Below are 144179 nucleotides of genomic sequence, written 5' to 3' on the forward strand. Positions count from 1 at the left end.
CCAACACACACATACACACACACACACACACACACACACACACAGAGAAAGAGAAAGAAAGACAGAGAGAGACAGAAAGACAAAGAGAAATTATCACACACACACACACACACACACACACACACACATACAGAGAAAGAGAAAGAAAGACAGAGAGAGACAGAAAGACAAAGAGAAATTATATGCATGAATTCTTGTTTCATCCCACAGGCTGAAATTTTATTAAACACAAAGCATGTAGAGCATGAGAAAGATACACATGTTGGCCAAATATTCAATGAAATTTAGATAACTTCAATAAGTTGAATAAAAAGACAGAAGTTATTTTACTGGTGCTCACACCATGATCAACATATTTCTCTCAAACATATTGTAGCAAGAATTGACTTTTGGGTGTGTTGTGGTTTTTATGACCAATTATATCTCTTGCCTGCCTCTCTCCAGAACACAGAGTATGATCTACAGCAACTGGCTTGTTGAATTGCCCTTGCTAGTGCAATCATCCAACGAAGAGTCATTCTCGTCTGCAACCATATAGCACAAATCAAAACTCTATCATAAATCTCCAAATCCCTTTGATGAAGACACTCAGCTTTCCCCATTTCACTCCAGCTCTATTCCTGAATATCTAAGACTGGTGGATTTCTTAAATATTATTTTTATTTACTAAAAATTATTGTAAAGGTGATTTACAGAAAGGTTACAGTTACATGTGTTGGGTAATGTGTATATTTATTTTCGAACAATGTCACCACTCCCTCATTATCTCCCAGTTTTTCCCCTCCTCACTTCCCTTCCCCTAGAGTAGTATAGTTCATTTCCAATGTAGTGTCCAGTGAGTGAGTTTTATTGCTGAGTTGGTTCAACCTTTGTCCCATCATTTCTGTACTTCCCCTTCCCCTCCCCAAATCAGATAAAGTTATATACAAAACAAAGTTTACAGAAACTATAAACAACCACAGAAAGGAATAAGCAAAAGGATAAAAGGAACAAAAGAAAAGAAAAGAAAAGAAAAGAGAAGAAAGAAAAGAAAGGAAAAGAAAAGAACCATGAACAGTACAACAACAACAAAAAAAACCTCTTCCTTCCATTTCTCAGAGTCCATTTCAATAAACTTCATTTTATGTGATCCTCTGCATATAGCTATTGGGTCCTTGTGATCGTCTTCTAAGAATAGCCTCCTTTGTTTTCACTGTGTGAATGTTAGGATCCTGTTTAATGAATCATGTCCAGGTGTAATTTTGACAAAGCAGAACAAGAGTACACATACAGCTGGTAGTCGCCAGGAGATCCCACTCTACGTGCAAAGTAACTTTGTAACCTGGTGAGTCAAGAAAAGCCAAGGAAGGTATGGGTTTTCCCTCCCACGCTTTCAGTAAATAACAGAAAGCATAGAGAGTAAAAGTTAATAACAGCAACCATGGATAACTTTAATGGGGGATGAGCAAGGACAGGGCTGTAATGAAACGGACATTGCCATGGAAGGAGAAAGTTGATCAAGAGTCCCCAGCACAGAGAGGGGATGGAAGACTCCCTCTGATGAGTGAGTGATGAGTGAGTGTATCATACTGGGAAGATTCCATCTGGGATTTCTTCATGTACAAGCTTCAGCAAATGAAAGATTCTTCATTTCATTGGGAAATAATGAAAACAAAAGCTTCACATTGCAAGCTACAGCATTGGTAGAAACATGAACAAAAGAGAATTGTGTATGGGATATTGAGGGGGAAAATCTTTATGTATATTGGGGAAAAGAAAAGAAACTGAAAATTTAGAGCCTGCATGACTTTGAGGAAAGTGAGATATTGATTGAGCCAGTAAGAATGGTTTGAGAGAGTTGAGAGAATATGATTTTAGTTTGGCTGAAAATGAGTTATCTCAGAACTTGAGTCTGTTGTTTGTGAAACTAGTCAGATCTAGAGAATAAAATCTGTAGATTCATCAGTGTCATTGATAAGGGAGAAATTTTATAATGTTATCTACAAGTGTCAATCTTCTGGAAACTTTTCACATAATATATCCTTTTTTTCTTGTCCCAGTTGGTATTGGTCTTTAGTTTCTTTTTTTTCCCCTCCTCCTCCTGCTTCATGCTCATCCTCTTCCTATTTTTCATCTTTCTCCCATTCTTTTTATTTTCTTTCTCCCCTTTCATTTCTTCCAATGCATCCTCTGAGCTTTGGCTGCCTCTTTTAAATGACTATCTGCACCTACATCTGTCTCCTAGAAATAACTCAATTCGGCAATCTCAAGGGCCTCTATCCTATGCTCTCTTCTTGCCCTCTATGGTCATTTACATTCTGTGGTTTACTTTCTTTTTTTTTTGCACAGTTATCTGAAAGCAATAGGAATATTTGATGACCTACTGATTGGAAAAATATTTCTTTAATCTATTGGTGGCCAGCACCATTAGAAATGACCATATAATTTACAATACTCTATAAATGTTAACACTAAGTACATATTTGATATTTGCGATTTTACCACCTGGTGTTTGGAATTCAGAAATTTAAGTTAAAATGTTTCAACACAACACAATCCAAAATGAGCAGTTCAGCAGAAATCTGCTTTGATTATAGTAGGTGTCAATCATCCATTATTCCATTTTACTCCTGCTGTTTGTTATTTTTCTACTTACTACAATTTAGGAGTTATTTTGCTTTATGCAGCTTTGAAAACATCACAGAGCTTTATATGTTAATGGGAAATTTAAAAGATCATCTTATTGAATATAAACACTATCATTTTAAGTTAAATGAATTTCTTTATAATTGTAATTGTTTTTTCCTTTGTGTTTGAATAACTTTTACATGATGTGTTGAAAATGTTTATTAGCTTACATTAGTTATACAGAGGGGGGCTTCATTGCTACCTTTCTACTTTTTATAATATTTTCCAATCAATCTAACTTCCTCTGTGATTCTCCCTTGCCCTCTCCTCCTTTGCTCTTCATAATAGATTTGTTTGAAATTACTTTCAAAATATCTGTGAAAATATTGGTCCTCTATTGGTTGGTATCCATTAGTAAAATTAGAACTATGTGGGGCAAAGAATGGAGCCATGTATAATGATAACATTTATCTATATTTATATCATTTCTATCAACTATATGTGTTTTATCTAGTTTCAGTGTCCAACTAGTCACTGATACCATGGAGAAACTGGATTGACTATTATGTGTTGGTATTGCCTCTTGTAGCCTATGACACTCATATCTTCTGTGTGGAGATGTTAGTAGAGTTGCTAGATTTTCCACAAATAGAAGTATTTGGCCTAGAAGTAGAGAAGAGATTACTCGTAAGTTCTAATAACTGAGATGAGTTTTCTGAGAATTTCATTGGGTCCTCTTTAAGGATATTGTCATCTGTTTTCTAGATAACTGGAGATCCTCTCTTTTGCCCACAATCATGTAGTCGTGTAGGCATTCTGGTATGGCCTTTTCTTATACTTGTGTTCAAGCATGAGTTCATCTCTGTGTAATTACATCATTTTCATATATATATTTATATATATTTGAAAAATTGCTAATGGAATGTGTGGCTTCTGAGTGCTGGAATCTGAGTGCTTTTCTGAGTGAAACTGGACTTTGTTATAGATAGCAAAGCCCTGACACCTGAGAGAATCATAATTTCCTCAGTGATCTTGTGCCTAGGCAAGCTATTATTCTTTAAAGACTGTGCATGAAGAAAAGTATGCTTCAATATGCAAACAAATCTGCCCATGGTTTTTTTTTTTTTAATGTATCCCCAAGTACCATTTTATACCCAGATCTTTTATTTCAAATCTTTTGCTTTTAAAAATTGTGCCTACTTAACTGAGAATTATTAGAATATAAATGCTTTTTATTCTAGGAATCTAGGGAATATTCCTCAATACAATAAAGGTAGTATATGACAAACCTACAGCCAGCATTCCACTTAATGGTGAAAAAGTACAACCATTTCCTCTTAACTCAGGAATGAGACAAGGATGTCTACTCTCTCCACTTCTCTTCAATTTAATATTAGAATGCCTAACTACAGCAATAAGACAAGATGCAAACACAAAAGGGATCCAAATAGGGAAAGATGAAGTAAAACTCTTCCTCTTTGCAGATGACATGATCTTGTATTTAAAGAATCCTATGGACTCCACTCCCAAATTACTCAAGCTGATTCAAAACTTTGGCAAAGTAGCAGGGTATAAAATTAACCCTCAAAAATCAATGGCTTTTCTGTATGCCAAAAATTAGAAAAGCATGGCTGAAATCAGGGAAGCAACTCCATTCGTAACAGCCTAACAAAAAATAAAATACCTAGGAATTAACTTAACCAAAGAAGTGAAGGACCTCTGTGATGAAAACTTTTAAAACCTGAAAAAGGAAATCAGAACAGAGCTTAGAAAGTGGAAAAACCTCCCATGCTCCTGGATTGGAAGGATCAACATCATGAAAATGGCAATACTTCCCAAAGCTATCTACAGATTCAATGCGATACCTATCAATATTCCAACCTCATTCTTCAAGGAAATAGAAGATGCAATCCAAAAATTCATATGGAACAATAAAAGACCCCTAATAGCAAAAACTATTCTTTTTAAAACTTCTTTATTTTATTTTGTTTTTTGAGCGCTGGTACTGGAGTTTGAACTTAGGGCTTTATAATCTTGTTCAGATTTTACCACTCAAGGCTGGCTCTCTACCATTGGAACCACACCTCCACTTCTACCTTATTTTTTTGTTGGTTATTGGCAACCAGAGTCTCTGGATGTTGTCTGCTTGGGCTGACTTTCAAGCACAACACTCAAATATCTACCTCCTGAGTAGATAGGATTATTGGTGTGAGCTACTGTTCCATAAGACTTATTTTTACAATTTTTAAAACATTTTTATTTTATTGTAAAGATGCTGTACAGAGGAGTTACAGTTACATACGTTAGGTAATGAGAACATTCCTTGTCAAGCATTGTTACCACCTCCTTTTCTCTCCTATTATCCATATGATTTTTAATAGTTAAATTTTTGTGTTATATATAATAAATAGATAAAAGTGATTGACTTGTTTCTGATTTAGTTAAGGGCATATATGACTTTGTTGTTAGGAACTTGGTCAAACATAGGGTTAATAAGAAGACTGTTGTCTTTTGCTTCAATATTAGTACTTATGCAACATCATCCTATTTTGTGTTTCACCAGATTTTAAAAATGTCACCACACAAATGAATATGAAGAAGAAAAGAATATAATCAAGTGGACAAGAAAGAGATCTACAACTTTAGAGTAGGGAAAGTAGAAGGTCCAATCATCATATACATCTATACCACCTGTTGGGTTATTTTAATATGTATGATTTAGGCTAACGGGGCTGTGTTTGATCTTCAGTTTCTGGAACTCTTTTTCTTATTTTATATCTTTCAAGTACATTTCCAATTTTCAGTGAGAACTTAAATTTCACACAACATAAAACAGTTAAGAGTATTAAAAATCCCCAAAGAAATATAGATTTGCAAAGATCAAAAACAATTGAAATAATTACTTTGCAGGTTCTTAAGGTAATTCTTAGCTTCTTGAAATAAAAATCTATTTAAGAGCCCAGTTATTAATTAACTTAGATTCTCAGAGAGGAATATTTATAAAACTCCTTTAAAGATTAAGGCTTTTAACAATTTCATATTGAGCAGAAGTATATTAAAAATTGATAGGCTAGTGAGGGTGCAATATAACTTTATGAGTAGGTCAATATATACCTAGCAGTTCCCTTTAATCATTATTGTAAGAGCCTTACCCAACTCCAGCACAACATAGCAAATAGACCAGGCTATGAAACAAGGTAAGCCTGTGGACTTTTCTCTATCACTTCTTTTATGTGTGTAAATAACTATGTCTTGCCTTGGTTCACATTAGCTATAGTCTTACCTTTAATTGTAAATAGTGAAATAATATATTTAAGTTGACATTTTAAATATATAGTCCTTTATACTAAAACTAGAGAATGAAAAGTCTAATTTTTAAGAATATGAGAACATTTTCTTCACTCAATTCATCAGTATAAATTTTGTCAAACATAAGTAGCATCTTGGCAGGTTTTGTTTAGATGTTTAATGTAAAAGAATATATGATTGGAAAATATTCTTTTGAAAAGTGAAAGGATACGGTATAGTGAAGTATATTTGAGAATCTATATAGATAGTGTAGAATGCCACATGTCTAGTATTAATAGTATCTGTTAGGTATTTTTACCTTTAGAATGATCTTTAAGTAGTTCTACCTAGGAGTTAGCATTCAGCAAATCAATTCATGAATATAGTACATCATGATCAACATAATTCATTTCATCATTCTTCCCCATACCATCCCAACCCTACTCCTCTTCTCAATTTTCTTAACTGTGTAGGCTATTTACTGAATTTTGATTCAATTTTTCCCCTTCATTTATTCATTTGTCTAATATCAGTCATCAAGCTACCATCTAATAAAATCAAACTCATTTTTAATATAGCAAATCAACTGATAGTTTTCCCCCAAAAGTTTTACTTATAATTACTATTACCTAAAATACTATCACTGTAATTACCATGTACAGAAAATAGGTAATTTCAGCAGTGCTTTGTTTGTAATTATTCATATAAATGTTTTAATTTTGGTCCATGAACTTTTTCTGATTTTTCTAGGTAAAAGAGCATTTGTATCATGATACTATGCATTTTTTTGCTTTCCTTTGTTAAATGAAAAGCACAATCCTCTTTTGTGCTTTCTTGAGTCCAAAGTAGGACATCATTCTGAGGGAAACTTGTACTTTCTCAAAGTGAAACATTAACTATGACCAAATTACTACTCATTGAACATTGTGAGCAACTAGGTTTCATTGTTTAAAAAGCTTCCTGTGGAACGTTTTGCTTACAGTTGTCTGTACCTTTTTAGTAATTTTAATGTCTTTGAATGTAACTGATATAATAGGTATTTTTATAGTCAAACCAAATGCTGTTCTCCAATACTTGCTAATAACTGCTATTAAACATTAAGCCAGAGCTGAGTACCAGTGATGGCTCATGTCTGTAATCCTAGCTACTCTGGAGGCTGAGATGTGAGGATCATAGCCCATAGAGGCAGAAAAGTATATGTGACTCATATTTCCAGTTATCCAGCAAAAGGCTACAAGTGGAGCTGTGGCTCAAGTGGTAGAGTGCTAGCCTTGGGATTAAAGAGGTCAGGCTCCAGGCACTGGCACCAAAACAAAGCAAAACAAAACAAAATTCTTGATTATAGCCATTCTAACTGGGAGAAAATTACATTAAGTGAAGTAAGCCAGGCCCAAAGAAACAGGTCGCATGATTTCCCTTATTTGCAATAACTAGTGTATGTCTGGGACAAGCAGAAAAGCTCAGACAAGATGATGTTAAGCAAAATGATCCCCAAGATAGAGATACAAGTGTTTTTTTTTCTTCTTTGCTATTTTTTCTAACTTATTTATAAGGTACCATGTGAATTTTTTTTTGTTGCTTTGTATGTCCCTCCTCCATGGTATAACCCCTCTTTTCATTGTATTTAATGTTGCTATAATTTGGGGAGGGGAAGGGAAAAAACAAAATGTTTAAATAGGGATACAGTTTGACCCATATTAACAATGAGATGTTCAAGACACTATGTCGAAAAAGGAACTTTACAATTTAGGCGCAGTGTGAAGGTGGGGGTAGAGGGGTGCTGTGTAGTTGTGGAGATGGAAGGAAAGGGATGGTAGAGGAAAAACAAAGAAGGAAGCAACAATGCTGGATAAGAAATGTACTCAGTACCTTGCTTATGTAACTGTAACCCCTCTGGACAGTGTTTTCACAATAAAAATCTTATTTAAAAAAATCCTGGGCATATTCCTACCACTGTCTATCCACATTCATAGTTCTTTTTATTAGGACTGTGACAATCCAGTGACAAATACTGGCACAGACATGAATAACTTGCTTGTGTGTGGTAAAATGGAGAAAGGATAAATTAATTCTGCTCCTAAGACTGGGAATGGGAGCACAGAAGAAGTAATTTGAACTCAGCTGAGTCCGAGCTGAGTTGTCCAATGAAGATGTAGCAGCCAGCAAGACTGATTCATGCTATGCAAAAATACATGGTAGGATTAGGGACAGGACAGGCGAATATTTCTGAAATTGCTTGAGGCTAAAAACACTACGGTTTACTGAGTGACAGAAAAAGAGGTTTCAAGTTGTATAACCTGAATCCAATAACCAACCCAGGACTACAGGGAGGAAAAAATACACAAAACTAGCAATTAAAAATAATATATGTCATGGGAATTCTATGTAGATGTATGCAAAAACACTAGAAATCCATGGAGACTTTATGAGTAGGAAAAAATTGGTCTCTATACCCCAAATTAAATTATGAAAAGTTAATAATCATGGAAGAGTTCTTTGTTAATCTACAGCTAGGTATCTTTTGTGTGCTCCCTCAAATGTGTAGTGTTCTCCAAATAAATATTATTTAGGTGTGTGTTTGTATTTGCATTTTATTTGCTAGTTTCTTTTCAAAGAGCTGATGTTCACAGTGGAGAAAACATTCTAAAATATAACAATAAGTCCCAAATGTATATGCTATTTACAATCATTTATATTTGCATTTCTTTCCACAGTATTGCTGTATAACAGCAGAATTTGAAATGGATCCACATCACTTAGAATAGCAGCTCTGAGTTATTTCATTCTGAAATATAATTTATTCCCTCTTGGTTTAACGTTTCTAATCAGAAAATTGTGCTAAGAGCACAGGTTTCACAGAATTACAGGTGACAACTAAGGTGCATAGGACACATAATTTCTTTATTTTGAGAAGTGCTTTAAAACGAGAAAGCTTAGCTTGGGAAATCTCTCTCCTTGATTTTTCCATGTTCAGATAATCATGTGACATGCATGGATATAGCATTTCTTTTCAAATTGTCTGTGTTGCTTATGCTTTGTTCATTGTGTACTGTTATAGTTATGTTAATAAAGCTATCTCCAGGTCTGTTTGCACTGTATGTATATTGTATATACAATATCATATATAACGCTATAGTCAATATAACATATAACATTTAATATAAAATATATATACAGTTATCTACTTAATTGTGATTGAGGATAATTATGTATTTTACACCTAAACACAGATTATTTTCTTTTCCTTAGATGGCAAGGAAGAAATTTAGTGGACTGGAAATCTCTCTGATTGTCCTGTTTCTGATAGTTACTATAATAGCTGTGGCTCTAGTTATTGTTCTAGCAACCAAGACACCTGCTGTTGAAGGTAAGTAGTGTAGGAATTCTCCACCAATATAGTAAGATTAAGTTAACTCAATAATTATTACAGATTTAAAGAAATTAGCCCTGATTGATGAACTACGTAGAATTGTGTAGTAGTAGATATCTCTACCTTTGTACCTTGAGAAACAGAAGAGATTAAAAGAACAGAAGGTTTAACACTGTGGAATAATAATTGTCCATTGTAACCAATGAGATTATTTCCATTAGTAGGGGAAACTCAGGTTTCGAGTATGGCTTGCAGAAATTTACAAAGAATGCCAGGAATGAAGCCAATTTGGTTTCTTTTTTCAGATATTTGAGAAAGAGGTTTTATGATAACAGGAAGTCAAGGGTAGGTGAAGTACAGCAAGAGGTGCTCAATTAACTTTTTCCCCATAATATTTATGTCATAATTTAGAAATACTGAACCTCCTGAATTACTGAATCTCTTCTTTCTCTCAAGACCAAATCAGAATTGGAAAGAATGGGAAACATTCTGTTCCATTCTGTCTAACTGTGCTTAGCAATTTATGTGGCCTTTATTGATTTGTCTTTTTCCAGTAAAGGATAATTCACTATATAGTAAACACTTAAGTTTATCTTGTACACAGATTGCTTTAATATTCTTCCTTACATAGACTTGAGTTCAATGTTTCAATTATTTCTTCAGGTATTTATTCACTGCTTAATATTCTCTTCCAAGTAATTTCCCCTTTCTACTTTTTTTGCTCTAATTTTCAACCCTTTATAGTTTAGTGCTTCTTTATCTCCTTTTATTCATCTATAAAATACAAGTTGTCAATGCACTGTGAACGTGCATTTTGTACCTTTTGTATCCTGTTAAAAGGCTGCCAGGACCCCTGGAAATGTGTTTCGTTTTCCTGAAATGTTGCCAAGGATTTATACAGTGATATGGTTATCCTCTCTCGCTCCAGTAAATGATTTTTATAAATTCTATCTTTTAGCTATATCATTACTTTTCAGTGACAGTGTGAATTGCACAGAGACACAATGCTTAATAAAACAATATTCCAATTATGAAAAAGTTTTGGAAAGAGCAAAGCCTACTAAAATAACATTTTATATTCTTTTTTAACTGTGAAAATACCATACAGAGGGGTTACAATTACATGGACAAGGTAATGAGTACATCTCTTACCAAGCATTGTTGCCTCCTCCTTTGTTTCCACTTCCCATCCCTTCCCATCTTCCCCCCAGCTCCTCCCCCCTCAAAGTTGTAAAGTTCATTTTTCAACATAATGACTTATACATCTCATTGTTGCAATGGCTCCACCTGTATCCCTTTTTAAAGGATTTGTTTTTTCCCTTCCCCTCCACAAATTATACCAACATCAAATACAGTGAAAGTAAGGGTTTACTGTGGAGGAGGGACATACAAAACAACAAAGAAATCATCTTATAAATATGTTAGAAACACTTAATATAATTTTTTCCAAGTCTTTCCATTTCCTAACAAATGAGGCAATGTCATTCTTTCTGATGGAGGTATAGCATTCCATTGTGTATATGCTTTCACTGTATTTGATGTTGTTATAATTTGTGGAGGGGAAGGGGAAAAACAAATCGTTTAAATAGGGATACAGGTGGACCCATCACAACAATGAGATGTACAAGACGTTATGTCGAAAAACGAACTTTACAACTTGGCGAGGGAGGGGGGGATTGGGAGATGGGAAGGGATAGGAAGGGTAAACAAATGAGGAGGTAACAATGCTTGATAAGAAATGTACTCCTTCCCTTGCCCATGTAATTGTAACCCCTCTATACGGTATTTTCACTATATACACACACACACACACACACACACACACACACACACACACACACACACACACACACACATATAAAAGAAACAATACACTAAATAAAAGAAGTCACACATGAAAGGTTAAAAAAGTTTTTAAAAAGTTAGAAACAATCCCATGAAAGAAAAAAAAAAACATTTGAATACTTATCTTGGGGTTTATTTCACCTAACATCAACTTATCTGACCTTTTCTCTTTGTCTCAGACACAGACTAGTTATTGCAAATAGGGGAAAGCATGGGACCTATGTTTCTTTGGGCCTGGCTTACTTCACTTAATATAATGTTTTTCAAGTCTTTCCATTTCCTAACAAATGGGGCAATGTCATCATTCTTTCTGATGGAGGCATAGAATTCCATTGTGTACATATAGCACATTTTCTTGATTCATTCATCTACTGAGGGGCATCTGGGTTGGTTCCATATCTTAGCTATGGTAAATAATGCTGCAATAAACATAGTTGTGCTGGTATCTTTAGTATGGTCTTGTTTGTGATCCTTTGGGTAAATGCCCAAAAGTGGGATTGCTGGGTCATAAGATTGTTCTTGGGTTTTGATATCAAAGACTAGTTGATTCTTTTTGATGTCCAGGGCTTATGTTTGTGAGACTTCTTTAGTAGTATATTTTTAATCATTCTAATTATGAATGTATTCTATCAACATAGACAATCCTTATTTGCAATAACTAGCATATATCTGAGACAAGCAGAAAAGGTCAGATAAGACGATGTTAGGTAAAATGAACCCCAAGATAAGGACACTAGTGGTTTTATCTTTCTTGCTATTGTTTCTAACGCATTAATAAGGAAATTTTTTGTTCCTTTTTATGTCCTTCCTCCCCGGTATAGCCCCTGTTTTCACTGTATGTATTTGACGTTGGTATAATTTGAGGACAGGAAGGGGAAAAACAAATTGTTTAAATAGGGGTACAGGTGGACTCATTGCACTCAATGATGTGTACAAGATGCTATGTCGAAAAATGAACTTTACAACTTTGGCTGGGGAGGGGAGGTAGTGGGGGGTATGTAGTTATGAAGATGGGAGGGCAGGGACGGTAGAGGAAAAACAAAGGAGGAGGCAACAATGCTTGCTAAGAAATGTACTCACTACCTCGCTCCTGTAATTGTAACCCCTCTGTATGGTATTTTCACAATAAAAAACTTATTAGAAAAACACAAACAATCCATTGCTTGAAAAATCTGTAGAAAATAATAACGTCTTACTTTTACTCTTTTCTTTTCTCCAGTATTAGATAAGCCTACTTCAACTCCAGCCACCACTGCCAGTCCTTCTGGTTCAGGAAAATGTCCTGCTGAGTTAAATGACCTCACCAATACGAGGATCAACTGCATTCCAGAACAATTCCCAACACAGGTCTGTATGAACATTCTGAACATTTCCCTGAGCATGCGCAATAGCTAATTGTTATCGTTTCTCAATATTGGATAACATCTTATTTTTAAAGTTCTACACAAAAATCAAGCTGCATGAATCTTTTTATGGAAGACCTTTGTAAGGAGGTAATACATAAGTGAAATCACTGGACTTGCATTTCTCAATTTCTGCTCATTCGAATTAGTAAGTTAATATTCATCATGCTTAACAGGATCTTGATATCCACAACTTTCATGAAATTCTGATCTCTCCTATCTTCTCAAAGATAGCACAGCCTTTCATCAGTGTTCAAACACATCTGCTGCATTTTAAAATCTGTATCTCAATATAAGATTTGTAATGATACTATTAAGAAATATCACATTCATTTTATTTTTAATTATCTATTTTGTTTCTTACCCAGGATTGAACTGAGGGCCTCATACTTTCATTTATCTTTTAGCTCAAGGCTGTGCACTACCAATTGGGCTATGTCTCATTTCTGGCTTTTACCTGTTACTTGGAGATAAAGGACAATCATATTTGTCTGGTTGGTCTGGTTTTGAATCTCAATCCTCAGATCTCAGCCTCCTTAGTAGCTAGTATTACCAGCAGAAGGCACTGCCATCCAGCTTCAAATTCACTGGAGAGAAGAGTGTTAAGCAGAGCTAACTCTATTCATGTCACCCTAAATTGGCTCTTTAATTTTTAACTCACGATAATCTTTATGGGAACATAAGTGAATAGGTGTTGCGTTTTTCTTTCATGTCTACCTTTTGACGATTTCTAGAATATGTGTGTTTAAAACTCACCTCTGTTGGTTCCTCCCATTATTCAGTGAACAACTACATGAACATTAAGATTTCTAGGCTACCTTTGTGACATAACAGCAGACACATAATATTCTGATTAATATGATACAGACAATTTTCAATAGATTTGATTTTCCATAGCAAACAGTAGAAAAGAATAGGTTTGGGAAATTACCCACAGGGAAAAGACTTGAATAACAGTATTTACTGAGATACCTGGAGGAAAGTGGCCAGATAGTCTTTCAAATAACACTTCCTCAAGAAATGATTGAGGCCTATCACAGAATTTATTAGGAACAATTTATATCAACAGAATTATGTTACAAGAATCTTAGAGGGAAACATTACAGGTCAGTGATCTAGTTTTAATGTCTACTCTAGCTTTTTCATTCTAAACTCTTAGTTTGCTGAAGAATATAGTCAATATAATGCAAATAAAACCACAGCAAATGTACTTTCTTATGACATCTAAACAACATTGAGAGCTTATTTTAAAAGTGCAACTTTGGATATCTAAAATAAATAGTTTTTCATACCTCTTATGTGTGTATGGCAAGACATTTACCACTGAGCTACAGTCACAAATTTCAAGTGAAATGAAATGGTATCTTGAGATTTTTAATTAGACGACATGGAATTGGGTAAAATAATTTTAATGAGAGTCTAATATTAAATGATGTTTCATCTACTGGATTTTTGACTCTTATGAGAACTTTAAAAGTTTTCAAACACTGAATGAATATGTCAGAGTCGTTCTGCCAGTTATTGGAATATGAAAAGTGGTGTGCACTGTCCAATGTCTGCTGTGGTCCATGAACTACTGGTCATTGCTCATTAACCAGCAGCATGCAACTTTTTCTTAATAGATAATTTTACATGTTAATTTCTTTGCTATGGAATACTGATTAAAACTCCATGATGAGTAAGTGAAAAATAATTAGGACTTGTCTAAATTAGGAAGAAGGAATACACATTTTGGTGGCTTTTTCTGCTTGAGGATATCATATGAATTTCAAATGCAATTTCAAACTCTTAAGTTCACTTTTTATGTTTTTGCTTAGACTTACAGACCTTCAATAATATAGTCATATTAAATCATTGAAAGATTCCTTAAAATACATTGAATATTCACTTTTCATCATTTCAAGCTATTATTTAAAGGAATGATTTATTATTTAAATATAACAAATAGGGGTAAAAATAGATGTTATAGATATAGGTAATATAGCTCCAAGTAGATACATACATATACATATATCAAATATATCCTGTCTTGGAAATTATATAATATTAATCACATTTTTCTTGCTTTCTCAATGTATGAAGATGATCAAGGTAGCAACAGTACTTAAAAAGGAAAAATTGATTAAATTTTAATACAAAATTACTGTTTTATTTAGATAATACGTAGGTGTGTAAGAATTTTATAAATTGTGCTGAGATATTTTGATACATGCATATTGCTGTTCTTTGAATATGCTCACCCTGTCGATTAGTTGTCATTCCAATTTTGTTTTATACTTTTGTTTTAAACATAGTGAGTTTCACTATGTCATTTTCATACAAAAGGTAGTAGATTTTTGGACATATTCACCACTAGCCACTTCCTTGCTCACCCTCCCTGGTCATTTAAGTTGATTCCTCACAATAGCTCTGCTTTTACATTCATGTTGCATTATGTTTTCTTTTAGGTCTAGATTCCACATTTGAGAAAAACGTGTGGTATTTGTCTTTCTGCACTTGGCTTATCTCACTCAACATGATCATCTCCAGCTCCACCCATTTCCCAGAAAATGACATAAATTAATATTTCTTTATGGCTCAAAAATACTCCATCATGTATTTAATACACCATATTTCCTTTCTCCAATCATTTGTTGATGGATATTCAGGCTGATCCCATAGTTCAGCTATTGTGAATAGTGATGCAATAAATATGGTGTTCTGAATCTCTGTTGTATGTTGACTTAACTTCCTTCAGATATATGATCCCAAATTATATAGCAGAATATATATATATATATGATATATGATGAGTATGTGTAATATACAATGATATTACATATTATATGTTATATATTATATAAGATATGATATAATATACACATTTTATATATTATATTGTTATATTTTATAATATAATTATGAATTATATTTATACAAATTATACAAATGTATTGCATGATATATATGTATAATAATATATAATATAATATGTACATTATATATTATATTATATATTATATAACATAATTAATAGATATATGTTTAACAAATATAAGTTTTATATATATATATATATTTGGAAATGAGCTCAATTGTCTGATTCTGTGCTATTTTCAATTTATATGCTTCCCTTCTTTGTTTAGTAGAGTCCACTGGTAGCTAAAAGAATCAACTCTTGGGCTGAGTTAATTCTAATTTCTCCATAGGCCACCCAGTTTGTTCCTCTAAGTTCAAAGTCTAGATTCCTACAGAGTTGGCTTTCTTGTGTTCATGGTCTATAGAAAGTTACTTCTTTACGTGTTCTCATACAACATCTCCTCTATGAGCACACTGAAAGGAAATGATTGCACTAGATCTATTTCTTTTCTCAGAAAGACAGTAGTGCTATTAGATTTAGGATATAACTATATGAACTTCGAAACTTAATTATTTTTTTCAATGACACATTCTCAAATAGCATCATATTAGGGTTCAGAGTTTCCATATATAGATTTGAGAGGAACTTGATTTGAGAAATAACACTGAGTAAAACCTAGGTATATTTTATATGTGATCCTTTGTGTACATTGCAGTGTGGTATATGTAGATACTCATGCACATACATACAAAATAAAATACAAACTTATTGCATTTTACTTACCAGAATTTGTTGAGATCACATATTAATGATTACTTAGTTTAAAAAATTATTTTGCAAACGTAGCATAAGAAATGAACAGATGAGGGATAGATGTTGGTGGCTTAGCTAGCCTATAATTCTAGATGTAATACTGTAATCCAGGTTCCTTTGATCCTGGTTCAAAACAAGCCCAGGCAGAAAAGTCCATGAGAATTCATTTACAATTACCCAGCAAAATGCTAGAATGTAGGCATGGCTCAGGTGTTAAAGTGCCAGCTGTGAAACAAGGCAAATTGAATAAGCTTGTTAGGTTCAGGGGTCAGACAAAGGTTAACTGTACAATTGATCTGTTAATTAATCAATCAACCAATGATAGATGATGAATTAACATTATCATAAAAATTATTAAAGTTTTGAAAAATATAAACATAAGTAAGCACAGAAAGGAACTTCAAATATGTACAAAGTTAACTAAAACTCATAAAATTTTATTTATTTCTTTATAGTTAAATAACTTGAATAATACTAATAATACTAATACTACTACTAATAATAATACTAATACTTGGGCAGATTTTTTTTAATTTTTAAAGATTGTCTCAAGTGACAAACTTTAGGTGTAAAGTAGTAAATTACTACGTTAATATAAATACGTGAAATTGTAAATAAGGGCTATATGCTCAACAATTTGATTGGAACATATGTGTATATATATATATTTAAACTAATAAGATGTCCTCCCAAACTTTGTGTTCCCCTAGGAACCCAGAATATGACTTTGTTTGCAAGAAGGGGTTATGCAGCCTTAATACTTTAGCATGAATTCACACTAGATTAAGGTATTCCTAAAAAAATGTCTGCCCTAAATATATCTGGCGTCTTGATAAGTGGAGCAAGCACGCAGAGACAGAGAGGAAAGCCACGCAGAGCTGGAAGCAGAGACGAGAGATGATTCCAAATCCAGGGTGGCCAACTTCACTACAGGCCAAAGAAGGCAGGAACAGACCAGTTTGTCTTCCGCATACTTTTGAATTCAGGCTTCTAACTTGTAGAATTGAGAGATAATTCATTTCTGTGGATTCATGCTACAGTTCTTCATAGATGTTGTGTAGCTCTAGGAAGACAAATTTAAAAAATAGAGCATATTTTGAGAAATTTACAGTGTATCTGTTTTTCTATTTTTATTTCTTCAAAATGTGATTTAAATATCTTTTATTTCTTTTATCTATTAATTAATTAATTAATGCTGAGATATAGCTGCACTTGAAGCTTTTCTTTTTGTTCTTAATCAAAGATGAGATTTTTCTGGCCTTTTCTGCCTGTGTTTGCTTTGAACCTTGATCCTCAGATCTCTGCCTCCCAAGTAGCTAGAATTACAGGCATCCTGTTTTTAAGCACATGTGTATTTTACACAATTGTAATTCTGTATCTTTTAAAGTGATCATGTCTTTTCTAGTTCAACCTTTTTGTTGTGTGTTAGCATTAAAAGTGCCTTCACAAAATTTCTGTAAATAATTTTATGGAGCTATAGTTTTTATCATGAAGAATATTAACATAAGCTGCATACTTACCTATATAAAAATTGCCCAATTAGTGGTCTCACATACTTGAAGGTCTGACAGGAAGCAGCCATCCAGAATGGGCAGATGGAATAGTAATAATTTTTCTAATGTATATTCAAGTGTGTGTCTCTGTGGTGTAACTGAACCCATTTTAATTTAATGGTTAAACAGGAGAGAGATTAAAATGTGCTTTCACATGATGAAAATTAGAGGTTTTTAATTTAGTTTTAAAGATAAATTCTATGCCTCCATCAGAAAGAATGACATTGTCCCATTTGTTAGGAAATGGAAAGACTTGGAAAAAATTATATTAAGTAAGCCAGGCCCAAAGAAACATAGGTCCCATGGTTTCTCTTATTTGCAATAACTAGTATATGTCTGAGACAAGCAAAAAAGGTCAGATAAATTGATGTTAGGCTAAATGAACCCCAAGATAAGGATCAAATGATTTTTCTTTCTTGCTATTGTTTCTAACATATTTATAAGATGATTTCTTTGTTGCTTTGTATATCCCTCCTGCATGACATAATCCCGGTTTTCACTATATTTGATGTTGGTATAATTTGGAGGGGAAAGGAAAAAAACAAATTCTTTAAATAGGGATACAGGTGGACTCATTGCAACAATGAGATGTACAAGACGTTATGTCGAAAAATGAACTTTACAATTTTGACGGGGTACGGGGTAGAAGGGGGGATATGGGAGGGCAGGGATGGTAAGGGGAAACAAAGGAGGAGGCAACAATGCTTGGTAAGAAATGTACTCATTACCTTGCTCATGTAATTGTAACCCCTCTGTAAGGTATTTTCACAATAAAAAAACTTATTAATAAATAAATAAACAAATAAGTAAATCATCTCCACAAGCTAGAGCAGAAGTTCAGAAAAAATAAATAACCAGGGAAAAGTTTTGCAGGTTTTCAAACTCTGAAAACTACCACAATATGAAATGTTAGCATTAGAAGATTTTCAGTTAGGAGATTTTTTTTATACATAGCATCATCATGCCACTCAACTTCTCAGTGGGAGTTTTTCACCTGCAATAATCTTTAATTTGGATAATGAAATTTCTAAGAATTCTCTTACACATTGAGTTGCATACTTACTTGTGACTTCTGATATATATGTATATTATCCCAACATATATTATATGTTGTATATAATATATACATAATACATAATATATTATATCATATACAATATAATATATAGTATATAATATATATTTGTTCAAAGAAATGAATATTGAATTAATTAATAGCTGAGAGTTACTATCAAAGTTTTTACCTATTGCATTGAATTCAAGTTTATATCTTCTTTTTATATAGCTTCATATGCAATTTGCTATGTGATTAGAACCCATGCTTTTTTTCAGCACTACAATGATAAAAAAAGAATAAATTCTAGTTTTCTAGAGAGCAGGAGCATTTATAGTTCCTGAGGTTACAATAATGTGCAAGGATTATATGCATCACATCACAGAGCATGTCTATCAGATGTGATTTGAATTAATTCAACTTATTCAATATTTACATTTCTTCCAAATGAAAGAGTAGGAAAAATATTGTTAAGGCATATTCTATATTTAAAAACATAGGCTTATTTTCAAGCATTTCATTCATTGAGGAAACAAAGACTCACCTATGTAGTAATAGAAATTAATCACATTGCTCTGTTGCAATATTTTATCAGACCGTGTGTGCACAACGAGGCTGTTGCTGGAGGCCTGGAAATAACACAGGGGTTCCTTGGTGTTTCTTTGCCGATAACCATGGCTACCGCGTCCAGCAAAAGACAGCAAAAAACACTGGTGAGACACTTTCTGTTGTGATAAGTCAATAGCATACATTTTAAGTGGAAAATCTAATTTTTTTGGAAATATTTCTTACATAAAAGAAAATCAGTATGTACACAAAATATTCAAATTATTTCCATGAAAAATATTTTTTCAAGAAGTGTCTTCCAAGCTAAAAAATACTCCATCTTTATCTTAAGTATCATAACAATATAAGCATGGGAAGACAATTTAAAAGTTCCTTGTGTATGTTTATACATGAAATTATATATGCCTTTTTTGTTTATTTTTTAAGGACTTGAAGCCACATTAAACAAAATCCCTTCTCCTACACTGTTTGGGAATGACATTCCCACTGTCCTTCTCACGACACAAAGCCAGACAGCCAATCGTCTACGGATCAAGGTTTGATGATTTCATATTTCTAAAGAAGAGTCAATATTAAAATATATTTTATAAACATTATCTTCATCCTCTCAATGTTGTCTGACTTGAGATATATTTTTTCCTTACCATAGGATTTGATCATACTAATTAATCCCCTTCTTAGAACTTACTTGCTCTTTGATAATAATATTAATAAAAATAACAATAGTGTACTCTCCATTATTTTTGAAGGCTGTGTAAATTACCTAAGCACATTTTCTTCAGGAAACACATTCTTCTTAAATGTTATGTTAATAATTTTTAGTATCCTTATTGTAGGTTGTAATTTGGAGTAATGCTAAAGCTTTAGTTTGAGACAAGTGTGAATAGTGGTATCTGAATGTCATCCACATTTTGGGTTTTGTTTTTTGTTTAAACTGGTTAAAACTTGTATGCTTGACTTTAGAGAAATTAATGCTGCTGCTTTGTAGCAAGTAGTTTTGTAAGTTTAGAGAGAAGAGTACAGTACTTTATCATTTGAACAGTAATCTTTAGAACTACATTACTATGAATTAGGTGGTATTTAAATAAATAATTATTTATTAATTACTAATAATTATTTTGCTTACAAATGAAATCATAGTATCTTATATGCTAGACCAATGCTCTACTATTGACTAAGTCCCCTCTCTATTTTTCTGAAACAAATTTTGTAACCTATCTAAGAAGATGAAGACTCCAAAAACTCTTGAAAATAATGCTATTATCCAGTATTCAAAAATCAGCATTTGGTAAAACTATCATCGATTTTTATATCAGCAGATGAAACTTTTACTTGATTTTGTATATTTGAACTTTTATAATCAATTAAACACATTTATTTTTAATAATTTATGTTTTATTTGCATGTAGTCTCATTAAGTCAAACTTTAGATTGTGACTGTCTATTATATTACTAAACATTTTGCTGTGGCTTCCATTTATAACACTCTGAATCAATTTGATTTGTTTTATTATTTGCAGATTACTGATCCCAATAATAACAGATATGAAGTTCCCCATCAGTATGTAAAAGATTTTTCTGGAACTGCACCTTCTGAAACACTGTATGAGGTCCAGACTACAGATAACCCATTCAGCATCAAAGTTATCAGAAAAAGCAACAACAAGGTTTTGTAAGTCTCGATTTACCAAAAAAAAAATCACATTTTTATTAAGTAACTGGTTGACTTTATTCTATTGTTTGAGAATAATATTAATATATTTGTCACAAAGAATAAATTTCTGACCTGCAAATGAATGGCTTTAGAATTGTTCAAATATTAGGTTGAGAAAAGGGGGTTTGTTTTGTGTGGCTAAAATGTGCTAACGCACCAGAGAAACTCCAACCATGTTGCAGAGTCAAGATGGTGGGAATCTTGCCTATTCTTTTGCATATGTAGAACATGCTGTGTATTACTCTCATTATTTACCAAATTCTGTAGCCAATTTGCAGGATGAAATGGTTATCAAGTAAGGTATTAGTGATTACAGCGATCTTAAAGGAGTTTTTCATATGCATAATAAATCCTAGTTAAATTCACCACATTTAGTATGGATTGCTTAGGGTGAAGGTAATTGGTGCCAAAATGTTAGAAATGTCCCATAAAAATTTCCCTATATGATAGAACAATAATCTTGCATTCTCTCAAATATTACTTAACCAATGGTCAAAACAGTATCTGAAACTGCTTTGGCTACAAACATTCTAGTGCTTTTGCAGTTGGCTTTGTGATAGATCATAAAAGTATTGAATTTTAAGTGAAATAGACAGATTAATGATACTCAATATTACTTGTGTGTGGAATCCAAATAAGCTGAAATCAGAGGAGCAGAGCATAGAATGTAGCTGAGGGAGATGAGAAGAGAATATTGAGTATTTTTTTTTTTTTGGTGAGGGTTTAGAAAGAAAGACTTTTCAACATCTACTACATGATAATTCAAACTTAGTTAATAAACTTCTATTATTATTATTATAGTATTAGTGTTTCTTTTTTCTGGTCCTGAAAATGGAACTTAGAAACTTGTGCTATACAGTTTCAGCCATATCTCCAGCCCCTTTTTTTTTGCCTTGGTCATTTTCAAGGTCAGATCTTACTTTATGCCTGGGCTGGACAGTCTTCTTACCTGTGCTTCTCTGTGTCTTGGATGACTGTTCTGTGCCATGCTACATTTCTATTACACCCAGACACTGCTTGACATGAGCGTGTGACCTGACAACGCTCTCCATCTACAATCCCCTGCTCTTGGCCTCTCTAGTAACTGGAATTCCAGGCTTGATTGAACCACTACCACCTTGCTTTACTTTAATTAATATTTTCATATATTTTAAAAAATAACTAAGAATAACTATTTAGGCCAAAAGTGTATAAAAATTATAAATATGCATGGTTACGGGTATGATAAATTGATTACTCAACAATATATCAAAATGTTTAATTATACTCCATTCATGTGTATGTTCATAGCTTGCTAATTAAAATTTAAACTATTTAGGGCTAGTTAACCATTTTTGGTAGTATAGATTTGGTGGGTCTACAACATGCAAATTTTTCCTCTTTTTAGGAAAATAATTTGAGGTTAATGGTAACATAAATGTCAGATGTGGAGAAGCCAGGACAATACTTTATCATAAAACCATGTTATATATATAAAACTCAGTCCCTGCAGCTAGGCAAGGCCATGTTACTATGTTCTCAGATATTTGAGTTGATTTTTCCCCAGTTGGTGACAGTTGTGGTGTGGGATGGGCAGGCTCATCTTTCCTTAGTGTTGAAGTGAGTACTGAATAAGAGAAAGCATGAAGTGATAGAGAGGCTGTGTGGACACAACAAGCAATTGCTGATCCTGCAGTGATTTTTATTTCTAAAAGTAAGTGCCCTCTGAGCCTGGGAATGTGGCTTAGTGGTAGAGTGCTTGCCTATCATACATGAGGCCCTGGGTTCAATTTCTCAGTACCACATAAGCAATATATATATATATATATATATATATATATTATATTTTAAAAATAAAAATAAAGAATAGGGGTTGAGCATTTAGCTCAGTGGAAGATTACTTGCATGGGAAGAGCAATGGCCTGAGTTCTGGTCTCAGGTCTGGAAAAAAAAAAGTGACTGCCCTCATTCAAATAAGATGTTCTGGGTGATGTTTACACATAACGATGCATGATAAAAGTACTTCACATATCATTCTGGATTGTGTCTTTCTTTCCTTCACGGTTCAGATTCGATACGAGTGTTGGCCCTCTGATTTACTCCGACCAGTACTTACAGATTTCCACCAAACTTCCCAGTGAATACATGTACGGTCTCGGGGAACACATTCATAAGAGATTCCGTCATGATGTGAACTGGAGAACATGGCCAATCTTTACTCGAGATGAAATTCCTGGAAATGTGAGAAATCATCTTTCTTGTTTTAAATTAAATCAATATGTTGGAACAGATGCTACTTGAAGCCTATTTGACTTTGTGTGTGTGCGTGTATGTATTGGGTATGTTTGCAGATGTATGTAATGACATATGCATCATATTGGTATGCATGTGTGCTTAGTTGTAGAGGGGTTGAAACTCAGGGTGCTGTGCCTTCCTCGGCTTTTCTCACACATGACTGTCACCCTACCAATTGAGACATACCTCCAGTTGAGTTTCTGGTGGGTTCTTTGGAGATAAAAGTCTAATAGACCTTTCTGCCTGAGCTGGCTTTGAACCATTCTTCTCAGTTACCTGACTCTTGAGTAGCTACGGTTCGATTACAAGAATGAGCAACCAACTTTGGGTTCATTTGACATTTCCAAGTTAAGTTATTGGTACAGTTACTCATTGATAGGTAATCCAAATCTTGCTCAATTTATTGAGGACTAAATTCTAAATCCTAAGTTAATTCTGTGACTAACAGAGTTTGTGAGGGCTTGAGCAAAGAACTTCTGGATTATCGATGATTTCTTTGACTTTCATTGTTATAGTTTATTTTTCTATTCCATTACATTTATATCCTACATGTGTAGGTCCTGATGTTTGGAATTATTCTAGTTGAATGGTTAATTCATATTTCCAAATTCGTTTTTTGAGTCTTTACACAATGTCTTCCTATCTTTCATACAACATCGCAAAAGGAATGTGGTTAGAAATGATATGCAAATGTTTACAGCGTAGAATTCCTTCATGTATTTGTCTCTTCTAGAATATGAGATTCTTTGGGATAACAAATATACCATTAAATTCATGCTTATTAACCGTTATGACATTTAATTGCCAGTGCTATTTTCTTCTTCCAAGTGAATCATGTTTATTTTGAGAAGCTTCGCTTGGTAGAGAACTAGGAGTAAGTTCTACCAATGTCTATTACATTTTTGCTGTCTGCAAATGAGAGGTTTGGTTGGTCCTGGGGGTTTGATTTCTAGAGCCAAGTACTGAGTTTCTTTTGCTCAAGGCTAGTGTTCTACCCCTTGAGCCACAGCTCCACTTCTTGCTTCTTCTGAGTAGTTTATTAGCGATAAGAGTCTCACAGACTTTCCTGCCCCAGTTGGCTTTGACTCACAATCCTCAGTTCTCAGCCTCCTGAGTGGCTAGGATGACAGGTGTCAGCCACCAGTGCCAGCTTCATCTTCATTTTTTTTTTAATTTTTAAAATTTTATTGTCAAGGTGATGTACAGAAGGGCATAGTTACATAAGTAAGGTAATGAGTACATTGTTGTCTAAGTTACCTCTTCCCTCATTTTTCTCCCTTCTTTCCCACCCCCTAACCTCTTCTCCCAAGTTGTAAAGATTGTCTTATGAATATCGCTGTTACCATTCCCCAACCCCTTGTCCTTTGTCTCACCATTTTGTTGCTCCCTTTCCCTTCCCTCGTTCAGATAAGCGTATATACAATACCCAGGGTACAAAAATCAAATGCAGTGAAAACAGAGGATAAACCATAAGGGGAAAAACACAAAAGAAATAAGAAACCATGTAGTATATTGAGAAAAACAACAACAAAGAGAAACTTCTGATGTCCATGTGTTGGAGTTCATTTTGCTTAGCATCAGGCATTCCTCGCTATGTCGATATTCATTTTTAAAAATTTCTACAGTCAGTTAGACATCAGTTTCCTGTCAACATTTCAGTGCTTTCAGACTTCCCATCTACTCTCAATAAATACACTGAGGAAGTTTTATGAAGTTAGCTATCTGAATGTGGATAATGGGTAAATTAGAAATAGCTTACATTCCCTTAATTATAACAAAGTGTAAAGAAGAGAAAGAAGTCTAATAATAATATATTTTATATTATATTATATACTAAATTCTTTCATGTAAAATGTTAAGTAAAATAAGTTATATAATTCTGTGCTATAATATTTGGTTTGGGATAGAGAGGGAAGAAAACAAATAGTGTAGGTGGGTAACTTACAGAAACAAGTAAGTTTCCAAGCATTCTTTTAACATAGATACCATTTACTTAGAACTTTAATTAGCATTTTTGCCTTATAGAACAACCACAACTTATATGGCCATCAGACATTCTTCATGTGTATGGAAGACACAACTGGAAAAGCATTTGGGGTGTTTTTAATGAACAGCAATGCAATGGGTAGGTTTCCTTCATCTAATGGTCCAAGTAGATTTGCTATGTGACAACCACAGATTTTAGGTGATCCCATAAGCTCTGTATGTGATTTTGCAAGTGAAATATTTAGAAATGGGGTTTGAAATTAGCGATGCAATACTTTTATCTATCCATGTTTCTATGATGTGGAGAATTTACTATATTTTGATGTACATACGGGTGCTTCCCTTTACAGCAGGATGAAAATATAGTCATTCATACAAGCTTCTCTCATTTATCAAGCACTCCATTTATCAAGATGAATTAATGTGTTTACTCTCTAGAACAAAGACAAATAATATCTCCATGAGGGCATATGGTGGTAAATATACAAAAAAAATAGGCTTGGTTGTGACTCATGCCTGTAATCCTAGCTACTCAAAGGCTGAGATCTTCGCCTTTGGTTTGAGCCAGTGTAGCCAAAAAATTGAATGAGGCTTTATCTCCCATAAACCACCCAAAAGCTAAAAGTAGAATTGTGGTTCAAGGGATAGAGAAGTAGCCTTGAACAAAAGAGCTCAGAGACAGTGCCCAAGCTCTGAGTTCAAGCACGAGGACTGCCACAAAGAAAAAGAAGGAAGAAAAACATTCTAGTTTACTATAAATCAAACAATATAGGATTTTTCCTTTAATTATATATATTTATATATTTATAATATATATATGATAATAGGTGAGTCAGTGATAACAAAAAGTGACCAAATTGAATGTCTCAGAAAGATTGATATTTTATATGAATATCAAATTACATAAAAATATTAAACTGAAAACCCATTTGTTTTCCTTTTTTGCTTAGGAATTAATATGTGGTAACATGACCCTCCATAGAGTCTTAGTTGACATACGAATTGATATACTATTATGGGAATAAATCTTTTGGTTGTTAGAGGTTCATTCTCCATCTCTTGGCTATGCAATCCCCAGGGGAGTTTTGAGTTCTTCTAATAGAAGCCCCTCATATGTGGTATTCTATTTTTCATCCATGTTATTGCTACAGGCAATATATTATTTCTTTTTTGTTGTTGTTGGTCACGGGACTTTGAACTCTGGGCCTGGGTGTTGTCCCATAGCTCTTCAGCTCAAGGCTAGCACTCTACCACTTGAGCCATGGTGCTACTTCCAGTTTTCTAGTGGTTTATTGGAGATAAGAGTCTCATGGACTTTTCCTGCCCAGGCTGGCTTTGAACCGTGATCCTCAGATCTAAGCCTCTTGAGTGGCTAGGATTACAAGCATGATCCACTGGCACCTGACAATATATTATTTCCAAATAACCAGTTAAAATAGTGTGGAATCATATGTTCTGAGCAAAGTTTTATTCAAGTGTGAAGTTGTTTTCCATATATATATATATATATATTTCCAATTTTTGTTTTTCAGAGATTTTAATCCAACCCACTCCAATAGTAACTTACAAAATCATTGGTGGTATTCTGGACTTTTATATATTTCTGGGAGATACACCAGAACAAGTTGTACAACAATATCAAGAGGTGTGTGTTCTAAGCTTATTTAATGATATGCAGTATTGTTTTATTATCTAACAATTTCATACAGTAAAGCATTATGTCACATGTTTCCAGCCTTCTAGGCCAGTCAGCAGATTTACACTTTACATTTTTTAAAAGACATAAGCATGTAGTTTAAAATTTTTTTTCTCCTATGTAATGAAACCTATATATTTTTCCAGTTTTAATTTTTAAGTAGTTGTACACAGGAGTTTTAATTCAATATGTCAGTTTCTCAGTATGGCTCTCCATCTTTCATTTCAAAGTGATTTTTACTTCCAAACAGCTAACTTCAGAATAACTTCAGAAGTTAGAGTTCTTTGATAGGTTGCATATTATACCTTTGTTTTTCCCAACCTGTTTCAGTAGAATAAAGCAGTAGGTTATTTCTGATTTTTGTACACTACAAATAGACCTATTCTCAGTGTCTATTTGAGGATAATTTGGATCAAAATAAGAGGTTGTTGGTAGTAGAGAGCTTTCTCTTAACTATTTTTTTGACTTTTTTATTCTCTTCTTTAACTTTTTGTGATAGAAAGTATCATGAAAAATGCTACTTTCCTGAGTGTTTCAATTTTAAACACAAAATAAACAGAAGATGAAGGACAGCACATAAACTTTCTGAGAGTTTCATAAAAAATTAATCCTTACAGGATAAGTAGGGAAAATCTCAGAAGGCAAGTCATTTAAAATTTTCCTTACAAGATGTAGTTAAATGGTATCCAGAGACATGGCAGACTAAAAAGCCTGTTGATAATATGTCTACTGCTGACTTTAGTTTTTCTCTGTTGTAACTAATTAAACATGCATCATTTATCCTCAAGTTCATAGGTCGGCCTGCCATGCCCGCCTACTGGAGTCTTGGATTCCAGTTGAGTCGCTGGAATTACAAGTCCTTGGATGTAGTGAAGGAAGTGGTAAGAAGAAACAGGGAAGCTGGCATTCCATATGTAAGTAGCAAGAAAGCTTGGTAGGAAGATAAATCTGAGGTTAAACACTGTGACATAATAGCAAATGGACTGCGTTCTGAGGAGTATTTATGATGGTTCAGCTTCTCTGTAATGAGGAGGTGTAATCTATATCCATTTCCAATGTTGATTCAGGCATGACAGTTACATGTACTTTGAAGAGTTATCCTAGAAATGGATATATATTCAATATATTTCATACATGATATACATTTATATAGCACATATATGTATCATATACAAATATATCACATATATTTATACATTGTATATAATCATCTCTTAGGTATTATATATTCCTAAATATTCATATATATATTTATATACATATATTTATACATTTGGAAGCAAAATTACATTCAGTTTTAAAAAATGAATTCCAAATATTCTAATTTTTTCAGAATTCTGTAGTTCCTGTTTCCTATGCAATGAAATTTATGAATATATATGTGTGCATATATGTATATATATGTATACATATGCTCGTATATGTTTATAAGGGCTATCTGTTGTCACCAGTAAAAGAATCATTTTTTTCTTTACTGCTTTTATGCTTCAGAATGATCAAAACCTGGATTGAGGTTGTGGCTCAATGGGTAGAGCTTTGCCAAGTATTTTCAGACTTTGAGTTCAATTTTCGGCATTGGTGTTATGGGGAAAATTAAAACAACTAATAATAGAATTAGAATAAAATTAGAATAACTAAAAATTACAATAACTAAATTAAGTCAGAATAACTAAAATTTAGAATAACTACAATTAGAATAACTGACATTATTGCTTCTTTTATGAAATTAAAGTGTTATTACTTTACTTACTTTTTTGTTTTTTTCTTTGGATTTTGGCAGAGCAGATCTATTTTTGTTTTGTTTTGTTTTGAGGACATGGTACCACTGCCCACCTTAGAACTCAAGGTCCTCTTCTTTAGTTTCGTTATGTGTATAGTGTTGATGTTAGGCTTGAACTCAAACTCAAACTCAGCATCTCCCTTGACTCTTTTACTCAGGATTCTTGCTGTAGCACTAAATCCACACCTCCAGCTTTAACTTATTGCTGGTCAACTGGAGATAGAGTCTCTTGGATTTTTCTACCTGGGTTGATTTTGAACCATAAATCTCCAATCTCAGCTTGCTTCTGCGGTAATTAGGATGAACACTATGAACCATTGGCTCCCAAATTAAGTTTTAAATTTTTTTTCCAGTCATTAAATTTACAGTAGAAGCTCATTTTAGTTAAAAACAGAAAGAAAATGCTTTGATTCCTTATGGCAATATGTTGTGGTCATTTTCAGGACACACAAGTCACTGACATTGACTATATGGAAGACAAGAAGGACTTCACATACGATGAAGTTACATTTAAAGGGCTCCCCGAGTTCGTTGAAGATTTGCATGCCCATGGACAGAAATACGTTATCATCTTGGTAATGATGAATCATGTGTTAAATATATTCAACATTCGTGAATTTTGGAAGTAACGGGTGGTTCATCGTTTCTTTTTCTCTGTTTGTAGGACCCTGCAATTTCTATAAATAAGCGTGCCAATGGAGCCTCATATGAGTCCTATGATAGAGGAAATGCAAAACACGTGTGGGTAAATGAGTCCGATGGGGTAACTCCACTTATTGGAGAGGTAAATTCTGATACTATTTAAAATTGTACAGCTCATTTTTTTTTTTTTTTACTCTGCACCAACAAACCTTTGGGACGTATGTTCATAAGAGTGTATCTGTGTTTCTTTCAGCCTTAGATTTAATATTTGAATTTTAGATAAGCATTATTTAATTCCTTTAGTTATGCAGTAAAGCAAACGGGCACATCATTTGACAATGTATAAAATAAATGAAAGCTAATAAGTTATGATACATAATTTATAATCTCACAAACATTCTGAGAGATCTAGGCAGACATTCAATGCTAAATATTTGCCAATGTAAATTGAGTATCTATATGTTAGGCACCGAGTTTTAATAGTTACACTTAGAACAGATAATAAAATTAAATAATGATAGTTAATATTAAAATTCCTTGTAAAAAGTACTAAAATACAGAGCAGTGAGCTGTTTCCTTACTTATTGCTTGGTAGGTTTCCTGAGATTATAGAGAAAATAAGAAAGAATGTGAGGAGTATTGACCTCTCCAGTGCATATTTTTAGCTAGAATAACTATTCTACTGGTGGTAACTTTGTAAGATACATCAAAGACAAAAGTAATATATAAGCACCTTTGAGGTACTAATTCCACTTCTGTGATTTAATAAAAATGGCTAGAGCCAGGCGCCAGTGGCTCATGCCTATAATCCTAGCTACTTAGGAGGTTGAGATCTGAGGATCATGGTTCAAAGCCAACCATGGCAGAAAAGTCAGTGAGACTCTGATCTCCAATAAACCACTAGAAAACCAGAAGTGGCACTGTAGCTCAAGTGGTAGAGCGCTAGCCTTGAGCTGAAGAGTGTAGGGACAACGCCTACATGGACAGCACCCCGGCCCAGAGTTCAAGCCCCACAACTGACAAAAAAAAAAAAAAAAGGCTAGACTAGGAAAAGAAAATATCTATTTTAAACTACATATTTAGGGGTTGGGTGACTCATGCTTGTAATCACAGTGACTCAAGAGGCTAAGATCTAGAGAATATCTGAGGCCAGCATAGTCAGAAAGCTTAGTGAGATTCCTGTAAAATTACATGAAAAAAGCATGGAGGTGTGGTTCAAGAGGTAAAGCACCAGCTGCATTGGCAGGAAAGCAAGCAAGCAAAGAAAGTGCAAGTGTGTACCTTTTCCTATCTGTAGGGTAGAATCAATTGGTACCTCCATTGTATATAAAAATGACAAATATTTCTCATCTCTTGAATTGCTAATGAAAATTGTTAATGATCATAAAAATGCTTCAATGAGTGCTAATACATATGAAGTATTATAGCCATGTTCACTGACAAGACAGAAAAGAAAATGAGTATTTTTCCTTGAATTTTTGGAAGCAATGCCTTCAGAAATGAATTAATATTGCTTTATATTATTCTGAGTAAATGTGCACTTCACTGCAAAAGGACAATATCATAACTTTAATGTTTTTTGAGCTCCTCTTCCTTAATATTTTATTTAATCTATGTATACATGTGATTAATCCTCTCATCCAGGTATGGCCAGGATTAACAGTATACCCCGATTTCACCAATCCAGACTGCATTGATTGGTGGGTAAATGAGTGCAATGAATTCTATAAACAAGTGAAATATGATGGACTTTGGATTGTAAGTAGCTATTTTATCTTTAATTTTTAATATTATCTTAAAGTAATTGTACCAAGCGCTTTCTACTCAATGAATCAGTTTTTTTTTTAATACAGTACATCTTAATCAATGTCAACTCTGTAAGCAGCTATCCCATTGGATAATGAAAACAGAATGGCTTATTCATTGAAGCATTGATCATGAGTACTTTCCAAATGCATGCAACATACAATTTCAAGCTCTTGGGTTGGTTTTCTAGAATAATACAAGAAATACTGTGACAGGCACGGGATAGAAGGGGAAAAAGACAAAATATTTAAAATATTTTTTCTTCTCTAGTAATATATTTCTTGGTACAGATTTTACTTTTGTAAGTAACATGGAAATTTTTCAAGATTAGAGACTTCTATGAAAGAACAATTAATGGGATTTGGGGACAAGACTATGGAAGTGTGATTCCAAGAAAACCTTTATGAGAGTCTACGTTAGCAAAACAAAATGTCAACACCTGTGGAGGTCACCTCATTTAAGAAATGTACTTTTACTGGCTCCAGTGGTAATTCTAGCTTCTTAGGAGGCTGAGATCTGAGGATCGTGGTTTGAAGCCAGCTGGGGCAGAAAAATCCCCATGAGACTCTTACCTCCAATGAACCCCTCAAAAATCAGAAGTGCCAATGTGGCTGAAAGTGGTAGAGCACTGAGTTCAAGCCTTGCAACTGACAGAGAGGAAGAAAGAAAGAAAGAAAGAATGAAAGAACGAAAGAAAGGAAGAAAGAAAGAAAGAAAAAAAGAAAGAAAAAGAAAGAAAGAGGGAAGGAAGGAAGGAAGGAAGGAAGGAACTTTTGAGTAGTCTGTGGAATAGAACAAATCATGATTGACATTTACTTGTATTTTATCTCAAAAAAATAATAAACGTGACTATCAAAACCCTGGACTGTTTAAACAATTGCTAAAATGAAAGAATAGTTTGGCAGTTTCTCTGGATGAACGTTTATGTCTAGAACGAATGATAGCTAGTTTCTAGGTTTCTGGAACAAAACTTAATGAACGATGGGGAAAAATTTACTGCCCCTGGTTATGGTGATTATGACCCTAAAATCTGAGTAAGTTTAGAAAAAATAAAATTGAAAACAGAGTGAAAATCAGGATTAAAAAAATGTATATAACCTTGCTGAATTCTATTTGACTGGTTAGGTTCATACTATTTCTTTGTTTTAAAGTGGTCATCACTTTTAATATTAATTCATTTATGTAATTAATATACAATTTAATACTTATTAATGTACCATCTGTAATATACAAATATGGGAAAGTGATACATTTTGATAAAAATGAGTAAAATGATAGCAATGCTTTCAGGAATTCTATGGAGGTATCAATAAGATAAAGATGGAAATTCTTTAGTTTTTTTTAATTTAAAATAGGGGTGATCACATGCACACAGGAAAAGCAGTAAAAACGTACAGTAATTTAAAACTTTACTTTCATTCTTGCTCTTAAATTATTGCTTTAATTAAATTTTATGTAAACTTTGTTTTTGATGGGAAACTCAAGTGCAATAGAACAGAGCAATAGATATAAATGTCAAAGAAATAACCCAAAGACTCTTCAATTATTCTTGAACTTTAAAACAAGTGTGAGTTTCCTCATGCTATTAGAACTATTTAGAACAGAATTGGGAGATATTTACCTTTTGCATCACTTTGAGAAATCTCCCTTGAGCACCTCATTTAATCCCCTATGATGTTGCTTTCTACAGTTTGCATATTCATATGAATAATTCAGAGATCCTTAGTAGAGATGTGCAATCTTACTCATGTACCACGTTCAAAAGCAAGTGATATTTAAGGGAGACTTCAAAGACAATTTAGTAGAGATGTGGAAAATAACATTCCATTATTTCTGGAAATCCTACAAAGTAGTGAGCAGAGTAGATAATAAGCACAAGGCTTCCGTTAACTGATTATACTTCTATTGCTAGTATGTAGAGAAAAGATCGAGGCTTTGTCAAAAAAAATTAGAAAAAATCGATGAATCCAATGCCCAACTGCTCTGTCTCCACAGATGGCTGTTGACAATTCTCAGAATGTGATTAAGCTCACCTGGCATTACTTACACCCATGGGGGATTACTATTTTAATTAAAATATTAAATGGCGGTCTGCCCCAGCTTTCCTTGTCTTCTGAGATTTTAGGAGATGTAGGTTATTAAAATACTCTGGTATAAGATGCCTAGTACATCTCTGGAAAAAGATAAATGGCAGCCACAGCAGAACAAGCTGAAGGAACAGATGTGGAAGATAGATCCACAGTGACATGAACAATTGAAATGAGCAAAATGAAATGCATTTTTGGTGTTTAAAAATCTGGTTTTGGTTTGCAGCTTATATTCTTGTAGAAGAAAAAATTGCTTTATATAAAATATTCTTAGACAACAATGTGATTTATCTTTATACTTTACAATTATTTAATAATCTGTTTCTCTTCCTTTTATACACATTTAGGACATGAATGAAGTTTCCAGTTTTATTCAAGGTTCACTGAAAGGTTGTGGTGACAACAAATGGAATTATCCACCTTTTATTCCTGGTAAATCCTATTTTCTTATCTATTTTACTCTGAATTAAAGATGGTGTCATGTTAACTTTTAAATTATAATATATGTATTTCTAAATTAAAAACATCCGCGTAATTTCTTAAAATACTTTTCTTTTACCTAAAATATTTGCTAAGATTATCTTTCAATAATATACAACCTGGTGCCAGTGACTCACGCCTATAATCCTACCTACTCAGGAGGCTGAGATCTGAGGTTCTAAGTTCAAAGCTAGCCCAGGCAGGAAAGTCCGTGAAACTCTTATTTCCAATAAACCACCAGAAAAGCGGAAGTAGTGCTGTGGCTCAAGTGGTAGAGCACTAGCCTTGAGCTGAAGAGCTGAGGGACAGCGCCCAGACAGACCCAGAGTTCAAGCCTCACATGACAAAAAGAAAGACAGAAAGAAAGAAAGACAGAAAGACAGAAAGAAAGAAAGAAAGAAGGAAATAAAGCTTCACAATGTTTCTATTGGCAAAATATAGACATATATTTTATATGCCTGTTAAATAATATTTTCCCATGCATTTTAATTATTAAAATTTGGAACTATAACTAATACTTAATAATATAATGGAAAAGCGATTTACTAGCATCATTTAGTTATAGAATGGGTGTCCACTTTGACACGTCCTTATATATGCATACAGTGTACTTTGTAAAGATTCTTTTCCTTCACCTTCTGCCTGTCCCCCATTCATTTTTCCCAAACTAATTTTATCAAGATTCTTTGTTCAGTGTTCACGTATGTATATAAATTGTTCTGATTATATTTCTCTTCCTCTGCCTCTCAGCTCTCCATCCTCCTCTCAATTTTACCTATATGTCAGTAGGACATAGTTTACTTTCTTAATATTGATTTATTTTGTGCTAGTCCTGGGGTTTGAGCTCAGGGCCTGGGCTCTGTCTCTGGATGTCTTGCCCAAGGCTCGTGCTCTACCATTTGAGGATCAGCTCCACTTCCGATTTTTTGGTGGCGAATTGGAAGTAAGAGTTTCACAGACTTTCCTCTCCGGTCTGGCTTAAAAGCTTGATCTTCAGATCTCAGCCTCTTGAGTAGCTGGCTCAACACTCCTTTTTAAAAGTCATTGTTAATTGTTCAAAAAGAGACTTCACCATGGTATTTCACACGTGCATTTGCTTCATTTAATCAAACCGACTACTTGCCTCTTCTTGTGAATCATTTCTCCCGTCATGATGACATGAGATAAAGTGATACTTAATTCTGTATCATTTTAACTATTTGTATTTTTCATTACCCTTTGATGAAGCACAATATCACATAGTACATTTTTTTTTTAAAAAAAAAGCAATGTGAAGACTGAAAAGGCTGAGTGTAAAGAATTCTCCCCAATGTCTTCTTTCTAAGGTATTCTTGACAGACTCATGTATTCCAAGACCCTTTGCATGGATGCAGTGCAGAACTGGGGGATGCAGTACAATGTGCACAGCCTCTACGGGTACAGCATGTCCATTGCCACTGAGAAGTGAGTACGGTTCCGTGCAGAGGCCTGTGCACAGTCATCATCTAGAGTAGATTAGGATGACCCATTCCTAGAGCTGGAAAACAGCAAAACAAATGTGATGGCTTTCCAAATGTGAGTAAGATCTATGAATTCTGAATTCAGTTATCCAGAGTTACATGGTATGTGTAGTTCTTGCATATATGTGTGTGCATATATGATATATATATATGTGTGTGTGCATGTGTGATATATGCATTTGTATATACATATATGTGTATTAAGTGCATTTTCAAATTACTGGAACACTACGTGATTTTATAATACCACGAGCTACCTGTATATAAAAAGGAATACAGAAAAAAGAGGAGTATCCTAGATTAATTGAATGTTATTTATCCTGCATTTTCTTAGTTTGTATAGTGTAATAGTTAAAAAAATCCAGATCTCAATGTATTAATATTTTCTCATAATTAAAAACCACTCATTACTTGGCCACATGCTTTTCTGGTGCTAACCTGATCAACATGCATTATACTTATAAATTAACATGCTGCATTAACTTCCTCCACTTTTCATACAATGGCTTAGAGATATTTATATAAAAATACACCATGATATCAAAACATCTTGTACCTTATCTTTCTAGTGTTGTTTTTTCTTAAAAAAATAAAACCAGAGATTTACTTCAAATATATTGCATTTTTAGAAAAGTTAAACAAGTATATATATTTCAATGTGATGCAGATTGTAAAATGTAGAAGCCATTTGTACATACATACTGTCATAGCAGATATTTAGTGAGATAATCGGGTTGGCGTTAAATACTGAAATAAATTTTACATCATCCTAATTTCTTTCTCATCATGGAAAATTATTAAGAGTCAGGTTGCAGTAGTGATCAGATGAGAGATGCTAGGTCATTTGGATAGTAAAAATGATTAAAATGCTTGAAGAACATGCCAGATTTTTTTATCCTTGCTTGCAAATATTTGTAAACAGAAATTAAGCTATGTTTTGCATGTGCGCCACATAAACCTAGGGGTTTAAATATATATGATAAATTATACATATGTAGAAGGATTTAGTACATTTATAGCATGTGTTTCCATGCACATATTGAGTAAATAGTGTGTTGGTTTCAAATTGACAGAAGATGAGTGAAAGTTTTCTATGTTATTTATCTTGATTGATCAGTATGTATTGAAAAAAGTGAGTACAGGATTTTTTTTGTTTTTGTTTTTGTTTTAGCTTTTACATCAGCTTTATTCTCAGAGCCAACCTGTATGAGTTAACAAATCTCTAAATTGCCAACTACTGTGGGAATCATATTCCTTCTTGCATGCACCCAAACATCATACTCAACCATGTGTTCTGACATGCAAAAGAAGATTTACTATTTGCACCTATCTGAGTATAGGTAGTTAAGAAAGAAAGAAAAAAGAAAAATTCCGACCAAAGTTATACATGATGTGATGTCTCTAGGAACAGTGAATGACCATTTGAAATGAGAACATTTAAATAAACGAAGTGTCTACTTTAATTCTTTGCTACCTTGGTCTCTCTTTTAGAGCTATAGCAAAGGTATTTCCGAATCAAAGAGGCTTCATCCTCACCCGCTCCACATTTGCGGGCACCGGGCGGTATGCTGCACATTGGCTGGGCGACAACACCGCCTCATGGGAACAGATGGAGTGGTCCATCACTGGCATGCTGGAGTTCGGTTTGTTCGGAATGCCTCTGGTAAGATGATCCTATTCACAGGAGCGTGTGCAAGAACGTGTATGCGTTCTCCTTCATACCCAGGCTCCGAACCTCAAGCCTAGCAAGGCACCAAATTGCATTCTGTTTGCTTTCTTTTTTATGTTATTTATTTAGGGTTTTTTTTGGGGGGGGCGGAAGTGAAAGGGATCAAGCCAGAGCCTTATGCATTGAATTGTCAGTGTCATATTTATGACATTTATTTAAAAGGATTCAACAGCATACGATCAAAGAAACCGTCAAACCGTGTCCTTAATGAATGTATGAGATAAATAACAATGTGGATGGTACTTCTGACATTTGAATGACCAAGTGAAATTATAATCCAATGCAACCAGTCTAAAAAGGGGATTATTATGTAGAAAGAATATAAAAAATGTTTACATGAGAAAAATAAAGCCCAAGATAAGACTACACTGATAACAATGTAAATGTCAAAACTCTAAATATACATAAGATGCTCTATTATCAGATTAGTGTCAGTGAATAATGCTATGTGTATTTTAGAACAAGATAAAAAAACAATGATAGAAGCTGGTTGCCAGTGACTCGCACTTGTAATAGGGAAGGCTGAGATCTTTCAAAGAGCATCCTAGCAGGAAAGTTCATGAGAGACTCTTATCTCCAATTAATCACAAGAAAGAGAAATGTGTGAAATGGAGGTGTGGCTAAAGTAGTGAAGTGCTAGCACAAAAGCTCAGGGACAGCACTCAGGCCACCATGCAAGTCCCAGGGTCCTGCACAAACACACACACACACACACACACACACACACACACACACACACACATGCACACAAATGATGGAAGAATATTTGAAATTTCAAAGTAGACAAGATTTTTTATTAAACATGACATTTAAAAATCAATTTTAAAAGTGAATCATACCCTGTTGATATTCAAGACTACAGAAAGCCACTATGTAAGACAAATGTATAAAGTATATTAGGAAAATTATACCAATTCACTTATTCTACTATGTAAATAAATGTAAAGTACACCACATGACATACAAACTAAACAAAAGTAACTGGTGAATACACCTTGTATTCAGAACTTTAAAAGACATTGCCACATCATATATGAGTAATAAATAAACTCTATAGCAATAATAAAAATAACCTTATGCTGTTTTATTGTCATGTTAGTACTTTTCTTTAGTATCAGAGTTCTGTGGTTTGTTGTATTAGTATTTAAAGGAGACTAATAAAATAAAATTAACAAAACAAAAAAGTAAGCAAAACAGAAACAAAATCTCTAAGACATACTGAATTTCATCAACTGAGGAGCATTAAAAAGCAAAACACATGTTAAATTATATCTTGTTATGGATGAATACATAGATATAAAGAAACAAAGAAATACTGATAATCATAAATACTAAATTTAAGATAGTACTTTCTGGTATCTGGGAGCATCTATTGGGTGAAAATCAATTTACCTTGGATTACTATTTTTTCTTTGTGAGCTACACATAAATACATGGTCTTTTGTTCTTACTTTGCTCCCATAATAGTACATCTTTTAATTGGAAAAAATCAAAGAGGGACATTTTGGATTTAAAGGCGAGATACTTGTTTTTTCTTCAGCAAGATACTTTTAATGCAATAATTGCATCTTTACACAAGGATTTTCATTATTATTTTATAAGTGAAAATGTGTAAAAATACACACAAATTAAGAAAACATATAAAATGACAAAGAAGGAAAGCACATGGCCATGTGTAACGCTGTCTACATAGATCTCAGTACTAGGGATATAGAGTCAGGAGGATTGTGAATTTGCAGGCCATCCTGGGGTATACTCTGAGACACTGTCTTAAAAAAGATTGTACAAAACAAGGGGAAAAAACACTAGTTTGTGGAGAAATATTGAAAGATGGTAAAACAAATATTTTCCATTTTATAAATCATGTCTATTACATAGGCCAATAGGTCATCACATTGATGCTTTGAATCTGAGCACTGAACCCACGGTGTGTTTGTTATCCAGGTGGGTGCAGACATCTGCGGGTTTATAGCTAACACCACTGAGGAGCTGTGCAGAAGATGGATGCAACTTGGTGCCTTTTATCCGTTTTCTAGGAACCATAATGCTGATGGATATGCGGTGAGTGACTCACGTGTCAGGGGGTTTGCAGTGAAGCACTATCAGATCTTAAGATCGTACTTTAACATATGTCCACAAGTCATATTATCTGAAAGTTTATAGCAAAATTTGTAATGCATAGTTAGAAAACCTCTATTTATATACAAAAGAAACAAAAACAATCACATAGTACATTACAAACAATAGCAACAAAGAAAAACCTCTGTGTCCATACCTTAGGGTTCATTTCACTTAGCATCATCTTATTTGGTGATATGGATAGATAGATAGATAGATAGATAGATAGATAGATAGATAGATAGATAGATAGATAGATAGATAGATAGATAGATAGATAGATAGATAGATCCATTTTGAGCTTTTCTGCTCATCTGATAAGATGATCCTAGATATATACTAATTATTCCAAATAAGGGAAACCATGGACTTACACTTTACTTATTCCACTTAATGTGATTTTTTTTGTGTTTCTGTTTCCTAACAAATGGGCCGGTGTCATTCTGGGGGAATAGAATTCTGGGATGGGGGGAGGGAGGAGGGGGAGGGAAGGGATAGTTGGAGAAAAACCAAGGAGGAAGTAACAATGCTCAACAAGAAATGTACTCATTTTTTCGCATATAACTGTAACCCATCTGTATAGCATCTTTTCTATAAAATAAAAATTTTAAAAATAATAAAAATCCTCCCTTTCATATATAAGAATATATACATATAAGAATATATATCTAATAATATGTAGATATATCTAATAACATATCTAAGAATACATATATGCATATATATGTGTGTATATATGTATACATATATGTATTCTTAGATTCTAATAATGCAAATTCCAGGTAACTCTTCTTTCAGAAAAAGAAAATGTAATATGATATCAAGGCTTTTCCTTGTCTTGTGTAATGAAAGAAAAGCTTCAAATTAAAAACAAAACAAAAAAAGGGCTTTGACTCCAGAATCTTTCTATAATAAAACTGGAATCAACAGACCAATACACAACAAAATGGATGCCCTTAAACCCTAACTCTGAGCTGGTAAGGAATGGGACACAAGGAAATGTAGTTATTCTGCCAGCCCTGAAATCATCCGGTGTAAACAACAGCAGGCATATTTCTAAAAGGGAATGGTGATGTCTGACTAGAACTACTTAGTTATTGAGAAGGCTGATCTGGGGATCACAGTTTGAAGTTAGCCCTTACAGGAAATCCATGAAACTCTTATCTCCAATAAACTACCAAAAAGTTGGAAGTAGAGCTCTGGCTCAAGTAGTGGAACAAGCTAGCCTTAAGTTAAAGAAGCTCAGGGACAGTGCGTAGTCCCTGAATTTACATCCCAGGATGGGTACCACAAATATATACATATATATAATATATACAATATATATTATATATATATAATATATATATATAAAATAAATGACTTAGTATTCGCATACTGGTTGTGAACAAAACCTCCGTTCTTATGAAGAAGGGCCAGCTGAACAGGTCATGCTGTAAGAGAATTGAACAGGACAAAAGTAATACCTCCTTGAGCCATCAAATAAGCATTCTTTATCTATAAAACAACCTGTTACACCTGTTACATTGTATTCTGTCTGTGTTTGCTTTCTCCAAAACCTTGACAAGAAGTCAACAGGGTGGGGATTTCTTGATGAAGTTCTTATGGAAAACAAACACACAAAAAAAGAGAAGGCTTGTAAAAGTATGTATGTGTGTGTGTGTGTGTGTGTGTGTGTGTGTGTGTGTGTGTGTGTACACGTGTTCATCAAATCAAAATTCAGGTCTCTGGCTGGCGAAGCTGATAGGGCAGGGAAAGGTGTGGCAGGGAAAATGACAGCCTGGGGCTCAGTTCTAGCAAAGCTTCAGTCTGGGCCATTGCGGGGCGGGGTGGGGGGCAGTTTTTAGCGAATGGGGTCAAGCTGGGAAAACCCTGTATCTCCAGAGAAAGTTCTAGACTGCCTGCTTTGTTGTGGTTATCCAATGACTGGAAATAGCACGCCGCAGAAGCAGAGATTCAGGGCAGTAACCAAAGTGGATCTGGAGGCCAATTCATGAGGCCCTCAGGCAATTTCATGACCAACAGGAGAGCTAAGCAGAAGAGCCAAGGTGTGGGTACCTCTACTGGTCTCAAGAGGAGTGAATGCTCCCTCCCTCAGTTCCTCCCCAGCTACCCTCACTGCTCTGGGCTCTGCTCCCCCTCCTTCTGCACCCTAGTCCTCCCCCCCCCCAATTCCTGGGTTAGCCCCCTCCCTGAATTTATTTTAGCGGGAATAGAAGGCGCCAGACAGCAGACCTTAGGCTTGGATATTTCAAGCCCTTGCTTGCACAAGTCTTCTTTAGCATATGGAAACCCGGTTCTGGAGGATCCTGCATCTTCACTGCTAGCTACCACGAAGTTTAACCACCCATGAAACATTACCAAAAAATAATGAAGCCAAGATTATTCATTGTATTCATGTTAGGCAGGTGAAAAAAACAAGCAAATCATTTTTGTGATTTTCATCTCTCCTACTTGTGTATTTAAATGGGAAGTGCATACTTATGAACGAAAGTAATTAAAACAAGGGTAAATTTTATTCAGATACTTTAAAGGTAAAATGGGGATAGTTTTAAGTTTTATCTACAGAATTTTACACACACACACACACACACACACACACATGTTTTGTTTTGTTTTTTTAAGGAGAGACTTAACATGTTTTAGTTTCCATTTTCATTTTATTATTTCATATCATTTTATTTCATGTTATTTTATTTTCCCTTTTTGTCCTCAGGAACAAGATCCTGCAGTTTTTGGACAAGACTCGCTTCTAGTCAGAACTTCAAGGCACTACCTCAGGATTCGCTACACTCTGCTGCCGTTCCTCTACACTCTCTTCTATAGAGCGCATATGTTTGGAGAAACAGTCGCTAGGCCAGTTCTTCATGAGTAAGTACTATGGATAAAATTTCCATATATTTTTCCTTAAAAATTGTTTTATTGTTAAAAAGGTGATAGACAGAGGGGTTACAGTTACATAAGTCAGATGATGAGTACAATTCTTTTGGGACATTTCCCTCTCTCCCAATTTTCCCCTCTCATTCCCACCACCAGTTGTATAGTTCCTTTTCAACATAGTATCTAGTGAGAAACACTGTTGCATTTGTTCACCCTTTGTCCCTCCATTTCTGTGCCCCGCCTTATCCTCCCAATGACATAAACAAGCAGAACAAAAAAGGAAATGAAACAAAAACAGCAAAAAGGAACAAGACTTCTTGTTTCAATGTATTTTTAAAGAACATTCAGAAGGTAATAAACATGAATAGCAATAAATCAAGGTATCAGGTAGATTTAGACTGATTTCTTTAAATGTAAAAATAGAATTAAAATGTATAAAATGATTTATGAAGCATGATTTTGTAGGTGAAAAAAGTATGTGAGAATTGAACAAAATTTACAATATGTGTTAGGGAAATTATATCAGTGAGAAAGAGTAAACCTAGGGTTATTAAAACTTACAACTATACATCATGTATAGTTGTAAAATCATGTAAATAGATGGAAATTTAAATACTAAATGTGAAACCAATAGAGACCAAGAGTGTATTGAAGATAGTTTCAGGAAAAGATGAGTTGTCTTTATCTTTGTAAGTATCAGATTCAAAATTGGGCTCAAGAAATTACTGAAAAAAATATATTTAAAACCATATTAAACTGGACTTTTACAATGAAAAGGTTTAAAAGGAAGGAAGTAGATTTTGAAAAATTTGTGATGTGGAAGTGTTCTACAGGAGAAAAGTAAACATGTTAATGAGAGATTACCAGTAGCCAGGTCACCCATGCAGATAGAGGAGAATTCATGCCCTCCTTTCTCCTTCCGCCCTGTCTTCCTCTCCACATGTCCCTCCTCCTGAATGGACTCTGATGAATCATGACAGGTGTAGGAAGTATTGATTGTAAATGATATGCTAAGTCAAATTAACTCTTAGTTTTCTGAAAATATTGAAAAGATAAACCAAATAAGTAATTTGGGTATAAACAACATGCATTGTCACATGGTAAATGCTGTTACTTTTGCTAGGTTTTATAACGACATGAACAGCTGGGTTGAGGACCTTGAGTTTCTGTGGGGCCCAGCGTTACTCATTACTCCTGTTTTGAAGCAGGTATGTCTTAGAAATTTACCAAATTTATCTCTTAAAGGGAATTTTATATGCCCAAATCCATATTTAATGACAAAGCATTAGATAATACTTAGTGCTAAATGGATCATTTCAAGTAGATGGATGTCTCATTGCTTTGTGACTTACAGAAGACATTAAAATTATTATGAAACTAGTCAATAAATCTTGGCTTACCAGTTATATAATACAAAGGGGATATATAAATTAGGTTTCTCCGGGGGCTGGGAAGGTGGATCAGTGGTAGAATGCTTGCCTTGCAAGCACCTGGGTTTGATTCCTCAGCAACAAATAAGCAGAAAAACCAGAAGTGGCACTGTGGCTCAAGTGGTCGAGTGCTAGCCTTCAGCTAAAGAGCTGAGGGACAGCGCCCAGGCCCAGAGTTCAGGCCCCACAACCAATGGGGGGAAAAAAATAAATTTCTCCTAAAAACCATTGTTCACTTAATCAGACTCAAATCCTTTAGTAATGCTAACACTCTCAGTTATATAGACCCAAACATTGAAATTTTGCTAAGTTGTAAATAAAAGAAAACTTGAAAATCAGTCTTTAGAAAATGCTGACAAAATAATGAATTCAGTCATGTGGTTCTCATTTTTAACATGTTTGTCAGTCCACGAAGGCAAAGAGAAATGGAGGACAGTTTCAGATTCAAAGAAACCACATAATTCAAAGAAATAATAATAATAATTCATAATTCAAAGAAACCACATAACAATGTGTACACCATCTTAACCACCACTGGAAATGATTTCTGTTTTGCACATTGTGACATAGAAAATCAGTACAATTGATTATATATTGGAAATATTATTATTTATTGGAAATATTGAAATACAATAACGTAGTGAAACTCTCTTCCCTTAATGAATGGGAAATCCAACACACTTTTGACCACATTCTTGTTCTTTGCTTAGGATTGGATTTTGCTTTTCAATCCTTTTATAGTTTTATTTTTTCCTTTTGGTTGCACTAGTGTTTGAACTCGGGGCCTCATGGTTGCTAGGCAGTCACTCTATGAATAGATCCATGCCCTCAATTCAAGGACTGAACATGCTCAGATGTGTATGCATATTGTCCTGCTTGATTTTAGGGAGCAGAGGTGGTGAGTGCCTACATCCCTGATGCAACCTGGTATGACTACGAAACAGTAAGTACTCTTCCCCCAGCTGTGTCTGGATCATAAGGAAGTCTCAACATCTGAGTGCAGAATGTAACTCCAGATATATAGCACCTCTGTGCCTAGATTGAAAAAAAAACTTACAGGAAAGAAGAATAATTCCAAAATGAAAAACTGTAAAAAAATGTAAATAAGCCCGCTATTTGCGAAAATGCAGAAGATTTTTAATGTCCCATTACATACTTATTTTATAATGGAATGAAAGGAATATTATAGGAAGGAGTGGTTGATTATTTGAATGTTTCTTCCCTATCTTACATGTCTGTACTGCCTGAAGAATTACTGAAATAGTCATATAGTTGATTTTATGTGGTGCCTCCAAACAATTGTGTAGAATATATTTATTTCTAACTTAGAAAGACATAAATAATTGCTTGCACACATATACTCTATGTTTTTAACTGAGCAAGTCTTCATAAAAATATTTTTCATCTATTGAGGGGATAAAACAAAATTAAAAAAATATTTTTCAAGCCATTATTTCATATATTGCTTTTATTTGCTAATCGAGTTATTTTAAAAAATGATTTTATTTTTTAAAAAAGGTCCTTGAAAGATAAACTACCTTGAAATTCAATGTGCATCACTTTGCTTTTATTTACTTCTTTTTTTTCAATTTCAGTAGATTTTCTTTATTCTTTTAACACATTAGACAACATTCAAACACCATAAATGTTGGGATAGATCAAGTCAAACTACATCAAAGTATTCAAGTATGACCTGGCCATTTCTAAGTCTAAAGTTGACTTCACATTATTTCATTCTAATAGAAATGAAAACATCAGGTCATGTAGTATAAATTTCGTTTTTCTGATTTGTGGAACACAGCATTACAGCTCAGTGGTCATCTACTTTGTGCAGTGATGGAGTCAGTTCAATGACCTTTTCAATCTCTACATTATAACTTTGTATTTGGATTGTTGGAGCTCTTCTTGAATTTTCATAAAGTCTGTAATGGGACAATTGAAAGCTCTTTTCTTCAACTGTAGCCCTCTTTGTTTCATTCTCATGTGTTTTGGTACAGAGAACAGTAGGGAGGATTCTCAAAAGAAATAAAAGTAGATCCAGCAGATAAGTCAGCAATCCCATGTCAGAGTATATGTCCAAAGCAATGATATGAACATATCTATGAGATAGATAGTCTGATGCTTATGGTTGCAACACATTTTACAAGAGATAGCATAAAGAATCACCAGGGGTCTATCAACAGATGAATGGGTAGAGAAAGTATGGTATCTGTACACCATGAGACAGTATTTAGTTACAGAAATAATTGCAGCAAACAGAAAGAAATTTTTGTCAAGCAAAATAAGCCAGACAGATAAACACTGCTTGTTTATTCTCACATGTGAATGCTAAACAATTTGCAAGAGAATGAAGAATCACCATTAGAAACATGTGAACTTCAAACCAAAATAAATGTAAAAGGTGAAGCTAATCAGTCATTATTTTAGAGAACAAGCTAATTTCTCCATGTCCAGTTTTTGTATTTTAGGAAAAAATATAAAATTCCATTACTTTGTGCAGTTAATCTCTAATAATTCTCTTCCAAAGTCAGAAAATGGCATCGTGTTTCTTTTGATGATATGATTTGTTTATCAGAAAATGTGCTTCAATGTGTACTTTGCAGCTCTGGTGACATGGAGTTTAAAAGCTCCATGTAGAATAAAATTCTTTCACAAACATTAGGGGGCAAAACGACCTTGGAGAAAACAGAGGGTGAATATGTACCTTCCGGAAGACAAAATAGGACTGCATCTCAGAGGAGGCTACATTATTCCCATCCAGCAGCCCGAAGTGACAACTACTGCAAGGTAAAGTGAGCTGGACATTTCCTGCACTAGCTCTTATTTTCATTAAGAACCAAAGGTTAATATTTGCTTTCACCAAGATATTTCACACCCAGCTTATTCTTAGAAATGTCATGTTTATAAAAATAGTTAAAGTATGTGTATGTCATATATATGCAAATATTTAAGTTACATATATACATATATTTATAAATTAAGTTAAATATAACTGAAATACTTGTATATATGGAAATATATGTAACTTAAATATATGTATATAAATATAAATACATATATATGTGTATATACACACACAACATATACGCAATTGTTTTATCTTATAAAGATTTGGTTAAAATCCAAAGATTTTTTCATATTTTCTCCAAAATATGCAAATTAAAGATAATACCTTGTTTCTAATAGGTTGAAACATTAATCTTTCCTATATCATTGAGAGTCATGTGTTCTTTTTAAATTTTTTCCAAACTCACAATTTCCTTCTGCTTTAATTATACTATGAAAATGTGCCAAATAGGAGAACTAAACTGTTGTGTTAGAATGTGAGTTGGAAAGATTAAAATCTGTAAAGAATACTTCTTTGATCACTTAGTCACAGAGATACTACTTTATGGTAATATAGAGCTAAGAAAGTTCTTTTCTGATCACTTTGCTGATCCTGTTATAATTGGCTTTGGTTATAAAATTAGTAAAAATTCCTCTAGATACTTCTAATACTTTGTATCATTTATTTATTATTTTGCACTGAAGATACAGATTTAATAAATTGCAATTTAAGATTCTGGTGGTTGAGTACCCCTTAATTTTTCTTGCTTACATTGGAATGTAGTATTTTGACAATTTTACAGCTGTTAAACTTTTCAAAACTTCATTTCTCATTTTTCTATTTGTTAATTTTGTGTAGTTTCTAATTCTATACATTATATCTGCATTCACCTAAGAATTTGAGAGAATGTTAGTATTGTTTTGAATCTATAGATCAGTGTTATATTAATGCAGAAGTTCAAGACAGACTGGCAAGGGCTCATTTACAGAAAATCTCATTGTCATAACATTTTACCTAACAGCCGGAAGAATCCTCTTGGCCTTATCGTTGCACTGAATGAAAATAACACAGCAAAGGGAGAGTTTTTCTGGGATGATGGAGAAAGTATCAGTAAGTCTGCTTTGATGGGCGGTCATGCCTTTCACACCTCCTGATGAAGTCCCCTCCTGGTCAGGCATCTTCTAGAAGAATAGCACATGTTATTTTAGGCTTGTAGGTTCCTCTGTGAAACTCAACATTGTCATCTTACTTACTTATATCTCATTAAGATAACTATGTTTGAGTATTGATTTCTCATTAGTCTTTATCAAGTGTATCTGAATAGGTTGCATGAATACCTTTCATATTAAGGTGATGTTTCCAGATTGCATTATGTTTTCAAATGTTTTACATGATTCTAGTTCTAAAGCGTAAAAACATGTTACTGTAGATTAAAAGAAACCTAGTGTTTAAAGCTTTAGGTCAATGAAATCAAATTATTTGAAGAGAGAAGGATTCATAATTTATTTACTTTATTCTGTTTATTCAGTGTTGTAAATATTTATAATACTTCACAAATTTGTATTTATTATCTATTTCCTTTAATAGAGGGCTGTGCAGGTGTGCACAGATTGAAAGCTAGCTTCTACTTCAGCTCAATATGTCTCAAAATGCATATAAAAATATCCATATGTCTTAAATCTATATTATCTTCCTATGTCTCTTCCTTCATACCATGAGTTAGTTTGTAGGCTATTTCATAATCTGATAATGTGATATCTCTGGAAAAAATACCTTGCTAGTTTTGGTGTTATGAATTTATGAAAAGTCAAGTATTTAAAAACTACTGCTGTAGGCTGGGCACTGGTCGCCCATGCCTATAATCTTAGCTACTCAGGAGGCTGAGATCTGAGGATAGGCAGAGATCTGAGGATAGCAGTTTAAGGCCAGCTCCGGCAGGAAAGTCCATGAGACTCTTATCTCCAGTTAACCACCAGAAAACTGGAAGTGGTGCTATGGCTCAAGCAGTAGACTTGAGCTGAAGAGTGCAGGTACAGCATCCAAGCTGAGTTCAAGCCCCACAAACAAACCCCAACAAGCCCCAACAAACAAACAAACAAACAACAACAACAAAACTATTGCTGAGATTCAGTAATTCCTTCACTTGTGAAGTGATATTCACACTAAATCAAAATTTATTTGAATCAGTAACATTTATCTGTGGAAATTGATTAGTATGTTAAAAATCAAAATTATTCTATAGAATTCACTGAAAGAGTTTTCTTGATTCAAGATCAATTATGAAGTTGTATTCACAATTATCAGTCAGAACTGTCACATTTCCATCTGTTATCTGGTTATGCCCATCCCTTGATGATTACTGAGTTTTATGTTCCTGATGCCCAGGTGATACTTTTAGATAGGATCTCTGCGTTCCTTCTATCTCCATTTGATTGTCTAATGAAAATCAATGATCCCAGATCATCCTGGAGCTCAGCATTCACTATCATGTAGCCATAGAATGGAAGGGCCTTGCCTTTGAGCATGCTAACACAGTCTGGCCTTTATGAATTCATGGCAACCAGTGCTCTTGAGGCCAAGCACTGCAAAGCTGACTACTCTGTCTTACAGCCTAGAAATTTCTATTGAATCGTCTTTGGTCTGAATTCTCTTATCAGACTCATTATTATTACTACTCTGTTTCATTTTCATTCCTACAAGTTTTCATTTGTGCCACTTTTAATTGCCTAACAAGTCTAGATCTGTAGTTGTTGTAAAACCCTTTTACAATGTACAATCCAACAGTTTTGTAACCCCCATAAAGTTGACTCAAATTATTACACCTGTGCCACGAATCCTCAAATGACAATTGATTTACTTATTTGGCAACCTGAAATTATATAGAACCTACAGGCTTATCATAATTTGTGCTTCTAGAGGATTTGCCTGCAAACACACACACACACACACACACATACACACAAACACACACACACACACACACATACACACACACTCCCCACACCCTTCTCCCTTTCTCATTCTAGCTCAGCACACCAGCCTTCGTACTGTTTCTCATGCACTCAGGAGCCTAGTCAAATTTCTCTGAGTCAAAAGTAAGAAGTTCTTATTACATACAAGCTCAGTCAAAGGAGATGCTAAGAAAATTAAACTATTTATAGCCATCCAATCCAATATTTTTTGAATAATAAATTTGTAAGCAAACATTTGAATAGAAGAATGTTTATTTCACATTCTGATTGCAATTTGTTCTGTTTTATGAAAATGGTAAGCAAACTAATGTGGGAAAATCATATATACATGTAACAATTCTATTTGTTAACAGTTTCCTCAAAAAATTTGGTAGTTTTAATCTTCCATTTGAGGAAGAACATAAAGTTTCTGACATAAATAATACTGAATAGCCTTGTATTTCACAGAAACGCTAGTTGGAGGAGCTTGGTTGAATGAGCAATGGGGCAGGGGATGGATATGGCAAAAATACTCGATGTAGATAAGGGATGAAGGAGAGAGATGTGTCTGGGGAGGAGGCAGACAGGATGTGGAAGAAAGATGCAAGGCCTAACTGCTGAAGATATACCAGATACCTAGACACACATGTTAAACTTTAATATCCTTTACAACCGCTTGTAGTTTAAAATAGCTGAGCAGAAATGAATCATACAAGACTTTAGAGTTTATTTTATGAACAAATTGAGGTTTTTTTAGGTCTTTGTTATGTTTACAAGTTCATTGATTTTCCCCCAAACAATGAAAAAATAATGACACCAAGATAGAAAATAATGACACATGGCATCAGCCAAGTCTTTATTGGGAAGTTTAACTACTGAATATAATTTTTGATAGAGAATAAAAGTATGGTCCAAAACAATAAATGTATCTTTTTTTTACTATCAGTGCTGTTTACATTAACTTCCAGAAATATTTCACCATTCATTGAAACTTTTATGTATTGCTTTTATTTACCAGGGAAATAAAATATCGTTATTGTGTTTATAATTGGGGAGAAATACAATAGGAAAATTCTTTAGGAGATGTCCTTAATAAACATTTTAAGCCCAAAAATGTTAAATGTATAACTGTAATGACCTGCATTTTGATCTGATATTTTCCTTTTCTATTTCAGAAAGCATCGACAATGGCGTCTATATATTGTATGAATTTTCAGTTTCTAATGTAAGCATTCTCTTTTGACATTTAAATAAGTACAAATTTTGTTAATGTCTTAATTTTTAGTTGTAAATTACTTTTGGAAAAAGATTTTAAATTTCCCTACCAATTATAGCAATACAATGGAACTATCTGGTAACTTATAATTGCTAAATTATGAACTATTTATTTTAGAATTTTAATGCAAAGGTGATAGATCCTCTTTTATCATAAAATTGGGCCCTAAAACTCTTGTACTTCTTAAAGTATCTATCACAACTCTTATTAAGCCACACACCCTCGGAAGATAACTGAATATCAGAAAATGTTTTAATATTTTCATCACAGTGATAATTGGTGTGGAATTTGAGAATAAAAAAAATCTATGTACAGATGAATGTTTGAATAAGAAATAGAGAAAGATTTCATAGATGTTGGGTCTCTGTACTCATTTTTTTGTTGAAGCTATGCTATTCATCATCATGGTAAGGCTAGAACAAGGAGACCTTTATGTAACTGAATTAAGATAGTTCTGAAAATAATATTGCATGGTATGTATACAAAATGTGAAAAGTTGCTTGCATGAGGCAGGTGGGGTGAGATTGGATAGGTTTGTGGTTGGGTAATTTAATTTTCTCCTAGCATGCTGTTATGTCAGTTTTGTATCTGAAAACTTGTTTATAATATTATATACTCTGTTTTCTTCTTTCAGAAAAACTTACAAATTACATGCAAACATGCAAACTATGAAGAAGGAACCACTTTAGCATTTGAAACCATAAAAGTCCTTGGGTTGACAGAAACTGTTACTGAAGTTACAGTAGCTGAAAACAACCAGGCAATGTCTGCACATGCTAACTTCACTTACGATGCTTCCAACCAGGTAAAAATAATCTTGGGAAACTTTTTAGCTGTCATGAGCTCTCATTTTGAACACTGCAGAAACACCAGGCTGTAAATTTCCATTTCCTTCATGGTATGTCTTCTCTCTTTCCTCTCTCCCTTTTTCCCTTTCTCCTTTCCTTCCTTCCTTCCTCCCTGCCTCCCTCCCCTCCCTCCCTCCCTCCCTCTCTCCCTCCCTCCCTCCCTCTCTCCCTTCCTTCCTTCCTTCCTTCATCTTCCCTTCTTTCTTTCCTCCTCCTTACTTTCTCATCTCTTGTTCATCCCCTTTTTCCATAATTCCATATTAATTTCTTTCAATTTCTTCCTCATATTACAAATAGTAGATATTAGTAAATTATTATGTTAAATATTTCTTTAACATATTTCTTTTAACAAAATTTATTTTCAATCCCTTCCTGTTCAAGAAGCTTCATTGTCAAATTGGCCAACTTTGTGCCCCTGTATATTCTCTGCAGAAATTAATGTGTGTCTTAGAGTTATTGTCTTGGGTACTGTGCTACATGCTTCAAGTTTCACATCTCATTCATTCTGTACAAAAAGTTCTAGTAATTAGGATTTCTGTCTTCATTTTACAATGGAAGGAAATGCAGATGACACCGAATGCATAGTTCCTCAAAAACTCATGAACCCAAAGTTCAAGAACTTAAAATCATTGGGTGAAAGAATTGGCACCCGATCTCTTAGATGGTATGAATTCCACCCTATTTTTACACTCCCTTACAGCTGGTACCATTTGTAGGCTCTAGCAACTTCATGGTGTGATACTTTGCTCCTTGCTCATCTGTTTGTCCATATTGCTATCAAAAGTGTTTTGGGCTGTTTTTTGAAGAATTTCTAGAGTTGCCACACTGTAGGCAATGTTAAATATTTTAAAATTGTTACAGACAAGTTAAGAAAAAAAAATTTAACTTTTTCAACCTTCAAAGGTTCTCCTAATTACGGATCTCAAGTTTAACCTTGGAAAAAACTTTACAATTCAATGGAATCAAGTTTTCCCAGACTATGAGAGGTTCAATTGCTATCCTGACTCAGATACAGTAGACGAGGAAGAGTGCTTGAAGCGGGGCTGTGTCATAGCAAAGGTAATGAACATCTTTTTTCTGACTCAATATGTTTCCATATAGCACTTCAATGTGAACTTTATCATAATTTGGAATTCTATAATTTGTAATAGAGAGTCATTTGGAATGTTCATTTAGTAGCGGTGATACACAGTCCCACTTTATTTAAAGTGACTTATATTAATCAATATGTTCATATAAATTGTTTTCCAGATAAATTGAATAGTGTCACTTTATTTAATAAAAAAGGACTCTAGGATGGGTGTTGATGTCTCATGCCTCTGTAAATCAAGCTACACTGAGGACTGAGATCCTGAGGAAAGATTGTTCAGTCAACCCAGGCAGATACATCGACAAGACTCCGGAAAGCCAGTCTGGAAATTGACTCAAGTAGTAGAGTGTCAGCTATGATATGAGCAAGGAAGCCAAGAGAAAACATTCAGACATAAGATATTCAGTCTGATTATTTGCTTTCTTGTGTTTCTTTTTTTTTTTTTTTGGTCGGCCGTGGGGCTTGAACTCTGGGCTCGGGTGCTGTCCCTCAGCTCTTCAGCTCAAGGCGAGCGCTCTACCACTTGAGCTACAGCACCACTTCCGGTTTTCTGGTGGTTTATTGGAGATAGGAGTCTCACGGTCTCTCCTGCTCGGGCTGGCTTTGAACCGCGATCCTCAGATCTTAGCCTCCTGAGTAGCTAGGATTACAGGCGTGAGCCACCAGCGCCTGGCTTCTTTTTTTCTTCTTTTTTGATGCTGAAAGTCATCTTTATTGAATATATATAAATCATTGATATTTCTCTCTATAAAATAATTTATAACATCATTGTATTTTACAATACAAAATATAGCTGTGCTTAGACCACGCTGTGGTTCCCACTTAACAACCATGCCATTTCCCATTTAATAACCATGCTGTTTCCCATTTAACAAATATTCATTGAGACCTATTACTTTTTTTATTGTTGTTGTTGTTGTCGGTTCTGAGGTTTGAACTCAGGACCTCCTGGCTACTTGCCTTACCTGAGTGCGGTGCATGCCTCCAGCCTGGCATTTAACTGTTTATTTTTTAGAAGATGGAGTCGAGTGAATGTTCCTGACAGGGCTGATATTGAATCTAAGTTCTCTGGATTTCAGTCTCCTGAGTATCTAGCATTATAGAGGAAGTCCCTCCTAGTCAACTAAAAGACCTAGAGCTTTGTGATTATAACTCCTTTTGAAAAAAAAAATGACAAAATCCACCTGTCCTGTTAGAGCTTATATTCACTTTAGGAAAAGAATCAGTTTGCATTTGATAAATAGTATCAAGGAGGAAGTAGAGGAGAAAAGGGAAGGGAAGACTGGTGGTAAAATTCCAGTGGCACCACTACCACTGTGTCCAGTCTTTCACAAAGCCCTGTCCAGCCCCATTCGCTGCATTCTCATATGCGGCAATGAAGCTGCCATCATGGAAGAGATGCACTCCTGGCATTTTCAATGCCTACAGACCTGAAGGTGCCTGCACCCCAGCCCACATATCACAGCCATGTGACCAACTCCTGCCCACGGGAGTCAACACCTGTGCAACAATAGCATGCCTCTCTTACTGAAAAGACATATATCCCTCAACTCCCCACCCTCTCTCCCATAGCACCAATGTTAGACTCATCCTTTCATTTATTTATTGTCTTTATTATTATTATTATGGGAGACACAGAGATTGAACTTTTCTAAAGACAGTCAATCCCTGGTGCCGTGGCGCTCATTTCATGCATGTGTATGCAATGAAGAGTCACCCTGAGAGGTCAGAACTTTTGTAAACTGAGAAATCAGGCCTTCCGTTCCATATACATTAATCAAGAATCATTTATAAGATGATTTCTTTGTTGATTTGTATGGCCCTCCTTCCCCCCCACAGTATAACCCCTGCTTTCACTGTATTTGATGTTGGTATACTTTGTGGAGGGGAAGGGAAAAAAATTGTTTAAATAGGGATACAGGTGGACCTATTGCAACAATGAGATGTACAAGATGTTATGTCGAAAAATGAACTTTAGGGGCTGGGAAGGTGGCTCAGTGGTAGAGCGCTTGCCTTGCATGCATGAGGCCCTGGGTTCGATTCCTCAGCACCACATAAGCAAAAAAGAAAAAAAGCGGGAAGTGGCGCTGTGGCTCAAGTGGTAGAGTGCTAGCCTTGAGCTGAAGAGCTGAGGGACAGCGCACAGACCCAGAGATCAGGCCCCATGACCGGACCCCCCCCCCCAAAAAAAAAAAGAAAGAAAAATGAACTTTACAACTTTGGTATGTGTGGGGGAGATGGGAAGGGATGGAAAGGGGAAACAAAGGAGGAGGCAGCAATGCTTGATTAGAAATATACTCATTACCTTGCCCATGTAATTGTAAACCCTCTGTATGGTATCTTCACAATAAAAAAAAAATCAGATTTGTTTTTGTTTTACAAGATGAACCCCAAGCTTTATATACTCACCTTCTAATGTCATCAATGTTCTGGGCTCCTCCATATTTTTATAAAACTTTTTACTTTTAAATTTTATCATGGCTATTGGAAGTATGTTTATTTATATTCTCCATGACACAAGGAAAATACAAAGGCAAACACCATCACAATTGATATCTCTTAGTCTAAGATGCCTTTGCTCTCTTACCCAACATCTGCTAAAGAGACTGTGATAGCCATAAAAGAATAATAAAATAAGAAAATAAGAAATAATAGGTTAATAATTAGGAAGATAAGGAGAAAAGATTTTGGTAAATCCACTAGCCTCAGTAGCAAAGTAAACTGTTTTCTTCTCTTAGGTCTTAGCTCTTATTTCTGCTAACATGTTCAGTTGTAATATTTGATCACAGTTCCTAAGTTAATTGCTGAGCAAGGTGCACCTGATTGGCTTCATACTACTCAGAAAAAGAGAGTGAAATTGAAGCATTACAAATGAAAAAAAAAAGAGCCTGAGTACATGCTTTTTCAGTTTTTGTTGTTTTGTGCCAACACTGGGGCTTTAACTCAGGGCCTGTTTTCACTCCAGGCAGACACTCTCTCAGTTGAATTGTAACTCAACTTCTGGCTTCGGCCTGGTTAATTAGGGATAAGAGTCTCACAAACTTTCCTGACTGTACTGGCTTCAAACTATAATATTACTTCTGAACAGCCTTCTGAGTAGCTAAAATATCAGTTGGATCCTACACACCCAGCTCACATGTTGTTTTGAGGGTTATTATAAACCCATTTCTCTCTCTCTTTCTCACACACACACACTCTCTCTCTCTCTGTCTTTCTCAACCATACACACATTATTAAGATCTATAAATAAGAATACGAAAAAAGTATAGGAACAAAATTGTGTGAATAACATAATTTTTACAATGACAACAAAACCCCATTTCTTTTTTTACAACAATCTTTTTAATTTCAAACATCCATTTAAAATTTTTGTCTTTTACATTTCAGCTTTACATATTACTACAAAATCTCTAGCTGTATGAACCATTCAGCTGACTATTCTACTTGACTCTTTGTTTAAAGCTAAAAAAGGGTGACTTGTGAACTTTGTCTTCTACTGTTGTATGTTTAGAATAGTATAAAAATTGAAAGTAATATTTTATAACTTGGTGCCAAATGCATAATAGATGATTTATGTTATAAATAAGGCTCACATTGTGTACTCTCCACTAGCATCCACCATCTGACAGTGAGCATTCATTATACTTTTTAGGCTGGATCTGACCCCAGAGCACCTGAGTGCTACTTTCCCAGACAAGACAACCCTTACTCAGTTTCATCAGTTCAGTATCTTCCAACGGGTATGACAGCCGACCTTCAGCTCAATCCCACAAATGCTAGAATCCAGCTTCCATCCACACCCATCGTTGCCCTTCGAGTGGAGGTGAAATACCACAAAAATGACATGCTGCAGTTTAAGGTAGGTTTGATTAAACTATTCCAATGCCTGACTCACTTCTTGTGATTAAGAAAATATACTTATAGCTCAAAAACTTAAATTCCTTCCCCAACAAACCCTCAAAGAAATAACAACTCAATTAATAAATGGGCTAGAGACTTGAAGAAGTACTGAATAGATAAGATACTTAGAATTAATAGGTAATAATTTTAAAATAAATAAAACACAATGCTTATTATTTTGTATAGTATATGTTATATTATTTCCCATATATAAAAAACTGGTCTTACATCTAATAAAATAAGACATAAAAAAGAACATTTCCTTCCAACATTAAAGATAGTAATTTTACTTTTAAGAATCCCAACAAAAATCTATTAATCTACTAACCAGAAATGATTAAAAAGAACACTCAAATGACTGGTATAAAATAGTTGTTCCAAAATTTATTTTCTCATTTTCTAGGATGCATAAGGAAGTCGAGGTCAAATAGTAGCAAAATTAGTAAAATTAAAGAAAAAGAAAAAGATCAAAATATCAGTATCAGAGAAATGGTTGGACTCTCCATAAGATGAAACTAATAAAAACACATTCATAAATATTAAGTACTAAATGCTAAGTAAAACTAAATGCTATTTTAGATGTTACTTCCTTTTAGATCAGTTGATGCTATTAATGTATTTTCATAAAATGATAGTAAAATATTTGTGATAATTACTAGATTGTCTTAAATTGATTAACAGTTTTCTAGATTAAGTTTATGGTAATGTTTTAAAAGGGAAAGTGCTTAACCTTTGTAAAATTATAGTAATGCCAGTCTAGAATCAGAATTTCCTGACAAATAATGGAGGTAATGTTCTCAAATAACTCATAGATAACTAAGTTATATATATATATATATATATATATGTATATATAACTTTTATATATATATAATACATATTATATATATATATATATAATACATATACATGATTTTAAAACTTTAAGATACAACAAGAAAAATTTGGCAACTAATTATGAAGAGGTATATTATTTAATAATGCATATAAAAGTTATCTGCCTCAAAAATTGACATAACAGAATTTAGTTTGAGCATTCTATGTAAAGTCAACCAAATGTAAGCTGCAAACAAATTTTTCTTGCATATTTGTCTTGAACCAGGCTTGTAATGTTCATTCAAGCCAAATAATCCATTAATAAAAATAATCTCACACAATCCCATTGATTCATTATATTTCCTTTTGTGGGGTTAAGAAGGCAATTTCTACTGAAGGAGAAATTACTGGAGCAAAAAGTAAAAATGTAAAATAAAAATATTCAAATATTTATATTCATAGAAAATGTCTAGTCATAGATAAAGTGTCACAAGTATATAAAATATTTTTCAAGATGTTGCTAGTAGATTGGCCTCACGTAAATGTACAATTACAAAAGTGGATTACAATGGACTGTATATCAAATCACTATTTAAGAAGTACAGTAATGCCAGGTACTATGTGGCTCAGGCCTGAAATCCTAGCTACTCAGGATGCTGAGATCTGAAGACTGCGGTTTGAAGCCAGCCCAGGCATGAAAGTCTATGAGACTCTTACCTTCCATAAATTTCTCAGAAAAAGTCAGAAGTGCCTCTGTGGCTCAAAGTGCTAGAACATTAGCCTTGATCACGAAGAGGCTCACGGACAGTGCCCCCACCTGGGGTTTGAACCAGGACAGGCCAGAAAAAAAAGGCAAATTCAAAGAAAGAGACACTCAGTGTAGTTATCATGGGAAAGATTGCAGTCTTTAACAAGAAATTTTATTCGTTTATAATTTCACATTTGGAGCAGCGTTCTGAGAATTGGGATTGTCAGAATCATGATGTGACTGTGTGAGCTCCACTGAGCATGCTTACATGTGAACGTGGCACCATCCCCTGGCAATGGGGTCCACAACCACATGACTCATGTGGACTTTCTTTGGTGGAAATATTATTTACACACCTGATTGTGATCAGCTGCATTTAAAATGCTTTCAGTTTAATATAAAATATTATTTGGATACCCATTTTGGTGGGACTATTAATTAAGCCAAGAATCATGGAAGTAAGTTTCTGATTGCTATTGAATACCCTAAAAAGTGAATATACTCTGAGCAAGCACTTCAGTGCATAGGAAATGTACTGAAAGAACAAAGAAACCAATAATCCCAAGCAAACATTTACATGTCCCACTTGATTGTACATGTGAGGAAATGTTGAAGGAAGACTGGTAGTCAAAACTGGTATGTCCATAACAGAGAATATTTGACAGTTTTGTATTTGATATTCTGTTCTATTAAATACATACAATGAGTCTTCATGCATCATTACAATGAATCTATACGAAATAGATAAAAATATTCTGCTTGATTCTATTATATAGAATGCTACAGAGTTTTATGGGCCATAGAGGTAGAATTAGGTATTTGAAGTAGAATTATTTAAATGGTGATTTACAATATCTGATGAGATTTGCCCACTGTCAGCAACAAAGAGCAGATCTCACCTCTCTCGCTTCCTATTTCTCTGCAATAGATTTATGATTCCCAAAATAAGAGATACGAAGTTCCAGTACCATTGAACATTCCAGAAACTCCAATGAGTACTCAGGATAACAGACTTTATGATGTGGAAATCAAAGAAAACCCTTTTGGCATCCAAGTTCGACGCAGGAGCACTGGGAGAATCATGTAAGTGATTGGATTATTCCGTAGGAAGGCTATTGCTGTGAGTTCAGGAAGGAAAAGTAAGGTCACTATTATCACAGTATAGGTTTTAAGATGTGTTAAATAATTGCTAGTTTTTCCATTTTAAAATTAAACATTTAGCTCAGGAATGAAATTTGATTTACACTAAGAATCTTATGGCTTATATTAATGGAAATGAGACTCCATTTTCTAGTCAATGAAAAACTAAACCAAGATGCTTAGCCAAGCATCTTATCTTAATCTTTACCAATCTTATCTTAATCTTTACCAATCTTATCTTTAATCTTTACCACTGGTGAGCATTGGTAAAAATTAGTTAGGAGTATGCTATATAAACCTATCATATAAGCATATCACTACAACTGCTACACATAGTTATGGAAAGATTGACTCTGATAAGAATGTGAAAGCCAAGGTGTTCATACATAAATCTATATTTATTTTGATGATACAGAAAATAAATTCATTTGAAGTCATTGACTTTATTTTAGCCATACTAGAATAAAATATACTTTTACTTATTTAAAATGTATCTTACCATGCTTTCAGGGGCGAGAAGACTTTTTTTGGTCAAGGAACTTTTAAAAAAATTTATTTTCTTGTAAAGATGCTGTACAGAGGGGGTACAGTTACATGAGTAAGGTATTGAGTACATTTCTTGTCAAACATTTTTACCCCTTTAACATTATCTGAGCAACATGCAAAATGATCAGTACAGATAGTCAGTGAGAGCCAGCAAGAGGAAACCAGAAAAACACCTTTCATCTGCTAAATGGCCTTGAGACCTTTTGAATTTCTGACATTCTCCAGAGCTGCCTCAGGTCAGATTCATTCAAGTATTATCAGGATGGATAGAAATAATCGGAGTACCAGGTCCATCCTGATGTAATCATTTTATTATGATGAATGCTGTTCAAAAGAATGAAAAACTACTTCCATAGAAAGATCCAAATATAGCTTATGACATTGTTGGGAGTGAGGTACTCTTTACTAGTTTTCAAAAAGTAATTATGCCACAGATTTGTTCATCATAGACAGGCTATCCTTAAATGCACATGATGCTAGCCAATGACTCAATTAACAAAATATTTTTGTAGTGTATTATTTCTTAAATAACATCTTTCAGAAATGAAGGAAATGAGGGAAAAGACTGAGAGTGTAAATATAGGAAAAACTGAATTAAAATTAAGCTTATAGTTCCTATCAATACTTATTTCCTTTAGTTCCATATGTAGAAATTTTTTTAGCTTGATTTTCTCAAGGTAATGTGGAAATGAATTTTCAAGGCATACAATGCGGAGTCACAGTTAATGATTCATTAATTTAGTTTTGAGACTAACATCTTATCTTTAATCAATTATTATTATGTACATAGTAAGGAGTTTACAAATTGTACAATAAGGGTTTAATTGTGAAACATATCTATGATATAATTTAATCAATCTTTCCTCTTCTATTGAGTGCTTTTATTTTTCTCTTCCTTTGCCTTCCCTTTCCCACCTCCCCATTTTCACAACCTTGCTTTGCTTTGTTTGTTTTGTATTGTTTTGGTTCCTTTCCCATATGTATTGGTAATGAGAAAAAGTGGGTGATACTTGTCTCTTGGGGAGCTGATTATGTCATTTAACATGACTATTAGACATATATCTTTATTCATGTTGTGTTTGACATCTGATCTAGAAAATACATTTTACATTCTTTGACTCAGCCAGAGGTCTATGTATATATTGATATACATATATATGTACATATGTACATTTGCATATAAATATCCATATATATGTATGTATGTATCCAGATATGCAGATTATATGCATGTATATATACTTAGATGTATATATAACATACATTTAATAATGGTCAATATCTTAGTACTTGGGTATATTTAAATATACAGGGAAAAAATATTTGCTTTCAGATTGCCAAAGGCAAAATAGCTTGTATGGTTTAAATATGCAACTATTGTGCAATGCATTTTGGCTGCAGTACAGCTGTCTTCTTGTGTTTTCAGTTGGGATTCTTGCCTGCCCGGGTTTGCCTTCAATGACCAGTTCATTCAGATCTCTACGCGTTTGCCATCAGAGTACATCTATGGTTTTGGGGAAGTGGAGCACCAGGCATTTAGGCATGACCTGCAATGGCATACCTGGGGCATGTTCACAAGGGACCAGCCCCCTGGGGTGAGTAGGCTGAGACCAGCCCCCTGGGGTGAGTAGGCAGCCAGGGTAACCAGTAAACCAACAGGGCTGCGGTTTGGTCCAGGCCACAGAAGCGCAAGCTCCAGAGTGTAGCGCTGAAGAAGAAATACAAAGCAGCCTAGAGATGGTGGCAACAGGCTTTCTTCAACCGGGAGAGAGCAAGGGAAGGGGTTTCATGGCCCACACATGATTTCTAAAACCAAGTGCAAACATTATTGTAAAAAAATTAGAAAAATATCTTTATTTTCTGAAAACTGACTAAAGATATTATTAAAAATTACCTGACTTATAGAAATGTATCCACTTAGTAGTACTACTTAATACTACAAGTTATAGAAATACAGATTAAAAGTAGAGGGAAAAATGTCTACTGGCCTAATGATCAAGAGACAAGTTAATAAATTAATTTTTCAACCTTTTCAGTCACATAGAATTCTTATTCTATATGGATACAGGTTTCTTGAAAATCAGCTCTCTAGGGTTCTTGTTTTACTTATTAATTTATTAATTTGTACATCGTATATATTGATTTGATACTTAGTCTATTGTTTTATTTTTTATGTTTTTATCATAAAAATGATGTACAGAGGGGTTACAGTTAGATGAGTAAGGTAATGACTACATTTTCTATCAAGCATTGTTACGCCCTCCTTTCTTTTTCCCCTACCACCTCTTCCCTCCCCACATCCCCAACTCTTCCCTCTCCCTCTGCCCCACCCCCCACAAGTTGTAAAGTTTGTTTTCAACATAGTGTTTTGGACATCTCATTGTTACAATGGGTCAACCTGTGTCTTTATTTCATTGTAATCCACTGTTTCAATTGTACATTTACCTGAGGCTACACTGCTAGCTACATCTTAAAAATTATTTTATATTCTTATGATACACTTCCTAAAGTTCTGTCTTGTTAATAGAACACATTTCATGAATAACTCATGTTTTATAAAATATATACTCCTAATTACAATGGCTCCAAGCATGTCATGAAAGAAAAAGCTTTTTTTTTTTTATAAAATACTAACTCACTTTTATTTTGTCCAAATGTCTACTTTAAAGATGCACTCAGTAATACAATGCAAGCGTTTTTACCTCTGTTGCTGTTTTTTCATTGTAAAGGTTATATACAAAGGGGTTACAATTACATAAGTCAGGTAATGAATACATTTCTTGTCAAACCGTGTTACTTTCTCCATTGTTTTCTCCTGCTTCCCCTCCTTCCTCCTCTTCCCCTCCCCTCCCAAGTTGTAAAGTTCATTTCCAACATGTAACCATTTATTTTTTTAAATTGGGAGGTGCATATTTAATTTTGATCCCAGGAGATCAAACAACTTTTCACTTTTGTGGTAATTGTCCAAATGCAAATGTGGTTTTTCCAAGCACATAAACCCCAAAGAACATTTTACCAAAATTATCTGTATAAGAACTCTTCGTCATTTCTATAAGTAGTAATAGATGATTAGAACCTAGATTCTCAATATGGACAGTTACAGTCACATGATAACAAATGACTGAAGTCAAAGTGTGAGGAAGGAATACAATGCTTTATGAATGAGAGTATTATATTTTTATAAACTATGCTCTTTGGCTTTCACCATTTCTAGGGTAATGGGTCAGCACAAGGAATTGCAGTCAGACATATAGCCTGTGGAAGAAATCCAAATGCAGTTAACATCATTGACATTCTATGTCAGTTCCTATGCCAGATATGTGGACATTACTGATTTGACACTCATTTACATGTTTGAAAAGCAATGATATTTCCAACAACAGATAAGTTATTTTCCTAGGGAAATGAATCTAGTTTATTGGGAGCACAGCTTGTTCTAACCAGAAGCATTTAAGTACTAAGGCTTGGATTACTGAGCATTCATTATGCCTAATCTTTTGTTTCAGTATAAACTTAATTCCTATGGATTTCAGCCATATTACATGGCCCTGGAAGAAGAAGGGAATGCTCATGGTGTTCTCTTATTGAACAGCAATGGAATGGGTAAGATGATTCTTGAATTTCTCACCAGGAGTACAAAGGTGACTCAAAACAAATCAATAACCATATGCACAGATAAAAATGGAATTTTATGTTCGATTATTTCCAGATGTTACATTCCAGCCAACTCCTGCTTTGACTTACCGTATCATTGGAGGTATCTTGGATTTTTACATGTTTTTGGGTCCAACTCCAGAGGTTGCAACAAAGCAGTATCATGAAGTACGATTGGGTATTTAAAATTTGGTTTCTTCCCTTTTGAAGATGCACCTCTTACTCAATATGTAACTACTTTTTCCTGTTGGTGTTCTTAAAGGTCATTGGCCACCCAGTAATGCCTCCTTACTGGGCTATGGGGTTCCAGTTGTGCCGTTATGGATACAGAAACACTTCAGAAATTCAGCAGCTGTATGATGACATGGTGGCCGCCAAGATTCCCTATGTATGTACCTCCTTTGAAGACCACACTAAATATGCAATCAATATCAGAAAGAAACAGATGTCTAGATTGTGGTAGCAATGTCAGAATTGGGAATGAAATTTTATGTAACTACATTTATCAGATTAATAAGGGAGAGGGGGAAATACATTATTTTTTTTTTCCTTCTTTCCCTTCATTTCTGTGATCTTGTGGTATCCTAACTCTGTCACAATACATTTTTGTTCCTGTCGTAAGCCATGGGGGGGCCTAGGTAGTCAGATACATTCTTTTTTTTAATTTTTTTGGGGGGTCTGGTCGTGGGGCCTGAACTCTGGACCTGGGGGCTGGCTGTCCCTCAGTTCTTCAGCTCAAGGCTAGCACTCTACCACTTGAGTCACACCGCCACTTCCGGCTTTTTTCTTTTTGCTTATGTGGTGCTGAGGAATCGAACCCAGGGCCTCATGCATGCAAGGCAAGTGCTCTACCACTGAGCCACCTTCCCAGCCCTGTCAGATACATTCTCTATGTTCTCTTGTGTTCTGTAGAAGCCACAGGATGCTACATGATTAATTAACAGGAGAAATTAGGAGTCGGATGTTACATGGCTGTGGTGTAGCTCATAGTTACAATCCAGTGAGGATGGTAAAAAATATCCTCTTTGCTCAATATTTGGGAAATTAAATATTCCAAAATATCGTAACTAATCAGTCTGTATTTTTATTTTACTCTTTTAAGCAAATTTAATGAATTGCAAAGATTTTTCTAGTAGTACTTAATACTGAAGTAGAGAAGGTTTGGTAGAAATGATTCTAAGAAAGATCAACTCATTATAGATTTTAGTACTTACATAGAATCTGGAACTGCTGGAAAGTTAATCTTATTGTCTGGACTCATATAGAAATAAGCAAATGGAAATGCATTATACAAAGGAGGTTTTATAATACTGTTCAACTCTATATCTCATAATTTTTTAGCTACTAGAAAAAAGCAAGCTGAAGTTGATTACCTGCAAATAATAAATTATTTAACTAGTAATAAATTGGAGTAAATTCATGATTCTCTGGTAAAGTTGTTTGCGTAGATATATTTCAGAGCATTATTATTAATTATTGTGATTATTATTTTTGTCATTCATGTGGATTGAATTTAGATCCTGGGCACTGTTCCTGAGCACTTTTTGTGCAAAACTAGCACTCTGCCACTTTGAGCCACAGTGTCACTTCCAATTTTTTGGTAATTAAATGAAGAAAAATGTCACACAGACTTTCCTGACCAGGCTAGCTTTGAACCGTTATCCTCAGATCTCTAACACCTGAGTAGCTAGGATTACAGGCATGAACCACTAGTGCCCAGCTCAAACTATTCAAATGTCAAAATACATTTCTTATTTACCAAAAATATTCTTCCAAATATGTCTTTGATAGGTTAAACAGGACTTATAATAATTGATGGATATGCTAATATACCTTTTCCTTTCTGCCATTACTCGAATTATTTGAAATTATCTTTGTTGCCTTTGAATGTCCTCGTAATAGAGCAATAACTTGCCTGTTCATAGACTGTAGGAAGTTCCTGTATTAATTTATTATAATTTGTAATTCTTTGGAAATTACATATCAAAATATACTAAGTTAGGACACTTACTTCCAAATGAAAATGGCTAAGTCAACTCTGGCAAAATAAGATACCTATATGTTATTCTCTTATTTGTAGAATAATTTATAACTAAATGCTACTTCTCTTTTTTTTCCCTTTAAATTAGAGAGAATCTATAGCTTTGTCAGACCTTGAACTCACTATAGGATGGAAGTTGCTTTCAAACTAGTAACCCTCCTGCCTCAGCCCCCCGAGAGCTGGGATTACAGTGTGCCAACAGGCTCAGCTCACTTTTATTACTTGAACCCTCAATTATATATTAATTCTCTTTAGGATAACGTGAGAAGGAGCTGGTGTTTTCATATTGCTGTGATTTTTACACATACAGTAGAATACTGCCCCACTGACTCTTATGTGTATGTGCTTCTTACTAAATTGCTCCTATTCTTTGGTTTTCAGGATGTCCAATATACAGACATTAATTACATGGAAAGACAACTAGACTTCACAATTGGTGAAAGATTCCATGACCTTCCTCAGCTTGTTGACAGAATAAGAAATGAGGGGATGAGATACATTATTATTCTGGTCAGTGTTTTTATTTTTTTCTCTTACAATGTTTTTTTCTAATGTCATTATTGTAAAGGTAATGAATGGGGGTTACATTTCCACAAGTAATGTAATGAGTACATTTTATTTTATTTTATTTTTGTACGTTTTTTTATTGTAAAAATGCTGTACAGAGTGGTTACAGTTACATGAGCAAGATAGTGAGTACATTTCCTATAGACAGTTGTTGCCTAAAGTGTTACCCACCCCTCACTTTCTCCCACGTATCCCTCCCTACTTTCTTCTCCCCCACCTTCAAGTTGTATAGTTCATTTCCAACATAGGGTCAAGTGAGTGCCATTGTTGCATTAGTTCATCCTTTGTCCTGATCTTTCTGTGATTCCCACTCCCTTCTATGGAGCAAATAATCTTGTATACATGACAAAGGTTACAGAAAATTAAAACAGAAAAAAAGTAGAAATCACTGCATACAGGACATACTAAGAAACACTTGTTTCCAATTCTTGGAGTTCCTTTTGATTTGCTTCGTTATATATGGTCTTATGCACCTAGCTATTGGACTATTGTGCCCCTGTTAAGAATATCATATATATATATATTCTAGTTATTACAAATGAGGGCCATGTAACCTACCTTTCTTTGGCTTGCTTGGCTTAATATAATTTTTCCAGGTCTTTCCATTTCCTTACGAACAGGGCAATGCCATTCTTTCTGATGGAAGCCTAGAACTCCATTGTGTATATATACCACATTTTCTTGATCCATTCATCTACTGAGGGGCATCTGGGTTGTTTTCATATCTTATAATGGTTTGTTCTCCTAATTGTCTGTAAATGATGATGGCACATAAAGATATTTCAGATAGGAACTATAAAACTTTGAACTCTACTCTCAGTTCTAAAAATTTCCTTCATTAACATTACCTTTTATTTAACAATCCTTCCACTGTACGCCTTTTACTTAGTTATATCCTTATGTTGGTAAACCATAAGTTGGAAATTAAAGACAGATAGTTTCTGGTTACCATCCAAGCTATAAATTGACATAAACTTATAGAAGTTTCAACAGAGATGGTAGGTTTTTTGTTTCTATATAATTCTGAAATAATTCACTAGGACTGATTTTTATGTTTTCACATTTATAGTTTGCCTTTAGGTTAATATTCACTTTCATATGGTGAACAAATTAAGCAAAAAAAATATCACCAGAGAAATGAAATTAAGACAAGAAAGCATGGAGGAACTTGCTGAACATAGTAACTAATGCATTTTTAAAAGCTGCTAGAATAACCATCTAAGGAAATTAGAGCATAATTTTGATATACGAATAATGTTCATATAAGAGCCATACCTTAGGGTAATGGAAAACTCAAATATTTCATCATAGCTGTCCATGTGGCTACATTTTTATTCCCCATACATCTTGCTTATGTTTTATTTTAATTTTAGGATCCAGCAATTTCAGGAAATGAAACAAAGCCTTATCCTGCATTTTCAAGAGGAATCACAAAAGATGTCTTCGTCAAATGGCCAGACACCAGTGAGATTTGTTGGGCAAAGGTACAAAATCCATGTTTTAAAGAGAGTAATGTTAAAATGGTTACTTCACATCACATTTGGATTTAACTAAAATATTAAAAGTTTATTTGGAGAAAAAAACAAAATGATAATATTTTATGACTACAAAGGCAATATATACTCTTTGAGTTTAAGTCAAGTGATTAATCCAAATCCTGACATTAACTGTGTTAGCAACTCAGGAGTCTTTGCTTCAGGTCATTTAAGTATTTTTAATCCTCTACAAAACATTTCAGTAATTGAAAACAGCAATAGTTGTTAAGCGCTATAATTATATTACTAACTTCTAAGGAGTACAACTGATGGAATTTTATTAACTTTATTTTTTATTAAATAAGCATATATATATTATTGTAATGATATCATATAGAGAGATTACAGTTAGATGAATAGGGTAATGAGTACATGTCCTATCAAGCATTTTTACCCCTCCTTTGTTTTTCCCCTACCATCCCTTTCTGCCCCACCTCCCCAGCTCTTCCCTCCCCCCAGTAAATTGTAAAGTTCATATTCAATATGTATTGTTACATCTCATAGTCACAGTATGCAGTAAAAACAATGAAATACTAAAATTCACAAAACTCCATGATGAGGGGCAAAATTAAATATGGTGGTAGTTTCCATATCTTCTATCTAAATTAAGACAATAATGGTATAATTGGTGAAATTTAAACGTACCCCATACATTAGTTAGTTACATTGCTTGATTTGATCATTAGACTATGATAACAGAATACTCTAGCATTAGGAGTAGATGAGTGAAAAAAGCTAAAAACCTTTAGATACTACTTTTGTAGCAGCTTTTACATGACTTTACAAAATAAATCATAAAATAAAATCTTATGAAAAGTTAGAAAATGATAATATTTAAAATCATGCAATAACAAGGTATGCCATATTGTCTAAAAGGAAGATATTTTCCATGCTTATTTCTGCTCATTCCATATTTCTACAGATTTTCTCCAATTTCCACCCTCCCTTCCTTACTTGAGAGCACTATTGCCCATCAGTCTTTAATCCCTCTCAAAGGATTAAGCTTACTCTAGGGGACAATTTACATTTTCAAATGGTGCCTCCAGCTCCTTCAATTTAGATTCTAATTCTTGGAGCTGGCAGCATGACTGAAATTGGTGTCTGTTTTGTGTATTTCTCCTGTATAGAGTATAGGAAGACCACTTAGACAATGAGTTGGAGTAGTTGGAGCAAAGATTTAACACTAACTGTGCAAATTAATGGATGTTTTGTCTCAGCAAACCATTCCCAAATAAAATCTTCTGTCTTTTCAACTAAAAAAATTATATTTATAATATTAATATATACAATATAATAGATAATATATTATATAATGTATCTGTAGTATAATATATGTATAATATAAATAATACAATAGATGATACAATTATATATCATATATATTATATGTGTATATATAAAGTATCACAAAAATTGTCATTTTTTAATATTTACCTTGGTAAAAATTAGACAGATATAGCAAACACAAGTATTCTGCAGGGGTGCCCATACAGAAAATACTAAACAATAATTGAAGGATTGCTGGTCCAAGGGTCTTGAGATAAGAATAGAATATGCTTTGGTAATATATTACTCTTCAGTGGAATTCAACCAGTTCATATTGATTTTATCCTTTCTTTGGTTATAGGTTTGGCCAGATTTACCGAATATAACAATAGATGAGACTTTAACTGAGGATGAAGCCGTTAATGTAAGTTTTTTCTTTTTCCTTTTTCTTTTTTGGGCCAGTCCTGGAACTTGAACTCAGGGCCTGGGAACTGTCCTTGAGCCTGTCTATGATAGGCTAATGTTCTACCACTTGAGCCACAGCACCACTTCCAACTTTTTCTGTTTATGTGTTACTGAGGAATCGAACCCAGGGCTTCATGCATGCTAGGCAAGCACTCTACCACTAAGCCACAATCCCAGCCCCAGTTTTTTCTGATTAATTCTATAACTAAAAACATTCCAGATTTGGATTTAATAATAATTTTTGAGCAACAGTTCAATTTGAATGCTCTTTTCTAAACAAGAAGTGGCTTCTATATTAAATCATGTTTAGTACACATTTAACTTTCACTAAAAACAAAAGTGTATCAGTCATTTGATTTAACTGTTATATTTTACTTCATTCAAACAGCCATCACTTTTTTGAAAAAAAAAACAACTATTATCTGTGGTTAGGACAATTAATTTGAGACTAGCAGTTAAATTTAGTTTACATAATAAGTGCATATATTGTAAGGACAATGTTATATTGCCAATTTCCAGAAATTATTTCTCTTATATAATTGAGATTTTATGCCTGTTCTATACCAGTTTCCTACTTTTGTCAATTGCTTCATTGCTGGGTGCCAGTGGCTCACTAATCCTAGCTACTCAGGAGGCTGAGATCTGAGGATCACAGTTCAAAGCCAGCCCAGGCAGGAAAGTCCGAGTGACTTTTATCTCCAATTAACCACCAGAAAACCTGAAATGGCACTGTGGCTTAAGTGGTAAAGTGCTAGCCTTGAGCTGAAGAGCTGAGGGACAGTGTCCAGGTCCAGATTTCGAGCCCCACGACTGACCAAAATCAACAACAAAAAGCAAACCAATTGCTATCTTTGGCCAAATAGAATTGTATTCTCTGCTTTTTTGAAATTGGCACTTATTTTATCTAAGAAGAATCATACAACAAATATCCTTCTCTGACTGGCTTATTTGACACAATATAATATCTACAAGATTCCTTCCTAAAATTGAAACAAATGGAAAACTTATTTCATATATTAATAATAACAGAAAACAAGGATGACAAACCAGAGAAAATAGATTTTTAAACTGTCATCCCTGTAGAAATGTTAACTGTATAATAATAATAGATTTACTTACTAGAGAGCTAGGGCAATTATAAACATATGCAGAATTAATCATATCAATAATATTATTTTCATAATATAGTTACATTATTGATAATAGTATGTTTATTATAATTGATAATATTATCAATATAAATTTTTACTTTAAAGAACATAAAGCATCTGCCTACAGTACTGAAGTTAGAAATAGATCGCCATCCCTGAATATTTAAAATATTCTATTCTTTATTTTCAGTAAAGGTTAGAAAAACTAGAGACAATTTAATAAGGTGCAGATTTGAGCAACACATCAATTAAATAGCCTAAATTTGTTGTAAATTCCATCTAACAGCAAGATACAATTTTTTCATTAAAAACTCATCATTCTCCAGCTTAGATTGTATGTTAGTGAATACTGATATTATATGTTGAGAATATTGATCTTATGTCAGGTACTTTGTTATCAATTTTTTTCTTAGCAAAATAATCTAAGGATAAAAAGCATAATGAACATGAAGAAACAAACTTTTGAATAATTAATGGATAAAAGACTAGTTCAAAATGAATTGCAAAGTATCTTGTAATAAGTAATAATTAGAAGCAAGATATTAAAAATATGGGATATGACAAAAGCCATGTAAATTGAGTCTATAATAACAAAGGGAGTAAATTACACAAGAAACAAGAGAACAGTTTAAATGAAACCCAGAGTTACCATAAGGGAGAAAAGGAATATGAGATCAGAATAAAGAAATACATAATTAATTTTTTTAAGAAACAGCCTTTGAAAGTATTTAATTTGAATGATTATAAACATTAAATCATTGAGGTTGACGTTTATTGTAAAAAAAACAAGGGAGCTTAAATTTTCCTAAAGTATTTCTAATGCAGAGTCAAAAGACAAAACATATTGAAGTATCAAGTTGAGGGAAAACAATCTATTTTATATCTTCTTGAGTGTTTATTCTTGGATGGCAGTGGTAACAATGTAGAAGACATGATTTCTTATTGTAGGAGAAAGGAAATATACTCATTACCTGATTTATAATTATAAATCTCTCTGTTCATCACCTCTCTAATAACAATAAAGTAAATTAGTTTAAAAACATCCCTTAGGTTTCTGTTCCACAACAGGTAAAGAATATTGGATTATATGTACTTGGATTTTTTTTCTTGGGTAATCAATCATTTACAATTAAAGGATAAGAACATTCATTTAAAGAAATACAATAAATAGCTGGGCACTCATGGCTTACACCTGTAATCCTAGCTACTCAGGAGGCTGAGATCATGGCTCAAAGCCAGTCTTACCAGAAAAGTTCTTGTGAGACTCTGATCTCTTATCAGAAAAAAATTAAATTTAAGAAATAAGATCTGGTGGTGTGTTTCTTGTGATTTATCATAATGATCCTCAGGAGATCTTAACTTAGAAAATATTCACTGACTATAATTCCAGTAAACTTTTATCCTGTGGAGAAAACAACCATGGAGAGGCATGATAAATTGCAGCCTATTCATACCATCTTCATCACCTATGGGTTGCATTTTCTCTATTCATATTTTCCTTTCATATCCTTTTCTGCAAGTTTCACAGGCAGGAAGTGCATTCAAAGTGTTCCAAGAAAACATTCGATATGTAGCTAGTTTTTTTTTTTAATTTCATAACTTCTCTTTAGTTTTAATTGACAACTTCAGGACAATCTTGTTAACACCATGACATAGAACTTGGCACTTTTATGTGAAGATTGGCAAGTAGGCATTTCGTTTGGTAGGAAATGGAATCAGATCTCTCTTTCCTGATAGTTGGTGGAGAGTTTTATGTGAGAAAGAGAAAAAGATAATGATAGTAGAGGACATGAATTGGTTCAAAGTTCATGTGTGTGTGTGTATGTGTGTGTGTGTGTACAAGTGTAACTATAGAACCCTCAAGTATCACAAATGATTGCCAACTCACAAAATAATAATTATGCTAATAAAGAAGTTAATTGTGGATGGTGGGAGACCCTGTTGGCTGTGAGAGTTCACAAAGTCAGGTAAATGCAATGTTTTCTTATTTTTTACTTAGAGTTAAATTTGAATTGCTTCATTCTATTTTATTTTGCTCCATAATGATTGCTTGCAGCAGTTCCCCTCCTCCCAGCACCACTGGGAAGGTTGGAGGAAATTCATAAACACTTATATAACTAAATTGTTATCTGCTCACCACCCTGGTCAATTGCACATGACTTGTGAGTCACATAAAGTCTGAACTGGACACATAGGTTCTCGGTGCTGCTTTTCTACATGTGAGTCTGAATTCTAATTTTGGCAGGCCTCCAGAGCTCATGTAGCGTTCCCAGATTTCTTCAGGAATTCCACTGCAGAGTGGTGGACCAGGGAAATCATGGATTTCTACAATGACCAAATGAAGTTTGATGGCTTGTGGATTGTAAGTGAGCTTTGTATTTTATGCAGTAAGCTATAATCAACGTATTTTATGCAATGTATTGTATGTTCTATGGGAGGTAATAGTTATGGAACATTTTTAATTGACTCTAATCACATCAATAAAACCTTCGTTGTAAAAGGTAGAACGTTTTTCCATAGAACTTTCTCATGCAAATGACTGAAGGTAATACAGTTTGAGCAATTCCATGGGTGTATGGAGCTTTTTACTGGAAATTATCAACTTGAATCTAAACCATTCAGCTTTTCAACTTGTTAATAAATATATCAAATTTTTGTTTTGTTTATGTTCAGTCAATAATACTCTCTTCACTTTCAGCTTTTGTGTAAGAAATAATCTGTTTTGAACATCAAGATGTTGTATTTCAAATAATTTCCTGATTTTTAAATGAAGGCTTACAATGTTGATGGGAGGTTTTTATTTTTACACAACAATTTGTATATATAGAAGTAGTATAGAAAGAGTTCTCTTTATCATAAGTAAATATTTAATACAGGAGATTAAATCTAAGCTTGTAAAGATTTTATATGTGGCATTCATTTCTCCTTGCACAAGAAAACATAGATTTTTAGTTGAAGAAAAAATTATAGGTTTTTATTGTAAAAATACTGTATAGAGGAGTTACAGTTACATGAGTAAGGTAATGAGTGAATTTTTTTTATTGAGCATTGTTGCCTCCTCCTTTGTTTTTCCCCTACCATTCCTAACTCCACTCCCCAACTACCACCCCCCCCCCCCCGACACCTTGCCAAAGTTGTAAAGTTCATTTTCAACATAGTGTCTTGTACATTTCATTGTTACAGTGGGTCAATCTGTATCCTTATTTAAGCATTTTGTTTTTTCCTTCCCTCCCCAAATTAGAAAAGTGTATATACAGGATGCAGGACTTCAGAATCAAATACAGTGAAAACAAGGGTTATACTGTGGGGGAAGAACTACCAAAGAACCCACCCCCCAAAAATGCATAGTATATTATAAATATGTTTAAAAAAACAAGAAAGAAAAAAAAAGAAGAAAGAAAAAAACATTTGTGCCCTCATCTTGGGGTTCACCTGAAGAAAAATTTATAAGTATACTGTTATGAACAAGTTTTAAAGACATGAAATTTTTAAAATGTAGCTCTCAAGATAATGGCAAGACAAATATTTGATAGAAAATTTTATAAACTATTATGAGAGGTTCTTACTGTAACTGTGTTAAATTGGCACTATGATCTAGAGAAGTGTTTACATATTTTTATATATTTACATATTTAGGCCTCAGTCTAGTTTAATATGTCTCTGGAGACTAAGAAGTTCTCATTTGAGACAATAAAATATCCCATATTTTTAAATTTTATTTTTTTATTTTAATTTTCTTGTCAAGGTGATGTGCAGAGGGGTTATAGTTACATAAGTAAGGTAGTAAATACATTTCTTGTTGACTTTTTTAGCCCCTCCCTCATTTTTCTTCCACTTTCTCTCTTCCCAAATCTCCCCCAAAGTGGAAAGATCATTTCTAACATATTGTATTGTGAGTATCACTATTGCAGCCTTTTGTCCTTTGTCTCACCAATTTTTTGTTCCCTTTCCCTTCCCTAATTCAGATCAATGTATATATAATATCCAGTGGACCAAAATCAAATACAGTGACAACAGGGGATAAGCCATAGAGGAGAAAAGACACAAAAGAAAAAATGAAATCATGTAGTACATTAAAAACAACAATAACAAAGAAAAACTTCTTGTGTCCATGTCTTGGAGTTCATTTCACTTAGCATCATCCTATATGGTCATATGTCCATAGCTATTGAGCTATTCTACTCATTAAACTATCTGGGTTTTTAAAGGAAAAAAATGACTTGTTAACCAGGCAACTGTGAGAAGGACGGAGCTGCTAAGTGATACACTAGTATTATAATTTATGCCTTGGGAACATAATTAATTTCACTTCTTTATTTAGAATTCACACTACAGGAGAACATAGTATCTTTTTCTTTTCTCAAAAGAAGGCATAGATAATAAATGTGTTAAAGAACACTGAACTGAACTCCTCAGTGGAACTGAAAGGGTTTATGTATGATTTTTGAAATATGAGTATAAATAAGGTTGTTCAAAGCTGTTTAAGTCAGGTGCTGGAGAATCACCTGTCATCCTAGCTACTTAGGAGGCTGAGATCTGAGGATCACTGTTCAAAGTCTTCCCAGACAGGAAAGTCCATGAGACACTTATCTCCAGTAAACCACCAGAAAATCATAAGTGGCGCTAGCCTTGAATTGAAGAGCTGAGGGACAGCGCCCAGGCCTAGAGTTCAAGCCCCATAAATGACAAAAAAAAAAAAAAGCTGTTTTAATCCTCTTGCAATCCCAAGGAATTGTTTTCAGAATCTGCATTCTAAATTCCTCAACAAATGGTTGTTGTCTCTCTTTTTAAGGACATGAATGAGCCGTCAAGTTTTGTAAATGGAACAACTACTAATCGGTGCAGAAATGATCGGTTAAATTATCCACCTTATTTTCCAGGTACTATTTTATGGATATAGTCTGATATGATCCTATTATGGATAATGTGTGCTTATTATGGATAAAGTGTGTGCTTACCTAAGGATTCAGGGCAAAACATTTATATCCTTTTCTTTTCTTTTTTGCCCATCCTTGGGCTTAAACTTACAACCTGGATGTTGACCCTAAGCTCAAGGTTAGCTCTCTACCACTTGAGGCACAGCACCATTTCTGGCTTTTTGGTTGTTAATTGGAGATAAGAGTCTTTTGGACGTTCCTGCTTGAGCTGGCTTCAAACCATCATTCTCATATCTTAGTCTTCTGAGTAGCTAGGATTACATATCAAAGCTACCAACACTAGGTCAAAAGGTTCATATTATACTTCACACATTGAACTACATCTTCACCTATTATCAACGTTACTTAACACTATTTTAACAGAAAAAAAATCAAGAAATTTTAATTTGAACCACAACGTCTAAATTGGTTTGAAAATATTTTTAAAATTGTTATTATAAAGGAGTTATACAGAAGTGCTCCAGTTACATAAGTCAGGTAATGAGTACATTTATTTTTTCTCTTCAAGATTTTAGAAGATTTTTTATATTAATTTTTTATTGTGAAAATACCGTACAGAGGGGTTACAATTAACATGAGCAAGGTAATGAGTACATTTCTTATCAAGCATTGTTGCCTCTTCCTTTGTTTCCCCTTCCCATCCCTTCTCATCCCTTCCCATTTCCACTCCCTACCTCCCTCCCCGCACCAAAGTTGTAAAGTTCGTTTTTTCGACATAACGTCTTGTACATCTCATTGGTGCAATGGGTCCACCTGTTTTTTCCCTTCCCCTCCACAAATTATACCAACATCAAATACAGTGAGAGCAGGGGTTATACCGTGGGGGAGGGACACAAAGTTGAAACCTGACCCCTCTTCTCTTGCTCTCTTTCAGTTTTTCCCACCCATCCCCACCCACAAATTGTATAGTTCATTTTCAACATGGTTTCTAGTGAGTACCACTGCTGGATTTGTTCACCCTGTGTCCCACATCTCTTCTTTGGAATTTTTTGTTTTTCTTTGGTTGGTCGTGGGGCTTAAACTCTGGGCCTGGGCGTTGTCCCTCAGCTCTTCAGCTCAAGCGAACACTCTACTGCTTGAGCCATAGCGCCACTTCCGATTTTCTAGTGGTTTATTGGAGATAGGAGTCTCACGGACTTTCCTGCCCGGGCTGGCTTTGAGCCGCGATCCTCAGATCTCAGCCTTCTGAGTAGCTAGGATGACAGCCTGAGCCACGGGTGCCCAGCTTTCTTTGGATTTTTTATGCTGAATTTTTATTTTATGATTCTCCATAGACTTAAATTTTTACATATGCCTTTGGATTAAAACGAAACTTGTATTTAAAAAAAGCGAAAAGTACCTGGCTCACTAGCACCAAGGATCTCACTATCCTGACCTTGTCGTGTCTTGCAATCCTCCTGATTATAAGTGTGCAATAGCTAGAGTTGTTGTTGCTATTATTTGGTCATGGGGCTTGAACTCAAGCCTGAGCCCTTTTACGCAAGATTAGCATTCTATCCCTTTGAGCCACAGCTCCACATCAATTTTTTTTATTGTGAAAATACTGTACAGAAGGGTTACAATTACATGGGCAAGACAATGAGTACATTTCTTATCAAGCATTGTAGCCTCCTCCTTTGTTTCTCCCTCCCATCCCTTCCCATGCTCCTGTCACTCCCCCACCCAATCCGCCTCCCCCCGCCCCAAAGTTGTAAAGTTCGTTTTCGACATAACGACTTGTACGTCTCATTGTTGCAATGGGTCCACCTGTATCCTTATTTAAACGATTGGTTTTTCCCCTTCCCCTCCACAAATTATACCGACATCAAATATAGTGAAAGCAGGGGTTATACGGTGGGAGAGGGACATACAAAGCAACAAAGAAATCATCTTATAAATGTGTTAGAAACAATCGCATGAAAGAAACAAAAAACATTTGAATACATATCTTAGGGTTCATTTCCCTAACATTAACTTATCTGACCTTTTCTGCTTGACTCAGACATATACTAGATATTGCAAATAAGGGAAACCATGGGACCCATGTTTCTTTGGGCCTGGCTTACTTCACTTAATATAATTTTTTCCAAGTCTTTCCATTTCCTAACAAATGGGGCAATGTCATTCTTTCTGATGGAGGCATAGAATTCCATTGTGTATATATATACCACATTTTTTTGATCCATTCATCTACTGAGGGGCATCTGGGTTGGTTCCATATCTTAGCTATGGTAAATAATGCTGCAATAAACATAGTTGTGCTGGTAGCTTTAGTGTGGTCTTGTTTGTGAACGTTTGGGTAAATGCCCAAAAGTGGGATTGCTGGGTTTTTAAGGGATTAACTGGAGATCAGAGTCTCACAGGGACTTTTCTGCCTGCACTTTCCCAGATTTTTGTAAACAATTTTTGCTAAGCATTTAAAAAATACTTATTTGTTTTTTAAAGTGAGGATAAATGGAAGCTAGATACTATTTTTTCTGCTAAATGCCGAGATAATCTACTAACGTATAAAAGGACAAAACAATCTTTAAAAATACTTGCCGGGCACCAGTAGCTCATACCTGTAATCCTAGCTCCTCAGGAGGCTGGGATTTAAGGATAGCGGTTCAAACCAGCCAGGCCAGGAAAGTCTATGAGACTCTTAGCTCCAATGAACCACTCATTGGTTCATAAGTACATTTCTTATCAAGCATTGTTGCGTCCTCCTGTGGCTCAAGTGGTAAAGCACTCACCTTGAGCTGAAGAGCTGAGAGACCCAGGCCCAGAGTTCAAGCCCCATGACCGACCAAAAAATTAAAAAATAAATTAAAAAATAAAAGGATAAAAACACAAGGTGAGAGCTTAGTGCTACTAAATAGATTAAAAAAATAAAAGTTGACTTAGCACTTTCCAAGTACGTAAAATAGTATGTTAAGGGTTTCTTAGATGTTTATTAAAATTCATGTAATTGAGTTATAATTAGAGACTGTGTATAATTATAAATATAAAACTTAGAAAGCATATAGAAATGATTAAAAGCTAATGCAATATTTTAAACACTGATAATTTCTGGCTAAAACAATATATCATTGTGTACAAGGATATAATTTGATATCCTTGAAAATGTTCTGGTATTCATTCAGTGATATTGTGAACATGAATAATCTATGACTTCATATTCACTTAAGATAATTTAATAAAATTATTATGAAAAAATTAATAATAGATATGTCAAAGCATTTAAAATAGTGGATTCTTACTGTAAATACTATTCTTATTGTATACAAGAGATATTACAAATTTCTTGTGCTGGATATGCTAATAACTTTGGAATAACTCTTCCACAATACACCGATGAATCAAAACACCACACTGTACAAATAGATGCAATTCTTATTCCCTCAAATTAAATGAAAAAAAAAACAAAACAATAATATATAGGTAAGAGGTACAGCATCCTTTCAGTGATAGTTATACTACTTTAATGTTGTCCCTGATTTCCTTCAGCACTTACAAAGAGATATGAAGGATTGCACTTCCGAACCATGTGCATGGAGACAGAGCAGATTCTCAGCGATGGGTCTTCAGTGCTGCATTATGACGTGCACAACCTCTATGGATGGTCCCAGATGAAACCTACTTATGAGTAAGCCACAGACCACACTTGAATGATCTTTAGACCGTTTGGACTTAACTTTATATTATCTATCGTGAGAATCCATTGGCCTTCTCTCATAGCTCTTTCTCTCCTAATGGTCTTCTGAAATTGACTTCTTCTCCTAGTAGGAATCAAAGATAATCTATCTATCTATCTATCTATCTATCTATCTATCTATCTGTCTGTCTGTCTGTCTATCTCTTATTGATCTACATCTATACACATCTTTCATCTATAATCTACCTATCTATACCTATCTGTTCATCAATTTTCTATTAATCACACATCTACATCTATTTATATCTATCTTTTATTCACTATTTTACATATATGTATCTATCTGTCATCAATAACCCACCTATCTACATCTTTGTGTCCACCCATCATCTATGAATCAAGTATCTACATCCATTTATATTTACCTATCAACCTATCAATCATGTATCTGTCAACCAATTTATATGTACCTTCTTCTGTGTTATAGACTACCTACCTATCCATCTTTGTATTCTCTCTCTTTCTCGGTCCCTCATATATGTGGGTATCTATATACCTATGTGCCTATGTATCTATGCATGTATGTATGTATGTATGTATGTATCCTTTGGCTTTATTTTTTAAAATTCTCATCAAGAACATTTTATTGTATGGCTTACCAAGAAAAGGGCTCATGCACAGTGACAAGCAAATAATGTAATTTGATGATACTGACCAAAGAATATGCCCTGGGATAAAACTGCTTATAAATCATTTGTTAGCAATGACAGCATGTCTAACTGAGCCTAGACTTCTCATTAATATTCTTCCTAATCATTTTGATTTTTAAAACAAACTCATCACTATGCCAATAATATGGAATGTAGACTGCTCTCTGCCAAGCAAGAATTTAATACACTGTACAATAAAACTTCCTCAAGCGAAGCAGTTGATGTCTAATTCTGAGTATCAAAAATAAACACATTAGAAAAATTTGGCTGCCAAGCAACATGGTGACTCTAGAATGTAATCTTAAAATCACTTAACTAAAAAATATTAAAAATTAAATTACAATGTGGTAAGTGGTGAGTGGGCAAACTGTTTCAAGTTAATGAATATATACAATTTTGTCTCAGTTGTCAAAGGATAGTTTAGTATATCATCTTTTCTATCTAATATATTCATAGCTTCCTGTCATTTGGTTTGAGTTGTTTGCTAATTAAAAACAATTCTTGAGCTGCTTTTTAGATGCCGAGCACTGTGGTAGGTTTATAACTTATGAGATACAAGGAATACCAGAGGTAATACTTGACATTAAAAATTACAAGGACTCAAGACAGTTATTACATATACATAAACCTCTTACCTCAAACAGTGCTGTTCTTGTTGCAGCAAGAAAGTTATTTCATACTAGTTATAATGCTTGTTGATAAACAAAATCTTACTAATTAGGCATCTGAGTTTGAGATATGCTCTCTAGAGATATTCTGTAGTTTGCATTCATATAAAATTGTTTTAAATAATTCTAATACTTTTCTACTTTGTATTGTATTGAGTTTTTTTCCATTTAATAATGTTATAATATTCTACAGTCAGGACATGAGAGAGAAGTTAGAGAGAAAGATAGAGAGAGTGGGAGAAGGTAAGAATAGGGAAAGAGATAATATATAAAGGTTTGCATTATTTCATTAGATTGTGTTTTAAAATGCACAGGTCATTAAAGTCAACCTCAGAGACTTAAGAAAAACAAAAAATTATGACCTAATTTGTTGTCTTGATGGTATCTGACTTGGTATAGATAATAAGGTCTCTAGTTTTATTTTTAAGATCCATTAATATCTTATTTCCTTTAGTCTGTCCTCCTAAACAGGAGCACTTTAGTATGATTTTTTTCTGAACAGTATTATTTTACAATGGCTTTTCTGTGATATGAGTGTTAAATGTTCATAAGTTATAATTAAAAAAACTGGAACATCAGTAGATAGATTTTATTAAAAATAATCTATGTAGAATGACCATTTTAAAATACTCAGTTAATACTCTTAATAGTTGAACTGACTATTACTGAGTTATGAAAACTTTTTTGACTAAGAGACAATATAAATGCACATGCTTCATCTCCATGAAGTGGTCCTTAGTGGAAATAGATGAAGATCACACCTTGTGTAATAAGAGCTCACAGTACTTCCTGGCCTCTTAGTGCACTGCAGAGGACAACAGGCAAAAGGGGAATTGTCATCTCCCGCTCCACATATCCCACCGCCGGGCGCTGGGGGGGTCACTGGCTTGGAGACAACTATGCCAACTGGGAAAATCTGGACAAATCCATCATTGGTATGTGACAATCTCCAAAGTTTTATAAGTGTTCTGTGACATTTTCTCTTGGTGCTATTTCAGACAACACTTGTATCACCAGAATTATTCTTTTGGTAGTAGTTTGACTTAGAACAACTAAAATATCAGTGATACAACAATGATATAAACGAGTTCCAATGAGGAAGACCAGTCAAGTGCAAACATAATATTCAATGTATATATTTTTAAATGGAGCTAATGCATTAGAGGAAATGGATGGGATTGGCAGAGGAGGAGTAGAATTAAGATAAACAGAAACTGATATGATGAAGTGCAATACCTCTGTACAATTACTTGATGATAATAGAAGGTTTTAAAGAAAAGAGTTAAAGTATTAAAGTGGCCAATTCCGAACAATGTACCTATAATCAATCAATCAATCAATCTATCTATCTATCTATCTGTCTGTCTGTCTGTCTGTCTGTCTGTCTGTCTAAGAAATGATATTAGCCTTAATGTAGGATCAAGAATATTGCGTGTAAATAAGAATAAATGATATGCAAGTGATTTACATTGAAAATATAGTCTTTTCCCTTTGGCCTCAGCTTCATAGTTGAACAGAGAAGGAAATGAGAAAAAAATCTAATGCTAAGATAAGAAATGGGGAAAAAAACTGTAGATTGTAGGCAATAGAAGTCATTGAAAAATGGTAAGGAATACAACATTTCTTAATAAAATTTTTAAAAAAAACTTATATTAACAATGATACAAATAGATAAATTAGATAATGTTATTTAAAGTATTTTTTTTCTGTTTTCTATTTTGTTGTAAAATTATTTTCTGATGATCATTTCAAGGAAAACAATGTACAGACATATTCTTTTAACAAAGAACTATACCATAGTTTTATTGAAGTGATAAATTCCTACAAGATTTTATTTAATGGAGATAATTCATTAGATTTTAATGACAAGACCTTTAGTGACATAGCTGCAGAAACAAACTGATTAATTTCACAAATAAAATCAGAAAAACCACAGCTGTTTTCTTCTCTATTATATAATATATTTAAGAAAGATTTGTGCATTGAACATATCTTATTTCAAGTGTCAATAAAGCTTACTTTTATAAATAACTTGTTTTATAATCTTTGTTAATGTTATAAAGTAAAAAAAAAAAAGCTTGAATTTTATAAGAAGTTGGAGAGGCACATGTGAATAATCCAAACTAATTTCGCTGAAACTGAGTAGATATTAAAAGATAGTAAGCTTATTAAAAGAAGTAATAATTTTATAATGTAAAAGATTTAGCTTCCTAAAGTTATTCTTTCTAATGTTTAGGTATGATGGAGTTTAGTCTCTTTGGAATATCATATGTAAGTATGTCTGTTTATTTTGTCTTCATTGGCAATAAATATACTTTAAAAAACCTATTATTCAAAATAAATTAAATACAATACTATCTTTCAGACTGGAGCAGACATCTGTGGTTTCTTTAACAATTCCGAATACCACCTCTGTGCTCGCTGGACGCAGCTGGGGGCCTTCTATCCCTACTCTCGGAATCACAACATCGCATTTACCCGAGTAAGTCATCCTTGTGATTCCTCCAGCCTTTTCTCCCAGCCAAAAATAGATATGTTTCAGAAGACTGTATCCCTCCTGACTGACTTCCGTGTTAATGCTTTGAATCTCTTCAGACCTATGAAGGATACCTCTTGTCACAACACTGGAGAATTTTCTGACCGAAAGACTTCTTCATTCTATTTCAGGGTACATGGCAGGATTAGTTAATCTACTTTACTATAATAGTTCTGTACAATTTTATTTTGTAGCAGCCAGAGAATAATGTGCCTCTGGAACTTCTTTCATACTGAAAAAGAACAAGAAGTAACCCTGCTTCCAAGTACATAATTGGAAAGAAAGTCATTTGTAGTAAGGATGGGGTAGATAGGCTTTAAAGGAAAATGTTATAAATATGGAGTTGATAATCAAGAAAATAAGGGAGGGGATTCATGAGAAGTAGCTTCAGAGGCTGACCCTTAGTAACACACTGAGGAATATGAGAGACACAACTATAATGCTTGAAAGGTTATCAAGTTAGAAGAAATAACTATCTCAGTGCAATATTTGCTGATCACTTCAGTGAAGAAGTAGGAAAAAAACAGGAATAAGAAAAATTCTTATCATAATAGGTTTGAAGGCAGCTGCTTTCAATGATGAAAGACAGGATAGTTCCCACATTTGAAAGTCAGAATAGATACATAGTAAATGAAATAGGGGTGTTTAAATAAGAAACCTGGCTGTCGATAATACAATTCAGAAGGCTGTAGTATTTGGGGACTAGGGTATGGATTAATAAAAGCAAGGACATGGACTGATTAAATAATATTTACTCAAAGTCTACCATCAAATATCTACAGGCTATTCCCAATGAGTCATTGTGTCCTAGAGAGACTTAAAAAAGAGAGAGAGAGAGAGAAAAGTTCTCTTATGTTGGATGTAAATACCTGTGTTTAAATGGTAGACCTTTGTGGTGTTCTGTGGAATTTTGACTAAAGTGATACTGGAATAAGACTTGAGTGTGTGAAAAGGGCCAATATCAATGTGGAAAAGAGAATTTCAGGTATAAGGAACATTCGCAAGTCCATAAAATGGTTGGAGTTTTTGAAGACAGACTAAATAGAATAGGAGAAAAAGAATGAGCTTTTATAAATCAAAACTGCAGGACAGAAACTTCACTTCAAGTAAACATGAATCCGTGGACTCAAATTTAAGAATGGACGGTGGAAACTGAAGGTGGTAGCTTATGCCTGAAATTTCAGATAGTTGAGATGGAAAAATTTGGAGGCTTTCTGTTGAAGATCAACCTATGCAAAAGTAAGCAAGAAACCATCTCAATCAGCTGAGTGTAGTGTTCCCTGTGGAATTCCATATTTCATAGTAGTATTTCAGTCAAGAACAGAATGCAAACATTATGAAACCTTATCCACAGCATAACTAAACTACAAAGCTTTGACAGAGGTGGCTTAAAGAGACAATTGTTTGCCACAAAAGCCAGGCTCTGAGTTCAAAATCTTAGTATTCTGCTCAAAAAGAATACATTGTTTAGCTATGATCTTTTCTTTTTTACTCTACTCTGCAAATAGTAGCAATAGTATTTTGTATGCATTTTAATAGTTCCAGGTCGACTTTTACTTTCAAGTCTATTGGGATCCTAGCCCTTGGAAACTAGAATTATCACTAATTCAACATTCAAACTTTCTCTTCCCCAAATCTAGGGAAGTGACCAACTCCATAAATATAATATCAATCTGAAAAGCTCTTGTATCTCTGCTATCAAAATAAAATAGTTATCGTTATCTTATATTTTTACTCACAGGGACAATGATAAATGTATAGGATTTTGGAATTCTCAGTTTTAGTCTTGATTCATGGAGTAGGCATTGCAGACGAGTCTTGAACACATTCTTTAACTTCACCTTGCACCCTATCTTCCTTTGGATGTTAGTTATTTAGTATATTATAGTCTATTCATATCTCATGAGAGGTATAATGTGTGATACTTCTGTATTTCATTATTTCCGTATAGCATTATGACATAGCATTATCAATCATATTAATTCCATCCCAGATGACTTGCTCTGCCATTGAGTAACACCATTGTTGACTATGTATTTGTTCTCATTTATTAAAAGGGAAACTTTTACTTGTGTAGGTTTAGCCTTGGGTCAACATGGCTAATAAAATACTGACATCTTTTTCTTAAATCAAATGAAGTAGGAATATCCTAGCATATGGTTCCTGTGAAGAGGTACAGATAACATGACAGAGAATCCATAAAATTTATTTTGTTTTCCATGTAAGTATTAAACAGAGATAATAATTTATGTCTACTTAATTGTGTTTTGTTTCAGAGACAAGATCCTGTTTCCTGGAATACATCTTTTGCCGAAATGTCAAAGAATGTCCTGGAGATTAGATACACTTTATTGCCTTATTTCTACACACAAATGCATGAAGTTCATGCCAAGGGTGGCACTGTTATCCGACCTCTTTTGCATGAGTAAGTAAAAAGGCACTTTCTTCCTCCTGTAGAGAAATAATTTCCATTTAATTTGCTCAAATAACTCTTACAGTGGAGGACTTTTGTTGGAATTTTAATATTCATTTGGGTTAATAAAGTACTTAAATGAATACATATAGTAATCACAAATATGATGCATTAGCTGAGGAAACAATAATTTATTATGAACCTGCAATAACCAATTTTAAGGTGCTTACAGTGTGCCAGACACTGTTCTAAATGCTTTATGTGTAATATATATCTATAATTAGAACATTTCAAAAATTCATAGGGAAAAGTTCTGTTATTTCTCATTATTTAATTAATTGAAGTTTAGTGCATTTCACTTAATCTGCCAAATATAGATTTGTGGCAAAAAAAATCTTCCCCCTATTCCACCTGTTCACAAAGATCTTCAATAGTGTACCTTAGTCTGGTCTGGTCATTCTTCATAGAGATTTTTGGTGAATTTACCTCTTACCGCTCATATAGATATATGGCCATATGTAAAAGAGGCTAGTCCATATACATTATTGAGAATACTTTGGCATTCTAGTTTTAAGACAAATATTGATTCTTGTTGTAAATGTTACAAAAATCTAAACATGCAATCCAATGACACCAAGGGCAGCCGAGATCTACCAGTTATTCATGCAACAGGTGGCTGGAATTGTTAAATTAGCTGGACTTTCAGAATTTACTATGGATGAAACAACATTAAAAAATGTCAACAGATTTACACAACTAACAAAATGATTTCAGAAATAATATACTGATGAGCGTTTCTTTTCTTTTTTGATTACTGCACAAAAGACTTAGTTTTCTTTATTTTAGTTTTTCTTCTCAAGATATTATCAAGTTGCCTTTTTAATTTATTGGCCATAATCTTTTCCATATTTCAGATTCTATTCTATCCATTCCTTACTCTGGCATTTACAAATGCATCACTTTTTAGTGATCCCTATTAGTTCCCTGGAATGATTGGATTATCAACTCTGAACCCTATCTTTAGCCAGAAGCCCATGGGTTCTTGGTCTATTGAGACTGCATGGGATTTGCTCTCATGAGAAGTATGTGGATGTGTAAATCCAACAATCTAATCAGCATTGGCCTCAGTTACTAAAGAAAAAGGCAAAGAATAAACATATTAAAATTTAGTTTCATTTTAATTAGAGAGCAAACATGTCTGTTTAATAAAGACTATTCTCAAACTATATAATAGATTTTCATTTTGATGGTCATTGAACTAATTCAGCAATCTAACAACATATAAAACAATGTCTTCTAACTTTAATTAGTATATATTATTGTAAAAAAAATGAGATTTCTACACACTAATGTACTTTGATCATATTCTTTTTTTTTTTTTTTGGGGTCTGGTCGTGGGGCCTGAACTCTGGGCCTAGGTGTGTCCCTCAGCTCTTCAGTTCAAGGCTAGCACTCTACCACTTGAGCCACAATGCCACTTCCGGCTTTTTTCTTTTTGCTTATGTGGTGCTGAGGAATCAAACACAGGGCCTCATGCATGCAAGGCAAGCGCTCTACCACTGAGCCACCTCCCTAGCCCACTGATCATATTCTTCTATTATCTTTTCTTATTTCCCATGAGGACTTATAAAATGCTTTGAGATATTAAGTAGGATAACTTTTTTTCCTATTTTTTGTTTTGTTTTTGAGTTTTTTTGTCAGAGGTGGAGCCTGGGCACTGTCCCTGAGCTCTTCAGCTCAAGGCTAGTGCTCTATCACTTAGGCCACAGTGCCACTTATGGTGTTCTGGTGGTTAATTGGAGATGAAACTCTCACAGACTTTCCTTGCCCAGGCTAGCTTTGAACTCCAATCCATAGATCTCGGCTTCCTGAGTAGCTAGGATTACAAGTGTAAGCCATGAGCATCCGTCTAGTTTTTGAGTTTTTTTAAATTTTCTTCTTTTGAATTCTTTGATTGTCAAGGTGATGTACAGAGGGGGTACAGTTATGTAAGTAAGGTAATAAATACATTTCTTGTCAAACTTTTGAGGCATGCTTTCTGGCCATCCCAGGCTGACATCAAACTCATGATTGTCTTGTCTAAGTCTCCCAAGTGCTTGTCTTACAGGTGTAAGCTGCTACTCCTGGTTTCAGTGTTTTTTCTAAATTTAACAAGTAAACATCTTTATTGTACATACCCAATTATTCTATAGCAGAATGTATATTACACTTCTAGGAATTTCAATAATATGCTAGAAAAAGTTAGCATTCCTGAGTCTTCTTCTAGAGTAAATTTTTTGATCAGTTGTTCTTATACCCATCCTCCTGACCTGCTTTTTGTTATTTAACAGCAATGACACAGTGTTCTTTTTAGAATGTCATATTGACGCATGTTCAGTTTCAAGTGTCAAGGTTGTTTTGGTTTGAGTATGATTTAAATGAACACAGAATTTGCAAATTAAAATTTATGATATATGGGACAGATACATTTATTGGCTTAGTAATTATTTGTAATTACTTTTCAAGGTTCTTCCAAGAGAAGACAACCTGGGATATTTTCAAGCAGTTTCTATGGGGTCCAGCATTTATGGTTACGCCTGTACTAGAGCCTGTAAGTTCTACCACATGTTTTCCTCATAAAATGCTACTTTGGGGTTTATATGGCTTTGACCATTGTATCTTTAAATCCTAGTTTGTGACATCTGTGCGTGGCTACGTTCCTGACGCTCGGTGGTTCGACTACCATACTGTAAGTTGTTAACACAGCTCTGGGGAATTCACTAAACAGAAATCGATGCCATCTATGATGTGTTTGTTTCCTTTCCACTTAAAAAAAACTTAACAGCAAAACATTTCTTGCTAATTACAGTTGAATTATGCCAAGTGAGTGAGAAGAGTTTCTTCATTTGTCATTAAAAAGTAAAGATGAAAAGTTTGCAATACACTCAGAAAGGTCATTGCTCTTCATTTGCAAAATGATCATTAAAAATAGTGCAGTCTTTCAAAGTATAATGTCCATGGAAAGTCAGTGACTGCTTTGGTGACCTTACAAAACCCACAGAATTCCTTCTTATGACCTCTACAAAACAGACCCTGACAAACTTTCAGAGCTTTTATGAGGACCTGAATTTGAACAGGAGCTAATGATAGCCTTTGAAAGCATGGATTCCCAAATAACTGTTTGGGCTTTATTTGTATTTTTACTTCTTATTTTTACTTTTTATGTTGTTACTGGGGCTTGGATTCTCACTTGGCTTTTGGTATCTGGGGCTAGTGCTGTACCACTTCAGTCACATTACCACTTCTGGGTTTTGTTTGTTGATTGTAGATAAGAGTCTGAGATTTGATGATTCAGGCTAGCTTACAAGTGTGATCCTGAGGTCTAGCCTTCTGAATAGCTGAGATTACTGATCTGAGCCACCAGTAGCTGCTTTTTTTTAAAAAAATTATTTTTTATTGTGAAAATACTGTACAGAGGGGTTACGATTACATGGGCAAGATAACGAGTACATTTCTTACCGAGCATTGTAGCCTCCTCCTTTGCTTCCCCTTCCCATCCCTTCCCAGCCTCCCCCCATCCCCCACCCAATCCTCCCTCCCCCCCCACCAAAGTTGTAAAGTTCGATTTCGACATGACAACTTATACTTCTCATTGTTGCAACGGGTCCACCTGTATCTTTATTTAAAAAACTTGTTTTTCCCCTTCCCTCCACAAATTATACCGACATCAAATACAGTGAAAGCAGGGTTATACTGTGGGGGAGGAACATACAAAGCAACAAAGAAATAATCTTATAAATGTGTTAGAAACGAATGCATGAAAGAAAAAAATGTAAATACATATTTTAGGGTTCATTTTCCTGACATCACCTTATCTGACCTTTTCTACTTGACTTGTACATATACTAGATATTGCAAATAAGGGAAACCATAGGACCTATGTATCTTTGGGCTTGGCTTACTTTACTTAATATAATTTTTTCAAAGTCTTTCCATTTCCTAACAAATGGGGCAATGTCATTCTTTCTGATGGAGGCATAGAATTCCATTGTGTATATATACCACATTTTCTTGATCCATTCATCTACTGAGGGGCATCTGGGCTGGTTCCATATCTTAGCTATGGTAAATAATACTGAAATAAACATAGTTGTGCTGGTAGCTTTAGTGTGGTCTTGTTTGTAAACATTTGGGTAAATGCCCAAAAGTGGGATTGTTGGATCATAGGGGAGCTCTATGTGGAGTCTTTTGAGGAACCTCCATACTACTTTCCAAAGTGGTTGAACAAGTTTACACTCCCACCAACAATGCAGTAAGGTTCCCTGCTGTCCACATCCCCTCCATCATCTGTTGTTATTAGAATTCTTGATTTTTGCCATTCTAACTGGGGTGAGGTGGTATCTCAATGTTGTTTTGATTTGCATTTCTTTTATGGCTAGGGAGGTTGTGTCTATTGGCCATCCTTCTTTCTTCTTCAGAGAAGTTTCTCTTTAAGTCTTTAAGCCCACTTATTTATTGGGCAGTTGTTTCTTTGAGGATTTGTTGTTGGGGATTTAATTTTTTGAGTTCCAAGTACATTTTAGATATCAGACCCTTGTCCGTTGTATGGCTAGTGAAGATCTTCTCCCAATCTGTGGGCTTTCTGTTGATCTTGCTAGCTATGTCCTTTGCCATGCAGAAGCTCTGCAACTTCATGCAATCTCATTTGTCCAACCTTTCTTTGATTTGTTGTGTTTCCGGGTCTCTGTTAAGAAAATTTCGGCCTGAGCCAAGGAGACCTAGAGTTTCTCCAATTCTATTCTATAATGTTTTCAAAGTGTCTGCTTTGACTCCGAGGTCTTTGATTCATTTGGAGTTGATTCTGGTGCAGGGTGATATATAAGGATCTAGCTTTAGTTTTCTACAAGTAGTTAACCAATTTTGCCAGCACCATTTACTGAAGAGACTGTCTTTCTTCCATTCTATTTTTTTTTAGCTCCTTTATTGAAGATTAGATGGCTATAGGTCTGTAGGTTCATTTCTGGGTTTTCAATTCAATTCCATTGGTCCTGAGGTCTGTTCTTGTGCCAGTACCAATCTGTTTTGATTACTATGGCTTTATAGTAGAGTTTGAAATTTGGTATTGATATTCCTCCAGCAGTGTTTTTTCCGTTGAGGAGCGTTTATGCAATTCGGGGTCTTTTATTGTTCCATATAAATTTTTGGATTGCCTCTTCTATTTCCTTGAAGAATGAGGTTGGAATTTTGATAGGTATCACATTGAAGTTGTAGATAGCCTTGGGAAGTATTGCCATTTTCACGATGTCAATCTTTCTAATCCAGGAGCATGGTAGGTTTTCCCATTTTCTAAGTTCTGTTTTGATTTCCTTTTTCAAGTTTTTCAAGTTTTCATCATAGAGGTCCTTCACTTCTTTGGTTAAGTTAATTCCTAGGTTTTTTATTTTTTGTGGGGCTATTACAAATGGAGTTGCTTTCCTAATTTCAGCCACACTTTTCTCATTGTTGGCATACAGAAAAGCCATTGATTTTGGGGGGTAATTTTATACCTTGCTACTTTGCCAAAGTTTTAAATCACCTTGAGTAATTTGGGAGTGGAATCTATGGGATTATTTTTTTTTTAATTTTAATTTTTATTTTTTGTGAACACACTGTACAGAAGGGTTACAATTACATGGGCAGATTAATGCGTACATTTCTTATCAAGCCTTGCAGCCTCCTCCTTTATTTAGCTTCACATCCCTTCCCAGCCTTCCCCCCTCCCCCCCCCCCCCGCACCAACATTGTAAAGCTCGTTTTTGACATGACAACTTGTACTTCTCATTGTTGCAACGGGTCTACCTGTATCCTGATTTAGACAACTTGTTTTTCCCCTTCCCTCCACAAATTATACCGACATCAAATACAGTGAAAGCAGGGTTATACTGTGGGGGAGGGACATACAAAGCTACAAAGAGATAATCTTATAAATGAGTTAGAAACAAATGCATGAAAGGAAAAAACATTAAAATACATATCTAAGGATTCATTTTCCTAACATCATATTATCTGACCTTTTCCGCTTGACTCATACATATACTAGATATTGCAAATAAGAGAAACCATGGGACCTATGTTTCTTTGCGCTTGGCTTACTTCACTTAATATAATTTTTTCCAAGTTTTTCCATTTCCTAACAAATAGGGCAATGTCATTCTTTCTGATGGAGGCATAGAATTCCATTGTGTATATATACCACATTTTCTTGATCCATTCATCTACTGAGGGGCTCTGGGCTGGTTCCATATCTTAGCTATGGTAAATAATACTGCAATAAACATAGTTGTGCTCATAGTGTGGTCTTGTTTGTAAACATTTGGGTAAATGCCCAAAAGTGGGATTGCTGGGTCATAGAGGAGCTCTAAGTGAAGTCTTTTGAGGAACCTCCATACTGCTTTCCAAAGTAGTTGAACAAGTTTACATTCCCACCAACAATGAAGTAAGGTTCCCTTCTGTCCACATCCCCTCCAGCATCTGTTGTTGTTAGAGTTCTTGATTTTTGCCATTCTAACTGGGGTGAGGTGGTATCTCAATGTTGTTTTGATTTGCATTTCTTTCATGGCTAGGGAGGTTGAGCATTTCTTCATGTGTCTATTGGCCATCCTTCTTTCCCCCTCAGAGAAGTTTCTCTTTAAGTCTTTAGCCCACTTATTTATTGGGCAGTTGTTTCTTTGAGGATTTGTTGTTGGAGGATTTAATTTTTTGAGTTCCAAGTATATTTTAGATATGAGACCCTTGTCTGTTGTATGACTAGTGAAGATCTTCTCCCAATCGGTGGGCTTTCTATTGATCTTGCTAGCTATGTCCTTTGCCATGCAGAAGGTCTGCAACTTCATGCAATTCTATGGGATTCTTTAAATACAAGATCATGTCATGTGCAAAGACGGAGAGTTTTATTTCTTCTTGCGCTATTTGGATCCTATTTGGATGTTTGCATCTTGTCTTATTGCTGTAGCTAGGCATTCTAATACTAGATTGAAGAGAAGTGTTGAGAGTGGACATCATTGTCTTGTTCCTGAGTTAAGAGGAAATGGCTTTAGTTTTTCACCATTAAATATAATGCTCGCTGTAGGTTTGTCATATACAGCCTTTATTGTATTGAGGAATGTTCCATGGATTTGGATGTATAGCATTTGATTTATAATTGTTCTCAATAAGGATACAAGTTGACCCATTGTAACAATTAGATGTGTAAGACACTATGTTGAAAACGAACTTTACAACTTTTGGGGGTGGGGAGGGGGGAGGGAGGATTTGGGGAGGTGTGGGGGGGAAGAGATGGTAGGGGAAAAACAAAGGAGGGGGGTGGTAACAATACTCAATAGGAAATGTAATCATTGACTTACTCATGTAACTATAACCCCTCTGAACAGTATCTTCACAATAAAAAAAATAAATTAAAAAAGTTCCCCCTCAAATACCAGTATTGTGAATGATTCTATTTCTTCTTTCTCTTGTTTTCCTAACCATTCCATTCATTTCCAGGGCGAGGAGATAAATATCAGAGGTGGATACCATACTTTTTCAGCTCCTTTTGATATGATAAATCTACATGTGCGAGGTGGCTACATCCTGCCATGCCAAGAGCCAGCTCAGAACACATTTCACAGGTGAGCAACACTCTTTCCAGGGCTCTGATTCAACTTTGCAAGGTAGAGTGCAGAGATGACAGAATGAAGGAGGCCTTTAATATTTTCATGACTGTCAAGCTAGTTTATAGGGTCTGAGTATTTACTTGACTCTCAAGCAACTTATTCTGTCACACAATCACCTGTGTAGAGGCTGATGAATAGAACAGCCTCCTAGGCAGCACAGCAAGTGCAAGAACATCAGTGTTAGTGGCAGCCCCCTGAAGCAGAAGAGCATCAGTGTTGGTGGCAGTCCCCTGGAAGGACCTCAGGGCACCCTGGCAGGTGCTGTACTGCGCATGTAGCAGGTTTGTGGCCCAGCTGAGGAGCCCCAAATGTCACGGAACTAGATAGTTTATAATAAACTGTAAACAAACCACCTGGGGAAGAGACTTTATTATACCAGAGAACAAAAAATAAGCCAACAGTGATATATTTGTAAAAATCCAATCTTCTCCTCCAGTACTCTTTAATTTTTTTTTTTAAGCCTCAAAAAAAAAAGTTCTGGAAAATAACTTCAGCACCTCAGTAGGTGGGAATATGTGGCAATTCAAGAGATCCTGAGGAAATTGGCTTCCGATGAAATTTCCTTTTGTAAAGGAAGACAGCTTCCCGGAGTGAAATACAAATTCAGACTTGAGGGCCTATGTAATAACGTGGAAAAGAATTGACAAGCTAATATTGTGTCTTCTCAGTGGCGCACTTGGCTTGGTGATCTGTTTTTTAGTCCTCCCTCTGATATGTGGAATAAATTGTTGCTTTATTTTTTATAAGACATTTAAAATAGAATAGCTTCACATTTCAGCAGCAGGAGAGAAAGGCTGAGTTTTCTATGGAATGCCCATTGTCACAGCTGAAAATGTCTGACAACTGATGAGCCAGCACGAACTTACCTCAGTAGCCCAAGTTCACAAGCATTCACAAGTGTCCACTCAGGTTGTCTTACATGTTTTAGGTTTAGATAATGATGATGACCTGTAGAATCTATTATAACCTCCTACAGGACAGTTTTCCTCTCCTTCTCCCTCTCCCCACCCTTCTCTGTCTGTCTGTGTTTGTGTGTGTGAAGGGAGAAATTGACATATGCAGCATTGGTTCTGGATATAGCTAGTTAGCTTGCTATAGCTATTTATAGCTGTCTCTAGATGTATTTAGATCTAGATCTATTTAAAGATCTATAGATAGATCTAGATCTATCGATATCTAGATATCTATAGAGAGAGATAGGTCTCTCTATAGATATATAGATATCTATCTAGATTTAGAAATTGATAGATATAGACATATACATATAGATATACATGGAGCTGTACATATAGATATGTATATATAGCCACTTATATATATATATATATATATATATATATAACAATACAAATTGTGAAAATTTTTTATTTAAAAATGTAGTTAGTGTTGGAAAATTGTGGATTAAACCAGTTTTTTGATGAGTCTCTCTTGATACAATGATAGAGTTCTCTTTTACTCAGTGGATATTAACAAATATATATAGTCATGGTGACAGGTTAATATCTTGTTTTTGAAGAAACTTGTAGTTTCTGATTCTGGATACTTTCAAACATCCATGACAACCAGTCCTTTACCATTTGTGATTGGAGAAGGCAGAGAGTAAAACATCGTTGGTTTGAGAAATTCTTCTTTGGGAATTTGAGGCTATCACACCAAACTGCCCTAATATACATGCCATAATATAAATGCCATAAGTGGTCATAATATAAATACTATGATATAAATTGCCATAATATAAATGCCATGATATAAGTTGTCATAATAGAAATGCCATGATATAATTGTCATAAGATAAATGCCATGATATATGTTCTCATAATATAAATGTCATCATATAAGTTGTAATACTATAAATGAGGACACTTCAACACTCTTCAATTTTAAAAGACATTCATGGTACTATGTATGAAAAGTTATGAATTTTTCTGGGCACAAGTGGCTCACACCTCTGATCTTAGCCACTCAGGAGGCTGAGATCTGTGGATTGAAGTTCAAGTCAGCTGGGGCAGGAAAGTCCATGACAATCTTATCTCCAATAAACCACTCAGAAAAAGCTGGAAGTGGCTCTTTGGCTCAAATGGTAGAGTGTTAGCTTTGAGCACAAAGAGAATCAGGTACAGCACCCAAGCCCTGAGTTTAGGACTGGAAAAAAAATTTAAAAAAAAAAAAAGGAAAGAAAGGGGAGAGGAAGAAATTGATTTTGACGGATTTAGGTGTTACCAATTCATTTAAGAAAAGATGTATGTCTTGATTTTTGTGTAAATATTTGTGTTCTAATTAATTGGTATTTATATTTGTATGACATTGGATTCATGCACAGATGTCATATGCAAAAATACCATTCCACAAATGTACAGGAAATCATCTATTTCTTTCTTATAGTCGAAAAAACTACATGAAGCTCATCGTGGCAGCAGATGACAATCAGATGGCAGGAGGTTCTCTGTTTTGGGATGATGGCGACACTATCAGTGAGTGCCCGAACTAGCAGATAAATCTAATCATTAACCTATATAATCCTTCAAACTGTTTACATTAGCTGGTAGTATACACTAGGTAGAGTCTGAGCAGAAAGCTAAAAGAGCCTAGTTATTAATTGTTTCAAGTTACACAATGATTCCGATATTTAAAAACTCCCATCCCATTTTTAAATACACTAATTAATAACTTAAGAGTTCCCTGGCAAGGGTCACCCACATAGAACACATTCAGCTGTATCAGCTCAAAATGCTTAGCAAGGTGCATTCAATGCTAAAGACAAGCAAGAACTACATACCCCAGGTGTCCCTTAAGCAAAGAAAGTACAAAACCAAAAGACCTGATTTTGAGTTAGGCCTCTGTACGTTGTGGATATTGGTTTCACTTCTTTGTTTGCTTTATTAAAAATATTCAGCACTAAGATATATCATTACACATGCATCTATGCTTGTTTCAATTATGACTGTACCTGAAGAGGAGCCAGGACAGTTAAACTTTGAGCTGTGCAGCTGCTGCTACCTGTCTTTTGGTATCATGGCGAGTTAAAAGTTTGCTGACCACTAGTATTAATACTCTAATCAGTGGAACTGTCACCTTTTTTTGAGGGGGATGTGGCATTCCTGGGACTTGAACTTAGGGTGGTTGACCTGTCCCTGAGCTTTTGTGCTATAGTGATTTACAACTTGAACCACAGCTCCACTTCTGACATTTTGGTGGTTTATTGGAGATGAAGCTCATAGACTTTTCTGCCCTGGCTGACTTCAAACAACAATCCTTAAATCTCAGCCTCTTGATCAGCGAATATATATACAAGCCACAAGTGCCCAGCTTACACAAAACTTTTTAATATGAACTAACATCCATAAGAAATTGAAGATCTTAGGGCTAGGAAGATGGCTCAGTGGTAGAGCGCTTGCCTTGCATGCATGAGGCCCTGGGTTTGATTCCTCAGCACCACATAAGCAAAAAGAAAAAAGCTGGAAGTGGCGCTGTGTGTCTCAAGTGGTAGAGCACTAGCCTTGAGCTGAAGAGCTGAGGGACAGCGCCCAGGCCCAGAGTTCAGATGCCACAACGGACCCCCCCCCCCAAAAAAAAGAAAGAAATTGAAGATCTCTTGGAATAGTTTTCTGAAATATAAATTATATATAGTACATATAGTAAATTATATATATATATAATAGTGGATTATACTTACTTTATATTGTAGTATATAGAGTATATCTAATTATAGCATAGATTATATATAATATATAATAGATTTTTCTTGCAGCAACATGTGTATGTATCTTTTTTTCATATTGCTTCTATTTACTGACATGAGTGGAATCAGCTCAATATCTAGTCTAATGAGGTTTTGTCTTCTTTCTTGCTTTTCAGTGTTTGTTACTGTGTGTAAATAAAATATTTCCTAGGAATGTACAGTGTGTGTGTGTGTGTGTGTGTGTGTGTGTGTGTATCTTCAGGTCAAATTAAATGTTCTGCCACCATAAGAAATAAGTCTAAGTAAATATATTATGGTTGATAAAATAATCCTATGCTAATGAGAAACATCTAATTGAGGGAAAAATAAATCTTTCTCCTAAAGTTTTCATGTAGTAAGTGTGGAAATCAACCTTCTTCCTCAGGCCCTGGATGGTCATTAACACAATAATGAAATTCTTCACAGTTTCCAGTATTTCTTTTTCATTTGCTCCACAATTTCCCAGGAATGTAAAACTTGAGAGATTCACATTTTGCATGATTCACATGATTCACATTTTTTGGAATGATTGAATATCATAATGTAACAATATTTTGGGATTATTATTAACAATTAAAATTATTAGCAATAATTTTGAGATATTGAATATCGTAATTTAGCCTACTTAATGCTTTATAATGTATAGGTAGGGAGTGTTTCTTTCAGAAATATTTTTTTCCTCATTAAAAAAATATCAGGCTACATGCAGACTGTATGGCCTTTATCTGATTCAGTTCCCAGGGTTGAGTCTGAAAAGTAATAGCAAAGTCATGTATTTATTTATGATCTCCTCATGAAAACATACATTTGTTCTGGGCAATTACAATGATTTTTTTTGGTTATATTTCACAGTGTCAGTATATTTAATATAATTAAGTATAAGGATTTCACATAATGCTCTGGGAATTTCTTGACTGGATATAAACCTTAATACAGCACAAATCGTTTTCTGTGGTTACTGTGTTGGCTTTCTCCTACTGCAATCAGCTGCTAAACATCCACCTGTCTTAAACAAACACATATCAAATCTGTTGTAGACTATTATTTTCCTTCTCAAAAATATCAAAGGTACACACAAATGAAGTTATCTTAAAACTTTGGCTCTTGTAGCTTCATAAAGTTATAACCACATAAAATGCCAACCTGTCCTATTTATCCTAAAGAAACAATGTAATATATGCCATTCACAAAGGTCATATGCATTCTTGTTCTCTTATGTAAGCAAAATACCCACATTTTCCTAATAATCTATCCTTATTTTTTTAACCTAGTTCTGTTCTTAAAACGACTAAATTAGGCTACTATTTCATATTTACATGTTAAGACTAAAATATGTATGGCACATTAATACTTACATATCTTATTATTTGTTTACACTTTACTCTGCAGGAAACTTGGCAGAGTATCAGTGTTATTACCAAACATTTCACAGCAAAACATTTTTCAGTAATTAATGAGTACAGTGCTATATTTATAGGTCAAAGAGGAGTTAAAATACATTGGCTTTTCCATGTTGTTTTCATGTTTTATTCATGAACTTAACTACTATTCTTTCTCCATCCACTATGATATTCGTATATGAGTATGTTAGAAATCAACAAAAACTGGGATTGTTTACAGACCTTATGAGTAATTAGATTTTTACTTTTGACCTTTTATTTAAATCTTTTGAGGCTTTTCTCTTTTGGACACTGAGTAATATTAAATCATGGTATAGCTTTGATAAAGTACTTGAACTCTGTCAAATATTTAATTAATGTCACCTATGGAATTATTATGTCAACAATGAACTTTAGGGAGATTGAGACATAGATGACTTTTTATCATTTTTATTTTAATCAGAAATGCATCAAGAAAATTTTCCTTGGAAACTAAAGTCATTTACACTAATATTATTGTTCTTTGAAAATAAGAATCCATCTCTTTTTATCTTTCTACAGATACCTATGAAAGAGACATGTATTTACTGGTGGAATTTAATTTAAACAAGGTATCTCAGATTACTTATAAACCATTCTGTTAAAGTATGTGTAAATTTTTATTCAATATTTATTATGGAACATACTTAATTCAAGTGCATAGTTTCCTGGACTATGTAATAGATGATATTTAGCAGATAAAGTTTTCCAAAACAATTAATTTTTGTTCTGCCAATGAAACAGTTTTTTAAATTATTTATTTTTTCTTCACCTTTGTAGACCACTTTAACAACCACCATATTGAAAAATGGTTACAGAAACAGAGATGAAACTAGGCTTGGAAATATCGCAGTGTGGGGAGAAGGGAGCCCTGCTATCCATGAGGTTTCTTTGAGACGCAATGACAATATTGAAGCCCTCCCCTTTAGTCATAATGCAACAACCAAGGTAAGTGATGGACATTGTTAAAAGGACACCGTTCAACACACCCATGTCCACTTCTCAAGCATGTTAGACAAATTTTAAGATTCACTTTTAACACCTGTATTAATAGTAAATGTGTCAATTTGGGTCAGATTGGCTGTGTCCACAGTGAAAATCTGATCCCATAAAACTCTTAGGAGAGCATGATATGTAATAGACATTAAAATGTTGATACTTTTTGTTTCCTCTACTTTACATAGTTGATCATTAAATACAGACTTTCTGAGCTAAGGCACAGAATGTGCTAAAGAAAAATTAGTAATTATGTGTGATCTTACTAAATCATAAAATTATTAGAGATGACTGCCTACAGCTACAGCTACTTTATTGATTATCTTCATTATTATGCCTTATATGGTCAATTGGAATTATTTCCAATGAAAGAAATGTATAGGCAATATTAAAATAGTTTGTGCTTCTGTATGAAGATGGCATAACAAACCCACTGAAGTTGTTAATAGGGGGAAGAGAAATGGGGGAAGAGAAAGCAATAGAAGACAGTTTAACAAAATTATAATATATGCATGTGTGAAATACCATATTGAAAACATTTTGAGAAATAAATATAGGAAATAAAATGAAATAAAAATTTAAAAAAAACACAATGAATGACATTAAAAGCAGGCTGAGTTCTTGGGAGGGATGCCAGCTTAGTGGGAGAGCCAATAGAGAAGTTGCAAAGAGTGGATGTGGTCAATCATGTATGTGGTCAATCATGGTCAATCAATGATTACTTGGTAATCATGTATGACAAGAGAACAACAAAACCTATTGACACAGTTTTAAGAAGGGAACTCAGCAAATGAGGAAAAGATATGGAGATGGCAGTTGATTTAGATTGTGGTATATTTTATCTTTGAACTATCACACTAAGTCCCCTTAAGCTAACTAATACATGCCAATACAATAAAATCTCTGTAAACTACAGTTAACATGTACAAAGTGCAATCATTGGCAATCAAATAAGCTTCTAAAAGCCCCTTGGATCAAAGTAAAGGAAGATATATTTTATAATTCATATTTTGGGTTTGAACAATTGGAAAAATGTGAAGGAGAGAAGTAGAGAGGATGTTGTAGGACAACTCTACTTCATGTTTACAAATTATGTGGAAATAATAATGCCATTGATATTGACAATTGGTTAATAATCTTGGGTTTTCCATGTCATTTAACATCCATTCTACTTTTGAATAAAAAGCTATCAAATAAAGAAATATCTCAATTACATAATTTGTGAAATAGAAATCATCTTTGGTTAAAAAAGTGTGGTTATGGTTATATAATTAATTGTGATTTTATTCTTTTTTAGATATTAGATATTAACCTAAGAAATCATAGTGTTACTCTGGATGAACCAATACAAATCAGTTGGTCATGAAACTCACTTTTGGTTGGATTTCTTGAGGAGAAATGAAAACTGGATCTGAATTATGTTTCCGTTGCCATTGTCTTCAAATATTCTCTAAAGCTTTCATAGTAATTATCTAAAATTATAGAACTAAGTACATAACTAGTACTTTGATTTTATTATAATAATATGGCCAAGTTTCAACTGTTAAATATATTGAGATCTGAATAATGACATTTATATTATAATAGCAGTTAGTCTCTAAACAAATATGTAACTAGAATGTAATTAAAACGTGTTATTTAAATTAAGTGAAATTCCATGTAAAATTGTAAATTATACATGGGGTTTTCTTCAGTATTTTGTAGATTTAACTTATGTAACAACTTATACAAGATTTAATTATTTTTTACTGTGTACATTTAATTAGGAAACAGAAAATAAACTGTGTATGTTGTAAATCATTCTCTTTTTTGCTTTCCTTTCGTTTTTCTAAAGGAATTTCTCTCCTTAGGTTTGTGCTTCACTAACAAATTATTGTAACTTGGTTGCTTTAACAAGAAACAATTTTTCACAGATCATGAGGCTCGGAAGCTGAAGATGGAATCACCTAAAGATTTAGAAACTGGTGATTCTGTTATTCATATCTGTGATAGTGGAGACAGTGTATTATATCCTTAATCTACCCTCATATGGAAAGCAGTGAAAGAGAGAGAGAGAGAGAGAGAGAGAGAGAGAGAGAGAGAGAGGGAGAGGGAGAGGGAGAGGGAGAGAGAGAAAATAGAAGAGAATAGGAGAGAGAGCAAGTTCTACTTCTTTTCTCTTCTATGAAGGATGCTAATATCAAAACAAAGTCTATCTTTCCTCTAATAGAAAGGGCACTAATCCTGATTTGGGGTTGCAAACTCTTGACATAATCCCCTCCCTTAAGGGCTCATCGCCAACAGATATTATATAGGTTATTATTGTTTGCAAAAAAAATCTGTTTTGGGGGAACAGAATCATCTGTAGCAGAAATCCACTTTTTAAAAAATTTCATGGTTTCACTTCATATAGGAGAGAAAACAATACTAATATCTAATTATTCTTAGTTGAAGGAATCATTCTTTCTATTTGTTCCATGTGAAGAACTCTATCCTGGCCTTGAATAGTTTTTATTGGTATTTTTAGCTATTAAGTTATTACTACTTACTTAGTCTGCTATTTATCCATGACTTGACATGGTATTTTTCTTTTAGAAAAGTAGACTACTGTAACAATGGAATATTTAGGACAATTCATAACTCAGAGTACAAGGATCAATGAAAATAATAATAGTAATTTATTTCACCCTTCAGAGTGTCTCCCAACACACCAAAAAGCACTAACTATACTTGTTATTGAAAGAGAAAACAGTGATTGAGTGTAATCAGCTTGGAGTTGATATGGCTCAAAGAGCCAAGGCACAATATATTTCTGTTATAGAAAACCACTTTTCCCAAACACTGGCACTGCCAGGTCTCCCTGTGAGCGCAATAGAACAGGAAAGAAGCAAGGGAATCCTCAGTGACGTCAGAGGATAGGAAGTAAGAGACAGTTCAACTACTCTTTGGGCTGACAGAAATATCTGATACTTATTTATTTAAATAAAAAATTTTCAGCTTTAACCGATTCCAATCCTTGATCCCTTCCCTAATTCACATAACACAATTCCAGTTTTTATAATCACCCTTGGAGCATGTCAGTGAAAGACATTTTATGTATTCGCGGAAATTGGGTTATTCGTCCTCATGGTACATTCAACTTTGTTGTGTCTGGGCTACAGGTGTCCAGTCTGACTGCCGGAGGAAAGAAATGACATGTTAACTGTCACATGAGGACTGCTAATTCAATGCCCTTTTTGCGACCTAAGCCACTTTGTAAATACTAGAAAGTTTATTGCCCATAAATAGTCAAAAGGTGTTATTTCATAATACAGAACTAACTGTTGTCATGCATCAATGCAGCAACTTTATTTGATTTCCAATACTGTATCTAGGTAGTGAAGATTTCTAGGTATTCTAACAGGAAACATTAGATAGGTTGTGCTTATGTAGCTGTCTATGTGAAATGAGATTCTGTTTCTTCTTTCGCCCGCTTTGCTTTCTGCCATGAGCCACCACTTCCTCCCACAACCATGGTATTCTGCCTTAACTCAGGCCCAGAATGAACACACCCAAGAACTAACATATCAGAAGGCTAGGGCTACCATGATTCCTGCTGTAAGTTGTTCTTGTATTTTTCTTTTTTTTTTTTAATGACAGATATATTTTCTCTAATGAGGAAAAGTCTGACTGATACAGATGCATACCAACCTTTGTCTGAGAGGAAACAAAGCTTAAGTGCTTAATATACTTTGAGAATCTTCATGCAAGACATAAAGGTCAATGAAGGTCATCCTGTATTATTGTGTTTTTGTTGTTGCTGTTGTTTTTGTATTGATTTATAATGAACTAAATCAAACTCAGCAAGTTAAAACATCTCTCAGTTTCCAATAATCAAGAAGAGTTGGTAGAGGTACCAAGACTCTAGCTGTGAATAAATAATCAGCTAGGCTGTGCTCCAATCTTGCGTATGGACTGTGAGAATAATTCTACATCCAGGCTCTCAGATACTCTGCTCTCAAAATTTAGTGTATTCTTTTGCTAATTCATCTGTAGGACTGAGGACTCAGGTTCTGCCAGCTAGATGCTGTCCTCTGCTCCTTGCTGCTGCTTTCCTGCACTACAGTCTGTTGACAGTCAGTTCTTCTTCTTCCTTCTTCCTTACCAATGCCACTTTCATATTCAAGACATCAAGAGTCACCTCTGGAGTGGGACTTCAGGCAGGAAATCTATGACAGTCACATACCAGCACCTATTATCAGCAAGACCCAGTCCTAAGCATTGTCCAAACTGAAGGACAAGAAATAACGAAGAGATGTGAATCTCAGCAGGTGAAGATCATGAGATCCACACCTCCAAATGTGTTTATGTTCACTTGCATCTTAACTGTGGGTTGATACATGGATGCAGTCTGTTACCAACAGATATTCTTATTTTCTTCTTGTTTTTTTAGCCAGGCAGAATCTTTGATATAGTGAGTATAAAGTGACATTCTGTGGCATCAGAATTCTTGCTATTGAATTCATACTGAGCCAATGCCTGAATCTAATAGGGTTGTGGGCTGAATGAAGTACTAAACCTTTTCATGGTATGGACCCACTTTTCAAATGTTATTTTTTAAATTAAATTTCATTATAAAGATGCTGTACAGAGGGGTTACAGTTACGTGAGCAAGGCAATGAGTGCATTTCCTGTTGAACATTGATACCCCTACCCTTGTTGTTCTCCCACTATTCCTTCCCTCTCCCACCCACTACTCCTCCCCACCCTCCCCAAAGTTGTAAAGTTCATTTCCAGTATACTGTTTTGTGGGTATCATTGTTGCAATTGGTCATCCTGTGTCCTTGTTTCAACATTTTGTTATTCCCCTTCCCCTCCCCAAATTAGACAAATGTATATTCAAAATGTAGGGTACCAAAATCAAGTACAATAACAACAGGGGGTATACCATAGGGGAAAGAACATACAAAGGAAACAAAAAAACCCACATAGTACACTTAAAATAACAACAACAAAGAAAGACCTCTTGTGTCCATATCCTGGGGTTCATTTCACTTAGCATCATCTTATATGTCCATATGTATATAGCTTTTGACCTTTTCTGTTCATGTGATCAAACTATCCTAGATATATACTAATTATTGCAAATGAGGGACACCATGGGATCTATATTTCTTTGGCATATTTCACTTAATATGATTTTTTCGAAGTCTTTCCATTTCCTAACAAATGGGATGGAGTCATTCTTTCTGATGGAAGCATAGAATTCCATTCATCTTCTGAGGGGCATCTGGGTTGGTTCCGTATCTTAGCTTGGTAAATAATGCTATAATAAACATAGTTGTGCTGGTTGCTTTGTTTGTGGTCATTCTAACTGGGGTGAGGTAGAATCTCAATGTTTTGACTTGCCTTTCTTTTATGGCCAGAGAAATTGAGCATTTCTTCATGTGTCTATTGGACATCAAATGTTATTTTAACTTTCAGCATTGATAGTGGGTATATATTATCATCTTCCTTGTGATTTAAATGAGGAAATCAACTGAGCATTATTATCTGTCTTTGTATGTTCAGTTATTTAATGGATTCATCTATTAATCAGTCTAGTTGACTGGTATTTACATTTCAAACTTAAATACAATTACTTAACTATTTATAAATGTATAAGTTATAGTAAGTACTAAAGTCTAAGGGTATGAAGGGTATAAACACGCTGTATACTCACATACATTGCTAACCACTGACAGAAATTTATTTTATGTCAGTACAGGGGCCTTCACTCATGGTCTTGTACTTCTTGCTGGCTTTTTCACTCACATGTGAGGCTTTGCCATTTGAACAATGACTTCATTCTGGCTTTTTCCTTAGTTAGCTGGAGATAGACACTTACAGACTTTTCTGTCCCAGCTAACATCAAACCATATTCCTTACATCACAGCCTCTTGAGTAGCTAGGCTTACATGTGTGAGCCACCAACATCTAACAGAATTTTCCTAATTCTGTCCTAATATTCTTGAAAAGATGTCTTGCAAACCTAAGGTACTCTGAATATATACCAGATGCTGACTTTTCTTCTATTGAAAAATGATTATTATTGATGAAGAGCATTCTTATTTTCTGTCCTGTTACAAATACAAACTTTTTATTTAAACATTATGTTTATTTTTACTTTCTTAGGGTTAAAAGTGTGATTGCATTAGCCTTTAAGAACAGGGTAAGGGGGGAGTGTAGTTGTGGAGATGGGAAGGAAGGGATGGTAGGGGAAAAACAAAGGAGGAGGCAACAATGTTTGATAAGAAATGTACTCATTACCTTGCTCATGTAACTGTAACTCCTCTATACAGTATTTTTACAATAAAAATGTATTAAAAATTTAAGAACACAACACTTTAACTTCTAGAAAATAGATGGGTAATACAAGACTAAATAAATACATAAATACTTTACTGTATTTAAATATTCATTGAAATTATGTACAAATTACAACAGGACTATAAAATCCAAGAACTCTAATCTCATATTTTCTTGAGCACTTTTAGCTATTGTTTGGGATTGAAAAGGGAGTTGTTAAGTTGTTTGGTATTATATTTTGATGGTTAGAAATAAATTTCAAAATAAAACTTCCTGTTGTGATGCTTTATTTCCTGTGTGTTTTGTATGGTCCTTTTTGTACTGTGGCTATTCTGAAACCTGAAGTATGCATAAAAACACATGAATGGTGATTTTCTAATGCTAGCTTGTACTACACACTGTAGAACCCCATAGAGTTTTCTATAATTATATTTTGAGGCTCATATCCATGAAAAGAAATGTTATATGTGTTCAGATCACTTCTAAAGAGTAAGTCTAACACATACTTTCCTGAATAAAAGCTGCCAACAGTCTACATTATTCAGTGAATTTGACCACCAAGGGAAATAATGAAGTTATTTGATTTCTCTGACGCCTGATTATTTCCAGGGTTGCAATGAATGGTGCGCCTTATGAGCAAGTGAAGTGGGAAGGAATATGGTGAGCAATTTAGAACTATTCCAACTCTCCTGAGCACTTGATTTGAAGTATTTCCAAGCTGGATTGGGTAAACCCTTCCTTGGCAAGCAATTTTGATTCACACCGATTCTTTTTCAATAAGATTAGGGTAGATTCTTTCAAATGGAATGATTGACAGAGCCACTAGGCCTTCTGCTTATAGAATCAATTGATATTCAAAAGAATGTCTAAAACAATGGTTGCAAACAGGTAAAGAGATCCAGGTTCTTAAAGAACCTATAAGCTTTAATAGCCAGCCATTACAGACCCTGTTCCACACAATTAACCTGGGCCAACCTCCCTTACACTCTCTGTTTCAGGTCTAGTAACTTCTTTGTGTTCCTTAGGAAGGAGATGCTGCTTAACCCTTAACAAATTCACACACCCAATTATACTTGAGTGCATCTTCTGCAGATAGCAATGCATCCAGTTCCCGGACTTTCTTGTAGTCTTTTTGAAGTTTCATGTTTTGTTTTGTTTTGTTTTACTCCAGAATGTTAGAAATCTTTATTTTCCCTCACCATTTCTTGGTTCATAGTTAGTATTAAGAACCGTAAGATGAACTATTTCAGTTACAGATGGTTATATTCTTTTATCCCACCTTAATTGTGAGTTCTTTGAAAACATGTTTATGTTTGCACTAGTTCATTCTTGGCTCTTAGCAGAACTCCTATCAAAGAGTAAGCAGTTAACAACATTCTAATTGAACTTACTTAACTCTGAAAGCCCTTGCAAGTTGCATTTCACTTCTGTTTAACAAATGAAAAAGTTGACAAAGTCAGACAAGAAAATGGGAAAGCAAATATTAGAAACTCAGGTTCTTTTCTACAAAACATTTCGTCTTGCATGCAGCTGCATAAATGGAAAGGCTGAAGAGGAAGAGTTGCTGGGAATATAAAGGCTGCTATTTTTTGTTCATCTCCCTGGAGCGTTCTCTTTGAGGTTCTAAGAATTTTAAATAGTGAATATTAGAGAAAAGATAGAAATCTTGCTTACCTTAATGTGGATGTAGTTCTGTTTTTAATTAGTCATATATGCAGTAAAATTTAGCTGACAAGAGATGCATTTCCAGCCCCTAACCATCAAAATACAGTAAACATTTGTTTTGACACATTGAAAATATTGTTGCTTATTTTCTCAGCTCCACACATCCAAATAGGTGTAAATTGGATTAAAATAGGATTCAAAAAATGTGTTTGATCTCTTCAAATATTGTCGAGTTTAAAATAGCATTTTCTTTAAGAGGACAACATGATTTTTTTTTTTAGGAACCCAGTTCAAATTTAAAATTGTAGAGATCATGCTTCATTTTAAGCTTATAATTGTGATATTCTCAGACATATCTAAATATTATCCAAAGTACTATCATAACTACTACAACATTAAGAATACATTTTCCTTTGTAAAAGCTTTGTATATTTGTTCAAAATAAACTATTCAGAATGAAATGGTGGCCCTGTGATCCAAGACCTTAAACTTTGGTTTGTTGTAATACACAGGTGTGACAGATAGAAGAAAAATTTCCCTCCTTCACGCCCTGCTACCATCTATGAATAAATTACGGAACCTGTCCAAGACAAAACAAAACTGTAGAAAGAATCAAAGTGAAAGAATTGAAGTCTAATCAGCTGAACTAGATGAGGGAAGGCGTATAACATAGAAAACACAATGTTTCTCAGTTCCTATAATTGGAAGAGAAACAGATGCACCTCTATGGAAGAAATGTGGTTGACTCGAGGGATTGTGGTTTTTGAAAACAGAAAGTGGCACAGCACAAAGAATTCACCCACCATACAGAAACTAGAGAAAGCCTCAGACAAGAACGCAACTCCTGCAAGACCATGAATTTAAGGGGTGGGAAAGCATTTCAGCTATTTCACCTTCCAACCAATTGTAAAATAATACATGCATCTCTCTTATTTTTATAATTATGTCTCATAATTATTCTAGTGTATATGTTTAATATTTTTATGCAGTAAAATGTTCTAATGCATACCTAAACACAAAAATATATGCTAATATAGCAAAATACCATACATAACATTTTGATAAGAATTTACATTACTGAAGGTTTCAATCAAGCTTAATATCTGTATGTCATTAGACATTTCTCATTTGTGGTGAAAACATTCAGAATACTTTCTTCTACACTAAGCATAGTTGTTCATGTCTGTAAGTCTAGCTACATAGCAAAGAGATATTAAGAAAAGTGGGCCTTAATTTTGAAAGACTCATAATCAAACAATAAAAATTGGTGGAACATACCTGTTGTACCAGCTGTGCAGAAAACCTACAAGGAAGATTATTCATGATGCCTGTCTACGCAAAATCATGAGACTCTGTTTGCAAAAGAAGAAAACACATCAAAGGACAGAGGGGTCAGGTTCAACTGCTGAAATTTCTGAGTTCAGATGCCAACATAATAAAAACAACAATGAAGAAATGAAATGAAACAAAACATAAATACTGACTTTCTGCAAGGCACTGATAGCTCAGACCATCTATCCTGCCTACTCAGAAGGCTAAAGTTGAAGGATAAAAGTTTAAATTTAGGTGAAAAGCACTGTATCACCAATAAGCTAGAAAGAAGCTGGACTGGAGGACAGAAGTAAGTTTCAATTGCTGGAGTACCTGCCTAGTCACACATGGGACCAGAGTTCAAATCTCGGGGCTGGGAAGGTGGTTTAGTGGTAGAGTGCTTGCCTTGCATGCATGAGGCCCTCGGTTCGATTCCTCAGCACCACATAAGCAGAAAAAGCTGGAAGTGGCACTATGGCTCAAGTGGTACAGCGCTAGCCTTGAGCTGAAGAGCTGAGGGACAGCGCCCAGGCCCAGAGTTCAGGCCCCACAACTGGCAAAAAACAAAACAAAAAAAAGAATCTCAGAGTTCAAATCTCATACTGAACTGAAAAAGAAAAAAAAGGTTTAATCGATTATTGAGTTCTCAGTTGTTTTTGTTTGATAGTTTGTTTTGTCGATCATGGGGCTTGAACTCTTGGCCTGGGCACTGTCTCTCAGCTCTTTAGTTCAAGGCTATCGTTCTACCAGCTGAACCACAGCATCACTTCTGGTTCTCTGGTGGTTTATTGGAGATAAGAGTCTCACAGACTTTCCTGCCCAGGCTGGCTTTGAACTGCAACCCTCAGATTTCAGTCTCCCAGAGTAGCTAGGATTATAGGCGTGTGCCACTGATGCCCTGCTTGAGTTCTCAGTTTTCAAGTCAGAGTGCAAAATTCCAATAGAATTTCTGTCTGTTCTTGTTCTTCTTTAATAGTTCATAACTAATATTATCTGAGAGAAACTTGAAGACTACTAGTTATCTTGGTTGCTAGGCTACAGTTTCTTTCACTTGTATTTGTCATTTTACAATGATTTACTTAGACCAACTCTACAAGATGTTAGAAACATCTCTTAGTCCTTTTCAAACCACGGTACCTCTCCAAGAGAAAATACAGTTTTCATCTCTTCACTTCTATGACAAGAAATCAAAAAGACTTTTTCCTTAACTTCCTTGAGAATACCATAAAACTGCCATTTTTTTTTCTGTTCAGAGTATTGTTTATTTGCTGATAGAGGGGCTTATCTAACTCACCACTTTAAAATCAAAGGAAAACCTGTAAGCTCATTCTTAGAATTTGAATTTGAACTTTCTCAGATAAAACATAGACATGAAAACTTGAGGTCATGTGGATCAAATACCTGATTCCCCATAGGAGCAAGAAACTGCATTAAACTTTCCATGGTGCAGGAAGCGAATCTCGTTTTCCATGAAAGGGTCTTCCTCTTATCCACAAGATTTTTGGTCTTCCAGCACTCAGAATTTATCATGGCAAAGAAGTACCTCATCGTTATTGAATTTTCTAAACCTAGAATGCAAATGAATGATTTTGTGGCATTTCATTTCCCAAATTTATATGTTTATTCCAGGTTTAAATTTCAAGGAGTTACTTTGAATTATTCAAAGAAGGTTATAACTCTGTCATCTCAGACTGCTTGAGATGAATAAATCTACACTTGGTAACAGGCTAAATACTGTTCTTTGGAGCTGTGGAAAGCTTGGTCTGGTTCTAGAACACAGGTAATAGCCAAAAGTTCATTGAAATGGGACAGAGTGACAGCAGGCCATTTTACTAATAAGATGTTGAAAACGAGCCCCATCTCCATGAATGGATTTATACATAGAGGATACTTTCCGTTGCATCTCTGTTAACATATAAATATTTTCAGAAAAAAAAAATTCTTGTTGAAAATTTAAATTTTTTTTTGTACTGACCCTGGGGCTTGAACTCAGGACTTGAACATTGTCCCTGAGCTTTGTGGCTCAAGGCTGGCATGCTACCATTTGACTCAAAGCTCCACTGCTGGCTTTTTGGTGTTTAATTAGATAAGAATCTCATGGACTTTCCTGCCCAGACAGGCTTCAAAGTGTGAACCTCAGAGTTTAGCTTCCTAAGTAGCTAGGATGACAGGTGTGGCTTGCTGGTGCCTTGCTGAATGCTTTATTTCTTTTAAAGAATAATTTACAGTTTATAATTAGAAAAAAATGATATTTGTAGAAAGCAATGGGAATAGGAATAAAGTATTTAAACAACTCTGTAACTCTAAAAACAGTTTGCATTTGAGAGAAAAATATTTAAGCTATTTAAATTTATTCACATACACATACATGTTCAAACATTACAGATTGCCATCCAATTTCTCAAAGAAATTTTTATTCTTCTGAAAATGTCAGAAGTAGAAATGTGGTTCAACTGGTAGAGAAAGCAAGAGGCCTTGAGTTCAAGCTCTAATACCTGCACACACACACACACACACACACACACACACACACACAGAATATTTTTAGCTATTTATGAAATTATACAATAAAGTAACAGCCACTATCATAAAACAGTATATACTAGTTGGCTATCTGTTCCTCTACACATTTTCCTGGAGAATGATTTTGTAGTCTTCTACTTTAAGTGCTCAAAGATACACATACATTTGATTGTGCGCATATTTTTATCTGTGTGCCAACAGATTTTAGCTAGGCCCCCAGCAATATTTTGAACATAGAGATGTTGATTCAGAGATCTTCAGGTACCCTTGTATTTTTTCTGTTGTTTCCTAAAAGATCTTTGTGTAAGAAATGATTTTAATATGTAATTATACTATTGGGAAACATGGTTATATCTAGATTACTTTTGAGACTAAAAACAAAGCTTTATTCTTATTATCTGAAAAATTGGATTATTGAGGGTGTTCAAGATATTACCCAGGATAAGAAGAATTACAGATACATTCATTGGCAATATAATAACTTTTAAAAAATTATTTAGTCCAGGGAGATGATTTAAGTTAATTAAGTCATCATGATTGCTGGCTTTTTGTTTCTGGCCTCTATTATTTTCTAGCTTTTTAGTTGAACTAAGTTCATGAGCATATAGTACACAACATTAAGATTAGTACCTAAGAGCACTTTAAATTTGTGCATATTAATGTCACTGGAGAGCAGGTAGAGGATATAGCCAACATAAAGAGACCTCTACTTGTTCATTACATTTGTGACATCTTCACTACAGTTATGATTTGTCACATGAAGCAATGACAACTAACTTTAAGGCTTGGAAGGAAATGATGTATAAACATGGGCTTATCTATCTAGCTATCTTCTACACAAAATTTTTCTAGTGCATGTCATCTTGTCTCATTCTTTGTGCAGAGCATATGAACAGGTAGATATCCAGTCAGTGCACCCCTGCATGATCGTTAACTTATTTAATAATTCCCTGCTACTTACAAAAATAGCTAATGTCAGAGTTCTGAAAGTTACAACAGAAGTATCTCTGAATAGAATGAGCCTATACTCAGTAAAATCAACTAATTTTGAAACTATGGAATTTTTAAAAATATTCTGTCATTTTGGAATATGAATCTCAGAGATATAATGAGCATCTTCTGGACTGGCCGATTCTTCCTTCTAATTAGTAATTGTCCAGAATATTTCCATATAAAAATCCAGCAATCATGATGACTTAATTAACTTAAATATTCTCCCTGGCCTAAATATTTTTGTTAAAAGTTATTATACTGCCAATGAATGTAGCTGTAATTCTTCTTATCCTGGGTAATATGTTGAACATCCTCAATAACACAATTCTTCAGATAATAAGAATAAAGCTTTGTTTTTAGTCTCAAAAGTAATCTAGATATAATCATGTTTCCCAATAGTATGATTACATATTAAAATCATTTCTTACACAAAGATCTTTTAGGAAAGATAGTAAACAACAGAAAAAATACAAGGATACCTGAAGATCTCTGAATCAACATCTCTATGTTCAAATTATTTCTGGGGCCCTATCTAAAATCTAGTGGCACACAGATATAAATATGTGCACAATTAAATGTATGTTTATCTTTGAGCACTTAAAGTAGAGGACTACAAATTCATTCTCCAGGAAAATGTGTAGAGGAACTGATGCCAGCTAGTATATACTGTTTTATGATAGTGGCTGTTACTTTATTGTGTAATTTCATAAATAGTGAAAAAATATTCTCTGTGTGTGTGTGTGTGTGTGTGTGTGTGTGTGTATGCAGGTATTAGAGTTGGAACTCAAGGCCTCTTGCTTTCTCTACCAGAGGAGGGAATATTGTGTGAACTGTTCCAAGCATTATAATGATTTTTAGCAGTGCAAACTTCCACAGAGAAAATTGCGAGGTGAAAAACTGGCTCAGTAAGTGTCAGATTTGCAATTATGTTCCAAGTTTTCCATATTCATTTTGCACATAAGAGAAATACAATCCTGATACTTTTGAAGGTGGATTATGCACAGTGTGTCAAGCTTAAATATCATTATTTTTTCTCATTATTACTTGGCTGCTTTTGATACAAATCCATTTAAATATATGATTCTTCATAGTCAATATACGCATATACATGTATACAGCATGTATATATGTGTGTGTGTGCAGTTTGGATAGCAGTGAATGTAATTATATTGCTGAAATCTAACTACGCTTTTTAGAAACATGTATAAGGAATACATTTGTTGCTATTGTGCCTAAATAACCAATATTTGTTTGTACTTATCAATTGCATTTTATATTCAGTGCGATGAAAAATTCCAAATAATAGAAACTTCAGGATTATCCGTACAACTTTGTTTCAGGATCTGAAAATTATAGCATTATTGCTAAGAGACAATGATGCTTTGTAAGGATGAACAGGATGATCCAAGGCTAAGTTAGGGAAAGGCAAGTTGTTTAGAACACATTGTGTGAGTGTAAAAGATAAGAAAATGCACATTTCAAATGAAGACCCTTTTCTTAATAGGAACATTTTAGTAGTAACCAGTCATCATTTATTTATTTGACTCTTGGAAAACATTCATATCCTAGGACTTGAATTCAAGCCCTTATAATTTCCATTGGTCATGAGGAAGAAATCTTTTAATCTTTAGTTTTTATTCTATTCATTCATGCCTTTTCTGAATTGCTTTTATTTTTCACTTCAATTTGATAATGTTACATTTTTATTAATCAAAAGTTTTCCATAGTTATGACCTAAATGGAAAAGGGCAAAATTGTATTAGTTTCTGTTCACAAGTACAATTTGTATAGGAAATAAAGAATCATTAGTCATTTTCATAACCAACATTGGTTGGGTATAAATTTTATATTATAAATGCCACCAAATGAAAGCAAAATTTTCCTGAGCTAGCACTAGCCTAGAATAATCTTTTATTTAGTGAACATTTATAAATTTGTGCTTGTCATTAAACACAGGTCTCACATTAGGAGAACCATAATGGTAATGAGATTTTTTTCAGAGCAAAAATGGTAATAATAATAGTAATAGAAAAACCATTATCTTTATTAATTATATTATGTTAAATTATATTAATATAATGAAAATTATAATTAAAAACATACTGTTTGGAATTTTTCCATGAACAAAATGCTTACTTCTTTCTCTTCAAAAATATCCTGTTGACAATTTAAGAGGTGAGACAACTACCTCTGAAAAAAATGAATGGCAAGGATTACTGGCATAAGTAAGTCGACATTTATATGCTGGAGTGCTAAATTCTAAGACTTTGGAAGTTTTGGATTCCATAGTTGTGGCTGATATTCTCAAATCACTTCTCAGTCATAATGTGCAGTGTATCACAATTCATAATTTCTTTCTCAGCATGTACTAAGTGTGATTGGAACCACAGAGCAAAAGAGATGGTCTCATGAGTGAAGCAAGCCTAGCACGGGAGAAAATCTTTGCCAGCTATACATCTGAGAAGGAATTAATAAGCAGGATAGAGAGGGAGCTCAAGAAACTAGAAATTGCAAAGAATCAACAGCTCAATTAATAAATGGTAAGACAAAGCCAACAGACAATTCTAGAATGAAATGTACTTTCCATGTAATTTTTATATGGGTTCTTTTGATATTATAAACTCCAATGCATTAAATGTGGATATTTATCAGTAAATTTTTGTCAATACATATTTAGATGAGATACAATGCTTGGTAAATGTCAATTTTTGTCAGTATAATTAGGATAGATGATTAAGAGTCATGTTTATCATTCTCTTTTTTGTGATCTAAACACTTTTGCTGGCTGAGAATGGAAAAAGGGTTTTTTGAATTGGTGAGTTTCCTATTTGCTCATTTTAAGTCAGCCATTTTCTTATATCTTTTGAACAAAGGTCTAATAGGTCACCCACAGTGATTTAGAATAGAGTCTCAGACTCAAGACTTCTTAACTTTTTGGTAGAGCCCACAAAACTTGTTTCCATAGCTGAGCAACATGGCTTAGAAAATATTCTATTTCTTTTCCTAATTTACATTAAAAGCACATAATTGTCTAACTTGTGTGTGTGTGTGTGTGTGTGTGTGTGTGTGTGTGTGTGTGTGTGTGTATTCTTAATCTTAGGATTGAACTCTGTACTTAAATACTTTTGCTCATGGTTAACACTTAAACCACTTGAGACATAGCTCTCTACTTCTGACTTTTTGATGGTTAATTGGAGATGAGTGTCATGGCTTTTGAGGTATTGCATTAAATTTGTAGATATCATTGGGCAGTATTGCCATTTTCCCAATGTAATCCTCCCAATCCAGAGGCATGGGATGTTTTTCCATTTCTTTAAATTTGCTTTAATTTCCTTTTTCAGGTTTTAAACTTTTTCATCATAGAGGTCATTCACGTCTTTGGTTAGGTTAATTCCTAGGGCTTTGTTGTTGTTGTTGTTGTTTGTTGTGAGGTTATTACAAAAAGAGTTGCAGCCTTGCTCTTCTCACAATTGACATAAAAATAAGATATTGATTTTTGTGGGTTAATTTTATACGCTGCTACTTTGCCAAAGTTTTGGATTAGCTCAAATAACTTGGGAGAGGAGTCTTTGCGGTTCTTTGAATATAGAATCATGTCATCTGCAAAGAAGGAGAGTTTTACTTCTTTACTTCTATGTTTGTCTCTTGTCTTATTGCGTTAGCTAGAAATTCTAATACTCTATTGAAAAGGAGAGGAGAGAGCAGATATTCTTGTCTCATTCCTGATTTTAGAGGAAGTGCTTTTACCTTTTCACCATTAAGTATAGTGCTGGCTTAGAAGAAGCAATCCAAAAATTCATATGAAAAAATAGAAGATCCCAAATAGAAAACACAATCCTTAACAGGAAGAAGGATGCTGGAAGAATATCAATACCAAACTTCGAACTCCTTTACAAAGGTAGAGTTATAAAAACAGCTTAGTACTGGCACAAGAATAGGCCTGAGAACCAATAGAATAGAATCAAAGACCCAGAAATAAAATCCACAGACCTATAGCACCTAATCTTCGATAAGGGAGCCAAAAACACAGGATGGAAGAAAGACAGAATCTTCAATAAAAGGAGCTGCGAGAATTGGCTATACACATGAAGAAAACCAAAGTTAGATCTTTACATAGCACCTTGCACCAGAGTCTATATAAAATGGATCAAAGACCTCAATGTAAGATCAGATGCCCTGAAAATATTACAGGAAGGGATAAGGGAAACATTTGAACTCGTTGGCACAGGGGGAATATAAACACCCAGAAACACAACAAGTCAAAGAACGGCTGGATAAATGGAATTGCATCAAACTGAAGAGTTTCTGTATGCAAAGGACACGAATAGTAAGATAAATAGAAAACCCACAGAATGGGAGAAGATCTTTACTACCTGTGCATCTGATAAGGTCCTCATATCTAAAATATATTTATAGCTCAAAAAATTAACACCCAAAACAAATTTTCAAAGAAACAACAACACCATTAATAAGTGGGCTAGAGCCTGCCAGCCGGTGGCTCATGCCTGTAATCCTAGCTAATCAGGAGACTGAGATCTGAGGATTGCAGTTCAAAGCCTGCCTGGTCAGGAAAGTCTGTGAGACTCTTATCTCCAATAAACCACTAGAAAACGGGAAGTGGTGCTGTGCTCAGCAGTAGAGCGCTAGCCTTGAGCTGAAGAGCACAGGGACAGCGCCCAGGCCAAGAGTTCAAACCCCATGACTGACCAAAATAAATAAATAAATAAATAAATGTGCTAATGATTTAAAAAGAGGAGATTTCTTCTTAAAGGAAGTAAGAATGACCAGTAGACACACTCTTGGGCATTCACCCAAATGACCACAACCCAGCCCTCACTGAAGCCACCAGTACCATCATGCTCATTGCAGCATTATTTACCATAGTTAAGAAAAGGAATCAATTCTGATGCCCCTCAGTGGATGAATGCATCAAATGATATATATGCACACACACACACACACACACACACACACACACACACACACACACCCCACACACACATACATATAATGCAGTTCTATACTCCCATCAGAAAGATTGGCATTGCCTCATTCAAAGGGAAATGGAAAGACTTGGAAAAACTTATATGAAACAAAATCAGACAGACCCAAAGAAAAAAAGGCTGCATGGTTCCTCTCATTTGTAATAACTAGCATATGTCTAGGATGTACTTAGGAAAGGATCACAGCAGCTCAATGGCTATGTGCATATGGTCATATAAAATGATGTTTATCAAAATGAACTCCAAGAAATGGAAATGGAAGCAAGAGGGTTTTTTTTGCTTGTTTTTGTTACTGTTTACAGTTGTTTTTTTTTATTTTTTCTCTTTGTTTTATTCCCTGTTGTCAACATTTCTGATTTTTCTACCCTTTGTCTGATATATATCTAGATCTAGGCATGTTTGATTTGGGGAAGGAAAGGGAAATCACCCAAAGGTGGGACAAAGGCTGAACCAATTCAACAAAAACACTCACTAGACACTACATTGTAAGTGAACTTTATAATTTGGGGAAGAGGATGGTTGGTTTGGTAGAGAAAAAAGTGGGAGAAAATAAGGGAAAGGGTAATATTGTTCAAAAAGAAATGGACTCATAACCTAACAATAATAACAATAATAAATAATCAGCAATACTCTATATTTGATAGTAGTTAATGTGCCTTGCTTGATTTCTTTTTCCAAAGATCTTTATTATTTTGCATCAGACATCCTAGTGTGATAATGTATAGTGAACAGGAACAAAAATCTCCTGTACTACAGGTACCCACATTTTAATCCCTCCAGCTTCTAAATCTTTTCCCTTGCACAGTAAAAGTTATTTTGCAGATGTGGCTGAGTTAAGGACTTGAGATGCAATGCTTGCCTTTCATTATCTTTGACCAGTGTGACCACATGGTGATGGGTTACCATGAGGCCAGGGAAGATGAGAATGAAGGAAGAAGCTAACACAATGGAAATAGAAAAGAGGGTTGGGGGAAGATCCATTGTCCTAACCTGTTTGTCTTGACAGGAAGGAAATGATCATGGGTTAGAAATGGAGGTAGCTTTTACAAGTTCACAAAGCATGGTCATAGCTTCTATTCTAGATCTTCAGAAGGAATGCTTCCTTTCCAACACTAGACTACTGACTCCCAGAAAGATTTACGGCAATGTGGTACAGCGGCAGTGGGGAAAACCAGTAATAGGAAAGTAACATAGGATAAAATGGACTAGGAATTAGCATAAGAGAAGAGTTAATTTTATAAAATTCTAAAGCAAATGATGTTTGAAAATTCTGGTCATTTGCAGGTAATTATTCAACTGAGCAGAAGAGCTCTATTCTCTGTTCTGTGTTTGAAATTATGTTCATCTACTTATTCGGAAGATCCTGCCATTTAAGTTAAATGGTTATCTTTCCTCTTTTGTGATTTTTTGCACACATTTGCAATATTGTTCATAGAACTTCATAACTTATGCACTCTAATAAAATTTTATAATCCTGGTCTGTTATACATTAGTAGCTTTCATTTCTGCTCTTCTTTATCAATTGACCATCCAAATTAAGCTATTTTTTAACTGTTTTCTGTGACTTCTTAATCCTGAACGATAGGGACCATGTTTAATAGGCATAAATGTTTCATCTTAATTTAAAAATCCCAGTATTTTGAATTAAGGGCTAAACAATACAGAATAAACAAGTAGAGGATGCTCACTCTGAAATAAAAGGCAAATGTGTGAAATAAGTTGCTTTGTATGTCCCTCCTCCACAGTATAACCCCTGTTTTCACTGTATTTGATGTCCGTATAATTTGTGGAGGGGAATGGGAAAAACAAATCGTTTAAATAGGGATATAGGTGGACCCGTTGCAACAAGGAGAAGTACAAGTTGTCATGTCAAAAACAAACTTTACAACTTTGGTAGGGAGGGGGAGGATCGCATGAAGGGAGGGGGCGGGGGGAGGAGACTGGGAAGGAATGGGAAGGGGAAACAAAGGAGGAGGCTACAATGCTTGATAAGAAATGTACTCATTATCTTGCCCATGTAATTGTAACCCCTCTGTACAGTATTTTCACAATAAAAAATAAATAACAATTAAAAAAAACTAGGAAACTTGAAAAGACAAGCAGGGCTAGGGTTCGACGTGGAGGAGACAATGGAAGGGATGATGACAGAGTTCAAGAAGCATAGACTGAGAAGTTGAATTGAAACCCTTATGTTGTACAAGGATTTTGTGACTGTAGTTCTGGAAACTTATTAGAGGACATAGTATTTTACACTCTCCATTAACTTTAGGCTAAAGAACCTACTTCAAATGCACGAAATTGTGTGCAGTAGGTCACCCACTAAGCTCTCAGCAAAAGAAGAAAGCAAGGTGATAATGATTCATGCATTCATTCATGAAGAGTCCTTACTAATTTTCTACCCAGGGAAGACTGTATTTGGAATGATATAAGCATCTATGGAACAAAATCTAAGCCCCAAGCATTTTTAGCACTAAGCAATCAGTATCTATGTAAAGTTAAAAAAAAATCTAATGTATGGGAACAGTTATAAGATACTTGTAGTATTTTATCATCATTTCAATGAACTAATGGGAATATAATATGTTCAATGCCACTAGCATTTCAGTGTGTTAATGACTAAGAGATCTAAACTCAGTTGTAATCCAAGTGTTGTCCTTTATTGCACGATACATTTTACCTGGATCCAAATGCAACTTTTATTTAGTCACTGGTATATATGAGTATATAAAACCTAATAAAAGCCAAATCGTGTAGAGCTATCCAGGATTTGGAACTTCTTCAAAGTTTTGTTTATTCTATTGTTAAAACATTCATGCTTACCTGACATGCTCTGAACAGATCCATAGCTTCTTATTCTCCACATACTGTTCAATAAATCTACTTGACTCTATGCAACTTGTTTATGCTTATAAAAATAAGGTGTATAAAAAAGGAATCTTTGATTACAGAAATGAGCCCTCATCTCAACCACTAAAAGGAAACCAAGCAAGTTATTTCCCTTTTTTGAATCCTCTGTTTGATTCTTCCCCACTACAAACCATGTGGCCTAATTGAAGCAAAGTACTCTTACTCACAGACTAATTTCTGCAGTGTGATATAGAAAATCTAAGCCAAAGCAAAACACTGCAAATATTTTATAATTCTTCAGTGAGGAGGAGATACCTTGTGTGTGTGTGTGTGTGTGTGTGTGTGTGTGTGTGTGTGTGTGTGTGTATTTAAGGTAATATTTAAGGTAAAGATTTTGTGACTAGTTGTAGATCTGCATACTTACTGTTATTTTAGGCAGCAGTACCTACTTCAAATGCAAGAAACCATGTACACTATGTTGCCCATTAAATTCTCAGCAAAAGGAGAAAGCGAAGTGATCGCGATTCATGCATTCATTCATGAAGAGTTCTTGCTAATTTTCTTCTGAGGGAAGACTGTAGATTCCGAATGGCATATGAGGAACAAAATCCAAGCACCAAGCATTTTTAGCACCTTACAATCAGTATCAAAGGCCTTTTTAAAATCCAGCTGTGTGTTTCTTTTAATTAGTTCCCCACTCTACAGAACACACATGGCAAGTATTCCTTGCTGAATGACTTCCTTAAATAATTCAGCCGCAAGTGTAGTCAGTTGAGCACCGATACAGCTGAGTAGCTGAAACTGTGAAAATCAAATGTGAATTCTGATGAAGCAATTTCAATTTCAGCCTTTCATATTTCTTTCCTCCTAAATTAAAAAGAAATGAAACCTCTAGTTCAGCTGGTTCACCGCCTACTCCATGCCAATTTACATTTTCAGATAATAAAAGTATTTGGCTCAAAATGAATATTGAAAACAAAATTCTATTTTCTAACCTAATGGTGAAGATGAATTTATGTGTAGAAACTATAGTGAATTTTTTTCTGATGATATCATAACGGACTCGATTTTTGGAGTGAGGTAGACATGTTATTGTGGAAATTGTATTGGAATATTGCTCATTATAAAATGTTACCTTTGCTAAAAACCATTATAATATCACGTCCACTGCCAACAGAGATTTTGTCATAACAAAACAATAATGATCAATCTGGGGGTAGTCTTTTCATTGGAAATAATATCACTATATTTTCTAGTATCCCATTTGGTGGTGGTTGTTTCTTTGGGGTTTTGTGGCTTGAACTCAGGCTCTGAATACTGTCCCTGTGCTCTTTTGCTCAAGGTTAGCTCTCTACCACTTTGAATTACATGCCAATTCCAGTTTTCTGGTGGTTAATTGGAGATGAATCTCATGGGAACTTTCCTCCCCAAACTGGCTTCAAATCACAATCCTCAGATCCCAGCCTCCTGAATAGGAATATAGGCATGAGCCACCAGCACCTGGCTAGCGTTTTTTTAAACTACATACTTCTAATATCCATAAATGGCCTCTACAAGTTATTCTATTGATGACCTCATAATGAAAAAGAGTAAACCCATGAAATAGAATAATATAATGGAACTCTAACTCCTAGTTCTAGTTTAATGTATAGCATCCCATTTTTATAGGATGAATTTTAGATTTGGCATTCCTTTGTGTTAATATAATATAGTTATATAATTAATTATATGTGAACATATATTAAATATATATAAGTATATAATTAATTATATCAGATTTTAAAGTTATGTATTTTGTATGTATATATGAATTAATTTACTCATTCATTAATAATTACAACAAGCATTTATTGAGAGTATGTTATCTGTGCTACTAGGAAATCAGAATAATTTTCAACAAATAACTAAACATGTCTTTCCCCAAAAACATTTCTGTAATGTCACATGCTTAATAAAATTCTTATTTTAGGTTCATTGCTTGTAAGAAAATTAGTATAAAGATCTTCATTTCTTCTCCCAACTGGCAAGTAATTATTCATGTGTCCAAATAGTTTGTGAGTCTTCAAACAAAATGCACTATTTTCTACAATAAGTTTCAGTCATTCTTTTTCATATGAAGATTTTTTTTTTTTTTTTGTCAGTCATGGGGCTTGAACTCCCTGTCCGTCAGCTCAAGGCTAGCAATCTACCATTTGAGCCACAGCGCCACTTTCAGTTTCCTAGTAGTTTATTGTAGATAAGCGTCTCAAGGCCTTCCTTGCCCGGGCTGGCTTTGAATTGTGATTCTCAGATATCAGCTCCTGAGTAGCTAGAATTACAGGCATAAGCCACCTGGGGCCTGGACATTTTTTTCTTATCCCAGATGCAAATGAAAAAAACTTATGTTTACATATAAAATTCAATTTTTCCATTGTTGTACTGATGTTTGAAATCAGATATTTACGTTTGCTAGGCAGGTACTCTACTGATTAAATCATGTCTGTCTTTTTATTTTTGTAATTTTTGTGATAGAATCTTCTTTTTTTTGCCCTGGTCAGCCTGGACAATGAGATTAATGTTAATGATTTACTTTGTCATTAGGCTGACATTAGGACTAGTTTTAGCATCTTCTGATGAGAGAAGGCCTCTCAAATGTAACAGCACGTGTTGCATCATTAATTATATTTTCAACAAGTGTCAATAAATAAAATAAAAGTTTCTGTGGAGAAAATGAACTGAACTTGGATCTTTGGCATGAGGATATCATTTCCTTACATTGCTAGTTAGAAAACTGATCATGAAGAAAGAGTTTCATGAAGAAGTGAGCATCTTAGTGGTAACTCTGCCTTCTCCATGTTATTTCCCAAAGTGAGTAAACGTTCTTAAAATTTCTTCATTTATATGAAAATGTTCTAAACCAACTATCTCATGTCAACCTACATTTTCTACGCATTACGAAAGCCAGAGAGATAAGGAATTCTGGTTCAAATCCATTCACAATGTGCTTAAGCATTTCATTTAGTTCTTCATTTCAGTTCTTTTCATAAACCAAAGAAAATGAAGAATAGCAAATTTCCTATTTAAAACAGTAATTATTTTTTCAACATTTAAATCACTTTAGAACTTGCTTATTCTTCATAAAAGAATTTAAGTGGAACCTGTGAGATGAAAATGAGAATTCTAAAGTTAAATTCACTGAATTTCAATAAAGTGATAATTGCACGTAATAAAGATGCAGTCAAATAATTTCAGACAATGTTCACTACCAAAATTTGTATTCGTATTTAAATAGTGATAAGAATTTCTTTCCTGTTTGCAAGTTTAATTAATTAATTAATTTAAAATAATTCAAAATTTCTTGTCCATCCTGTGGAGATGACTAGAATGTTTGTGTCACAACAATCCATTCTACTTAAAGTGGCCAAACATGATCAAGACAAATGTTACATAAAGCATAATGATGTTGCTATCAAGTAAGTCTCCAAAGCATGGCATTGTCTCAGGTTATTGTCCTGACACAGAGAAGTTGATGTGATAAGAACAATGGAAACCCTGTTCTAATGGAAATTTCTATAGATGAGTAAGTGACAATCAGAAATTTTACATTGAGTCATAATGTTTGTTTTATAACCTTATTACCTCTGTTGTTCATTAATATACATAACCTCAGATCTAAAAGGCTATCATCCTCACTTCTTGAGTGGTAGAGGTCAAGATATGGCAGTTCAAGGTCAACCCAAGCAAAAATGCAGCCAGTATGTCACCTGCAGTCTTGACTATGAACTGTAATCTATGAGCTGGTCTGTAGGTGGATAGGAAGAGTCCACTTTTCAAAGTTTTTCCTGGTGGGATTACACACTCAAAGACCAATAGATGTCTGATGGTGTTTGTTGTAAAGTTTATACTTTCTGAAAAATATTTCAGCCCACTAAGCCCAATATTATGTGTAGGTGCATGCATTAGGTTAATTTACACTAAAATGTATTTATCTGGTAAGGTAGTTAGGATTTCATCAGAAAGACTGCCAGTGTGAAATGGATACTTAAACGTGTCAATTCTTCCATATCCATGTGAAAAATTAATTAGCAAAGTAACTATCATGATTTTATTGTAAAAGTATCAGAACACATATTTTAAAGCTGGTTGCCCCAAAGGGACAACACATGCATGATGAGTGATGTTTCTTGTGACATACCTATATCCTCTAAGCTTTTGTGATTCTTGCTGTTGTTAAAATAAATAACTCACAGAAATTCCCTACATCCTATAATTACCGACATCCTACCCAAATTGGTATGCTCTGTATTCCTCTTTCAGATGGAAATATGGGCAGTTTCTAGCACACATTTTACAAGTTATAGTCATATATAGAAGACGGGATTCTTGAAACATTGATTTCTGTAAAGTGGCATTTTTTTCTGTGCTCATATATATTGAGAAAATCCTCGTTAAACTGAAGTTTAGTAGATTAGTTTATTATAGGATGACACAGAACCATTACTATCCTAACAAATGCTATGACTCTGGCTAAGCATGATAGATTCAGACTGTAATCTAGGGTATTTGAGAAATAGAGATCAAGAGATGGCACTTCAAGGCCACACCAAGTAGGAAAATGAATTGGTAGGACCCCATCTCAACCAATGACATGTCACAATGGTGGATGATTGTCATACTGTTGAAATAGAGCAGCACAACTAGGATTACAGTGGAAGTTCGCCTAGACATAAAGCAAGACCCTATCTAAAAAGCAGCCAACATCCAAAGGGAATGGTAGAGTGGTTCAAGTGGAAGAGTGACAGGTTCAACTCCAAATATATAAAAAAAATTAACTGTGATTGATAAACCAGGTATGGTGATACATACTTTGAATATGTGCATTTGCAAGAAGAGTGTCTGAGACCAGCATGAGCTAATAAAAATGAAAAAAGGAAAATAAAGAAGACAGATAGAGACAGAGAAACACAGGGAGAAAATGGGAAGTGTATAGGGGAATAGAAGAAAAAAAGGAAAGACGGAAACAGAAAACCACAGGATGGCTGTGACCTTTAAAAGAAGAGACTCTACAAAATATAATTCTTTATATCACACCCTCCAAAATATGGACATCACATAGGCAGGAAGCTATGGTAAGATATGAACAGTATTCATATATTAAGGGCAAATATTTCCCTTTGCCTTTTTGACTGTTTGGCTGGACTAAAATTTAAATTGACATGGAAGTGGTTAAGAGTAAATAAACATTTTTTTAATGGGTATAACACCCAGAGTCCCAAGCAATGAGAGACTGGGAAGGACCATTGGAGAATCTTAAGTAGCATTCTTCAGTACACAAAGGAATGAAGACTTGATTCTTTTGGAAAGTGGCAGGGTATGTTACTGAGAGTAAAAGGAGAAAAACAACATTTGGTGCAAAAATGCTCTATTAAGTTTGTTTTTCGACATAGCGTCTTGTACATCTCATAGTTGCAATGGGTCAACCTGTATCCCTATTTAAACAATTTGTGTTTACAATTTAAGTGGGAGGGGGCGTGTAGTTGTGGAGATGGGAGGGAAGGAATGGTAGGGGAAAAACAAAGGAGGAGGCAACAATGCTTGATAAGAAATGTACTCATTACCTTGCTCTTGTAACTGTAACCCCTCCTCTGTACAGTATTTTCACAGTAAAAAATTATTAAAATGTTCTATTAGAGAGATTTAAATATTTTTCCAATAATGTAAATGGCCCTCTTCAGATATGGCTATTTTTATTAATCTAGAATTATTTGGTAGATACACGTTTTGTTTTAAAAAGAGCGGATTCACTTAATATAATTTTTTCCAAGTTTTTCCATTTCCTAACAAATGGGGCAATGTCATTCTTTCTGTGGTGGGGGGGAGGCAGGGAGGATTGGGTGGGGGGTGGGGGGGGGAGGCTAGGAAGGGATATGAAGGGTAAACAAAGAAGGAGGCTGCAATGCTTGATAAGAAATGTATGCATTATCCTGCCCATGTAATTGTAACCCCTCTGTACAGTGTGTTCACAAAAAAAAAATTAAATTAAATTAAAAAAAAAAAGAGCGGATTCATAGCACTGCTATGGAGTCTGCCATTTCTCAGAAAAAACAGCTGAAAAAATTTCGAAGAGTTTTACTCTGAGATGAATATTTGGGCTCCTGCAGCCCTGCTTGGGGGTGGTATGACCCTGACCAGAGCACTAACAATTCAATAGGTGGGTACTGAATAAGTTCAATATGTGGCTATCTGAGCTCTGGCTAATAAGTTCACAACAAAGACACAGGCTATATTTAACTATAAAGGGAAAAAGCAAAGTGTTATATATGTCCATCTTCTGTGACCATACTTTTGCCTTTTACATCTGTGTTGATGGGAAAATGAAAATCATGTGGCCATGCTCAGTTGAATTATCTATAAATGTAACAAAAGTATTTGTTAAACTATGCAGGAAATAAACAGAGAATACTTCTGACTGGGATGCTTTTATAAATTGGAAATTATATATATACATATATAGTATATGTATAAATATATATCTAACTATATATGTATATATGAAAGTCTATAAATATGCTTACATGCATGCATACTTGCATGTGTATATATAATATCTATCTATCTCTATATATACCATATATACATATGCATGTATGTATGTGTGTATTTCACCCTAGCATTGCCTATGATGTCTATGTAGACATGGGAATATTTGAACCCATCCTTTAGACTTTTGAGGAGCAACGACTTACCCTTTCATGATACATTACATCAAGGTGCCATGCCTAATATTGTTCAGACTAAAGCCATGGTGGGAATGAAGAAGTCAACAAATCACAAACACTTTAATTTGAATACCAAATTAAATTTTACCACAGCACACATTTTTCTTCTTATTGACAAAATGTTACATGGTTGAACTACTTTTAGGTTTTTGGTCATACTGAAATAGAAATAACGAGGTTACGATTTGGCCTCTATTTTATGTTAGTATTTATATGACAAAAAAAGTAATCTAACCCTAACAAATCTACCTCTAATCTAATCTAACTCTAATGATTTTGCTAAAATACAAATTTAACCCAGGTGGCAGTGGCTTACACCTGTAATCCTAAATACTCAGGAGGCTGAGATCTGAGATTTGTGGTTCAAACCCGGACTATGCAGCAAAGTCGGTGAGATTCCTTTCTCCAAAGTCTCAAAATGTTGATGTCATGACATATAGGCAATATCTTACACCGTTTCAGTACACAGTCATCTTTTCCACCTTCCACTATCTTGCTTTTTGTGTGCTGGTTCTCCAGGTTGGTTGAACTCAAGGCCTGTGTGCTTTTCTTGGACCTTTCTATTCAAGTACAGCATTCTACCATTTGAGTCACAGCTCCAGTTTCATGTTTTTTAGTAGTTAATTGGACATAAGAGTATCCCGAATTTTCCTCCCCTGGCTGGCTTCCAACCGTGATCCTCAGATCTGAACCCCTTGAGTAGGATTCACACCTTTCATGAAGTCTTTACACAGACAATGTTGTTTCCAGATCTCAGAGGCAAGGCCTTAAGGTGAACTGGTCACTAGTCAGGTCTAACATTATAAAAACACTCTTAACTAAAATTATCTGGAACTACTCCAGGGTTTTCATTAGGCTTTATTCATTTGTTCCTTTTTTCTTTCCTATATTTACTTGTTTGTATTTCACAGATACCTGTGCTTTGAGATTCTAACAACAAACCCATATGCCATATAATAAATTATTATTATTCTTATAGGAAAGTATAGACAGCTGGACACTGGTGGCTCATACTTGTAATCCTAGCTACTCAGGAGGCTGAGATCTGAGGACTGTGGTTCAAAGCCAGCCGGGAGAGGAAAGTCTATGAGACTCTTATCCCCAATAAACCACTAGAAAACCAGAAGTGGCACTGAGGCTCAAGCAGTAGAGAGCTTACCTTGAGCTGAAGAGCTCAGGGACAGCGCCCAGGCCAAGAGTTCAAGCCCCATGACCGAGCAAAAAAAGAAAGTATAGATATACTGTTGAATCATTGATCTTTTGAACAATAATGAGAGAGTTACCATAAAAATTAATTGTTTACATCAGCATGTAGCATGCAAATCACTCTAGATCTCTTCAAGTAAAAAATAAAAGGTAAAATAAAATGCTTTATTGAATGTAGATTTATTTCAATGTTTGTCTTCCTCATGGGATTATTATTACTGTTAATTATTGCAATTATTTCTAGGCATTTTCTAATCTTAAAAATCAATATGTAATTCTTCGTTGCATGAAACCTTTGCTTGTTTTTGCAATGTGTGGATGAAACATTTGCTTACTGTATTCACAGACATTTCTTACATTTCTGTCTCACAGTGCCTAAGTCTGATACCTTGGGTGTTACAGCTGTTGCTCGGTTCTGATAGCCTGCTGGATAATTACTAGGCAGTGGCCATTGGCTACACGGATGAACTCTTTCTATGATACCACAGATGGCTGAAACAGACTTTCATTCTTTGTTGGATTAACAGTGCATTCATTTATGGTGACAGGAGCAACTTCTCCAGGACAAAAGATAAAGTAAATGATCAGATGCAGTAATCATGTCATTGGTTGTTAAAAAATGGACAGTTATGGGATTTTGCAGACACATGATTAAAAAGAAATTTTATCAAACTTATAGTGAAGCTGGAACAAGAATAATTAATAAGAATAACTCAAAAGTTATCAAAAAGATTTTCCATTATCTGCAAGCAAACATTATTTCTTGTTTTGTTACTTTCCCCCCTTCAAGTAGGCATTATATGATGAGTAGGAATGCATCTTTATTTTCAAAGTAATATAAAATTTTTAGAGAAAGAAACTTTTTATAACAATTACTTGTTGACTTTTAATTCTATGGTATTTTATTATATATGCATCATTTGAGTATACAGAATATTTTATTCTCTTTTCATCTGATAGGTATTTATTGTGAGATTGACATGTGCAATAAATATTCATTTGGAGAAAGAAGATGGAATTTTAAGTACACACACTGATTTTAATGTTACTTATTATTATAATATTATTAATATTTATTCATTCATCCATGTATTCTTTTAGAAATACATATATATATATATATATATATATATATACTTTGATGTTTGTAGTCACTGGAATTATATTAGAAATGGTATCCGTATTTATTTATCACGCATACAACACATACTAAACAGTTACTTAGTATCTGTTTAGAATTGGAAATTAACCAGTTGTCCCTTAAAGGCAATGGGAAATAGTAAACATACTCAGATATTACTCAGGTGTATGACAGCATATTTTATATTCAGAATTCCTAGACAACCTCAACTGTGAATTATATATATATATATATATACACACATATATATATTAGATAACTTCTTTTGTATGTCAAGTTATATGTAATATAACACACAATCATCAATACTTATGATAGACCCTCTTTTTAAATGTCTTTAATCCTTTAGCATAGAATTATCAGAACTTGTTGGAATCTTAATATCTCTAATTGAAGTTACTGATTGCATATAAATTGTCACCAGCTCAGATTTGCTCTATCTATTCCAAAGTATCAGAAACTTTTGGACTCACACATTATCTCATAACATGATAGCCAATATCAATATTTTCCCCCAAACAGAGTAAGCCACATTCTCATGTTGAAGTTCTCATTGAATAATTTGCATCTTTATTTGGTTAGGAAAATATTTTGATTGGTCCCCCCATTATCAGGACGAGGAAAATTAAGTTCGTCATTATGTTGATCAAAAACTAGCTGCCATATTGAATTCTACCATAGAGAGTTTGAAAGTCCTTTTAATGTATGTACCATCCTTTGATTTACTCATTCGAATCTCCTTGATCTTAATCATGTTCACAATAGGGCCATTTGTACCATTTTTCCATGTCATTCCTATGAATGAAAAATTCAGTAACATAACATCAGATTGAGAGGAATTTGGACCATTCCAATGTTCTTTGTATTTCTTCGTTTTCCAACACTCTGAATAATTTATACTATTTTCTGTTTTGCTGTTTTCTCTCCAATTGTTAAAAAACAAATAGTTACAGAATGATTTTGCAATTCAGCTAAGAAATGAGAACTGCAACAACATTTTGAACTGGTACGTCATATCTTGCTGATAGAGAAATAGTTTAGATTCTTGTAAGGAGACTGCTTGTATATGATAAGCAACAAAATCACATTTACTGAATACATAAGCTAGTTACACAGTTCTAAGAACACATCACAATATATTTTTTCATTCAGTATTAATGTGTGGAATGTGATTGTCTATGTGTGTGTGTGTGTGTAGATAATTCCCCAGGAATATTTCAATGTATTTACTGTGTGTAATGTGAACAATGTGTATGAATACAATTGTGAACTGTTGACTTCAGAAGCAAATACCTTTCCAAATAAGAACAAAAGGTAGCATCTCAGATAGTCTCAGATACTTACATAATAAATCATCAAAGTAATTTATAAATAAGTATGTGGTGCTAAACACTCAATTTTCCTATGATTGCTACTTACATTAACTAGGAATAGAAAATTAAAAAAAAAAGACGCAACAATGCTCAATAGGAAATGTACTCATTACCTTCCTCATGTAACTGTAACCTGTCTGTACAGCATTTTTATAATAAAAACATCCAAAAAATGTGTTCTTGAGATCTTAGCATGTGATTTTGCACATTGGTGAATTAATTTTGATCCACACAAAATTCTTAAAATGTACTTCTTACTAAAACTAAGTTTTCTAAAGTTTGTATTCACCCAGCGTGTTATGACCCTAATGCAAAATCATTTAAGATACTTTGTCTAGTGTATTTTATTACGTGAGTTTTCTGTTAGTGATATGCATTTTGTTAGTGGTAATTAAATGATGCTCATGTCAACTATTAAAAATAATTGCTAAGGAACTTCTTGTGATTCATAGTGTCAGATATTGCTACCTCACGGTAATAGATTTCAGAAAGATTGGTATTGTTAATATATGATGAGATATTCAATAATGCCAGATGGACTAGGACGGATCACCAAGTCCTCAGGGTACATAATAATCATGTAGAGGAGGAAATATAATTGCAAATCATAATTATATTTAGCTTGAGTTTCTCAAGGAAATGAATAAAACATAATCGCAGTTTAAGTGTACACTTGTAGTTAATGAAAGCTGTTTCGGGATCTGCTGAAATATGAAGGAATATTTTGCAATAAGTGCCAAAGGCAAGAATCTGTGAATCAAAATAAAGAAAGTAATTTTTGGCAACAAAGAATGTCTTAGATTAAAACTGCTCATAGAAATGCCAGGGATGATGCAAACAAATATTTACCTCTAAACTTGAATAAGCTCCAGAATATGTGAACAGTTATATAAATGCAATAAATTACTTGACAACAAATTTGTTGCTAAAGAGAAGAGCATCTCCTGTTTTACAAATGGAATGTCAATGCATGGAATTTCAATTTTCTCATAGGCTAAACTGAGCATCTTTTGAATGTGATGAAGAACTTTAATTGAAAAATATCATACATTCTGAATTCTCTCAATCCAATGTTGTGCGTGTGTGTATGTGTGTGTGTGAGAGAGAGAGGGAGGGAGAGAAAGAGAGAGAGAAAGAGAGAGAAGAGAGAGAAAGACTTACCAAATCTGGAGTTTGAACTCTGCTGCATGTTTACTCAGCCTGCTTACTAAACTGGTACTCTATTGTTTGAGTTGTTTCCAGCCCAGCTATTTGCTGGTTAATGGACAATACATTTATTTGTTTTTTTTTTTTTTTTTTTTTTTGCCTGAGATGCTTTAGACCCACAATTCTCTGAATCTCATCTTTCGGTGTAGTTAAGATTACAAGTGTGACACTTTGGTGCTGGCTGGACAGACACTTTTTTCAATGAAAGCAGAAGTGATTTGAAATCATCAAGGATAAGATTTGTGATTTGAGATTCATGAGGAAGTTTTCTTCCCTGAGATGAAAATCTCACTCACCTCTGCTGTAGAAACATAAATTAGATAAATAAAGATGATACATAAGATAAGAAGATAAAACAGGAAGAGCCTAAGTGAGTAAACAGATTCTCTACTGCTGGGAGAGGGAAGAAATACACACTAACAAAACATACAATACTCATCATGATGCAGGCAAACATCCAATCTGGAAAGGAATGTTCAAATATAGATGCATGAGATTACAGAACACAGATGTTCTCCAAAAGGTCCAGAGCAGAGAGATTAGAAGCTAAGGGTGGGTCAGGCACCAGGACAGAACCTCTGGCTAAGTAACTTCCACTGTAAACAAGATGTGCCACTAAAGCATTTGAAAGCCATAAGACACTGTGGGTAACCATAGCAACGATGCATCTTCAATGCAGTTGAGCCTCTGACTAAATTAATGAAAACCTCATAGAAAAAGTTCACTGTGAAGTCCAAAACTATTTATCTCATTTTGTACTAGCATACAGAAGACATCTAACAACATAACCAAAAAGAAGAACATTAAAAAATACAGATTAAAACCTAATAATCACATAAACAAATTAGAAAAACAAAAAGAAACACACATGGAAATTCAGGAAGAATGCTCTCCAGATACACATAAAGCCATAATAGAATAGGATGACCAAAGCACTACATGCAATATAATACTTGCCACTCATATTTCTAAGCCCACAAAGATAAATTTCAAAAGAGAGGGTTTAGAAAATGTACATCCTGTGATCTGGCTCAATTAAAGACCTGCAATGAAATTCATCACACAGCCTCTGCAGGTATCTTTCTAGTCAAGGCCATCGCTATCCAGGAAATGTAATGTGTTCTGGCATCAGAACTGGGAATATTTGGGTGGACAATCCCACAAATCCCCAACTATTGTATTTCCTTTCATCTTAACAACAGAACAATGAGGTAGACCCAGGTGTGATTCTCTCTCCAAACTTGGAATCATACAGTGACCTCACCCAAGTCTTGGCTTCCCTCCATCTTATTGGCTTTAGACTTGGATTCTGGGCCATGTCAGCAAAAGGCAGGATGGAAGCCTCATCTCTGATTCTGAAGGAAATACTTTATGCACACAATTAGATGTCTAAAGATAATACTCATGTCTAAAGAAATACTCATGAAAAAGTGACCCTCTAAGTGTTAGGTGAGCCTACAAGCAGTAGACTATTGAGATGGAGACATTCCTCTGAGACCTGGAACGTATCAAAACCACCCCGTGTCACACTTGAAGTCTACTCTGTTGACTCCTGGAACCCTGTGGGTGAGGTGGGTGAGGGATGCCCACAGTAGTTAAGGTAGGCTGGAGTGAACTTATTTAGGATCTTACTAAGAAAATTGTGAGCAAGACCTTGTGGGGAGAAATTGTAGAAATTCTTAGGCTCTAAGATGCTAACACCATCTGACAAGATTTTTGTCAACCTGTTTCAGAGAGCAGAGAACGAACTGGCTTGTTCAAGATTCACACGGGGCAATGCTAAAGGTGGTTGATAAAGCCTTTCTGATACAGATGAGGTGAAGGTTTTCTAGTCACCTGCTCACTTCCATTACTGATTTGGTGAGACTTTCTCGTATTTACTAGCATAGAGCCTGCAGTAGTTTAAAAGTGCATTGCTGATCTTTGTGTTAGCTCTCTTTTCTCTAGTACTCTACCTGTACTATATTCTCCTTGTCTAAGGAGAGAAATAGGGTAAATTTAATGATGTTTTTTCCAACACCATGGGTCTATATCTTTCCATTTGTCTGTCTATATACCTGTCTGTTTATCCATCTACCTATCTCTCTATTTTTAGATGTATATGTGCAAAATATGAATTTCTGTAATACCAATTGTGTGAAGTTAACTTATATAATGTATGCAAAGTTAATTTATACAGTATCTCTGTCTCCTGCCTCCTTTTCTCTTCATTTCTTTCCTTTTTTCCTTCCTCTTTCCCTTCATTTTTTATACATTGAATTTTGCCTTTTCTTATAGAAGATTCCAGTATTATCATAAAACATATAAAATGTTTCAGGACTCCTATTTTTCTCTCATCATTTCTAAAATGACTAGAACAATAATATACAGAGAAGATTCCCACTGTTGCAATACACATGGAATGTCTGATGTATTGATGGTGTATTTTGAATAATTGTCCAGTTCCTTTCATTTTGCCTAGGAATATGAAACAACTTTCAAAAACTGAAATTGTCATTTGTCTCACCCAGACTTGAGAGTAACACATTTTTAGTAACTCAATCTGATTGATCTGTTTCAGGTTTTTATTATATATGTGATACGGTTTCTTGATGAGTCATGTAGTTGGGATAAAAGTGGCTCAGGATTTCTGATGTCTAAGTGACCAATAACAATTATAAAGCTCATGTTTCATCCAGACCTAAGTCTGCACAAACAGGGACCATTAGTATAGCAGAAATACTGGATTCTGGATTTTAAATGAACATACAATAATTAAAATATCATAACTGTCCATCACATAACCAAGAAATAATAGAAAGTTGTCTTACTTAAAATGAAGACTGACATATTCCAGGAAAAATAAAGAATTTTTTTAGAGGCTTTACAGCAGTCAGTTCAGATTTTAGTAATCTATTCAGGAAAGAATGAAGATAATTGAAGACGCATAATCTGCTAGTAGAGCTGCAAAAGTTGCTGCCAACAAGAGCAGACATCAAACATAGAGGCGAGGTTTTGAGAAGAGATTTTTTATTCATTTTCAAATACATACTTCACAAAACGAAATAAGTACTTCAGTCTTACAATGAAGGAGACAAGACTGTGGGAGTTATCCAAGGGAATGTTGCAAACCACATTTAGATTGGTGAATGTTTTGTCATCAACAATATCAACTGAATAAAATGAGGGATTTATTATGGATGTGAGACTTTATTCTTATGGACAATTGTTCATTACACATTTCCAAGGGGAGAACACAAAGTCCTTCCTTATTGACTCCATGAAGAATTCAAGCTGTATGAATTTTATAGAACAAATACTGCTAAAGCAAGCAATGATCATGTACTGAGGTCAAAATTGCTTGAAGTCTTTCCTGCTTGAAAAGACGATAATCAAGATAAGATCACTTTTCATACAATATCCACTCAGGGTCCTCAGAGTATTTGAATAAGACATGAGTGTCCTGGTATTTCTATTATCCAGTGTGAATTTTGCCAAGTCTTTGATATTCCTGTGCATTTCTGCTAGCAAGTACACATCCAAACTTCAGATTTCAATCTAGCTTTCATCATTAGTGCTCCTTTCTAAACATATTTTAGGAAAATATAACTTTTTTATATTTAATTAGCAGGAAAAATGTAGTAATTTACATAAAATAGGGTACTCTGAAATGTTTTGATACATATGTAGCACATTCTACCTTTTATCCATCGTCTTACAGTTGAATTTTCCTGTATGCCATATATACATGTATAATCTATAATTTTATTTTTATTGGTTTATATCAACTATATAAGTAGAGTGGCTTATTTTTTGTGACATCTCTACATGTGTTTACACTGTATTCCAAGTAATTTTCCCCTACCAAAACCTTTGCTAATACATACATACATACATATATACATATATATGCAATGTTAAATAACAAAAACTTTAAATATAATTAAAATGCATAAAGCCTGTTTTGTCTGAAAATTTGGATTAACATTTACTAAGCAGATGTTTGTTGACTATTCAAGAGATGAATGGATTTATGAATGAATAAATGGTACAGTACCTCTCTGCACCAAAAATACTTATTCATCAATGTAGTTGTGACTGTAGATGTAACTTAAACTTTCAAATTAAAAACTTTGGGTTAGCATTTGGAAGAAATGTATCCTGTGTTTTTCATTCAAAATTAACATTGCAAGTATCTTCTTAATTTGTACAGTTTTATAGTTCAATTTACTTTCCTCTTTATTTTTAAATATTTTGAAACAAGTTATTTTGTGTTTTATTTTGTGTTTCTATGCATATATACGTACATATATGTATGTATATGTGTGTAGAAAGTCACATGGAACCAGATAGAAGATAAAAGGTCCAAATTACAAGCCACTTCCAAAAGTTTCCATAGGTTTGCATGTTGGTTTCTATCTTCGTGCCATAAATTATTTCCTAGTTTATTGCACTAAGAAATGTAAATATTAAGCACTATACATATATAAGTATTTGATTCTGGTTTCTGTGCTATTTTTCTGTGCCAATAGTTTATTAGATTTTATTCTTTTTTTTTTTGCTTCGTAGTATTCCTGTTGATGTAAGCAAATGTTCACAAATGAGAGTTTAACATAGAAGGAGGCAAGAGAAATGATTCATAGCATCAAGGAGTTATGATGCCCTGTTTGTGAACTGTGAGTACAGTCCATCAAATGAACCACATCCCTTATACAGTTCATCCTACCTCTTACATCTGGAAGCATCATCTTTTGTGCTTCTGCAAACTATTCCAATATTTATTTTCCTAAAAATAGCTTCTAGGGCTGGGAAGGTAGCTTAGTGGTAGAGTGCTTGCCTTGCATGCATGAGGCCCTGGGTTCAATTCCTGTGTGTGTGTGTGTGTGTGTGTGTGTGTGTGTGTGTGTGTGTGTGTGTGTGTGTGTGTTGGTTCTGCGGCTTGAACTCAGGTCCTTTTGTTCTCACTTGGATTTTTCACACATATCTCAATCCATGCTTCCAGTTCCTCAAATTAATTTTAATATATGATGTACTTTGTACATTTTCAATAGATTTGGCTATTCTCAAACACCTATTATTCTCTATTACTCTGATTGCCAATTCATAAAGTTAAAAAAATAACAAAATTAAGTCTGCAATATTCTAATCTGTACTATGTTAATCTTATGAATGTATATGGAATGATGATAATCTTAATCTTTCAAAACTGCTTACATACAAATGACAAAAATGATAAACCTTTGTCATTCCTATCACAGGATCAGGATATCTATTTTCTTTCCTTTTTGTATGTTTTTTTTTTTTACTGTAAAATGTTGTAAGAGAGGTTACAGGTACATGAACAAGATAATGAGTATTTCCTATTGAGCATTGTTGCATTCTCCTTTGTTTTCCCCTACCATCCCTTCCCTCCCACTTCCACAACTACCCTCCTTCCCCTCCTTCCTCCCGCACACCCCCTCCCCCTCCGAAATTGTAAAGTTCGTTTTCAACATAATGTCTTGTACATCTCATTGCTACAATGGGTCAACCTGTATCCCTATTTAAACATTTTGTTTTGTCCCTTCCCCTCCCCAAATTAGAGAAGTTAATATACAAGATGCAGGGCACCGACATCAAATACAGTGAAAACTGGGGTTATACCTTGGGGGAGCAACATACAAGGAAACAAAAAAATCACATGCTATATTATAAATATGTTAGAAACAATAGCAAGAAAGAAAAAAGATATTTGTGTCTATCTTGGGGTTCATTTCGCTTAACATCATCTTATATGGTCATATGTACATGGCTTTTGGCCTTTTCTGCTTGTCCTACACATGTACTAGTTATTGCAAATAAAGGAAACCATGGACGTATTTTCATCATTTTAATTTAACATAGTTCTGAAAGTTGTAGCCAGAGCAAAGCGAACTCCTCAAACATGGGTTCCTCAAACTCCTCATGGGCTGGGGCCTTGGTCCCTTAGTGCTGGTGCCATTTTGGAAGATGGTGGAAATTCCACCAGTTGATCTCTTCAACAGAGCATGCATGTCTCTGGGAGAGAACCTTGGACTATTCTTGTTTTTCCCTCTGCCTTCTGTCGTTAGGTGAACATCCATCCAGCACTACATTCCACCTGCCATCATGTTCTTCCACAGCGACTATGAACAGAACCCTCGGCCACCATGAGACAAAATACATCTTTCATGTCGTAAGTGGAAACATATGAAAATATTTAAGGGACTGGAAAGGTGGCTCAGTTGTAGAGCGCTTGCCTTGCATTCATGAGGCCCTGGGTTCAATTCCTCAGCATCACATAAGCAGAAAAGGCCGGAAGTAGCGCTGTTGCTCAAGTGGTAGAGCACTAGCCTTGAGCTGAAGAGCTGAGGGACAGCGCCCAGGCCCAGAGTTCAGGCCCCATGACTGACAATAAAATAAAATTAAAAATTAAAAGAGTTGTTTATTATAAAATATTTTAATTAGTATACATTAATTTTACAAGGGTGGCTTCATTTTGACTTTTCCACTCGTGTATACAATGTATCTCAAGCGATCTCACCCCCTTTGGCAGACTTCCTTACTCCCTTTCCCCATGAAAAACAATTAGGCAAGTTTCTTTGTTTTATTTCTGTACATATAATTTACTTTGAACTCATGGTCCTTGTTACTTCCTATACTTCCTTAAACAGAGCCCATCAGTGATTTTTAGGGGGAAATTTAATCTGCTATTCCCAATTCTCATGTTTACATTTAGTAGTAACCAAACTGATAACCCACTTTCAATATGTTAGGGGATGGAAAGCTATAAAAATGGAGGAGCATAAGTTGAGAAACTTCTGTATTTCATGGCTAATAAATGGCAAAGGATAAACCTTCACCCTCGGTTACTTTCCCATGCCTTTTCTTTTAGTGTGCATATTTTGCTCTACTGAGTCAAGAATTCCTTTATGCAGAAGTCAAATTCAACACTTTAAGAGATTCCTCAGGAAATTTCTGGATTTTTTTAAACAGGAAAGTATTTATATTAAATATCTAACTGACTGCCCTTGGGAATTTTTGCTCTTCCTCTTCTAATCACCAAGAAATCAGTTTGCCATATGAAAAGAAGTGCTGAAAATTCTTTTCCAACTTTAACTCCCTGTCTGTTTGTGCGTGGTAGAGAATTCTGAGACTTGATTAGACTTGAGAACTTTCTTTTAGTTCATTCCCTCCAGTTAAGAATTCATCCTTGCAAGTATTGTAGCAGCAATGAAGCAGAAATAAGCAAGGGCCTTATGGTATTTTTATCAGCAAGTCAGCCAAAGAAAAGAGCATCGGCAATATGTTTGAAGCATTTGGAGAGCTCATGTTTTTCTTTATATGAGCTGGCTTATCCTTATAGAAAAACAAATATCAGCTGCTGAAATGTCAGCGTGTTTTGATTTTATAATAAACAAGCGGGGTGCAACATGATTAAAGCAGTGGATGACCAGGAGTTTAGCAAGGTAAGGAAAATCAGTGGATAAAGCTAGCTTCTGTTGTTGTTGTTTGCTTTCTTTCATTTTTTTTTAACTGTTAGGAGGGTCTGATGATATAGATGGTAGTTTTCCAGAGGCCATCATTTAACTCTTGCATTTTAGCATATATTCCATAACTCTGGGAGAAGTAACTAGTACACTTGTTTAAATATCATCAAAAGAGTCTGAGATCTAGTACCTGACTATTAATGGCCTAATCCAGTAACTCTTCATGGCTGCTTTTGTGATTGCTTCAGATATGAGTTCTAGAAAAATGGTCATTTCTTGCTTGAATCAAACATTCATTGTTTAGGTCCTTTTTCCCCTCATGGATTTAACATAAAGAACCTTGAAATCAAGTACTTTCGCAGGATAGGTTATTGCAAGATAAGTTAAATAGCCTCAGGAAAATAATTAACTCTACAGTCTTTTAAGTGAATTATGAATCAAATCTCAGTCAATTAAAAAAAAATCTCCTTCCTTTTCCTTGATGCCAAAATCCTGTAGGAAACATAGAAATACGGTCACTATTTCTGTCAATCTCACTCTTCTATTCTCCTGGGACTTACAGGTATCTAGCCTATTGGACATAGCATTACTCACAGTATTGACTGTACACCAGAAGAAGCATTTTTATGACAAAAGCAGGTGACATAATGGATTCATGCTCATAGATCCACTGGTGCTTTTGCAAAGCTCAACATTAAAAAAATTTAACTGGTCTATTGGAATATGAGAAATCCTGTTGAAGAGGCAGATCAGATACTGTCTACATTAAAATTTTATTGTGTTCCAGTAATATGTAAGGCATCTTTTTTCCCCGCTAATGGCCACTCTCAGATGCATTTTGCCTGACTCCTCAGACATTCCTGTCATAATGAACAGGCAATTTTTGAACCACAAACACCATACTTCTACCTCTCCATTCTCCACACAATATTCTTTAATTTCACATCTCTTGCCACAAACCTACTCCTCACCTCACTTTATGCAATAACATCTTTACTTTTTATTCTTTTCTCATTTGATTTCTAGTGATTTGTGTTTCCAGTGAGCATTTTGTTTTTTGACAAAATGATATAGTATTGGATGAAAGTTAGTGCTGCACTGCTATTTCTGTGGGTCTTTCTGTCCTGTTGCAATGTAGCAGGTTCTACTGCTTAAAGCATCTACCCTTCCATGAAGAAAACTTTTCACCAAGAAGTTTGCCAAGTTTCACCAAGAAGGACTTATTACCGTACTCATGTAACTTTAACCATTCTGTACAGTATCTTTACAATAAAAAATATATTTAATAAGAAAAAGTTCACTGAAATGGGTAAGGGTGCCGTTTGGTCCTCTAAGATCACAGACTCCAGGGCATTTTGTGGTAGTAAAATATTCTGCACTAGACTCTAGAAGGATACACCTTTCTCTCAGATCTACTATCCATCTGCTTTTCAACTCTTGGCAGCATTGAAAAAAAACTTGCCATAATTACGGTGAGCTTAGCTTCTGAAAGTTTTAAGCATTGTATCATCTTTTTTGGGATGATAAATGTCAACATGCCAAAGATTTAAAGCCTTAGATGCTATGCTTTTTCCCCTAATTATTTTAGCCAGTAAACGTAAAATAGTTTTTCATCCTCTTTACAAAGATAATTTTTTGAAAACTATTTAAATTTCTCCAATATTAAAAATATATATTTGAAGCTAAGTAACCATGGCTTACTCCTTTAATTATAGGCACTCAGAAGTCTGAGATCTGAGGAAGGTGGTTTGAAGCCCATCCAAGCAGGTAAGTTTGTGAGACTTATCTCCAATTAACCATAAAAAAACAAAACAAAACAATGCCACAATTTAGCTTCAAACTAAATTTCTCAGAGACAGTGCTCACACCCTGAGGTCAAGCCCCTGGACCAGTACACCCCCCCACACACACACACACATACACACACACATACACACATACACACACACACATACACAAACACAAACACACACACACACACACACACACACACACACACACACACACACGTGAATGAGATGAGAATGGAATGTGAACCTTCACAGAAGCAAAGAGTCATATCCAAGTTTCTCTATCCTTTGAATAAGATTTGAATTTCATATTGATGTTGTTTTTAAAAACTAAAATATCTCCCCAAATATTTTGATGTCTTTTTGTATTTTAACCTTTTTTGATAATAGTATCGCACAAAGTATTAAGAGAATGTTTGAAATTAAAATGTTCAAACCCATAGTATTGCCAAAGTCTATAACATTTAGAGAACATTTTAGATATTTTTGAGCCTGGGAGAAAAATTGGGGTTAATTTTATCCTCAGTCTATGGAACGCAATTTGATTTCTGTTGTTGGGAATAATCTTGATTGTTTTTTTTAACTTATATTTGAGGAAATGAGTAGAGTACAGTCTTGTAAAATTTTCATGTAATACCAATATTCCTATGTATCTCTTACTATGTGTATGTCTGTGAGCAGATGAAAGGCCTTGAATATCTAATCTAACATGTGGGAATAATAATCTTTACAAACATGAACTGAGGATAATAAGCATTAATGTTTGTGGGAATCACTTCTTAGTATTTACCAATATGAGATTTCCCTATTATTAATGCTATCATTTGACATGTTCCTTTCTCTATCCCAAAGAAATTTCCCCTTATTTGTTTATATTTATATAATTGAGGAGCATGCCAATGGTAATCACACAGGATATCCCTAATTCACTTAAAATATCTTGAAATGTCACTTTACTTTATGGAGTAAGAGACAAGCTCCATTAATACAGAGGAAGGAATTCCTAGTGAAAATGTTGGGACAAAATGTTGCTCCCAAAGTCATGTATCTAATTACCAGTCATACTAGATTTTGTGTCTATGTTATCTTTCTCTTCTATAAAGAGGGAATGAAATCACATATATAAGAAGGTCTCTTGCTTTCCCATAAATAATTTCTCATACTCTGAAGTTGAATAAAAGATTACAGCATGTTTACTGAAGAATTTTTTTAATGAAATTTCTAATGAGTCAAATACTTCAAAATAATACAAAAATCTTCTTTGAAATTATTGTTGATAAAGAAACTATTTACAAGGATGCAGGTGGACCCATTGCAACAATGAGAAGTACAAGTCATTATGTCAAAAACGAACTCTACAACTTTGGTGGGGGGGCAGGGAGGATTGGTTGGGGGGCAGAATGGGAAGGGATGGGAAGGGGAAACAAAGGAGGAGGCTACAATGCTTGATAAGAACTGTACTCATTATCTTGCCCGTGTAATTGTAACCCCTCTGTACAATATTTTCACAATAAAAAAGAAACTATTTACATAGGATCATTTATTGAAGGACAATATTTGTTTCTTCGATATACTTTCATTATCTTGGGTCTACATATTATATATAGGGACAATATGAATAAGACTCATCCACCTCATTTCTTTCCCAACCTGGGGTCTGGCCTGTCTATGTAAATGCAAATTCTCATATCCTTTAATAGCTTTCAGTGCAATCCAGATTTTCATGGATGAGAAATCAAGTTGGCTACACATTTTGAGCTCAAGGAAAGTTTGTTTCTGATGATTTACAGGTTGCAGGAAGCTAATTTTGCAAAACAACTTTCTGCATCAATTAAAGGAGATGAGACTATGACTTGTTATGGTCTGCATAATTAAATGTGGCTTGCATTTACCACATTCAAACCACTGTAGAGGGAAAAAAAGAGGTGAAGCACATAGTTTCAAAGTATGAGGTACTATTGTTGAAAGGCCATTATTCAATATATATGTATATATATTTTCGTCTTTTTTTTATCAGTGATGTTTTCAAAAGGCAGATTTTCTTTTTTTATTATTTAATTTTAATTTTTATTTTTTGTGAACATACTGTACAGAGGGGTTACAATTACATGGGTAAGATAATGAGTACATTTCTTATCAAGCATTGCAGCCTCCTCCTTTGTTTACCCTTCACATCCCTTCCCAGCCTCCCCCATCCCCCCCCCCCTGCCCCACACCAAAGTTGTAAAGTTCATTTTTGACATGACAACTTGTACTTCTCATAGTTGCATCAGGTCCACCTGTATCCTTAAATGACTTGTTTTTCCCCATCTCCTCCACAAATTATACCGACATCAAATATAGTGAAAGCAGGGGTTACACTGTGGAGGAGGGACATACAAAGCTACAAAGAAATAATCTTATAAATGAGTTAGAAACAAATGCATGAAAGAAAAAAAACATTTAAATACATATCTAAGGGTTCATTTTCCTAACATCACATTATCTGACCTTTCCTGCTTGAGTCATACATATACTTGATATTGCAAATAAGGGAAACCATGGGACCTATGTTTCTTCGGGCTTGGCTTACTTCACTTAATATAATTTTTTCCAAGCCAAAAGGCAGATTTTCTACTCTAGAAAACTCACATTGCATTGGCTGTATGGAAAATAAGATTTTTTTTTTTAATTCACACTCTGGGTTGTTGCAAGATAAAACTGCCAGATATATTTTTAAAAGAAAGTTTCATTGAGACTATGGAAAGCAGTGTTATGGTCTCCCCGTGAAGAGGCTTAAAAAAAGAAAGAGAGAGAGAGAGAGGGAGGACTTCAAAGTGGGAAACCCGAGACTGACTTCCTCCAAGGAAGTCAAGAAGGTCTTGAGATGGCGGCATAGCCTAATTCTGCCATCAGCAGCCAGACCACGCTCGTGCGTTGCCCCCATGCATTATTTTGCTAACAAGAATATTCATTATTTTCTATCAATGTGTGTAGGAGAAGCTCCTCTTAGAAACCACCTTGAAGAAAGGAAATCTCTTTATTATCTCGTTGAGGTGATAAAGACTAGATTCTGCAAGCTGCTTCAAACTTACTACCTTTAACAGGAATACATGGTGAATGAATTCATGATTAACTCTGTCTTAGAATCTTCTAAGTGAAAATACCAGAAGTGTATATACAAGATGCAGGGAACCGACATCAAATACACTGAAAACCGGGGTTATATACCAAGGGGGAGGAACATACAAAGAAACAACAACAAAATCACATGATACATTATAAATACATTAGGAACAATAGCAAGCAAGAAAGAAACCGCTTGTGTCCCTATCTTGGAGTTCATTTCGCTTAATATCATCTTATCTGGTCATACGTACATAGCTTTTGTCATTTTCTGCTTGTTCCATATATATACTAGTTACTGCAAATAAGGGAAACCATAGGACCTATGTTTCTTTGGGTCTGGCTTACCTCACTTAATATAATTTTTTCCAAGTCTTTCCATTTCCTAACAAATGGGCCAATGTCATTCTTTCTGATGGAGGCATAGAATTCCATTGAGTATATAGACCACATTTTCTTGATCCATTCATCTACTGAGAGGCATCTAGCTTGGGGAAAGGAAGGGAAAAACAAAATGTTTAAATAA

The 144179-nt window shown here is 34.4% G+C and overlaps 1 protein-coding gene across 2 annotated transcripts; it reads left to right on the forward strand.

Annotated features, from left to right (window-relative positions):
- The first annotated feature begins 9144 nt into the window (after nt 1-9144).
- On the forward strand, nt 9145-100326 carry Si (sucrase-isomaltase). Of its 2 annotated transcripts, none has more exons than XM_042678869.1 (47): nt 9145-9262; nt 12330-12457; nt 19368-19485; nt 19766-19875; nt 20860-21011; nt 23102-23273; nt 25353-25452; nt 26846-26958; nt 27798-27923; nt 29233-29364; nt 29454-29573; nt 31076-31189; nt 33672-33756; nt 35130-35247; nt 36795-36966; nt 38977-39093; nt 41867-42021; nt 43154-43242; nt 44351-44403; nt 46123-46247; nt 47309-47397; nt 50414-50463; nt 51149-51319; nt 52266-52421; nt 56105-56311; nt 58845-58999; nt 61029-61197; nt 63109-63205; nt 63312-63424; nt 63519-63644; nt 65679-65807; nt 67238-67348; nt 69027-69089; nt 72527-72643; nt 75074-75161; nt 78684-78822; nt 81011-81144; nt 82446-82480; nt 82575-82691; nt 85022-85170; nt 87664-87748; nt 87830-87886; nt 92659-92783; nt 95211-95299; nt 98487-98536; nt 98745-98912; nt 100258-100326. In XM_042678869.1, the coding sequence occupies exons 1-47, from the start codon at nt 9145-9147 to the stop codon at nt 100324-100326; spliced, it is 5475 nt and encodes a 1824-aa protein (XP_042534803.1). The 2 variants fall into 2 exon arrangements, with proteins under 2 accessions (XP_042534803.1, XP_042534802.1); XM_042678868.1 differs by having other exon boundaries at nt 43154-43238; nt 44347-44403.
- Nucleotides 100327-144179: the final 43853 nt, after the last annotated feature.

The sequence above is a fragment of the Dipodomys spectabilis genome, unplaced genomic scaffold (assembly GCF_019054845.1).
Source record: "Dipodomys spectabilis isolate Male_0828 unplaced genomic scaffold, ASM1905484v1 ptg000050l, whole genome shotgun sequence".
NCBI lineage: Eukaryota > Metazoa > Chordata > Mammalia > Rodentia > Heteromyidae > Dipodomys > Dipodomys spectabilis.

Excerpts from the sequence above, each read along its gene's own strand:
- Si (XM_042678869.1), top strand. The coding sequence starts at position 9,145 with ATGGCAAGGAAGAAATTTAGTGGACTGGAAATCTCTCTGATTGTCCTG. Across the intron at positions 43,243-44,350 it reads TCCTGTTTTGAAGCAGGTAT|CAGAGGTGGTGAGTGCCTAC; the intron begins GTCTTAGAAATT and ends GATTTTAGGGAG. Across the intron at positions 85,171-87,663 it reads ATCCGACCTCTTTTGCATGA|GTTCTTCCAAGAGAAGACAA; the intron begins GTAAGTAAAAAG and ends TTACTTTTCAAG.